Here is a 144,179-nt window from a genome sequence, read left to right as displayed (position 1 = left end):
CCTTTCAAGTGTCATTTCTCGCCAACAAAGTGACCCATTTATGTGTACTGCATTATGTAGGACATTATGGTAATTCTAATGTGTCAGCTTTACTTTGAAGTCACACACATGTCCCCTGCAGCTTGGTTATTTCTGGTTAACCTTTAACCTGTAACCTCCAGCTCCAAACACAAATACCTTTCTGTCACACCTGAGCAGACTGTGTCCAACTTACCTGTTCTTGCTCTAACCTGTACCTACTGTAACCTGTACCTACTCTAACCTGTACCTACTGTAACCTGTACCTGCTCTAACCTGTACCTACTCTAACCTGTACCTACTCTAACCTGTACCTACTGTAACCTGTACCTGCTCTAACCTGTACCTACTCTAACCTGTACCTACTCTAACCTGTACCTGCTCTAACCTGTATCTACTCTAACCTGTACCTGCTCTAACCTGTATCTACTCTAACCTGTACCTACTCTAACCTATACCTGCTCTAACCTGTACCTACTCTTACCTGTACCTGCTCTAACCTGTACCTACTCTAACCTGTACCTACTCTAACCTGTACATACTCTAACCTGTACCTGCTCTAACCTGTACATACTCGAACCTGTACCTACTCTTACCTGTACCTACTCTTACCTGTATCTACTCTTACCTGTACCTGCTCTAACCTGTACCTACTCTAACCTGTACCTACTCTTACCTGTACCTGCTCTAACCTGTACCTACTCTAACCTGTACCTGCTCTAACCTGTACCTACTCTAACCTGTACCTACTCTAACCTGTACCTGCTCTAACCTGTACCTACTCTTACCTGTACCTGCTCTAAACTGTACCTACTCTAACCTGTACCTACTCTTACCTGTACCTACTCTAACCTGTATCTACTCTTACCTGTACCTACTCTAACCTGTACCTGCTCTAACCTGTACCTACTCTAACCTGTACCTGCTCTAACCTGTACCTACTCTAACCTGTATCTACTCTAACCTGTACCTACTCTAACCTGTACCTGCTCTAACCTGTATCTACACTAACCTGTACCTATTCTAACCTGTACCTGCTCTAACCTGTATCTACTCTAACCTGTACCTGCTCTAACCTGTACCTACTCTTACCTGTACCTGCTCTACCCTGTACCTACTCTAACCTGTACCTACTCTAACCTGTACCTACTCTAACCTGTACCTACTCTAACCTGTACCTACTCTAACCTGTACCTGCTCTAACCTGTACCTACTCTTACCTGTACCTGCTCTAACCTGTACCTACTCTAACCTGTAATTACTCTTACCTGTACCTACTCTAACCTGTATCTACTCTTACCTGTACCTACTCTAACCTGTACCTGCTCTAACCTGTACCTACTCTAACCTGTACCTGCTCTAACCTGTACCTACTCTAACCTGTACCTGCTCTAACCTGTATCTACTCTAACCTGTACCTGCTCTAACCTGTACCTACTCTTACCTGTACCTGCTCTACCCTGTACCTACTCTAACCTGTACCTACTCTAACCTGTACCTACTCTAACCTGTACCTACTCTAACCTGTACCTACTCTAACCTGTACCTGCTCTAACCTGTACCTACTCTTACCTGTACCTGCTCTAACCTGTACCTACTCTAACCTGTAATTACTCTTACCTGTACCTACTCTAACCTGTATCTACTCTTACCTGTACCTACTCTAACCTGTACCTGCTCTAACCTGTACCTACTCTAACCTGTACCTGCTCTAACCTGTACCTACTCTAACCTGACCTGCTCTAACCTGTACCTACTCTAACCTGTACCTGCTCTAAACTGTACCTACTCTAACCTGTACCTACTCTTACCTGTACCTACTCTAACCTGTATCTACTCTTACCTGTACCTACTCTAACCTGTACCTGCTCTAACCTGTACCTACTCTAACCTGTACCTGCTCTAACCTGTACCTACTCTAACCTGTATCTACTCTAACCTGTACCTACTCTAACCTGTACCTGCTCTAACCTGTATCTACTCTAACCTGTACCTACTCTAACCTGTACCTGCTCTAACCTGTATCTACACTAACCTGTACCTATTCTAACCTGTACCTGCTCTAACCTGTATCTACTCTAACCTGTACCTGCTCTAACCTGTACCTACTCTTACCTGTACCTGCTCTACCCTGTACCTACTCTAACCTGTACCTACTCTAACCTGTACCTACTCTAACCTGTACCTACTCTAACCTGTACCTACTCTAACCTGTACCTGCTCTAACCTGTACCTACTCTTACCTGTACCTGCTCTAACCTGTACCTACTCTAACCTGTACCTACTCTTACCTGTACCTACTCTAACCTGTATCTACTCTTACCTGTACCTACTCTAACCTGTACCTGCTCTAACCTGTACCTACTCTAACCTGTACCTGCTCTAACCTGTACCTACTCTAACCTGACCTGCTCTAACCTGTACCTACTCTAACCTGTACCTACTCTAACCTGTATCTACTCTAACCTGTACCTACTCTAACCTGTACCTGCTCTAACCTGTACCTACTCTAACCTGTACCTACTCTAACCTGTACCTACTGTAACCTGTACCTACTCTAACCTGTACCTACTATAACCTGTACCTACTCTAACCTGTACCTACTCTAACCTGTACCTGCTCTAACCTGTACCTACTCTAACCTGTACCTACTCTAACCTGTACCTGCTCTAACCTGTACCTACTCTAACCTGTACCTACTCTAACCTGTACCTGCTCTAACCTGTGCTACACTAACCTGTACCTACTCTAACCTGTACCTACTGTAACCTGTACCTGCTCTAACCTGTATCTACTCTAACCTGTACCTACTCTAACCTGTACCTGCTCTAACCTGTATCTACTCTAACCTGTATCTACTCTAACCTGTATCTACTCTAACCTGTACCTACTCTAACCTGTACCTGCTCTAACCTGTATCTACACTAACCTGTACATACCTAACCTGTCTCTAACCTGTACCTACTCTAACCTGTACCTGCTCTAACCTGTACCTACTGTAACCTGTACCTGCTCTAACCTGTACCTGCTCTAACCTGTACCTACTCTAACCTGTCTTTAACCTGTACCTACTCGAACCTGTACCTGCTCTAACCTGTACCTACTCTTACCTGTACCTGCTCTACCCTGTACCTACTCTAACCTGTACCTACTCTAACCTGTACCTACTCTAACCTGTACCTACTCTTACCTGTACCTACTCTTACCTGTACCTGCTCTTACCTGTACCTACTCTAACCTGTACCTACTCTTACCTGTACCTGCTCTAACCTGTACCTACTCTAACCTGTACCTACTCTAACCTGTACCTGCTCTAACCTGTACCTACTCTAACCTGTACCTACTCTAACCTGTACCTACTGTAACCTGTACCTGCTCTAACCTGTACCTACTCTAACCTGTACCTACTCTAACCTGTACCTGCTCTAACCTGTATCTACTCTAACCTGTACCTGCTCTAACCTGTATCTACTCTAACCTGTACCTACTCTAACCTATACCTGCTCTAACCTGTACCTACTCTTACCTGTACCTGCTCTAACCTGTACCTACTCTAACCTGTACCTACTCTAACCTGTACATACTCTAACCTGTACCTGCTCTAACCTGTACATACTCGAACCTGTACCTACTCTTACCTGTACCTACTCTTACCTGTATCTACTCTTACCTGTACCTGCTCTAACCTGTACCTACTCTAACCTGTACCTACTCTTACCTGTACCTGCTCTAACCTGTACCTACTCTAACCTGTACCTGCTCTAACCTGTACCTACTCTAACCTGTACCTACTCTAACCTGTACCTGCTCTAACCTGTACCTACTCTTACCTGTACCTGCTCTAAACTGTACCTACTCTAACCTGTACCTACTCTTACCTGTACCTACTCTAACCTGTATCTACTCTTACCTGTACCTACTCTAACCTGTACCTGCTCTAACCTGTACCTACTCTAACCTGTACCTGCTCTAACCTGTACCTACTCTAACCTGTATCTACTCTAACCTGTACCTACTCTAACCTGTACCTGCTCTAACCTGTATCTACACTAACCTGTACCTATTCTAACCTGTACCTGCTCTAACCTGTATCTACTCTAACCTGTACCTGCTCTAACCTGTACCTACTCTTACCTGTACCTGCTCTACCCTGTACCTACTCTAACCTGTACCTACTCTAACCTGTACCTACTCTAACCTGTACCTACTCTAACCTGTACCTACTCTAACCTGTACCTGCTCTAACCTGTACCTACTCTTACCTGTACCTGCTCTAACCTGTACCTACTCTAACCTGTAATTACTCTTACCTGTACCTACTCTAACCTGTATCTACTCTTACCTGTACCTACTCTAACCTGTACCTGCTCTAACCTGTACCTACTCTAACCTGTACCTGCTCTAACCTGTACCTACTCTAACCTGTACCTGCTCTAACCTGTATCTACTCTAACCTGTACCTGCTCTAACCTGTACCTACTCTTACCTGTACCTGCTCTACCCTGTACCTACTCTAACCTGTACCTACTCTAACCTGTACCTACTCTAACCTGTACCTACTCTAACCTGTACCTACTCTAACCTGTACCTGCTCTAACCTGTACCTACTCTTACCTGTACCTGCTCTAACCTGTACCTACTCTAACCTGTAATTACTCTTACCTGTACCTACTCTAACCTGTATCTACTCTTACCTGTACCTACTCTAACCTGTACCTGCTCTAACCTGTACCTACTCTAACCTGTACCTGCTCTAACCTGTACCTACTCTAACCTGACCTGCTCTAACCTGTACCTACTCTAACCTGTACCTGCTCTAAACTGTACCTACTCTAACCTGTACCTACTCTTACCTGTACCTACTCTAACCTGTATCTACTCTTACCTGTACCTACTCTAACCTGTACCTGCTCTAACCTGTACCTACTCTAACCTGTACCTGCTCTAACCTGTACCTACTCTAACCTGTATCTACTCTAACCTGTACCTACTCTAACCTGTACCTGCTCTAACCTGTATCTACTCTAACCTGTACCTACTCTAACCTGTACCTGCTCTAACCTGTATCTACACTAACCTGTACCTATTCTAACCTGTACCTGCTCTAACCTGTATCTACTCTAACCTGTACCTGCTCTAACCTGTACCTACTCTTACCTGTACCTGCTCTACCCTGTACCTACTCTAACCTGTACCTACTCTAACCTGTACCTACTCTAACCTGTACCTACTCTAACCTGTACCTACTCTAACCTGTACCTGCTCTAACCTGTACCTACTCTTACCTGTACCTGCTCTAACCTGTACCTACTCTAACCTGTACCTACTCTTACCTGTACCTACTCTAACCTGTATCTACTCTTACCTGTACCTACTCTAACCTGTACCTGCTCTAACCTGTACCTACTCTAACCTGTACCTGCTCTAACCTGTACCTACTCTAACCTGACCTGCTCTAACCTGTACCTACTCTAACCTGTACCTACTCTAACCTGTATCTACTCTAACCTGTACCTACTCTAACCTGTACCTGCTCTAACCTGTACCTACTCTAACCTGTACCTACTCTAACCTGTACCTACTGTAACCTGTACCTACTCTAACCTGTACCTACTATAACCTGTACCTACTCTAACCTGTACCTACTCTAACCTGTACCTGCTCTAACCTGTACCTACTCTAACCTGTACCTACTCTAACCTGTACCTGCTCTAACCTGTACCTACTCTAACCTGTACCTACTCTAACCTGTACCTGCTCTAACCTGTGCTACACTAACCTGTACCTACTCTAACCTGTACCTACTGTAACCTGTACCTGCTCTAACCTGTATCTACTCTAACCTGTACCTACTCTAACCTGTACCTGCTCTAACCTGTATCTACTCTAACCTGTATCTACTCTAACCTGTATCTACTCTAACCTGTACCTACTCTAACCTGTACCTGCTCTAACCTGTATCTACACTAACCTGTACATACCTAACCTGTCTCTAACCTGTACCTACTCTAACCTGTACCTGCTCTAACCTGTACCTACTGTAACCTGTACCTGCTCTAACCTGTACCTGCTCTAACCTGTACCTACTCTAACCTGTCTTTAACCTGTACCTACTCGAACCTGTACCTGCTCTAACCTGTACCTACTCTTACCTGTACCTGCTCTACCCTGTACCTACTCTAACCTGTACCTACTCTAACCTGTACCTACTCTAACCTGTACCTACTCTTACCTGTACCTACTCTTACCTGTACCTGCTCTTACCTGTACCTACTCTAACCTGTACCTACTCTTACCTGTACCTGCTCTAACCTGTACCTACTCTAACCTGTACCTACTCTAACCTGTACCTACTCTAACCTGTACCTGCTCTAACCTGTACCTACTCTAACCTGTACCTACTCTAACCTGTACCTGCTCTAACCTGTACCTACTCTTACCTGTACCTGCTCTAACCTGTACCTACTCTAACCTGTACCTACTCTTACCTGTACCTACTCTAACCTGTATCTACTCTTACCTGTACCTACTCTAACCTGTACCTGCTCTAACCTGTACCTACTCTAACCTGACCTGCTCTAACCTGTACCTACTCTAACCTGTACCTACTCTAACCTGTATCTACTCTAACCTGTACCTACTCTAACCTGTACCTGCTCTAACCTGTACCTACTCTAACCTGTACCTACTCTAACCTGTACCTGCTCTAACCTGTATCTACTCTAACCTGTACCTACTCTAACCTGTACCTACTGTAACCTGTACCTACTCTAACCTGTACCTACTGTAACCTGTACCTACTCTAACCTGTACCTACTATAACCTGTACCTACTCTAACCTGTACCTACTCTAACCTGTACCTGCTCTAACCTGTACCTACTCTAACCTGTACCTACTCTAACCTGTACCTGCTCTAACCTGTATCTACTCTAACCTGTACCTACTCTAACCTGTACCTGCTCTAACCTGTATCTACACTAACCTGTACCTACTCTAACCTGTACCTACTGTAACCTGTACCTGCTCTAATCTGTATCTACTCTAACCTGTACCTACTCTAACCTGTACCTGCTCTAACCTGTATCTACTCTAACCTGTATCTACTCTAACCTGTATCTACTCTAACCTGTACCTACTCTAACCTGTACCTGCTCTAACCTGTATCTACACTAACCTGTACATACCTAACCTGTCTCTAACCTGTACCTACTCTAACCTGTACCTGCTCTAACCTGTACCTACTGTAACATGTACCTACTGTAACCTGTACCTACTCTAACCTGTACCTACTCTAACCTGTACCTACTGTAACCTGTACCTACTCTAACCTGTACCTACTGTAACCTGTACCTACTCTAACCTGTACCTACTATAACCTGTACCTACTCTAACCTGTACCTACTCTAACCTGTACCTGCTCTAACCTGTACCTACTCTAACCTGTACCTACTGTAACCTGTACCTGCTCTAACCTGTATCTACTCTAACCTGTACCTACTCTAACCTGTACCTGCTCTAACCTGTATCTACACTAACCTGTACCTACTCTAACCTGTACCTACTGTAACCTGTACCTGCTCTAAACTGTATCTACTCTAACCTGTACCTACTCTAACCTGTACCTACTCTTACCTGTACCTACTCTTACCTGTATCTACTCTTACCTGTACCTGCTCTAACCTGTACCTACTCTAACCTGTACCTACTCTTACCTGTACCTGCTCTAACCTGTACCTACTCTAACCTGTACCTGCTCTAACCTGTACCTACTCTAACCTGTACCTACTCTAACCTGTACCTGCTCTAACCTGTACCTACTCTTACCTGTACCTGCTCTAAACTGTACCTACTCTAACCTGTACCTACTCTTACCTGTACCTACTCTAACCTGTATCTACTCTTACCTGTACCTACTCTAACCTGTACCTGCTCTAACCTGTACCTACTCTAACCTGTACCTGCTCTAACCTGTACCTACTCTAACCTGTATCTACTCTAACCTGTACCTACTCTAACCTGTACCTGCTCTAACCTGTATCTACACTAACCTGTACCTATTCTAACCTGTACCTGCTCTAACCTGTATCTACTCTAACCTGTACCTGCTCTAACCTGTACCTACTCTTACCTGTACCTGCTCTACCCTGTACCTACTCTAACCTGTACCTACTCTAACCTGTACCTACTCTAACCTGTACCTACTCTAACCTGTACCTACTCTAACCTGTACCTGCTCTAACCTGTACCTACTCTTACCTGTACCTGCTCTAACCTGTACCTACTCTAACCTGTACCTACTCTTACCTGTACCTACTCTAACCTGTATCTACTCTTACCTGTACCTACTCTAACCTGTACCTGCTCTAACCTGTACCTACTCTAACCTGTACCTGCTCTAACCTGTACCTACTCTAACCTGACCTGCTCTAACCTGTACCTACTCTAACCTGTACCTGCTCTAAACTGTACCTACTCTAACCTGTACCTACTCTTACCTGTACCTACTCTAACCTGTATCTACTCTTACCTGTACCTACTCTAACCTGTACCTGCTCTAACCTGTACCTACTCTAACCTGTACCTGCTCTAACCTGTACCTACTCTAACCTGTATCTACTCTAACCTGTACCTACTCTAACCTGTACCTGCTCTAACCTGTATCTACACTAACCTGTACCTATTCTAACCTGTACCTGCTCTAACCTGTATCTACTCTAACCTGTACCTGCTCTAACCTGTACCTACTCTTACCTGTACCTGCTCTACCCTGTACCTACTCTAACCTGTACCTACTCTAACCTGTACCTACTCTAACCTGTACCTACTCTAACCTGTACCTACTCTAACCTGTACCTGCTCTAACCTGTACCTACTCTTACCTGTACCTGCTCTAACCTGTACCTACTCTAACCTGTACCTACTCTTACCTGTACCTACTCTAACCTGTATCTACTCTTACCTGTACCTACTCTAACCTGTACCTGCTCTAACCTGTACCTACTCTAACCTGTACCTGCTCTAACCTGTACCTACTCTAACCTGACCTGCTCTAACCTGTACCTACTCTAACCTGTACCTACTCTAACCTGTATCTACTCTAACCTGTACCTACTCTAACCTGTACCTGCTCTAACCTGTACCTACTCTAACCTGTACCTACTCTAACCTGTACCTACTGTAACCTGTACCTACTCTAACCTGTACCTACTATAACCTGTACCTACTCTAACCTGTACCTACTCTAACCTGTACCTGCTCTAACCTGTACCTACTCTAACCTGTACCTACTCTAACCTGTACCTGCTCTAACCTGTACCTACTCTAACCTGTACCTACTCTAACCTGTACCTGCTCTAACCTGTATCTACACTAACCTGTACCTACTCTAACCTGTACCTACTGTAACCTGTACCTGCTCTAACCTGTATCTACTCTAACCTGTACCTACTCTAACCTGTACCTGCTCTAACCTGTATCTACTCTAACCTGTATCTACTCTAACCTGTATCTACTCTAACCTGTACCTACTCTAACCTGTACCTGCTCTAACCTGTACCTACTGTAACCTGTACCTGCTCTAACCTGTACCTGCTCTAACCTGTATCTACACTAACCTGTACATACCTAACCTGTCTCTAACCTGTACCTACTCTAACCTGTACCTGCTCTAACCTGTACCTACTGTAACCTGTACCTGCTCTAACCTGTACCTGCTCTAACCTGTACCTACTCTAACCTGTCTTTAACCTGTACCTACTCTAACCTGTACCTGCTCTAACCTGTACCTACTCTAACCTGTATCTACTCTAACCTGTACCTACTCTAACCTGTACCTGCTCTAACCTGTATCTACACTAACCTGTACCTATTCTAACCTGTACCTGCTCTAACCTGTATCTACTCTAACCTGTACCTGCTCTAACCTGTACCTACTCTTACCTGTACCTGCTCTACCCTGTACCTACTCTAACCTGTACCTACTCTAACCTGTACCTACTCTAACCTGTACCTACTCTAACCTGTACCTACTCTAACCTGTACCTGCTCTAACCTGTACCTACTCTTACCTGTACCTGCTCTAACCTGTACCTACTCTAACCTGTAATTACTCTTACCTGTACCTACTCTAACCTGTATCTACTCTTACCTGTACCTACTCTAACCTGTACCTGCTCTAACCTGTACCTACTCTAACCTGTACCTGCTCTAACCTGTACCTACTCTAACCTGACCTGCTCTAACCTGTACCTACTCTAACCTGTACCTGCTCTAAACTGTACCTACTCTAACCTGTACCTACTCTTACCTGTACCTACTCTAACCTGTATCTACTCTTACCTGTACCTACTCTAACCTGTACCTGCTCTAACCTGTACCTACTCTAACCTGTACCTGCTCTAACCTGTACCTACTCTAACCTGTATCTACTCTAACCTGTACCTACTCTAACCTGTACCTGCTCTAACCTGTATCTACACTAACCTGTACCTATTCTAACCTGTACCTGCTCTAACCTGTATCTACTCTAACCTGTACCTGCTCTAACCTGTACCTACTCTTACCTGTACCTGCTCTACCCTGTACCTACTCTAACCTGTACCTACTCTAACCTGTACCTACTCTAACCTGTACCTACTCTAACCTGTACCTACTCTAACCTGTACCTGCTCTAACCTGTACCTACTCTTACCTGTACCTGCTCTAACCTGTACCTACTCTAACCTGTACCTACTCTTACCTGTACCTACTCTAACCTGTATCTACTCTTACCTGTACCTACTCTAACCTGTACCTGCTCTAACCTGTACCTACTCTAACCTGTACCTGCTCTAACCTGTACCTACTCTAACCTGACCTGCTCTAACCTGTACCTACTCTAACCTGTACCTACTCTAACCTGTATCTACTCTAACCTGTACCTACTCTAACCTGTACCTGCTCTAACCTGTACCTACTCTAACCTGTACCTACTCTAACCTGTACCTACTGTAACCTGTACCTACTCTAACCTGTACCTACTATAACCTGTACCTACTCTAACCTGTACCTACTCTAACCTGTACCTGCTCTAACCTGTACCTACTCTAACCTGTACCTACTCTAACCTGTACCTGCTCTAACCTGTACCTACTCTAACCTGTACCTACTCTAACCTGTACCTGCTCTAACCTGTGCTACACTAACCTGTACCTACTCTAACCTGTACCTACTGTAACCTGTACCTGCTCTAACCTGTATCTACTCTAACCTGTACCTACTCTAACCTGTACCTGCTCTAACCTGTATCTACTCTAACCTGTATCTACTCTAACCTGTATCTACTCTAACCTGTACCTACTCTAACCTGTACCTGCTCTAACCTGTATCTACACTAACCTGTACATACCTAACCTGTCTCTAACCTGTACCTACTCTAACCTGTACCTGCTCTAACCTGTACCTACTGTAACCTGTACCTGCTCTAACCTGTACCTGCTCTAACCTGTACCTACTCTAACCTGTCTTTAACCTGTACCTACTCGAACCTGTACCTGCTCTAACCTGTACCTACTCTTACCTGTACCTGCTCTACCCTGTACCTACTCTAACCTGTACCTACTCTAACCTGTACCTACTCTAACCTGTACCTACTCTTACCTGTACCTACTCTTACCTGTACCTGCTCTTACCTGTACCTACTCTAACCTGTACCTACTCTTACCTGTACCTGCTCTAACCTGTACCTACTCTAACCTGTACCTACTCTAACCTGTACCTACTCTAACCTGTACCTGCTCTAACCTGTACCTACTCTAACCTGTACCTACTCTAACCTGTACCTGCTCTAACCTGTACCTACTCTTACCTGTACCTGCTCTAACCTGTACCTACTCTAACCTGTACCTACTCTTACCTGTACCTACTCTAACCTGTATCTACTCTTACCTGTACCTACTCTAACCTGTACCTGCTCTAACCTGTACCTACTCTAACCTGACCTGCTCTAACCTGTACCTACTCTAACCTGTACCTACTCTAACCTGTATCTACTCTAACCTGTACCTACTCTAACCTGTACCTGCTCTAACCTGTACCTACTCTAACCTGTACCTACTCTAACCTGTACCTGCTCTAACCTGTATCTACTCTAACCTGTACCTACTCTAACCTGTACCTACTGTAACCTGTACCTACTCTAACCTGTACCTACTGTAACCTGTACCTACTCTAACCTGTACCTACTATAACCTGTACCTACTCTAACCTGTACCTACTCTAACCTGTACCTGCTCTAACCTGTACCTACTCTAACCTGTACCTACTCTAACCTGTACCTGCTCTAACCTGTATCTACTCTAACCTGTACCTACTCTAACCTGTACCTGCTCTAACCTGTATCTACACTAACCTGTACCTACTCTAACCTGTACCTACTGTAACCTGTACCTGCTCTAATCTGTATCTACTCTAACCTGTACCTACTCTAACCTGTACCTGCTCTAACCTGTATCTACTCTAACCTGTATCTACTCTAACCTGTATCTACTCTAACCTGTACCTACTCTAACCTGTACCTGCTCTAACCTGTATCTACACTAACCTGTACATACCTAACCTGTCTCTAACCTGTACCTACTCTAACCTGTACCTGCTCTAACCTGTACCTACTGTAACATGTACCTACTGTAACCTGTACCTACTCTAACCTGTACCTACTCTAACCTGTACCTACTGTAACCTGTACCTACTCTAACCTGTACCTACTGTAACCTGTACCTACTCTAACCTGTACCTACTATAACCTGTACCTACTCTAACCTGTACCTACTCTAACCTGTACCTGCTCTAACCTGTACCTACTCTAACCTGTACCTACTGTAACCTGTACCTGCTCTAACCTGTATCTACTCTAACCTGTACCTACTCTAACCTGTACCTGCTCTAACCTGTATCTACACTAACCTGTACCTACTCTAACCTGTACCTACTGTAACCTGTACCTGCTCTAAACTGTATCTACTCTAACCTGTACCTACTCTAACCTGTACCTACTCTTACCTGTACCTACTCTTACCTGTATCTACTCTTACCTGTACCTGCTCTAACCTGTACCTACTCTAACCTGTACCTACTCTTACCTGTACCTGCTCTAACCTGTACCTACTCTAACCTGTACCTGCTCTAACCTGTACCTACTCTAACCTGTACCTACTCTAACCTGTACCTGCTCTAACCTGTACCTACTCTTACCTGTACCTGCTCTAAACTGTACCTACTCTAACCTGTACCTACTCTTACCTGTACCTACTCTAACCTGTATCTACTCTTACCTGTACCTACTCTAACCTGTACCTGCTCTAACCTGTACCTACTCTAACCTGTACCTGCTCTAACCTGTACCTACTCTAACCTGTATCTACTCTAACCTGTACCTACTCTAACCTGTACCTGCTCTAACCTGTATCTACACTAACCTGTACCTATTCTAACCTGTACCTGCTCTAACCTGTATCTACTCTAACCTGTACCTGCTCTAACCTGTACCTACTCTTACCTGTACCTGCTCTACCCTGTACCTACTCTAACCTGTACCTACTCTAACCTGTACCTACTCTAACCTGTACCTACTCTAACCTGTACCTACTCTAACCTGTACCTGCTCTAACCTGTACCTACTCTTACCTGTACCTGCTCTAACCTGTACCTACTCTAACCTGTACCTACTCTTACCTGTACCTACTCTAACCTGTATCTACTCTTACCTGTACCTACTCTAACCTGTACCTGCTCTAACCTGTACCTACTCTAACCTGTACCTGCTCTAACCTGTACCTACTCTAACCTGACCTGCTCTAACCTGTACCTACTCTAACCTGTACCTGCTCTAAACTGTACCTACTCTAACCTGTACCTACTCTTACCTGTACCTACTCTAACCTGTATCTACTCTTACCTGTACCTACTCTAACCTGTACCTGCTCTAACCTGTACCTACTCTAACCTGTACCTGCTCTAACCTGTACCTACTCTAACCTGTATCTACTCTAACCTGTACCTACTCTAACCTGTACCTGCTCTAACCTGTATCTACACTAACCTGTACCTATTCTAACCTGTACCTGCTCTAACCTGTATCTACTCTAACCTGTACCTGCTCTAACCTGTACCTACTCTTACCTGTACCTGCTCTACCCTGTACCTACTCTAACCTGTACCTACTCTAACCTGTACCTACTCTAACCTGTACCTACTCTAACCTGTACCTACTCTAACCTGTACCTGCTCTAACCTGTACCTACTCTTACCTGTACCTGCTCTAACCTGTACCTACTCTAACCTGTACCTACTCTTACCTGTACCTACTCTAACCTGTATCTACTCTTACCTGTACCTACTCTAACCTGTACCTGCTCTAACCTGTACCTACTCTAACCTGTACCTGCTCTAACCTGTACCTACTCTAACCTGACCTGCTCTAACCTGTACCTACTCTAACCTGTACCTACTCTAACCTGTATCTACTCTAACCTGTACCTACTCTAACCTGTACCTGCTCTAACCTGTACCTACTCTAACCTGTACCTACTCTAACCTGTACCTACTGTAACCTGTACCTACTCTAACCTGTACCTACTATAACCTGTACCTACTCTAACCTGTACCTACTCTAACCTGTACCTGCTCTAACCTGTACCTACTCTAACCTGTACCTACTCTAACCTGTACCTGCTCTAACCTGTACCTACTCTAACCTGTACCTACTCTAACCTGTACCTGCTCTAACCTGTATCTACACTAACCTGTACCTACTCTAACCTGTACCTACTGTAACCTGTACCTGCTCTAACCTGTATCTACTCTAACCTGTACCTACTCTAACCTGTACCTGCTCTAACCTGTATCTACTCTAACCTGTATCTACTCTAACCTGTATCTACTCTAACCTGTACCTACTCTAACCTGTACCTGCTCTAACCTGTACCTACTGTAACCTGTACCTGCTCTAACCTGTACCTGCTCTAACCTGTATCTACACTAACCTGTACATACCTAACCTGTCTCTAACCTGTACCTACTCTAACCTGTACCTGCTCTAACCTGTACCTACTGTAACCTGTACCTGCTCTAACCTGTACCTGCTCTAACCTGTACCTACTCTAACCTGTCTTTAACCTGTACCTACTCGAACCTGTACCTGCTCTAACCTGTACCTACTCTTACCTGTACCTGCTCTACCCTGTACCTACTCTAACCTGTACCTACTCTAACCTGTACCTACTCTAACCTGTACCTACTCTTACCTGTACCTACTCTTACCTGTACCTGCTCTTACCTGTACCTACTCTAACCTGTACCTACTCTTACCTGTACCTGCTCTAACCTGTACCTACTCTAACCTGTACCTACTCTAACCTGTACCTACTCTAACCTGTACCTGCTCTAACCTGTACCTACTCTAACCTGTACCTACTCTAACCTGTACCTGCTCTAACCTGTACCTACTCTTACCTGTACCTGCTCTAACCTGTACCTACTCTAACCTGTACCTACTCTTACCTGTACCTACTCTAACCTGTATCTACTCTTACCTGTACCTACTCTAACCTGTACCTGCTCTAACCTGTACCTACTCTAACCTGACCTGCTCTAACCTGTACCTACTCTAACCTGTACCTACTCTAACCTGTATCTACTCTAACCTGTACCTACTCTAACCTGTACCTGCTCTAACCTGTACCTACTCTAACCTGTACCTACTCTAACCTGTACCTGCTCTAACCTGTAGCTACTCTAACCTGTACCTACTCTAACCTGTACCTACTGTAACCTGTACCTACTCTAACCTGTACCTACTGTAACCTGTACCTACTCTAACCTGTACCTACTATAACCTGTACCTACTCTAACCTGTACCTACTCTAACCTGTACCTGCTCTAACCTGTACCTACTCTAACCTGTACCTACTCTAACCTGTACCTGCTCTAACCTATATCTACTCTAACCTGTACCTACTCTAACCTGTACCTGCTCTAACCTGTATCTACACTAACCTGTACCTACTCTAACCTGTACCTACTGTAACCTGTACCTGCTCTAATCTGTATCTACTCTAACCTGTACCTACTCTAACCTGTACCTGCTCTAACCTGTATCTACTCTAACCTGTATCTACTCTAACCTGTATCTACTCTAACCTGTACCTACTCTAACCTGTACCTGCTCTAACCTGTATCTACACTAACCTGTACATACCTAACCTGTCTCTAACCTGTACCTACTCTAACCTGTACCTGCTCTAACCTGTACCTACTGTAACATGTACCTACTGTAACCTGTACCTACTCTAACCTGTACCTACTCTAACCTGTACCTACTGTAACCTGTACCTACTCTAACCTGTACCTACTGTAACCTGTACCTACTCTAACCTGTACCTACTATAACCTGTACCTACTCTAACCTGTACCTACTCTAACCTGTACCTGCTCTAACCTGTACCTACTCTAACCTGTACCTACTGTAACCTGTACCTGCTCTAACCTGTATCTACTCTAACCTGTACCTACTCTAACCTGTACCTGCTCTAACCTGTATCTACACTAACCTGTACCTACTCTAACCTGTACCTACTGTAACCTGTACCTGCTCTAAACTGTATCTACTCTAACCTGTACCTACTCTAACCTGTACCTGCTCTAACCTGTATCTACTCTAACCTGTACCTACTCTAACCTGTACCTGCTCTAACCTGTATCTACACTAACCTGTACCTACTTTAACCTGTACCTCCTGTAACCTGTACCTGCTCTAACCTGTATCTACTCTAACCTGTACCTACTCTAACCTGTACCTGCTCTAACCTGTATCTACTCTAACCTGTACCTACTCTAACCTGTATCTACTCTAACCTGTACCTACTCTAACCTGTACCTGCTCTAACCTGTATCTACACTAACCTGTACATACCTAACCTATCTCTAACCTGTACCTACTCTAACCTGTACCTACTCTAACCAGTACCTACTGTAACCTGTACCTGCTCTAACCTGTACCTGCTCTAACCTGTACCTACTCTAACCTGTCTTTAACCTGTACCTACTCGAACCTGTACCTGCTCTAACCTGTATCTACACTAACCTGTACATACCTAACCTGTCTCTAACCTGTACCTGCTCTAACCTGTACCTACTCTAACCTGTACCTGCTCTAACCTGTATCTACTCTAACCTGTACCTACTCTAACCTGTACCTGCTCTAACCTGTATCTACACTAACCTGTACATACCTAACCTGTCTCTAACCTGTACCTACACTAACCTGTACCTACTCTAACCTGTACCTACTGTAACCTGTACCTGCTCTAACCTGTACCTACTCTAACCTGTACCTACTGTAACCTGTACCTGCTCTAACCTGTACCTACTCTAACCTGTACCTACTCTAACCTGTACCTACTCTAACCTGTACCTACTCTAACCTGTACCTACTGTAACCTGTACCTACTCTAACCTGTCTCTAACCAATATCTACTCTAACCTGTACCTACTCTTACCTGTACCTGCTCTAACCTGTATCTACTCTAACCTGTATCTACTTTAACCTGTGCCTGCTCTAACCTGTCTATAACCTGTACTAACCGATGTCTGTATGTAGCCTCGCTACTTTTATAGCCTCGCTAATGTATATAGCCTGTCTTTTTACTGTTGTTTTATTTCTTTACTTACCTATTGTTCACCTAATACCTTTTTTGCACTATTGGTTAGAACCTGTAAGTAAGCATTTCACTGTAAGGTCTACACCTGTTGTATTCGGCGCACGTGACAAATACACTTTTATATGATTTGATTGATTTGATTATACCTACTCTAACCTGTACCTACTCTAACCTGTCTCTAACCTGTACCTACTCTAACCTGTACCTACTCTAACCTGTCTCTAACCTGTACCTACTCGAACCTGTCTCTAACCTGTACCTACTCTAACCTCTACCTGCTCTAACCTGTCTCTAACCTGTACCTACTGTAACCTGTACCTACTCTAACCTGTACCTACTCTAACCTGTCTTTAACCTGTACCTACTCTAACCTGTACCTACTCTAACCTGTCTCTAACCTGTACCTGCTCTAACCTGTATCTAACCTGTACCGACTCTAACCTGTACCTACTCGAACCTGTCTCTAACCTGTACCTACTCTAACCTGTCTTTAACCTGTACCTACTCTAACCTGAACCTACTCTAACCTGTCTTTAACCTGTACCTACTCTAACCTGTACCTACTCTAACCTGTCTCTAACCTGTACCTACTCGAACCTGTCTCTAACCTGTACCTACTCTAACCTATACCTGCTCTAACCTGTCTCTAACCTGTACCTACTCTAACCTGTACCTACTCAAACCTGTCTCCAACCTGTACCTACTCGAACCTGTCTCTAACCTGTACCTACTCTAATCTGAACCTACTCTAACCTGTACCTACTCTAATCTGTATCTACTCCAACCTGTACCTACTCTAACCTGTCTCTAACCTGTACCTACTCTAACCTGTACCTACTCTAATCTGTACCTACTATAACCTGTACGTACAGGTTAGAGGCAGGTTAGAGTAGATACAGGTTAGTAGAGTAGGTACAGGTTAGAGTAGGTTGTTGTCCCGTCTTCTTATCAATACAGTACTGTAGCTGTCCTGCTTCCTGAAGCTAACATCATGGTGTCCTGTGTCCTTATCAATACAGAACTGTAGTTGTCCTGCTTCCTGATAACCTCATGGTGTCCTGTGTCCTTATCAATACAGAACTGTAGTTGTCCTGCTTCCTGATAACCTCATGGTGTCCTGTGTCCTTATCAATACAGAACTGTAGTTGTCCTGCTTCCTGATAACCTCATGGTGTCCTGTGTCCTTATCAATACAGTACTGTAGTTTTCCTGCTTCCTGATAACCTCATGGTGTCCTGTGTCCTTATCAATACAGTACTGTAGTTTTCCTGCTACTATATCTGATTCCATCTGCTTTATCCTCCTTTTGTCATAAACTCCAGCCCCCCAAGTCATAGACTGTTCTCTCTGCTTCCGCACGGCAAGCGGTACCGATGTAGAAAGTCTGGAACCAACAGGACCCTGAAAAGCTTCTACCACCAAGCCATAAGACAGTTAAGTAGTTAACCAATAGCTACCCGGACTCTTTTGACTTATCACTTATGCTGCTGCTACTGTTTATTATCTATCCTGTTGCCTAGTCAATTTATCCCTACCTATATGTACAGTACCAGTCAAAAGTTTGGACACACCTACTCATTCAAGGGTTTTTCTTTATTTGTACTATTTTATACATTGTAGAACAATGGTGAAGACATCAAAACTATGAAATAACACATATGGAATCATGTAGTAACCAAAAAAGTGTTAAACAAATCATAATATATTTTAGAGTTTAGATTATTCAAAGTAGCCACCCTTTGCCTTTTTTATTTATGTTTTTATTTCACCTTTATTTAACCAGGTAGGCCAGTTGAGAACACGTTCTCATTTACAACTATGACTTGGCCAAGATAAAGCAAAGCAGTGCGACAAAAACAACAACACAGAGTTACACATAAACAAATGTACAGTCAATAACACAAAAGAAAAGAAAAAAGAAAAATCTATGTACAGTGTGTGCAAATGTAGAAGAGTAGGGAGGTAGGAAATAAATAGGCCCTAGAGGTGAAAATAATGACAATTTAGCATTAATACTGGAGTGATAGATGTGCAGATGATGATGTGCAAGTAGAGATACTGGGGTCCAAAAGAGCAAGAGGGTAAGTAATAATATGGGGATGAGGTAGTTGGGTGTGCTATTTACAGATTGGCTGTGTACAGGTACAGTGATCGGTAAGCTGCTCTGACAGCTAATGCTTAAAATTAGAGAGGGAGATATAAGACTCCAGCTTCAGAGATTTTTGCAATTCGTTCCAGTCATTGGCAGCAGAGATCTGGAAGTAAAGGCGACCAAAGGAAGTGTTGGCTTTGGGGATGACCAGTGCATATACCTGCTGGAGCGCATGCTACGGGTGGGTGTTTTGGTGACCAGTGAGTTGAGATAAGGCGGAGCTTTACCTAGCAAAGACTTATAGATGACCTGGAGCCAGTGGGTTTGGCGACGGATATGTAGTGAGGCCCAGCCAACGAGAGCATACAGGTCGCAGTGGTGGGTAGTATATGGCACTTTGGTGACAAAATGGATGGCACTGTGATAGACTACATCCAGTTTCCTGAGTAGAGTGTTGGGGGCTATTTTGTAAATGACATGATGACAGCTTTGCACGCTCTTGGCATTCTCTCAACCAGCATCACCTGGAATGCTTTTCCAACAGTCTTGAATGAGTTCTCACATATGCTGAGCACTTGTTGGCTGCTTTTTCTTCACTCTGCTGTCCAACTCATCCCAAACCATCTCATTTGGGTTGAGATCGGGTGATTGTGGAGGCCAGGTCATCTGAAGCAGCACTCCATCACTCTCCTTCTTGGTCAAATAGCGCTTACACAGCCTGGAGGTGTGTTGGGTCATTGTCCTGTTGAAAAACAAATGATAATCCAACTAAGTGCAAACCAGATGGGATGGCGTATCGCTGCAGAATGCTGTGGTAGCCATGCTGGTTAAGTGTGCCTTGAATTTAAATAAATCACAGACAGTGTCACCAGAAAAGCCCCCCCACTCCATCACACCTCCTCGTCCATGCTTCATGGTGGGAACCACACATGCAGAGATCCTCTGTTCACCTACTCTGCGTCTCACAAAGACACAGCGGTTGGAACCAAAAATCTCAAATTTGGACTCATCAGACCAAAGGACAGATTTCCACTGGTCTAATGTCCCTTGCTCATGTTTTTTGGCCCAAGCAAGTCTCTTCTTCTTATTGGTGTCCTTTAGTAGTGGTTTCTTTGCAGCAATTTGACCATGAATGCCTGATTCGCGTAGTCTCCTCTGAACAGTTGATGTTGAGACATGTCTGTTACTTGAACTCTGTGAAGCATTTATTTGGGCTGCAATCTGAGGCTGGTAACTCTAATGAATTTATCCTCTGCAGCAGAGGTAACTGTGGGTCTTCCTTTCCTGTGGCGGTCCTCATGAGAGCCAGTTTCATCATAGTGCTTGATGGTTTTTGCGACTGAACTTGAAGAAACTTTAAAAGTTCTTCAAATGTTCCGCATTGACTGACCTTCATGTCTTAAAATAATGTTGGACTGTTGTTTGTCTTTGTTTATTTGAGCTGTTCTTGACATAATATGGACTTGGTCTTTTACCAAATAGGGCTATCATCTGTATACCACCCCTACCTTGTCACAACACAATTGATTTGCTCGAAAGCATTAAGAAGGAAATTAACTTTTAACAAGGCACACAAGTTAATTGAAATGCATTCCAGGTGACTACCTTATGAAGCTGGTTGAGAGAATGCCAAGAGTGTGCAAATCTGTCATCAAGGCAAAGGGTGGCTACTTTGAAGGATCTAAAATATAAAATATATTTATATTCATTTAACACTTTTTTGGTTACTACATGATTCCATATGTGTTATTTAATAGTTTTGATGTCTTCACTATTATTCTACCATGTAGAAAATAGTAAAAAAAATAAAAAATAAGTAGGTGTGTCCAAACTTTTGACTGGTACTGTACATAGCTAAGTGAATTACCTCGTACCCCAGCACACAATGGTGTAAAGTACTTAAGTTGTTTTTTGGGGTGTCTGTACTTTACTATTTATATTTTTGACAACTTTTACTTTTTTCTTCACTACATTCCTAAAGAACATAATGTACATTTTACTCCATTCATTTTCCCTGACACCCAAAAGTTGTCGTTACATTCTGAACGCTTACCAGTACAGGAAAATGGTCCAATTCACACACTTATCAAGAGAACGTCCCTGGTCCTCCTTACTGCCTCTGATCTGACAGACTCACTAAACACAAATGCTTTGTTTGTAAATGATGTCAGAGTGTTGGAATGTGCCCCTAGCTGTCAAATAATAATAATAATAATAAGGAAATTGTGCCGTCTGGTTTGCTTACTATAAAGGAATTAGATGCATAGCATTTACTTTTACTCAAGTATGACGATTGAGTACTTTTTCCACCACTGTACTTAAGTACATTTTAAAACCAGATACTTTTAGACTTATACTCAAGTAGTATTTTAATGGGTTACTTTCACTTTTACCTGAGTCGTTTTATATTAAGGTATCTTTACTTTTACTCAAGTATGACCATTGAATACTTTTTCAACCTCTGGCTGCCAGCACGTCAACTCTGTAATGGTGCCCTGTGTATATAGCCAAATAATTGTTACTCATTGTGGATTTAATCCTCGTGTTACTATATTTGTTATAATAGTTCTTTTTTTTCTCTGCTTTGTTGGGAAGGCCCGTCAGGAAGCATTTCACTGTCAGCCTACACCTGTTGTTTACGAAGCATGTGACAAATACTATTTCATTTGATTTGATTGATTTGATTTACTCTCGCCCAGGCATCTGTCCTGTCCCATGCGTATCCCATTCAGTGCCATTCAGATAGAACACACTAGGAGGGGTGGACCCTAGAGGCCTGTTTCCCGGACACAGATGAAGCCTATCGTCCCAGACTAAAAAGCATGCTCAATGGATAATCTTCATTGAAATTGGCTTTATGGCCAGAGATAGGCTTAATCAGTGTCCAGGAAACTGACCCTGAAGGTCGTTAGTTAGTGAGAGTGATGTTACCCGGGATGAGTGAGGAGTCACCTTCAGAGGTCAGTGGAGACAGTTGGTCAGTCAGTCAGTCAGTTGGTGACCTCACCGGATGGGGACAGTGTTATCTGTATAGGAGCTGTCCTGTGATCTGATACCCTTGACTGCGTCCACCCTGGGGGATAAGGGTGGGACTGGGGCATTTTAAAAGTCACTGTGATGCTGCTGCCTTTACTGAACATGGTGTGAAACAGATGTTTGGTCTCTCTCCAGACTGGGGGTATAACTGAACATCAGATTAGTCTCTCTCTATCACTCCCCTTGGTCTCTCTCTCTCTATCTCTCTCTCTCCCCACTTTCTCTCTCCCTCCCCCTCTCTCTCTCCCCACTTTCTCTTGCTCTCTCTCTCTCCCCACTTTCACTCTCCCTCCCCCTCTCTCTCTCCCCACTTTCTCTTTCTCTCTCTCTCTCTCTCTCCCACTTTCACTCTCCCTCCCTCTCTCTCTCCCACTTTCTCTTTCTCTCTCTTTCTCTCCCCACTTTCACTCTCCCTCCCCCCTCTCTCTCCCCACTTTCTCTTTCTCTCTACCTCCCTCCCTCTCTCTCTCTCCCCCCCCTCTCTCTCCCTCCCTCTCCTCACTTCCTCTCGCTCTCTCTTTCTCTCTCCCCACGTTCACTCTCCCTCCCAATCTCTCTCTCTCCCCACTTTCTCTTTCTCTCTCCCTCCCTGTCTCTCCCCACTTCCTCTCTCTCTCTCTCTCTCTCTCACTCTCTCTCTCTCTCTCTCTCTCTCTCTCCCCAATTTCACTTTCTCCCTCCCTCCCTCCCTCCCTCCCTCCCTCCCTCCCTCCCTCCCTCCTCCCTCCCTCCCTCCCTCCCTCCCTCCCTCCTGCAGTGCGAGGGCAGTTGGAGTGGAAGCTAATTTGATCCAATCAATACCCTCCGTCTGTGTCTCTTCCTGTGTCAATCAGGGTGCCCTTGTCTACCAGCTCTAAGAGGATCTGTTTAGTTACAATCACTGGCCGACTGGAAATCTATTTCACTTCACAAAATGCCACTTCTCTTCTATCACTTTTCACTTTGAAAAGGCTATCTGATTGAATTAGAATTAGATTGATCCGTGTTCGAAATCCAGATGTCAATGTATTGTGTTTTGTAACAGTTCAATTGGGTAAAATACATTGAATGTCCAATAAAGGAGGTTGAGGTTTTTCATGGCTTTGTTTAGATGTACTATTCTGTATATGTAAGTAAACGCACACACATACACACAAATGCAGACACATACACACCCAGAGACCCCCCCCCCCCCCCCCCCCCCCACACACACATACACATACACACTCTCACACACACATTAAGCACAGTACCAGCTCAGTATTGTATCAGAGCTTTGAGAACATCCCCCTCCCTCTTACTCCTCCCCTAACAGAACAGCCAATGAGCTTGATTATTATTCATAAACCACAGTAGGTGTAGTGATGTGCAGCAAGCCTGACAGAGAGAGGGGTGTGTCTCTACAAGCCCAGCGTGTGTATGAATGTGTGCTCATAGTGACAGAGAGAGAGGGAGACGAGGGGGAATGAGAGAGAGTGTGTGAAAGAAAGAGATAGAGAGGAGAGAGAGAGAAGCTGATTGCTTCTTCTACTGACAAACACAACACACAACACACACACTCTGAGAGGACTCCCAACACAACACACTTTGCTGGATCCTGGAGCGTGGAGCTTAGCATTGGTGTATCGGAGTGTGTGTGTACTGTGGTACCGCTGTGTGTGTGAGGGTGAGAGAAGAGTGTCTTTCTAAGGATACCCTGATGAAAAACGGAGCCGGGTTTTCAGGCAGAGCCCCCTGTGTGATCCTCCGCATATCTACCCTGGGGGACCCACCGCGCACTGCAGCCGCCTGTCATCTCCACGACAACTAGAATGGGCTGCAATTTGTGCACTTTACAGAAACGGGAGGAACACTACAAGCTGCTGTATGAGATTGCACAGGTAAGACAGACTTGACACTGTTGAAGATGTGAAATGTTTTTCACACTGGAAGATAGGAATGAGATTTGGTGGGAACATGTGAGGGTGTTTTCAGAAAAGAAGGAGAGAGTGTGAGAGAGAGAAAGAGAAAGAAAGAGAGGATACTTTTAGATTAGAAGGCAAGCAAAGGAGAGAGAAAATGAGACCATTTCTTCTAAGCAGGGAGACAGTTAGTCAGGCAGGCAGAATATGCAGTATTCTCTTCAAAGAGAAAAGGGAGAGAGAGAATAGAGAAGGGAGGGAGAGAAGGGAGAGAGAAGAGAGAAGGGAGAGAGAGAAGGGAGAGAGAAGAGAGAAGGGAGAGAGAGAAGAGAGAGAGAGAAGGGAGAGAGAAGAGAGAAGTGAGAGAGAGAAGAGAGAAGGGAGAGAGAATAGAGAAGGGAGAGAGAAGAGAGAGAATAGAGATGGGAGAGAGAAGAGAGAGAACAGAGAAGGGAGAGAGAAGAAAGAGAACAGAGAAGGGAGAGAGAATAGAGAAGGGAGAGAGAGAAGAGAGAAGGATGAGAGAGAAGGGAGAGAGAAGAGAGAAGGGAGAGAGAGAAGAGAGAAGGGAGAGAGAATAGAGAAGGGAGAGAGAGAAGGGAGAGAGAGAAGAGAGAAGGGAGAGAGAAGAGAGAAGGGAGAGAGAATAGAGAAGGGAGAGAGAGAAGGGAGAGAGAAGAGAGAAGGGAGAGAGAGAAGGGAGAGAGAGAAGGGAGAGAGAGAAGGGAGAGAGATGAGAGAAGGGAGAGAGAAGAGAGAAGGGAGAGAGAGAAGGGAGAGAGAGAAGGGAGAGAGAAGAGAGAAGGGAGAGAGAAGAGAGTAGTGAGAGAGAGAAGAGAGAAGGGAGAGAGAATAGAGAAGGGAGAGAGAAGAGAGAGAATAGAGATGGGAGAGAGAAGAGAGAGAACAGAGAAGGGAGAGAGAAGAAAGAGAACAGAGAAGGGAGAGAGAATAGAGAAGGGAGAGAGAAGAGAGAGAATAGAGATGGGAGAGAGAAGAGAGAGAACAGAGAAGGGAGAGAGAAGAAAGAGAACAGAGAAGGGAGAGAGAATAGAGAAGGGAGAGAGAGAAGAGAGAAGGATGAGAGAGAAGGGAGAGAGAAGAGAGAAGGGAGAGAGAGAAGAGAGAAGGGAGAGAGAATAGAGAAGGGAGAGAGAGAAGGGAGAGAGAAGAGAGAAGGGAGAGAGAGAAGGGAGAGAGAGAAGGGAGAGAGAGAAGGGAGAGAGATGAGAGAAGGGAGAGAGAACAGAGAAGGGAGAGAGAATAGAGAAGGGAGAGAGAGAAGAGAAGGGAGAGAGAGAAGGGAGAGAGAGAAGGGAGAGAGAATAGAGAAGGGAGAGAGAAGAGAGAAGGGAGAGAGAGAAGGGAGAGAGATGAGAGAAGGGAGAGAGAGAAGGGAGAGAGATGAGAGAAGTGTGAGAGAGAAGAGAGAAGGGAGAGAGAATAGAGAAGTGAGAGAGAGAAGAGAGAAGGGAGAGAGAATAGAGAAGGGAGAGAGAGAAGGGAGAGAGAAGAGAGAAGGGAGAGAGAAGAGAGAAGGGAGAGAGAATAGAGAGAATAGAGAAGGGAGAGAGAATAGAGAAGGGAGAGAGAATAGAGAAGGGAGAGAGAATAGAGAAGGGAGATAGAGAAGAGAGAGAGAGAGAAGAGAGAAGGGAGAGAGAGAAGGGAGAGAGAGAGGGAGAGAGAGAAGGGAGAGAGAGAGAGAGAGAGAGAAAAGACACAGAAGGGACAGTTAGTTATTTCTCCACAGCAGCAGAAGATGTAAAGAACAAGTTCTATAATTGTCCTCTGCTGGCTTCAGAGGGGTTCATGATGCTCTCACTGCAACTCATCTTTCCCTGCATGCTGTTTCCATGGGAGGATGGGATACTGAGTACATCAAAGCACAACATATGAAATATCGCTGCCTGTTTGTGGCAGTGTGATATTTGTGTTGTTTGTGGCAGTGTGGTTTCTCTTTCCTTTATAAAACCTTTATAATCAAACAGAGTCTCTGTTAGAGACCACTAATGAGTGTCGGGGCATTAAGAGTTGGACCCTTTTCCTTTTGTCTAATCACAACAACAAAAATGTCTAATGGCTTGTATTGTTTTTACATCTGGTTCATTGTTTTAATGGGAAATTAGCAATTTAGTGAATGCATGATTCATTTCTTTGATTGTGCTTGAATGGAATGTCAAGGGTTTGGAACTACTGCTACAGTTCTATCGTCATTTTTTACAGAATGGAGTTATTGACCCAGCCTTGTTCTGTTCAATGTTCTCTACCTATACAGTACTCTAAATACCCCAATGCATACTGTTAAGTTCAAAAGAATTCAAGATAAAAAATAACTGACTCCATTCAAACCAATGAAAGTTGGGAACTGCAAAGTCAATTCTGCCAGAATCGTTCTAACCTTATAGAACTGTATAGTTCCAAGCTCTCGATGGGTTGATAAAATAGGAACAGAAGGAACCACCTGGGTGTGAATGTTATTGTGGTGTGGTGCTGAATATCAGTTGAGTAGCAGGTATCCAGTGTTTTTGTCCTCTAAGTTAGATACAGTCTGCCACAACTATATGCCTGAGGAAGCATTTGGCTCCACCCTCCTCGTTCAGTTTTCATGTCTGCTTGTGTCAGCAGAGACCCAGAACAGCACATGAGACAAAACCACTAATGGATAGAAAGAGTAACCTTGGGTTACCAGCTGTCCAAACCAACTCATTCCCAGGGCCGGACTACCCCAGTTTTATTCTACACATTTTGTCATGATGCTAAGAGAAAATGTTGCCGTTTTAAAGCTACTTTTCTGCAAATCTACACTTTTTTCCCCATGAGGCGGAGATGTAAAAAAATATATAATTATAGCTCATCTCATGCTTTTGTTCACATTCTGCCATGAGGCTGAGAGAACATTTTGTAGTTTTAAAGCTAATTTCCTGCTATTCTACACACTTTGGGAAGAGGCTGAGAGAAAATGTAGTTTAAAAGCAAATTTCCTGCTATTCCTCACACTTTGAGATGAGGCTGAGAGAAAATGTATTTTAAAAGCAAATTTCCTGCTATTCTACACACTTTGTGATGAGGCTGAGAGAAAATGTAGTTTAAAAGCAAATTTCCTGCTATTCCTCACACTTTGAGATGAGGCTGAGAGAAAATGTATTTTAAAAGCAAATTTCCTGCTATTCTACACACTTTGTGATGAGGCTGAGAGAAAATGTTGTAGTTTTAAAATGCAGGTAGCAGATAATGGACCTTAACATATATTTATGTAGTTGTTGCTGTACTGTATATTAACTAATATACATGGGTTCTAACTTGAACAATTATTTGTAAGTTTACATTTGTACAATTTATGCTTCCTGCATATAAAAAACACAGAGACTGGCAAAAAACCCCGAACACAAGATGGTCATTTCTATGACTCGTACTGCTGTAGGCTACTGTACATGGTGGAGGAACATGGCTGTAGGCTACTGTACATGGTGGAGGAACATGGCTGTAGGCTACTGTACATGGTGGAGGAACATGGTTGTGGGTTACTGTACATGGTGGAGGAACATGGCTGTGGGTTACTGTACATGGTGGAGGAACATGACTGTAGGCTACTGTACATGGTGGAGGAACATGGCTGTAGGCTACTGTACATGGTGGAGGAACATGGCTGTAGGCTACTGTACATGGTGGAGGACCATGACTGTAGGCTACTGTACATGGTGGAGGAACATGGCTGTAGGCTACTGTACATGGTGGAGGAACATGGCTGTAGGTTACTGTACATGGTGGAGGAACATATTGGCTGTAGGCTACTGTACATGGTGGAGGAACATGGCTGTAGGTTACTGTACATGGTGGAGGAACATGGCTGTGGGTTACTGTACATGGTGGAGGAACATGGCTGTAGGCTACTGTACATGGTGGAGGAACATGGCTGTAGGCTACTGTACATGGTGGAGGAACATGGCTGTGGGTTACTGTACATGGTGGAGGAACATATTGGCTGTAGGCTACTGTACATGGTGGAGGAACATGGCTGTAGGTTACTGTACATGGTGGAGGAACATGGCTGTAGGCTACTGTACATGGTGGAGGAACATATTGGTTGTAGGCTACTGTACATGGTGGAGGAACATGGCTGTAGGTTACTGTACATGGTGGAGGAACATGACTGTAGGCTACTGTACATGGTGGAGGAACATATTGGTTGTAGGCTACTGTACATGGTGGAGGAATATGGCTGTAGGCTACTGTACATGGTGGAGGAACATATTGGTTGTAGGCTACTGTACATGGTGGAGGAACATGGTTGTAGGCTACTGTACATGGTGGAGGAATATGGCTGTAGGCTACTGTACATGGTGGAGGAACATATTGGTTGTAGGCTACTGTACATGGTGGAGGAACATGGCTGTAGGTTACTGTACATGGTGGAGGAACATGGCTGTAGGCTACTGTACATGGTGGAGGAACATGGCTGTAGGCTACTGTACATGGTGGAGGAATATGGCTGTTTGTTACTGTACATGGTGGAGGAATATGGCTGTTTGTTACTGTACATGGTGGAGGAATATGGCTGTAGGTTACTGTACATGGTGGAGGAACATGGCTGTAGGCTACTGTACATGGTGGAGGAACATGGTTGTCAAGGTGTGACACTCAATTCAATTACATTTCAATTTCAATTACATTTCAATTCAATTGAAGTGCTTTATTGGCATGGGAAACATACTGTATGTTAACATTGCCAATGCAAGTGAAGTAAATAATAAACAAAAGTGAAATAAACAATACAAATAACAGTAAACATTACACTCACAAAATAATAAAGACATTTCAAATGTCATATTATGTGCAAATAGTTAAAGTACAAAAGGGAAAATAAATAAAACATAAATATGGGTTGTATTTAATGTGGTGTTTGTTCTTCACTGGTTGACCTTTGTTTTGGAATTCTTTGTGGATCTGTGTAATCTGAGGGAAATATGTGTCTCTAAAATGGTCATACATTTGGCAGGAGGTTAGTCTCTCTCTCTCTCTCTCTCTCTCTCTCTCTCTCTCTCTCTCTCTCTCTCTCTCTCTCTCTCTCTCTCTCTCTCAATTCAATTCAATTCAATTCAATGGGCTTTATTGGCATTGTAAACATATCTTTACATTGCCAAGGCAAGTGAAATGGAATTGAACAGGTAACATTACACTCACAAAATAATAGTTCCAAAATAATAAAGACATTTCAGATGTTATATTATGTCTATATACAGTGTTATAATGATGTGCAAATAGTTAAAGTACGAAAGGGAAAATAAATAAACATAAATATGGGTTGTATTTACAATGGTGTTTGTTCTTCACTGGTTGACCTTTTCTTGTGGTAACAGGTCACAAATCTTGCTGCTGTGATGTCACACTGTGGTATTTCACCCAGTAGATATGGGAGTTTATCAAAATTGGGTTTGTTTTAGAATTCTTTGTGAGTCTGTGTAATCTGAGGCAAATATGTGTCTCTAATATGGTCATGCATTTGGCAGCAGGTTAGGAAGAGACTGGGAGGCCGTCATTGTAAATAAGAATTTGTTCTTAACTGACTTGCCTAGTTAAATAAAGGTTAAATCAAATAAAAAATAAAAGGAAGTGCAGCTCAGTTTCTACCTCGTTTTGTGAGCGGTGTGCACATAGCCTTTCTTCTCTTGAGAACCGGGTCATGCATACGGCGACCTTTATCAACAACAAGCCTATGCTCACTGATTCTGTACATACAGTGGCTTGCGAAAGTATTCACCCCCCTTGGCATTTTTACTATTTTGCAATGCAAAATATTTGTTATTGTGAAACAAACAAGAAATAAGACAAAAAAACAGAAAACTTGAGCGTGCATAACTATTCACTCCCCCAAAGTCAATACTTTGTAGACCCACCTTTTGCAGCAATTACAGCACATATAGCCACTGGGATATTTGCCTAATTCTTCAAGGTGTTTGGCCTGTTTTGTGAATTCTTGGTTGGTGAGCGGACCCCAGACCTCACAACCATAAAGGGCAATGGGTTCTATAACTGATTCAGATATTTTTAGCAAGATCCTAATTGGTATGTCAAATTTTCTGTTCCTTTTGATGGCATAGAAGGCCCTTCTTGCCTTGTCTCTCAGATCATTTACAGCTTTGTGGAAGTTACCTGTGGCGCTGATGTTTAGGCCGAGGTATGTATAGTTTTTTGTGTGTCCTAGGGTAACGGTGTCTAGATGGAATTTGTATTTGTTGTTCTGGCGACTGGACCTTTTTTGTAACACCATTATTTTTGTCTTACTGAGATATACTGCCAGGGCCCAGGTCTGACAGAATCTGTGCAGAAGATCTAGGTGCTGCTGTAGGCCATCCTTGGTTGGTGACAGAAGCACCAGATCATCAGCAAACAGTAGACATTTGACTTCAGATTCTAGTAGGGTGAGGCTGGGTGCTGCAGACTTTTCTAGTGCCCGCGCCAATTCATTGATATATATGTTGAAGAGGGTGGGGCTTAAGCTGCATCCCTGTCTCAACCCACGGCCCTGTGGAAAGAAATGTGCCAATTTTAAACGCACACTTGTTGTTTGTGCACATGGATTTTATAATGTCCTATGTTTTTCCCCAAACGCCACTTTCCATCAATTTGTATAGCAGACCCTCATGCCAAATTCAGTCAAAAGCTTTTTTGAAGTCAACAAAACATGAGAAGACTTTGCCTTTGTTTTGGTTTGTTTGTTTGTCAATTAGGGTGTGCAGGGTGAATACGTGGTCTGTCTTACGGTACTTTGGTAAAAAGCTAATTTGACATTTGCTCAGTACATTGTTTTCACTGAGGAAATGTACAGGTCTGCTGTTAATGCAGAGGATTTTCCCAAGGTTGCTGTTGACGCATATCCCATGGTAGTTATTGGAGTCAAATTTGTCTCCACTTTTGTGGATTGGGGTTATCAGTCCTTTGTTCCAAATATTGGGGAAGATGCCTCTCTGTCTCTCTTGCTCACTCTCTTTCTCTCTCTCTCTCTCTCCCTCTCTCTCTCTGTTTCTCTGTTTCTCTCTCTCACTCTCTCTCTCTCTCACTCTCTCTTTCTCTCCCTCCCTCTGTCTCTCTCTAGATCTCTCTCCTTCTCTCGCTCGCTCTCTCTGTCTGTCTCCCCCTCTCTCTCTCTCTCTCTCAAAGATAATTACACCAGGAGAGCAGCTAGCGCCCTGCGCGTGTGTGAGTGAGTGAGTGAGTGTGTGCGGCAGACACTAGGCTAGCCTCGCTACCTAAAAGCTGTTGCTAATGACTATTTTCACGCTGCGCTGATCGGCAAGCTCATTAAGCTATTTTACTAAACACTCCTGTGCTTTAATTGGGACGAGAATGTCTCTTTTGTCTGCCTCGTCGGGTAACAGGAAGATTAGCCTTGTCAAACTCAGGCAGGCCAGGGCCCACGGTGGGTCCTTTGGGGCATCTCTAGGCTATAGTACGACCCAGGAAACAGGCAGCATCTGTCTGAAAAATGACAGTGAAGTCCCTCTCCACTGTTCTCAGATGAAGAGTAGAGATGTAGGACTGGAGGAATTCTGGTGCTGATAGCTAGAGTGACAAGATTGACATTTATTAGAGAATGCTGTGTGTGTGTGTGTGTGTGTGTGTGTGTGTGTGTGTGTGTGTGTGTGTGTGTGTGTGTGTGTGTGTGTGTGTGTGTGTGTGTGTGTGTGTGTGTGTGTGTGTGTGTGTGTGTGTGTGTGTGTGTGTGTGTGTGTGTGTGTGTGTGTGTGTGTGTGTGTGTGTGTGATTTCTGTATTTACAGTTCATCCAGTACCAGGGAATACCCCAGCACCTATAATCCAGACCCAACATCACCTGGAGTTTTCTGAGCATCAGACATCTTACTGAGAGAGTGATAGAGAAAAGTGCTACTAACCACACAGTTTAGAGGAGTGGATGGGTTCAGATATTATACAGAGGAACCTCAGGGAGATAAGGAACGAGGGAGACGGGGGATGGAGGGAGAGGAGGGAAAGAGAACAGGGAGGAGAGCGCTCCTAGCACACTAGGCTGAAAGTGTGTCAGTGTTACTGTGTGTTAGGTAGAGCACAGCAGTGAAAGAGAGGGCTTCTGTTAATCTCTCTCTTTATAGGCCTCCCTCTCTCTCCATCCTTCTGTCTCACTCACATGTTCTCTCACACTCCTTCAGTCTTTATCTCCCTGTCACACTCCTTCAGTCTCTATCTCCCTGTCACACTCTTCAGTCTCTATCTCCCTGTCACACTCCTTCAGTCTCTATCTCCCTGTCACACTCTTCAGTCTCTATCTCCCTGTCACACTCCTTCAGTCTCTATCTCCCTGTCACACTCCTTCAGTCTCTATCTCCCTGTCACACTCCTTCAGTCTCTATCTCCCTGTCACACTCCTTCAGTCTCTATCTCCCTGTCACACTCCTTCAGTCTCTATCTCCCTGTCACACTCCTTCAGTCTCTATCTCCCTGTCACACTCCTTCAGTCTCTATCTCCCTGTCACACTGCTTCAGTCTCTATCTCCCTGTCACACTCTTCAGTCTCTATCTCCCTGTCACACTCCTTCAGTCTCTATCTCCCTGTCACACTCCTTCAGTCTCTATCTCCCTGTCACACTCCTTCAGTCTCTATCTCCCTGTCACACTCCTTCAGTCTCTATCTCCCTGTCACACTCCTTCAGTCTCTATCTCCCTGTCACACTCCTTCAGTCTCTATCTCCCTGTCACACTCCTTCAGTCTCTATCTCCCTGTCACACTCCTTCAGTCTCCATCTCCCTGTCACACTCCTTCAGTCTCTATCTCCCTGTCACACTCCTTCAGTCTCTATCTCCCTGTCACACTCCTTCAGTCTCTATCTCCCTGTCACACTCCTCCCTCTCTCCCCCTCTCACTCTCTTTTATCATTCTCTCTCTCTCTCTCTCTCTCTCTCTCTCTCTCTTTCACACCTCTCTCTGTCTCTGTCTTTGTCTCTATCTCTCTCGCTCTGTCTCTCTCTCTTTCCACTCCATCCTTTGTTTCCGATAATACACTGGTGTGAATCTCATACCACCAGACTTCTGCCACTATTCTACATCTTTCATGTTACATGAATAATAGTCATTTACCCGACTAATTCAACAGTCCATCCTCCACCCACCCCCTCTGTTATTTTCACACATTCTAACATTTTGAATCCAATTCCTGTCTGGCTGACCCTGCTAGCCTCACCAGCCCTAGACTATTCATGACTGAGGTGTGAGTGTTTGTTGTTGGTTCTCCCTAGTGGGATCGGCATTGGAAATGTATTCCTTGTCTTTTGTCCCACCAGCTTGGCATGTCTCCTCTCTAGAGAAAACCATCCCAGTCTTCTTCTCCAGGAGGACCTGGCAGAGTCACTGGGATAGTTGTAGGTGTTTTCAGCTGTTTATCTAGGCTCTCTTTGACCCCTGTTTTCCCAGAGAAATGGGAAAGTGTTTTCTGAAGAAAAGAAAGTGGCCACCAAACCGCCACTGACCGACGAACTGATAGTAACTGACCGACGAACTGATAGTAACTGACTGACTGACTGATAGTAACTGACCTACGAACTGATAGTAACTGACTGACTGACTGATAGTAACTGACCTACGAACTGATAGTAACTGACTGACTGACTGATAGTAACTGACCTACGAACTGATAGTAACTGACTGACTGATAGTAACTGACTGACAGGCTGACTGACTGACTGACTGACTGACTGATAGTAACTGACTGACGAACTGACAGTAACTGACTGATGAACTGACAGTAACTGACTGACTGATGAACTGACAGTAACTGACTGACTAACGAACTGACAGTAACTGACTGTCGAACTGACAGTAACTGACTGACAAACTGACAGTAACTGACTGATGAACTGACAGTAACTGACTGTCGAACTGACAGTAACTGACTGACAAACTGACAGTAACTGACTCATGAACTGATAGTAACTGACTGACTGATAGTAACTGACTGATGAACTGACAGTAACTGACTGACTGACGAACTGACAGTAACTGACTGACGAACTGATAGTAACTGACTGATGAACTGATAGTAACTGACTGATGAACTGATAGTAACTGACTGATGAACTGACAGTAACTGACTGACTGATGAACTGACAGTAACTGACTGACTGATAGTAACTGACTGACGAACTGACAGTAACTGACTGATGAACTGACAGTAACTGACTGATGAACTGACAGTAACTGACTGTCAAACTGACAGTAACTGACTGATGAACTGACAGTAACTGACTGATGAACTGATAGTAACTGACTGTCGAACTGACAGTAACTGACTGACTGACAGTAACTGACTGATGAACTGACAGTAACTGACTGATGAACTGACAGTAACTGACTGTCGAACTGACAGTAACTGACTGATGAACTGACAGTAACTGACTGACGAACTGACAGTAACGAGCTGTTGAACTGACAGTAACTGACTGTTGAACTGACAGTAACTGACTGATGAACTGACAGTAACTGACTGTTGAACTGACAGTAACTGACCGAATAGCGCGAGGGACTAACTAGCTCCCAACGAGTTCAGGCCAGTCCCTCGATATCGTCACCTTATAGGGACAGATGCTCTGCCACATGCCCAGTCTGGTCAACAGCATGGAGGGGCCACTCTACCTCTGCACCTCCTACGGTGCTCACAGAGGATCAAACAGAGCAGGGGAAGCTGTGGTCAGACAGTCACATATGGTCACACAACCTGGCTGGAGCATTACCTCATCACAATCAACAGTGGGTTTCTGAGAGAGAGAAAGAGAGACAGAGACAGAGAGACAGAGACAGAGAGAGAGATAGAGAGAGAATATGTGCAAGCACATTTCCATAGGGCGGTGCACAGTTGGCCCAGCGTCGTCCAGGTTAGGGAAGGGTTTGGCCTGGGTAGGCTGTCATTGTAAAATAAGAATTTGTTCTTAATTAACTGACTTGCCTTGCTAAATAGGCACTGCCTCCCTGCCTAACTGCCTCCTCACTGCCTCCCAGTCTCCCTCCTTTCCTCACTTCCTCCCTGTCTCCCTCCTTTCCTCACTGCCTCCCTGCCTAACTGCCTCCTCACTGCCTCCCTGTCTCCCTCCTTTCCTCACTGCCTCCCTGCCTAACTGCCTCCTCACTGCCTCCCTGTCTCCCTCCTTTCCTCACTGCCTCCCTGTCTCCCTCCTTTCCTCACTGCCTCCCTGTCTCCCTCCTTTCCTCACTGCCTCCCTGTCTCCCTCCTTTCCTCACTGCCTCCCTGTCTCACTGCCTCTTCACTGCCTCCCTGTCTCCCTCCTTTCTTCACTGCCTCCCTGTCTCACTGCCTCTTCACTGCCTCCCTGTCTCCCTCCTTTCCTCACTGCCTCTCTGTCTCACTGCCTCTTCCCTGCCTCCCTATCTCCCTCCCTATCTCACTGCCTCCCTGTCTCCCTCCCTACCTCACTGCCTCCCTTTCTCCCTCACTGGCTCCCTGTCTCCCTCCCTGCCTCACTGCCTCCCTGTCTCCTTCCCTTTCTGCCTCCCCCCCTTTCTGCCTCCCTCCCTCCCTGTCTGCATGTGTGTGTGTGTGTGTGTACTAATCTACACCTAAACCTACTCTTCTTCTACCTGGGAACCCTGCTGCGTTCTCCATCTCCCAAACTGTCAGCCACAAATGTAATCATCCATCTTCCCCTGCCAGAGCAGTTCTGTGAATGATGTCCCTGGCTCAATAAATGTGACGCCCAAGAACAAAGGTGAGGAATGGAAAACATGCCGTTTGATTGATCTGGTGTCCACCAGCAGCTAGATCAGCCTGACAAATACAGCAGGCTTCTCTCTGGTGATTTCTGAAACGGAGAGACAAGCACATTTACTGGGACGGGTACATGACAGGCAACACTTGTCAGTCTGCTGGCTTGAGTGTAACCACTGGCTTTGAACACACACACACATGCAGCGACACGCACACACGCACAGACACACACGCACGGACACACATACACATACACAAGTGTATAAATGTTGCAGTATAATAAGAGTCTGGTAGCAGCAGCAGTGCAGGTGGTCAGTCCAGTTCAAGTGTTCATCAGTCTGATGGCTTATAGATAGAAACTGTCTCTGAGCCTGTTGGTATCAGACCTCATGCTCCGATACCGTCTGCCCGATGGCAATGTAAAGAACAGCTTGTGGCTGGGGTGTGTGGGGTCCTTCATGATGCTGCGGGCGATCCTCAGGCACTGTTTCAAGTACGTGTCCTGATGGGTGGGAACACAGCCCCAGTGATGTACTGGGCCGTCTCTACCACCCGCTAGAGGGCCTTGGGTCGTGGGCGGAGCAATTCCCGTTCCAGGCCGTGATGCAGGTCAAGACGCTCTTGATGGTGCAGCGTTAGCATTTGGAGAGGACCCGGGGCGGCATGCCACATTTCTTCAGCCACTTTAGAAAGTAGAGACGCTGTTGCCGTTTGGGAGGCACCCCATGTCTCCCGTGTGGACGGTTCTAATGTTCTGCTGTGCTGGAATACAACTGGCCTGTAGCTGCTGACTTTATCTGTTTACCTCTCAGCCAAACCAGGGAATGAGAGAGAACAGCTGACCTCTGTAGAGCCCTTGTCATATATCCTTCCCATGTTGATCTGTTATACAAGACTGCAGACTGCAGTGTGTATGAAGGACCCGTGGAGCATATTGGATGTTTCCATGGCAACACTATTTGAAAAGGCCCAATTAGATGTTTTTCTGCTAACTTGAGATAGACAATACTATATGTTGATTATAATGGGAGATTTGCATTGAAGTGGCAAGTTATGCTAAGACCCTAAGTTAGCAGTGGTCTGGTACTGAGAAGACCCTAAGTTAGCAGTGGTCTGGTACTGAGAAGACCCTAAGTTAGTAGTGGTCTGGTACTGAGAAGACCCTAAGTTAGTAGTGGTCTGGTACTGAGAAGACCCTAAGTTAGTAGTGGTCTGGTACTGAGAAGACCCTAAGTTAGTAGTGGTCTGGTACTGAGAAGACCCTAAGTTAGCAGTGGTCTGGTACTGAGAAGACCCTAAGTTAGTAGTGGTCTGGTACTGAGAAGACCCTAAGTTAGTAGTGGTCTGGTACTGAGAAGACCCTAAGTTAGTAGTGGTCTGGTACTGAGAAGACCCTAAGTTAGTAGTGGTCTGGTACTGAGAAGACCCTAAGTTAGTAGTGGTCTGGTACTGAGAAGACCCTAAGTTAGTAGTGGTCTGGTACTGAGAAGACCCTAAGTTAGTAGTGGTCTGGTACTGAGAAGACCCTAAGTTAGTAGTGGTCTGGTACTGAGAAGACCCTAAGTTAGTAGTGGTCTGGTACTTAGAAGACCCTAAGTTAGTAGTGGTCTGGTACTGAGAAGACCCTAAGTTAGTAGTGGTCTGGTACTGAGAAGACCCTAAGTTAGTAGTGGTCTGGTACTGAGAAGATCCTAAGTTAGTAGTGGTCTGGTACTGAGAAGACCCTAAGTTAGTAGTGGTCTGGTACTTAGAAGACCCTAAGTTAGTAGTGGTCTGGTACTGAGAAGACCCTAAGTTAGTAGTGGTCTGGTACTGAGAAGACCCTAAGTTAGTAGTGGTCTGGTACTGAGAAGACCCTAAGTTAGTAGTGGTCTGGTACTGAGAAGACCCTAAGTTAGTAGTGGTCTAGTACTGAGAATACCCTAAGTTAGTAGTGGTCTGGTACTGAGAAGACCCTAAGTTAGTAGTGGTCTGGTACTGAGAAGACCCTAAGTTAGCAGTGGTCTGGTACTGAGAAGACCCTAAGTTAGTAGTGGTCTGGTACTGAGAAGACCCTAAGTTAGTAGTGGTCTGGTACTGAGAAGACCCTAAGTTAGTAGTGGTCTTGTACTGAGAAGACCCTAAGTTAGTAGTGGTCTGGTACTGAGAAGACCCTAAGTTAGTAGTGGTCTGGTACTGAGAAGACCCTAAGTTAGTAGTGGTCTGGTACTGAGAAGACCCTAAGTTAGTAGTGGTCTTGTACTGAGAAGACCCTAAGTTAGTAGTGGTCTGGTACTGAGAAGACCCTAAGTTAGTAGTGGTCTGGTACTGAGAATACCCTAAGTTAGTAGTGGTCTGGTACTGAGAAGACCCTAAGTTAGTAGTGGTCTGGTACTGAGAAGATAACATAGGTTCACTCTTTTTGATGTGTTGTGTTTATGTTACGAGTCTCAGTCTCAAGTGGTACAGGACAACAAGAGAGACAGAGGATGAGTTGTATTGACTTCTCATCCCCCCATCTCTCCTCTTCATCCTCCATCTCTCCTCTTCATCCTCCATCTCTCCTCTTCATCCTCCATCTCTCCTCTTCATCCTCTATCTCTCCTCTCCATCCTCTATCTCTCCTCTTCATCCTCCATCTCTCCTCTTCATCCTCCATCTCTCCTCTTCATCCTCCATCTCTCCTCTCCATCCTCTATCTCTCCTCTCCATCCTCTATCTCTCCTCTCCATCCTCTATCTCTCCTCTTCATCCTCCATCTCTCCTCCTCATCTCTCCTCTTCATCCTCCATCTCTCCTCTTCATCCTCCATCTCTCCATCTCTCCTCTTCATCCTCCATCTCTCCTCTTTATCTCTCCATCTCTCCTCTCCATCCCCCCATCTCTCCTCTTCATCACCCATCTCTCCTCTTCATCCTCCTCTGTCTGAGAGAGTTGATGATGAAATTATGTTTTTCCCCCTCTGTTTTTATCCCCATACACGCTGGAGGACTGTGTGTGTGTGTGTGTGTGTGTGTGTGTGTGTGTGTGTGTGTGTGTGTGTGTGTGTGTGTGTGTGTGTGTGTGTGTGTGTGTGTGTGTGTGTGTGTGTGTGTGTGTGTGTGTGTGTGTGTGGGGACCTTTTAATCTGTGTCAAACCTCCCTCTCAGACTTGACCCATGGTGAGGTACTCTTCAAAATATGTTTTTATCAGCCACCTTTATCTCTGTCATCTCACTGCAAATACTAGCTGTATTTTTGAAGACGTCTTAGTGGGAAAAGGAATGAGAAAGAGAGGCGGTGAAGGGAGAAACTGTTATTAACACATCCTCTCTGGCCGTTCTAGCCCATATCTTTACACTAATAACAACTAAGGTGTGCGTTGTGACTAGTCTGCCATTGTGTTGTGACTGTGTCTGGTGTGTGTATGTGTGTGTGCATGTGTGTGCATGTGTGTGCATGTGTGTGTGTGCCCATGTGTGTGTGCACGTGCATGCATGCATGAATACGTGTGTGTGTCTCTGTGTGTGTGTCTCAGTGTGTGTGTGTGTGTGAGTGTTGGGGGGTAGTTAGTTAGTAAATGCATGGCATGGTATGCACACAAATGACTCCTTGACTTGCAACAGCTTGGCTTGGGGACTTTGAACATTGAGCAGAAACACAGGGACAAGGAAGCATATGTAGCTGTCTGTCTATCCATCTGGGACCAGGCCGTACTAACCCTAACCCTATCCCTATCCCTATCCCTGTACTAACCCTATCCCTATCCCCGTACTAACCCTAACCCTATCCCTGTACTAACCCTATCCCTATCCCTGTACTAACCCTATCCCTATCCCTGTACTAACCCTAACCCTATCCCTATCCCTGTACTAACCCTAACCCTATCCCTGTACTAACCCTATCCCTATCCCTGTACTAACCCTAACCCTATCCCTGTACTAACCCTATCCCTATCCCTGTACTAACCCTATCCCTATCGCTGTACTAACCCTAACCCTATCCCTGTACTAACTCTAACCCTATCCCTGCACTAACCCTGTACTAACACTAACCCTATCCCTGTACTAACCCTAACCCTATCCCTATCCCTGTACTAACCCTAACCCTATCCCTGTACTAACCCTATCCCTGTACTAACCCTAACCATATCCCTGTACTAACCCTATCCCTATCCCTGTACTAACCCTAACCCTATCCCTGTACTAACCCTATCCCTATCCCTGTACTAACCCTAACCCTATCCCTGTACTAACCCTGTACTAACACTAACCCTATCCCTGTACTAACCCTAACCCTATCCCTATCCCTGTACTAACCCTAACCCTATCCCTGTACTAACCCTAACCCTAACCCTATCCCTGTACTAACCCTAACCCTATCCCTGTACTAACCCTATCCCTATCCCTGTACTAACCCTAACCCTATCCCTGTACTAACCCTAACCCTATCCCTGTACTAACCCTATCCCTATCCCTGTACTAACCCTAACCCTATCCCTGTACTAACCCTAACCCTATCCCTGTACTAACCCTGTACTAACACTAACCCTATCCCTGTACTAACCCTAACCCTATCCTTATCCCTGTACTAACCCTAACCCTATCCCTGTACTAACCCTATCCCTGTACTAACCCTAACCCTAACCCTATCCCTGTACTAACCCTAACCCTATCCCTCTAACCTTAACCCTGTACTAACCCTAACCCTATCCCTGTACTAACCCTATCCCTATCCCTGTACTAACCCTATCCCTATCCCTGTACTAACCCTAACCCTATCCCTATCCCTGTACTAACCCTAACCCTATCCCTGTACTAACCCTATCCCTATCCCTGTACTAACCCTAACCCTATCCCTGTACTAACCCTATCCCTATCCCTGTACTAACCCTAACCCTATCACTGTACTAACCCTAACCCTATCCCTGTACTAACCCTAACCCTATCCCTATCCCTGTACTAACCCTAACCCTATCCCTGTACTAACTCTAACCCTATCCCTGCACTAACCCTGTACTAACACTAACCCTATCCCTGTACTAACCCTAACCCTATCCCTATCCCTGTACTAACCCTAACCCTATCCCTGTACTAACCCTATCCCTGTACTAACCCTAACCCTATCCCTGTACTAACCCTATCCCTATCCCTGTACTAACCCTATCCCTGTACTAACCCTAACCCTATCCCTGTACTAACCCTAACCCTATCCCTGTACTAACCCTGTACTAACACTAACCCGATCCCTGTACTAACCCTAACCCTATCCCTTAACACTAACCCGATCCCTGTACTAACCCTAACCCTATCCCTATCCCTGTACTAACCCTAACCCTATCCTTATCCCTGTACTAACCCTAACTCTATCCCTGTACTAACCCTATCCCTGTACTAACCCTAACCCTAACCCTATCCCTGTACTAACCCTAACCCTATCCCTATCCCTGTACTAACCCTATCCCTGTACTAACCCTAACCCTCTACTAACCCTAACCCTAACCCTCTACTAACCCTAAACCTAACCCTCTACTAACCCTAACCCTAACCCTCTACTAACCCTAACCCTATCCCTGTACAAACCCTAACCCTATCCCTGTACAAACCCTAACACTATCCCTGTACTAACCCTAACCCTATCCCTGTACTAACCCTAACCCTCTACTAACTCTAACCATAACCCTGTACTAACCCTAACCCTGTACTAACCCTAACCCTCTACTAACCCTAACCATAACCCAGTACTAACCCTATCCTTGTACTAACCCTAACCCTGTACTAACCCTAACCCTGTACTAACCCTAACCCTCTACTAACCCTAACCCTCTACTAACCCTAACCCTAACCCTATTCCTGTACTAACCCTAACCCTATCCCTGTACTAACCCTAACCCTGTACTAACCCTATCCCTGTAATAACCCTATCCCTGTACTAACCCTAACCCTAACCCTGTACTAACCCTATCCCTATACTAACACTAACCCTATCCCTGTACTAACCCTAACCCTGTACTAACCCTAACCCTGTACTAACCCTATCCCTGTACTAACCCTAACCCTATCCCTGTACTAACCCTAACCCTGTACTAACCCTATCCCTGTACTAACCCTGTCCCTGTACTAACCCTAACCCTAACCCTGTACTAACCCTATCCCTGTACTAACCCTAACCCTATCCCTGTACTAACCCTAACCCTAACCCTGTACTAACCCTATCCCTGTACTAACCCTAACCCTATCCCTGTACTAGCCCCACATCCACAGACAAACAGAAGGAGCTACTCATTAACACATCATTATGGTCCTAACCAGACAACAGCAGTGCAGGTTTAAATCGACTACCGTATGCAGCAGAGGAAGGTGAGGTGACTCCTTTTCTCTCCTCTGGTCTCCTCTGGAGACGAGGTGGGAAAACAATGGGGAAAACAGTCCATGTGTCAAATCATGTGGTTGTAATATGGTTTTAATATTGTTTTAATATGGTTTTAATATGGTTGTAATGTGGTTTTAATATGGTTTCAATATGGTTTTAATATGGTTTTAATATGGTTGTAATGTGGTTTTAATATGGTTTCAATATGGTTTTAATATGGTTGTAATGTGGTTTTAATATGGTTGTAATATGGTTTATATATATTTGTTATATGGTTTTAATATGGTTGTAATATGGTTCTAATATGGTTCTAATATGATTTCATATGGTTGTAATATGGTTGTAATATGGTTGTAATATGATTGTAATATGGTTGTAATATTGTTGTAATATGGTTGTAATATGATTTCAATATGGTTGTAATATGATTGTAATATGATTTCAATATGGTTGTAATTCTGTTTTAGGACAAGACTGACCATTATTATGTGAACTGGTGGTATTTAGCTATGCTCTTTTGTTAAAGATATAATTAGTGTGTAATGTGTTTAATGCCACTGCATTTGAATTGGTGCGTGGATTAGTATTGTGGTTGTCTAATATGTCAATTCAATCAATTCAATCTGTCACCCCAGTGATTGAGATGATTTTAACTGGTGGGTTATAAATACTACTATAATGCTTTGCTGCTAGGATAATTCTCTCCCAGAACATGGTTTTCTATGCCTGGTTTTATCAGCATACATTGTGTGTCTGTTCCACTGTGTTTCATCAGAGTTAGATGGATCAGCGGAGCGCGGCAGGGTGATTATCATAGGATTTAGAGGTGCATATGGCCCAATCGACAAGAGGTAACACCTTCTCTGGGCTGGAGCCAAATGGGGAAACTAGAACGTTTATTCAGTGTTAACACAAGGTTAATGTACTACACAGGGGTTAAACACCAAGTGGTGTAGTGTGTGTAAGCTGAATTCAGTTATTTATATATTGTAGGTGGTGTGTATAGTGAAAGTGAAAAGGGCAAAATGTGAACATTCAATACTGGGACAAAAATGAATCTATGGCAAAGATAATGTCTGCACAACTCTAACATGCTCCCACGGTGATCTATTCAGACACACATAACACACAATGTTGGTATATTGTGTATCAGGTGAATTGTTGTTGCATTGTGAAATATTGTACAAGCTAGATTCTACGGATGGCTGTTGGAAATGAGAACAAGCTAGACACACTGTAGAGCAACTCTTCAGCTTGTTAGTTCAGCGTGTCAGTGTGTTTGTCTACCTCTGACATGAATCTTCCAGTTACAACATAAAGGCCTATGTGATTTCTTTTTCGTTGTGACCGTGGGGAATAGACTGGGGAGTCTGGAACATACAGGTACCAGTATGAATAATATAAAGCAGGGTTGAATGTTGTTGATCCCCAGATGACATCTGAGACATGAATCCACACACACACCTCACCCCCCACGCTAACACTGTCACTGAGGTGTGACCTGCTGGAGTGTGTGAGGACTGAGCTAGAGGAGGGGGAGGTTTGAGTGAGAATAGGGGAGAGATCACACACAAAGAGGTTGTAAGGAATAAGTGTGTGTGTGTGTGTGTGTGTGTGTGTGGTGTGTGTGTGTGTGTGTGTGTGTGTGTGTGTGTGTGTGTGTGTGTGTGTGTGTGTGTGTGTGTGTGTGTGTGTGCGTGCGTGTGCGTGTGAGAGAGGTGTGTGTTTGGGGTGTGTCTGTGTGTGTGTGTGTGTTGTGTGAGAGGTGTGTGTTTGGGGGTGTGTGTGTGTGTGTGTGTGATGTGTGTGTGTGTGTGTGTGTGTGGGCGGGCGCGCGCGTGTGTGTGTGTGTGTGTGTGTGTGTGTGTGTGTGTGTGTGTGTGTGTGTGTGTGTGTGTGTGTGGGGTGTGTCGTGTGTGTGTGTGTGTGTGTGTGGGGTGTGTCTGTGTGTGTGTGTGTGTGTGTGTGTGTGTGTGTGGTGTGTGTGTGTGTGTGTGTGTGTGTGTGTGTGTGTGTGTGTGTGTGTGTGTGTGTGTGTGTGTGTGTGTGTGTGTGTGTGTGGGGTGTGTCTGTGTGTGTGTGTGTGTGTGTGTGTGTGTGTGTGTGTGTGTGTGTGTGTGTCTGTGTGTGTGTGTGTGTGTGTGTGTGTGTGTGTGTGTGTGTGTGTGTGTGTGGTGTGTGTGTGTGTGTGTGTGTGTGTGTGTGTGTGAGAGAGAGGGGGTCGTGAAGTCAGGGCAGGATAGGGCACAAGTCGTTTCGCTCCACAGGTCACAGAGACCCCCTGCTCCTGTCCTGATAAGACCAAGCTGAAAGGCCACGATGGGGACAGTCCTTCCCCTCCCTCCATCCCTCCATCTAGACAGACTAGGAGTGGAGGAGGAGACGATAAGGATTCTGAATGTAGAAACAACAAAGCCAGCCTCTGGAAATTGGAAAGGCATTAGCATGACACAGTACGTCTTTTAACAGCAGTGTAAAACTGTCACTCCTACATAAAGGTCCTATCAGGCCTTATCAGAGCCTCTGTGGTTACCATAGTCACTCAACCTATCAGGCCTTATCAGAGCCTCTGTGGTTACCATCAGTCACTCAACCTATCAGGCCTTATCAGAGCCTCTGTGGTTACCATAGTCACTCAACCTATCAGGCCTTATCAGAGCCTCTGTGGTTACCATAGTCACTCAACCTATCAGGCCTTATCAGAGCCTCTGTGGTTACCACAGTCACTCAACCTATCAGGCCTTATCAGAGCCTCTGTGGTTACCATAGTCACTCAACCTATCAGGCCTTATCAGAGCCTCTGTGGTTACCATAGTCACTCAACCTATCAGGCCTTATCAGAGCCTCTGTGGTTACCATAGTCACTCAACCTATCAGGCCTTATCAGAGCCTCTGTGGTTACCATAGTCACTCAACCTATCAGGCCTTATCAGAGCCTCTGTGGTTACCATAGTCACTCAACCTATCAGGCCTTATCAGAGCCTCTGTGGTTACCATAGTCACTCAGGGCCAAGCCAGCTACCATGATATGTTACTAACTGACTGACTGACTGACTGACTGACTGACTGACTGACTGACTGACTGACTGACTGACTGACTGACTGACTGACTGACTGACTGACTGACTGACTGACTGACTGACTGACTGACTGACTGACTAACTAACTAACTGCTGGACTGTTATGAATGACTGGTTAGAATGACTGCAGGGACAGTATTTGTAAAGTATCTCAGAGGAGTGCTGATCTAGGATCAAGTCTTTCCCTGTCCATTCATAATGTAAAAAGCCAACATTATCCTACCCTAAATCACCACTCCTATTCTGAGACGCTTTATGAATCCCGTCCCAGGACTGATATTTCTGACTCTGTTCCGTATGGAATCTGTGTTTCTGTTCACAGTGACTGGATGTGATGGGAATTAGACAGGTGTTGCTACTGGTCCTGAAAAAGGCCTTTGTGCTGTAACGTTGTCTGAACTATATCCCCTCTTTATTTTATGTAGTATGTAATCCTAAAGCTTTGCTGTGTTATTCTGGATGTGATGTGACCAACAGTAGGCCATTACTACCATCACACCCTTCAGCCCTGCCACCCCCACATCCCGAAGTGTGGCCCCTCACTTATCAGTAACCAGACTCCACGTCTCTTGTCCGTTCCCCTCTGGTGCCCCCGTCTGTCCGTCTGTCCGTCTGCCTATCAGTGCCAAAATAATGCAGATTTACACAAGCCGCCCTTGGAGATGGCACCTGTGTGTTTGTGTGTGTGTGTGTGTGTGTGTGTGTGTGTGTGTGTGTGTGTGTGTGTGTGTGTGTGTGTGTGTGTGTGTGTGTGTGTGTGTGTGTGTGTGTGTGTGTGTTTGTGTGTGTGTGTGTGTGTGTGTGTGTGTGTGTGTGTGTGTGTGTGTGTGTGTGTGTGTGTGTGTGTGTGTGTGTTGTGTGTGTATTTCTGTATTTACAGTTCATCCAGTACCGGGGAATACCCCAGCACCTATAATCCAGACCCAACATCACCTGGAGTTTTCTGAGTATCAGACATCTTACTGAGAGAAGAGAGAGTGATAGAGAAAAGTGCTACTAACCACACAGTTTAGAGGAGTGGATGGGTTCAGATATTATACAGAGGAACCTCAGGGAGATAAGGAACGAGGGAGACGGGGGATGGAGGGAGAGGAGGGAAAGAGATCAGGGAGGAGAGCGCTCCTAGCACACTAGGCTGAAAGTGTGTCAGTGTTACTGTGTGTTAGGTAGAGCACAGCAGTGAAAGAGAGGGCTTCTGTTAATCTCTCTCTTTATAGGCCTCCCTCTCTCTCCATCCTTCTGTCTCACTCACATGTTCTCTCACACTCCTTCAGTCTTTATCTCCCTGTCACACTCCTTCAGTCTCTATCTCCCTGTCACACTCCTTCAGTCTCTATCTCCCTGTCACACTCTTCAGTCTCTATCTCCCTGTCACACTCCTTCAGTCTCTATCTCCCTGTCACACTCCTTCAGTCTCTATCTCCCTGTCACACTCCTTCAGTCTCTATCTCCCTGTCACACTCCTTCAGTCTCTATCTCCCTGTCACACTCCTTCAGTCTCTATCTCCCTGTCACACTCCTCCCTCTCTCCCCCTCTCAGTCTCTTTTCTCATTCTCTCTCTCTCTCTCTCTCTCTCTCTCTCTCTCTCTCTCTCTCTCTTTCTCTCTCTCTCTCTCGCTCTCTCTCTCTCTTTCTCTTCCACGCTCTCTCTGTCTCTGTCAATTCAATTCAAGGGGCTTTATTGGCATGGGAAACATATGTTAACATTGCCAAAGCAAGTGAGGTAGATAATATACAAAAGTGAAATAAACAATAAAGATTTACAGTTAACATTTCACATACAGAAGTTTCAAAAGAACAAAGACATTACAAATGTCATATTATGTATATATACAGTGTTGTAACGATGTACAAATAGTTAATGTACAAAAGTGAAAATAAATAAGCATAAATATGGGTTGTATTTACAATGGTGTTTGTTCTTCACTGGTTGACCTTTTCTTGTGGCAACAGGTCACAAATCTTGCTGCTGTGATGTCACACTGTGGTATTTCACCCAGTAGATATGGGAGTTTATCAAAATCGGGATTGTTTTAGAATTCTTTGTGGATGTGTGTAATCTGAGGGAAATATGTGTCTTTAATATGGTCATACATTGGGGGGGTGTGCAATAGTTTTTCCCTTCCCCGCCTGATAGATATTAGTCCCTCTCAGGACAGGGCTAATTTCCCCTTCCCCTGTCTGATAGATATTAGTCCCTCTCAGGACAGGGCTAATTTCCCCTTCCCCTGTCTGATAGATATTAGTCCCTCTCAGGACAGGGCTAATTTCCCCTTCCCCTGTCTGATAGATATTAGTCCCTCTCAGGACAGGGCTAATTTCCCCTTCCCCTGTCTGATAGATATTAGTCCCTCTCAGGACAGGGCTAATTTCCCCTTCCCCTGTCTGATAGATATTAGTCCCTCTCAGGACAGGGCTAATTTCACCTTCCCCTGTCTGATAAATATTAGTCCCTCGCAGGACAGGGCTAATTTCCCCTTCCCCTGTCTGATAGATATTAGTCCCTTTCAGGACAGGGCTAATTTCCCCTTCCCCTGTCTGATAGATATTAGTCCCTCTCAGGACAGGGCTAATTACCACTTCCCCTGTCTGATAGATATTAGTCCCTCTCAGGACAGGGCTAATTTCCCCTTCCCCTGTCTGATAGATATTAGTCCCTCTCAGGACAGGGCTAATTTCCCCTTCCCCTGTCTGATAGATATTAGTCCCTCTCAGGACAGGGCTAATTTCCCCTTCCCCTGTCTGATAGATATTAGTCCCTCTCAGGACAGGGCTAATTTCCCCTTCCCCTGTCTGATAGATATTAGTCCCTCTCAGGACAGGGCTAATTTCCCCTTCCCCTGTCTGATAGATATTAGTCCCTTTCAGGACAGGGCTAATTTCACCTTCCCCTGTCTGTGGCGTCTGTCTCTGATTCAGTTTGAAGCTAACCTTGTGCTACTATAACCTCATAATATACTGTAGCTCATGGATACACTTCTGGCCTTCTGGGCTCCTTCTGTTGAAATGGACAGATGTTCCATTAAGAGGTAGCAGGGTCCTCATATGTCACTTTTCCATCACGTGTGTGTGTGCTGTGTGTGTGCCTCTACCGCCCGAACCACGTCCCACTTCATGCCCATGCGTGCCTGTCCACACGCTCACGTGAAGTTGAGGCTTAACCAAGTGTACTAATAAGGTATTACATTACAGTAAAATCTGGTGTTGGGTTCCCACTTAACCAACTGTGCTTTAGTGTGTGTGTGTGTGTGTGTGTGTGTGTGTGTGTGTGTGTGTGTGTGTGTGTGTGTGTGTGTGTGTGTGTGTGTGTGTGTGTGTGTGTGTGTGTGTGTGTGTGTGTGTGTGTGTAAGGTGTGTGTGTGTGTGAGAGTGTGTGTGTTTTGATGTGTGCGCATGTGTTTGTGTAAGCGTGTATTTCTGTGTGCATGCATGCGTACGTGCATGTGTGTGTGCCCACATGAAAAAATACTATTATATACTATGGTAAAATACTATGCTATACTATGGTAAAATACTATAGTATACTATGGTAAACTACTATAGTATTCACTGTATTGTTTTTGCAGACTTTACTGTAGTATTCACTAAAGTCTGCAAAAACACTACAGTGAATACTATAGTATTTAGATTGCAAGCCCTGCCACATCTGTCGAGTGTCGGAACTGGTGTAGTACGATTCGATCTTAGTCCTGTATCGATGCTTTGCCTGTTTGATGGTTCGTCGGAGGGCATAGAGGGATTTCTTACAAGCTTCCGGGTTAGAGTCCCGCTCCTTGAAAGCAGCACCTATACTCTTTAGCTCAGTGCGGATGTTGTCTGTAATCCATGGCTTCTGTTTGGGGTATGTACGTACGGTCAGTGTGGGGACAACGTCATCAATGCACTTATTGATGAAGCCAGTGACATGTGGTGTAGTCAGAAAATTCCAGAATATATTCCAGTCTGTGCTATCAAAACAGTCCTGTAGTTTAGCATCTGCTTCATCTGAACACTTTTTTATTGACTGAGTCACTGGTGCTTCCTGCTTACATTTTTGCTTGTAAGCAGGAATCAGGAAGATAGAATTATGGTCAGATTTGCCAAATGGAGGGCGAGGGAGAGCTTTGTATGCGTCTCTGTGTGTGGAGTAAAGGTGGTCTAGAGTTTTTTTTCCCTCTGGTTGCACATTTGACATGCTGACAGAAATGAGGTAAAACGGATTTAAGTTTCCCTGCATTAAAGTCGCCGGCCACTAGGAGCGCCGCCTCTGTATGAGCATTTTCCTGTTTGCTTATGGCGGTATACAGCTCATTGAGTGCGGTCTTAGTGCCAGCATCTGTCTGTGGTGGTATGTAGAAAGCTATGAAAAATACAGATGAAAACTCTCTAGGTAGATAGTGTGGTCTACAGCTACTCTACCTCAGGCGAGCAAAACCTTGAGGCTTCCTTAGATATTGTGCCCCAGCTGTTGTTTACAAATATACATTGTCTTACCAGAGGCTGTTGTTCTATCCTGCTGATACAGTGTATAACCCACCAGCTGTATGTTATTCATGTCGTCGTTCAGCCACAACTCAGTGAAACATAAGATATTACAGTTTTTAATGTCCCGGTGGTAGGATATACGTGCTTTTAGTTCATCCAGCGATTGTACGTTGGCCAGTAGTACGGATGGCAAAGGCAGATTAGCCACTCATCGGCGGATCTTCACAAGGCACCCCAATCTCTTTCCGCGATACCTCTTGCGTTTTTTTTCTCCTGCGAATGACGGGGATGAGGGCCTGTTCGAGTGTCTGGAGTAAATCCCTCTCGTCCGACTCATTAAAGAGAGTTAACTATATTATAAATACTCTGTTAAAAGAAAGGTGTAGAATATACTATAGTAGTGTAGTGTGTTTGTAGACTGTAGTATACTGTAGTATTTACTGCAGTTTTTTTGTTTTATTATCTTCCACAAAGAAGTGGAGGCTTTCACCTTGAGGAAACCTACTGGAGAAATACTAAAAGAGCTAATTTTCCATAACCTGTAGGTAGATAGGACTGGGGTGTGAACACATACTGTAGGTCAGCGCTTCTGCTCTGTTCTACTTATAGGGAACACAATATATGGTCTATACTTGGCATGTCGGTTTCTCACTTATAGGTGGCACAAATTGGGATATGGGGGAGGGGAATGGTTAGGCTATATGCAAGATAAATACATTAGTATTTGCTATAGTTAAAAGTGTAGTGTTTTTGCGGACTGTAGTATTTTGGGGAATAATACTACAACATTCTATAGTTAGGATACTCGAGGGATACTACAGTGTGTAGTATAGTATTCTACAGTATACTACAGTCTACTACAGAATTATATAGTAAGTACTGTAGTATTCTATGGTAAACTGTAGGGTTTTTTTCATGTTGGTGAGTGTGTGTGTGTTTGTGTGTAGGAGATTTTAGTCCCTCTCAGGACAGGGCTCTGTGTCGCCTTACAGATAGAATATCAGCCCACCATCTGTTCTATCCACTAACAGAGGTTTCACTGTGCTGGAACCAGAGACCAGCTACACTTATTATTATGGGTTATTATAGGAAGTCAGGACACACGTTACTGTAGATGTGTGTGTTGTTCTTTGTTTAAGCTATCCTAAGCATCGTTTATCATAATTTATCATCACATGATAATCATTTTTATTATCTCACTCCATTCACACATTCATCCATAGTAAAGAAAGAACTATGAATGTAATGTTAAGTGGTGATTGAGGTGGTTGAATGGAGCGGAATTAGTGTTTCAATACGTCTTCTACAGTTTTTTTCTTTGCTGTTGAATAACTGCTCTTTTCTGGAGCGGTGGTATTTTCTCTCCGGGCATATCCCCGCTTCCGTTCAGGCTCGCCGAAGTGTGAAGTCATTTCTTTTCCCAGGAAACTAGCGGGTGGGTTAAAGGAAGGGAGGAAGCAGTAGTTATGAATATGCTAATGAGAGAGGTGCTTCCAGTAGAAATATGCATTACATTAAAATAAAAAGAGGTGGGGAGAAATGTGATAGTTGAGGCAGCTAGGCTTATTAGGTGAATTCCCCCTTCATAATTTTATGTGCATACATTTTTTTCTTTCTCAGCAGCAAAATGTTTCACTTTCTAAGCTTTTGGCATGTTCTCTAATTATGCCCCCACCCCTTGTACACAAGGCTATTTTGCTCCCAACCAAATTTGGGATCTTGTGTTACCGTAACACCCCCCATCCCCCACCCCCTTCCTTACCAAATAACACAAGATGTCTGACAAAAAAAGCTAAACTAAAAAACACCCTCTCCCCTGGCTTTCCAGTGGTGTCTGCCACCTGGAGTCTCTCTATTAACCCTGGGTAGAGAGCTTGGCTCAGCCTCAGTCACAGAGCTGCTGTCAACTAGCAACAAATGAACCTGTTTCTCTCTCAAACAAGAGACTGGAGAACAATAGAGATGCAGAGCAAGAGGGCTGACACCATGAGACATAGTGGTGTCTACAGGGCTAGTGGTGTCTACAGGGCTGACACCATGAGACATAGTGGTGTCTACAGGGCTGACACCATGAGACATAGTGGTGTCTACAGGGCTGACACCATGAGACATAGTGGTGTCGACAGGGCTGACAGCGTGAGACATAGTGGTGTCTACAGGGTGCGTTGTAGACTGAGTGATGGAGGGCAATGAGAGAGGCACATGCACACACACACACACACACACACACACACACACACACACACACACACACACACACACACACACACACACACACACACACACACACACACACACACACACACACACACACACACACACACACACACACACACACACACACACACACACACAGTACAAGCCAGCTACAGGCCCTAGAAGTACCCTGTAATGGCCTGCCAGCTTGAGCCAGTGTGTGTCCGTTCGGTACGATGGTTCGCTAATAAAACAGCAGGGTGCCCCCATCCACCCTGCACCGCACCCTGCACCGTCCAGTCAGACCTGAGTTCAACCAGTATTACTATCCCTGCACCGTCCAGCCAGACCTGAGTTCAAACAGTATTACTACCCCTGCACCGTCCAGCCAGACCTGAGTTCAACCAGTATTACTATCCCTGCACCGTCCAGCCAGACCTGAGTTCAACCAGTATTACTATCCCTGCACCGTCCAGCCAGACCTGAGTTCAACCAGTATTACTATCCCTGCACCGTCCAGTCAGACCTGAGTTCAACCAGTATTACTATCCCTGCACCGTCCAGTCAGACCTGAGTTCAACCAGTATTACTATCCCTGCACCGTCCAGTCAGACCTGAGTTCAACCAGTATTACTATCCCTGCACCGTCCAGTCAGACCTGAGTTCAACCAGCATTACTATCCCTGCACCGTCCAGTCAGACCTGAGTTCAACCAGTATTACTATCCCTGCACCGTCCAGTCAGACCTGAGTTCAACCAGTATTACTATCCCTGCACCGTCCAGTCAGACCTGAGTTCAACCAGTATTACTGTCCCTGCACCGTCCAGCCAGACCTGAGTTCAACCAGTATTACTATCCCTGCACCGTCCAGTCAGACCTGAGTTCAACCAGTATTACTATCCCTGCACCGGCCAGTCAGACCTGAGTTCAACCAGCATTACTATCCCTGCACCGTCCAGTCAGACCTGAGTTCAACCAGTATTACTATCCCTGCACCGTCCAGTCAGACCTGAGTTCAACCAGTATTACTATCCCTGCACCGTCCAGCCAGACCTGAGTTCAACCAGTATTACTATCCCTGCACCGTCCAGTCAGACCTGAGTTCAACCAGTATTACTATCCCTGCACCGTCCAGTCAGACCTGAGTTCAACCAGTATTACTATCCCTGCACCGTCCAGTCAGACCTGAGTTCAACCAGTATTACTATCCCTGCACCGTCCAGTCAGACCTGAGTTCAACCAGTATTACTATCCCTGCACCGTCCAGCCAGACCTGAGTTCAACCAGTATTACTATCCCTGCACCGTCCAGCCAGACCTGAGTTCAACCAGTATTACTATCCCTGCACCGTCCAGCCAGACCTGAGTTCAACCAGTATTACTATCCCTGCACCGTCCAGTCAGACCTGAGTTCAACCAGTATTACTATCCCTGCACCGTCCAGCCAGACCTGAGTTCAACCAGTATTACTATCCCTGCACCGTCCAGTCAGACCTGAGTTCAACCAGTATTACTATCCCTGCACCGTCCAGTCAGACCTGAGTTCAACCAGTATTACTATCCCTGCACCGTCCAGTCAGACCTGAGTTCAACCAGTATTACTATCCCTGCACCGTCCAGCCAGACCTGAGTTCAACCAGTATTACTATCCCTGCACCGTCCAGCCAGACCTGAGTTCAACCAGTATTACTATCCCGGCACCGTCCAGTCAGACCTGAGTTCAACCAGTATTACTATCCTTGCACCGTCCAGTCAGACCTGAGTTCAACCAGTATTACTATCCCTGCACCGTCCAATCAGACCTGAGTTCAACCAGTATTACTATCCCTAAACCGTCCAGTCAGACCTGAGTTCAACCAGTATTACTATCCCTGCACCGTCCAGTCAGACCTGAGTTCAACCAGTATTACTAATCCTGCACCGTCCAGTCAGACCTGAGTTCAACCAGTATTACTATCCCTGCACCGTCCAGTCAGACCTGAGTTCAACCAGTATTACTATCCCTGCACCGTCCAGTCAGACCTGAGTTCAACCAGTATTACTATCCCTGCACCGTCCAGCCAGACCTGAGTTCAACCAGTATTACTATCCCTGCACCGTCCAGCCAGACCTGAGTTCAACCAGTATTACTATCCCTGCACCGTCCAGCCAGACCTGAGTTCAACCAGTATTACTATCCCTGCACCGTCCAGTCAGACCTGAGTTCAACCAGTATTACTATCCCTGCACCGTCCAGCCAGACCTGAGTTCAACCAGTATTACTATCCCTGCACCGTCCAGTCAGACCTGAGTTCAACCAGTATTACTATCCCTGCACCGTCCAGTCAGACCTGAGTTCAACCAGTATTACTATCCCTGCACCGTCCAGTCAGACCTGAGTTCAACCAGTATTACTATCCCTGCACCGTCCAGCCAGACCTGAGTTCAACCAGTATTACTATCCCTGCACCGTCCAGCCAGACCTGAGTTCAACCAGTATTACTATCCCGGCACCGTCCAGTCAGACCTGAGTTCAACCAGTATTACTATCCTTGCACCGTCCAGTCAGACCTGAGTTCAACCAGTATTACTATCCCTGCACCGTCCAATCAGACCTGAGTTCAACCAGTATTACTATCCCTAAACCGTCCAGTCAGACCTGAGTTCAACCAGTATTACTATCCCTGCACCGTCCAGTCAGACCTGAGTTCAACCAGTATTACTAATCCTGCACCGTCCAGTCAGACCTGAGTTCAACCAGTATTACTATCCCTGCACCGTCCAGCCAGACCTGAGTTCAACCAGTATTACTATCCCTGCACCGTCCAGTCAGACCTGAGTTCAACCAGTATTACTATCCCTGCACCGTCCAGTCAGACCTGAGTTCAACCAGTATTACTATCCCTGCACCATCCAGTCAGACCTGAGTTCAACCAGTATTACTATCCCTGCACCGTCCAGTCAGACCTGAGTTCAACCAGTATTACTATCCCTGCACCGTCCAGTCAGACCTGAGTTCAACCAGTATTACTATCACTGCACCGTCCAGTCAGACCTGAGTTCAACCAGTATTACTATCCCTGCACCGTCCAGCCAGACCTGAGTTCAACCAGTATTACTGTCCCTGCACCGTCCAGCCAGACCTGAGTTCAACCAGTATTACTATCCCTGCACCGTCCAGTCAGACCTGAGTTCAACCAGTATTACTGTCCCTGCACCGTCCAGCCAGACCTGAGTTCAACCAGTATTACTATCCCTGCACCGTCCAGCCAGACCTGAGTTCAACCAGTATTACTATCCCTGCACCGTCCAGCCAGACCTGAGTTCAACCAGTATTACTATCCCTGCACCGTCCAGCCAGACCTGAGTTCAACCAGTATTACTATCCCTGCACCGTCCAGTCAGACCTGAGTTCAACCAGTATTACTATCCCTGCACCGTCCAGCCAGACCTGAGATCAACCAGTATTACTATCCCTGCACCGTCCAGCCAGACCTGAGTTCAACCAGTATTACTATCCCTGCACCGTCCAGTCAGACCTGAGTTCAACCAGTATTACTATCCCTGCACCGTCCAGCCAGACCTGAGTTCAACCAGTATTACTATCCCTGCACCGTCCAGCCAGACCTGAGTTCAACCAGTATTACTATCCCTGCACCGTCCAGCCAGACCTGAGTTCAACCAGTATTACTATCCCTGCACCGTCCAGTCAGACCTGAGTTCAACCAGTATTACTGTCCCTGCACCGTCCAGCCAGACCTGAGTTCAACGAGTATTACTATCCCTGCACCGTCCACTCAGACCTGAGTTCAACCAGTATTACTATCCCTGCACCGTCCAGTCAGACCTGAGTACAACCAGTATTACTATCCCTGCACCGTCCAGCCAGACCTGAGTTCAACCAGTATTACTATCCCTGCACCGTCCAGTCAGACCTGAGTTCAACCAGTATTACTATCCCTGCACCGTCCAGCCAGACCTGAGTTCAACCAGTATTACTATCCCTGCACCGTCCAGCCAGACCTGAGTTCAACCAGTATTACTATCCCTGCACCGTCCAGCCAGACCTGAGTTCAACCAGTATTACTATCCCTGCACCGTCCAGTCAGACCTGAGTTCAACCAGTATTACTATCCCGGCACCGTCCAGTCAGACCTGAGTTCAACCAGTATTACTATCCTTGCACCGTCCAGTCAGACCTGAGTTCAACCAGTATTACTATCCCTGCACCGTCCAATCAGACCTGAGTTCAACCAGTATTACTATCCCTAAACCGTCAAGTCAGACCTGAGTTCAACCAGTATTACTATCCCTGCACCGTCCAGTCAGACCTGAGTTCAACCAGTATTACTAATCCTGCACCGTCCAGTCAGACCTGAGTTCAACCAGTATTACTATCCCTGCACCGTCCAGCCAGACCTGAGTTCAACCAGTATTACTATCCCTGCACCGTCCAGCCAGACCTGAGTTCAACCAGTATTACTATCCCTGCACCGTCCAGCCAGACCTGAGTTCAACCAGTATTACTATCCCTGCACCGTCCAGTCAGACCTGAGTTAAACCAGTATTACTATCCCTGCACCGTCCAGTCAGACCTGAGTTCAACCAGTATTACTATCCCTGCACCGTCCAGTCAGACCTGAGTTCAACCAGTATTACTATCCCTGCACCGTCCAGTCAGACCTGAGTTCAACCAGTATTACTATGCCTGCACCGTCCAGTCAGACCTGATTTCAACCAGTATTACTATCACTGCACCGTCCAGTCAGACCTGAGTTCAACCAGTATTACTATCCCTGCACCGTCCAGCCAGACCTGAGTTCAACCAGTATTACTGTCCCTGCACCGTCCAGCCAGACCTGAGTTCAACCAGTATTACTATCCCTGCACCGTCCAGTCAGACCTGAGTTCAACCAGTATTACTGTCCCTGCACCGTCCAGCCAGACCTGAGTTCAACCAGTATTACTATCCCTGCACCGTCCAGCCAGACCTGAGTTCAACCAGTATTACTATCCCTGCACCGTCCAGCCAGACCTGAGTTCAACCAGTATTACTATCCCTGCACCGTCCAGCCAGACCTGAGTTCAACCAGTATTACTATCCCTGCACCGTCCAGTCAGACCTGAGTTCAACCAGTATTACTATCCCTGCACCGTCCAGCCAGACCTGAGATCAACCAGTATTACTATCCCTGCACCGTCCAGCCAGACCTGAGTTCAACCAGTATTACTATCCCTGCACCGTCCAGTCAGACCTGAGTTCAACCAGTATTACTATCCCTGCACCGTCCAGCCAGACCTGAGTTCAACCAGTATTACTATCCCTGCACCGTCCAGCCAGACCTGAGTTCAACCAGTATTACTATCCCTGCACCGTCCAGCCAGACCTGAGTTCAACCAGTATTACTATCCCTGCACCGTCCAGTCAGACCTGAGTTCAACCAGTATTACTGTCCCTGCACCGTCCAGCCAGACCTGAGTTCAACGAGTATTACTATCCCTGCACCGTCCACTCAGACCTGAGTTCAACCAGTATTACTATCCCTGCACCGTCCAGTCAGACCTGAGTACAACCAGTATTACTATCCCTGCACCGTCCAGCCAGACCTGAGTTCAACCAGTATTACTATCCCTGCACCGTCCAGTCAGACCTGAGTTCAACCAGTATTACTATCCCTGCACCGTCCAGCCAGACCTGAGTTCAACCAGTATTACTATCCCTGCACCGTCCAGCCAGACCTGAGTTCAACCAGTATTACTATCCCTGCACCGTCCAGCCAGACCTGAGTTCAACCAGTATTACTATCCCTGCACCGTCCAGTCAGACCTGAGTTCAACCAGTATTACTATCCCTGCACCGTCCAGCCAGACCTGAGTTCAACCAGTATTACTATCCCTGCACCGTCCAGTCAGACCTGAGTTCAACCAGTATTACTATCCCTAAACCGTCCAGTCAGACCTGAGTTCAACCAGTATTACTATCCCTGCACCGTCCAGCCAGACCTGAGTTCAACCAGTATTACTATCCCTGCACCGTCCAGCCAGACCTGAGTTCAACCAGTATTACTATCCCTGCACCGTCCAGCCAGACCTGAGTTCAACCAGTATTACTATCCCTGCACCGTCCAGCCAGACCTGAGTTCAACCAGTATTACTATCCCTGCACCGTCCAATCAGACCTGAGTTCAACCAGTATTACTATCCCTAAACCGTCCAGTCAGACCTGAGTTCAACCAGTATTACTATCCCTGCACCGTCCAGTCAGACCTGAGTTCAACCAGTATTACTAATCCTGCACCGTCCAGTCAGACCTGAGTTCAACCAGTATTACTATCCCTGCACCGTCCAGCCAGACCTGAGTTCAACCAGTATTACTATCCCTGCACCGTCCAGTCAGACCTGAGTTCAACCAGTATTACTATCCCTGCACCGTCCAGTCAGACCTGAGTTCAACCAGTATTACTATCCCTGCACCATCCAGTCAGACCTGAGTTCAACCAGTATTACTATCCCTGCACCGTCCAGTCAGACCTGAGTTCAACCAGTATTACTATCCCTGCACCGTCCAGTCAGACCTGAGTTCAACCAGTATTACTATCACTGCACCGTCCAGTCAGACCTGAGTTCAACCAGTATTACTATCCCTGCACCGTCCAGCCAGACCTGAGTTCAACCAGTATTACTGTCCCTGCACCGTCCAGCCAGACCTGAGTTCAACCAGTATTACTATCCCTGCACCGTCCAGTCAGACCTGAGTTCAACCAGTATTACTGTCCCTGCACCGTCCAGCCAGACCTGAGTTCAACCAGTATTACTATCCCTGCACCGTCCAGCCAGACCTGAGTTCAACCAGTATTACTATCCCTGCACCGTCCAGCCAGACCTGAGTTCAACCAGTATTACTATCCCTGCACCGTCCAGCCAGACCTGAGTTCAACCAGTATTACTATCCCTGCACCGTCCAGTCAGACCTGAGTTCAACCAGTATTACTATCCCTGCACCGTCCAGCCAGACCTGAGATCAACCAGTATTACTATCCCTGCACCGTCCAGCCAGACCTGAGTTCAACCAGTATTACTATCCCTGCACCGTCCAGTCAGACCTGAGTTCAACCAGTATTACTATCCCTGCACCGTCCAGCCAGACCTGAGTTCAACCAGTATTACTATCCCTGCACCGTCCAGCCAGACCTGAGTTCAACCAGTATTACTATCCCTGCACCGTCCAGCCAGACCTGAGTTCAACCAGTATTACTATCCCTGCACCGTCCAGTCAGACCTGAGTTCAACCAGTATTACTGTCCCTGCACCGTCCAGCCAGACCTGAGTTCAACGAGTATTACTATCCCTGCACCGTCCACTCAGACCTGAGTTCAACCAGTATTACTATCCCTGCACCGTCCAGTCAGACCTGAGTACAACCAGTATTACTATCCCTGCACCGTCCAGCCAGACCTGAGTTCAACCAGTATTACTATCCCTGCACCGTCCAGTCAGACCTGAGTTCAACCAGTATTACTATCCCTGCACCGTCCAGCCAGACCTGAGTTCAACCAGTATTACTATCCCTGCACCGTCCAGCCAGACCTGAGTTCAACCAGTATTACTATCCCTGCACCGTCCAGCCAGACCTGAGTTCAACCAGTATTACTATCCCTGCACCGTCCAGTCAGACCTGAGTTCAACCAGTATTACTATCCCGGCACCGTCCAGTCAGACCTGAGTTCAACCAGTATTACTATCCTTGCACCGTCCAGTCAGACCTGAGTTCAACCAGTATTACTATCCCTGCACCGTCCAATCAGACCTGAGTTCAACCAGTATTACTATCCCTAAACCGTCAAGTCAGACCTGAGTTCAACCAGTATTACTATCCCTGCACCGTCCAGTCAGACCTGAGTTCAACCAGTATTACTAATCCTGCACCGTCCAGTCAGACCTGAGTTCAACCAGTATTACTATCCCTGCACCGTCCAGCCAGACCTGAGTTCAACCAGTATTACTATCCCTGCACCGTCCAGCCAGACCTGAGTTCAACCAGTATTACTATCCCTGCACCGTCCAGCCAGACCTGAGTTCAACCAGTATTACTATCCCTGCACCGTCCAGTCAGACCTGAGTTAAACCAGTATTACTATCCCTGCACCGTCCAGTCAGACCTGAGTTCAACCAGTATTACTATCCCTGCACCGTCCAGTCAGACCTGAGTTCAACCAGTATTACTATCCCTGCACCGTCCAGTCAGACCTGAGTTCAACCAGTATTACTATGCCTGCACCGTCCAGTCAGACCTGATTTCAACCAGTATTACTATCACTGCACCGTCCAGTCAGACCTGAGTTCAACCAGTATTACTATCCCTGCACCGTCCAGCCAGACCTGAGTTCAACCAGTATTACTGTCCCTGCACCGTCCAGCCAGACCTGAGTTCAACCAGTATTACTATCCCTGCACCGTCCAGTCAGACCTGAGTTCAACCAGTATTACTGTCCCTGCACCGTCCAGCCAGACCTGAGTTCAACCAGTATTACTATCCCTGCACCGTCCAGCCAGACCTGAGTTCAACCAGTATTACTATCCCTGCACCGTCCAGCCAGACCTGAGTTCAACCAGTATTACTATCCCTGCACCGTCCAGCCAGACCTGAGTTCAACCAGTATTACTATCCCTGCACCGTCCAGTCAGACCTGAGTTCAACCAGTATTACTATCCCTGCACCGTCCAGCCAGACCTGAGATCAACCAGTATTACTATCCCTGCACCGTCCAGCCAGACCTGAGTTCAACCAGTATTACTATCCCTGCACCGTCCAGTCAGACCTGAGTTCAACCAGTATTACTATCCCTGCACCGTCCAGCCAGACCTGAGTTCAACCAGTATTACTATCCCTGCACCGTCCAGCCAGACCTGAGTTCAACCAGTATTACTATCCCTGCACCGTCCAGCCAGACCTGAGTTCAACCAGTATTACTATCCCTGCACCGTCCAGTCAGACCTGAGTTCAACCAGTATTACTGTCCCTGCACCGTCCAGCCAGACCTGAGTTCAACGAGTATTACTATCCCTGCACCGTCCACTCAGACCTGAGTTCAACCAGTATTACTATCCCTGCACCGTCCAGTCAGACCTGAGTACAACCAGTATTACTATCCCTGCACCGTCCAGCCAGACCTGAGTTCAACCAGTATTACTATCCCTGCACCGTCCAGTCAGACCTGAGTTCAACCAGTATTACTATCCCTGCACCGTCCAGCCAGACCTGAGTTCAACCAGTATTACTATCCCTGCACCGTCCAGCCAGACCTGAGTTCAACCAGTATTACTATCCCTGCACCGTCCAGCCAGACCTGAGTTCAACCAGTATTACTATCCCTGCACCGTCCAGTCAGACCTGAGTTCAACCAGTATTACTATCCCTGCACCGTCCAGCCAGACCTGAGTTCAACCAGTATTACTATCCCTGCACCGTCCAGTCAGACCTGAGTTCAACCAGTATTACTATCCCTAAACCGTCCAGTCAGACCTGAGTTCAACCAGTATTACTATCCCTGCACCGTCCAGCCAGACCTGAGTTCAACCAGTATTACTATCCCTGCACCGTCCAGCCAGACCTGAGTTCAACCAGTATTACTATCCCTGCACCGTCCAGCCAGACCTGAGTTCAACCAGTATTACTATCCCTGCACCGTCCAGCCAGACCTGAGTTCAACCAGTATTACTATCCCTGCACCGTCCAGTCAGACCTGAGTTCAACCAGTATTACTATCCCTGCACCGTCCAGCCAGACCTGAGTTCAACCAGTATTACTATCCCTGCACCGTCCAGTCAGACCTGAGTTCAACCAGTATTACTATCCCTGCACCGTCCAGTCAGACCTGAGTTCAACCAGTATTACTATCCCTGCACCGTCCAGCCAGACCTGAGTTCAACCAGTATTACTATCCCTGCACCGTCCAGCCAGACCTGAGTTCAACCAGTATTACTATCCCTGCACCGTCCAGCCAGACCTGAGTTCAACCAGTATTACTATCCCTGCACCGTCCAGCCAGACCTGAGTTCAACCAGTATTACTATCCCTGCACCGTCCAGCCAGACCTGAGTTCAACCAGTATTACTATCCCTGCACCGTCCAGCCAGACCTGAGTTCAACCAGTATTACTATCCCTGCACCGTCCAGTCAGACCTGAGTTAAACCAGTATTACTATCCCTGCACCGTCCAGTCAGACCTGAGTTCAACCAGTATTACTATCCCTGCACCGTCCAGTCAGACCTGAGTTCAACCAGTATTACTATCCCTGCACCGTCCAGCCAGACCTGAGTTCAACCAGTATTACTATCCCTGCACCGTCCAGCCAGACCTGAGTTCAACCAGTATTACTATCCCTGCACCGTCCAGCCAGACCTGAGTTCAACCAGTATTACTATCCCTGCACCGTCCAGTCAGACCTGAGTTAAACCAGTATTACTATCCCTGCACCGTCCAGTCAGACCTGAGTTCAACCAGTATTACTATCCCTGCACCGTCCAGTCAGACCTGAGTTCAACCAGTATTACTATCCCTGCACCGTCCAGTCAGACCTGAGTTCAACCAGTATTACTATGCCTGCACCGTCCAGTCAGACCTGAGTTCAACCAGTATTACTATCACTGCACCGTCCAGTCAGACCTGAGTTCAACCAGTATTACTATCCCTGCACCGTCCAGCCAGACCTGAGTTCAACCAGTATTACTGTCCCTGCACCGTCCAGCCAGACCTGAGTTCAACCAGTATTACTATCCCTGCACCGTCCAGTCAGACCTGAGTTCAACCAGTATTACTGTCCCTGCACCGTCCAGCTAGACCTGAGTTCAACCAGTATTACTATCCCTGCACCGTCCAGCCAGACCTGAGTTCAACCAGTATTACTATCCCTGCACCGTCCAGCCAGACCTGAGTTCAACCAGTATTACTATCCCTGCACCGTCCAGCCAGACCTGAGTTCAACCAGTATTACTATCCCTGCACCGTCCAGTCAGACCTGAGTTCAACCAGTATTACTATCCCTGCACCGTCCAGCCAGACCTGAGATCAACCAGTATTACTATCCCTGCACCGTCCAGCCAGACCTGAGTTCAACCAGTATTACTATCCCTGCACCGTCCAGTCAGACCTGAGTTCAACCAGTATTACTATCCCTGCACCGTCCAGCCAGACCTGAGTTCAACCAGTATTACTATCCCTGCACCGTCCAGCCAGACCTGAGTTCAACCAGTATTACTATCCCTGCACCGTCCAGCCAGACCTGAGTTCAACCAGTATTACTATCCCTGCACCGTCCAGTCAGACCTGAGTTCAACCAGTATTACTGTCCCTGCACCGTCCAGCCAGACCTGAGTTCAACGAGTATTACTATCCCTGCACCGTCCACTCAGACCTGAGTTCAACCAGTATTACTATCCCTGCACCGTCCAGTCAGACCTGAGTACAACCAGTATTACTATCCCTGCACCGTCCAGCCAGACCTGAGTTCAACCAGTATTACTATCCCTGCACCGTCCAGTCAGACCTGAGTTCAACCAGTATTACTATCCCTGCACCGTCCAGCCAGACCTGAGTTCAACCAGTATTACTATCCCTGCACCGTCCAGCCAGACCTGAGTTCAACCAGTATTACTATCCCTGCACCGTCCAGCCAGACCTGAGTTCAACCAGTATTACTATCCCTGCACCGTCCAGTCAGACCTGAGTTCAACCAGTATTACTATCCCTGCACCGTCCAGCCAGACCTGAGTTCAACCAGTATTACTATCCCTGCACCGTCCAGTCAGACCTGAGTTCAACCAGTATTACTATCCCTAAACCGTCCAGTCAGACCTGAGTTCAACCAGTATTACTATCCCTGCACCGTCCAGCCAGACCTGAGTTCAACCAGTATTACTATCCCTGCACCGTCCAGCCAGACCTGAGTTCAACCAGTATTACTATCCCTGCACCGTCCAGCCAGACCTGAGTTCAACCAGTATTACTATCCCTGCACCGTCCAGCCAGACCTGAGTTCAACCAGTATTACTATCCCTGCACCGTCCAGTCAGACCTGAGTTCAACCAGTATTACTATCCCTGCACCGTCCAGCCAGACCTGAGTTCAACCAGTATTACTATCCCTGCACCGTCCAGTCAGACCTGAGTTCAACCAGTATTACTATCCCTGCACCGTCCAGTCAGACCTGAGTTCAACCAGTATTACTATCCCTGCACCGTCCAGCCAGACCTGAGTTCAACCAGTATTACTATCCCTGCACCGTCCAGCCAGACCTGAGTTCAACCAGTATTACTATCCCTGCACCGTCCAGCCAGACCTGAGTTCAACCAGTATTACTATCCCTGCACCGTCCAGCCAGACCTGAGTTCAACCAGTATTACTATCCCTGCACCGTCCAGTCAGACCTGAGTTCAACCAGTATTACTATCCCTGCACCGTCCAGCCAGACCTGAGTTCAACCAGTATTACTATCCCTGCACCGTCCAGTCAGACCTGAGTTCAACCAGTATTACTATCCCTGCACCGTCCAGTCAGACCTGAGTTCAACCAGTATTACTATCCCTGCACCGTCCAGCCAGACCTGAGTTCAACCAGTATTACTATCCCTGCACCGTCCAGCCAGACCTGAGTTCAACCAGTATTACTATCCCTGCACCGTCCAGCCAGACCTGAGTTTAACCAGTATTACTATCCCTGCACCGTCCAGTCAGACCTGAGTTCAACCAGTATTACTATCCCTGCACCGTCCAGCCAGACCTGAGTTCAACCAGTATTACTATCCCTGCACCGTCCAGCCAGACCTGAGTTCAACCAGTATTACTATCCCTGCACCGTCCAGTCAGACCTGAGTTCAACCAGTATTACTATCCCTGCACCGTCCAGTCAGACCTGAGTTCAACTAGTATTACTATCCCTAAACCGTCCAGTCAGACCTGAGTTCAACCAGTATTACTATCCCTGCACCGTCCAGTCAGACCTGAGTTCAACCAGTATTACTATCCCTGCACCGTCCAGCCAGACCTGAGTTCAACCAGTATTACTATCCCTGCACCGTCCAGCCAGACCTGAGATCAACCAGTATTACTATCCTTAAACCGTCCTGCCAGACCTGAGTTCAACCAGTATTACTATCCCTGCACCGTCCAGCCAGACCTGAGTTCAACCAGTATTACTATCCCTGCACCGTCCAGCCAGACCTGAGTTCAACCAGTATTACTATCCCTGCACCGTCCAGCCAGACCTGAGTTCAACCAGTATTACTATCCCTGCACCGTCCAGTCAGACCTGAGTTCAACCAGTATTACTATCCCTAAACCGTCCAGCCAGACCTGAGTTCAACCAGTATTACTATCCCTGCACCGTCCAGTCAGACCTGAGTTCAACCAGTATTACTATCCCTGCACCGTCCAGCCAGACCTGAGTTCAACCAGTATTACTATCCCTGCACCGTCCAGTCAGACCTGAGTTCAACCAGTATTACTATCCCTAAACCGTCCAGTCAGACCTGAGTTCAACCAGTATTACTATCCCTGCACCGTCCAGCCAGACCTGAGTTCAACCAGTATTACTATCCCTGCACCGTCCAGCCAGACCTGAGTTCAACCAGTATTACTATCCCTGCACCGTCCAGCCAGACCTGAGTTCAACCAGTATTACTATCCCTGCACCGTCCAGCCAGACCTGAGTTCAACCAGTATTACTATCCCTGCACCGTCCAGTCAGACCTGAGTTCAACCAGTATTACTATCCCTGCACCGTCCAGCCAGACCTGAGTTCAACCAGTATTACTATCCCTGCACCGTCCAGTCAGACCTGAGTTCAACCAGTATTACTATCCCTGCACCGTCCAGTCAGACCTGAGTTCAACCAGTATTACTATCCCTGCACCGTCCAGCCAGACCTGAGTTCAACCAGTATTACTATCCCTGCACCGTCCAGCCAGACCTGAGTTCAACCAGTATTTCTATCCCTGCACCGTCCAGCCAGACCTGAGTTTAACCAGTATTACTATCCCTGCACCGTCCAGTCAGACCTGAGTTCAACCAGTATTACTATCCCTGCACCGTCCAGCCAGACCTGAGTTCAACCAGTTTTACTATCCCTGCACCGTCCAGCCAGACCTGAGTTCAACCAGTATTACTATCCCTGCACCGTCCAGTCAGACCTGAGTTTAACCAGTATTACTATCCCTGCACCGTCCAGTCAGACCTGAGTTCAACTAGTATTATTATCCCTAAACCGTCCAATCAGACCTGAGTTCAACCAGTATTACTATCCCTGCACCGTCCAGTCAGACCTGAGTTCAACCAGTATTACTATCCCTGCACCGTCCAGCCAGACCTGAGTTCAACCAGTATTACTATCCCTGCACCGTCCAGCCAGACCTGAGATCAACCAGTATTACTATCAATAAACCGTCCTGCCAAACCTGAGTTCAACCAGTATTACTATCCCTGCACCGTCCAGCCAGACCTGAGTTCAACCAGTATTACTATCCCTGCACCGTCCAGCCAGACTGAGTTCAACCAGTATTACTATCCCTGCACCGTCCAGCCAGACCTGAGTTCAACCAGTATTACTATCACTGCACCGTCCAGTCAGTCCTGAGTTCAACCAGTATTACTATCCCTAAACCGTCCAGCCAGACCTGAGTTCAACCAGTATTACTATCCCTGCACCGTCCAGCCAGACCTGAGTTCAACCAGTATTACTATCCCTGCACCGTCCAGTCAGACCTGAGTTCAACCAGTATTACTATCCCTGCACCGTCCAGTCAGACCTGAGTTCAACCAGTATTTCTATCCCTGCACCTTCCGGCCAGACCTGAGTTCAACCAGTATTACTATCCCTGCACCGTCCAGCCAGACCTGAGTTCAACCAGTATTACTATCCCTGCACCGTCCAGCCAGACCTGAGTTCAACCAGTATTACTATCCCTGCACCGTCCAGTCAGACCTGAGTTCAACCAGTATTACTATCCCTGCACCGTCCAGCCAGACCTGAGTTCAACCAGTATTACTATCCCTGCACCGTCCAGTCAGACCTGAGTTCAACCAGTATTACTATCCCTGCACCGTCCAGCCAGACCTGAGTTCAACCAGTATTACTATCCCTGCACCGTCCAGCCAGACCTGAGTTCAACCAGTATTACTATCCCTGCACCGTCCAGTCAGACCTGAGTTCAACCAGTATTACTATCCCTGCACCGTCCAGTCAGACCTGAGTTCAACTAGTATTACTATCCCTAAACCGTCCAGTCAGACCTGAGTTCAACCAGTATTACTATCCCTGCACCGTCCAGTCAGACCTGAGTTCAACCAGTATTACTATCCCTGCACCGTCCAGTCAGACCTGAGTTCAACCAGTATTACTATCCCTGCACCGTCCAGTCAGACCTGAGTTCAACCAGTATTACTATCCCTGCACCGTCCAGTCAGACCTGAGTTCAACCAGTATTACTATGCCTGCACCGTCCAGTCAGACCTGAGTTCAACCAGTATTACTATCACTGCACCGTCCAGTCAGACCTGAGTTCAACCAGTATTACTATCCCTGCACCGTCCAGCCAGACCTGAGTTCAACCAGTATTACTGTCCCTGCACCGTCCAGCCAGACCTGAGTTCAACCAGTATTACTATCCCTGCACCGTCCAGTCAGACCTGAGTTCAACCAGTATTACTGTCCCTGCACCGTCCAGCCAGACCTGAGTTCAACCAGTATTACTATCCCTGCACCGTCCAGCCAGACCTGAGTTCAACCAGTATTACTATCCCTGCACCGTCCAGCCAGACCTGAGTTCAACCAGTATTACTATCCCTGCACCGTCCAGCCAGACCTGAGTTCAACCAGTATTACTATCCCTGCACCGTCCAGCCAGACCTGAGATCAACCAGTATTACTATCCCTAAACCGTCCTGCCAGACCTGAGTTCAACCAGTATTACTATCCCTGCACCGTCCAGCCAGACCTGAGTTCAACCAGTATTACTATCCCTGCACCGTCCAGCCAGACTGAGTTCAACCAGTATTACTATCCCTGCACCGTCCAGCCAGACCTGAGTTCAACCAGTATTACTATCCCTGCACCGTCCAGTCAGTCCTGAGTTCAACCAGTATTACTATCCCTAAACCGTCCAGCCAGACCTGAGTTCAACCAGTATTACTATCCCTGCACCGTCCAGCCAGACCTGAGTTCAACCAGTATTACTATCCCTGCACCGTCCAGTCAGACCTGAGTTCAACCAGTATTACTATCCCTGCACCTTCCGGCCAGACCTGAGTTCAACCAGTATTACTATCCCTGCACCGTCCAGCCAGACCTGAGTTCAACCAGTATTACTATCCCTGCACCGTCCAGCCAGACCTGAGTTCAACCAGTATTACTATCCCTGCACCGTCCAGTCAGACCTGAGTTCAACCAGTATTACTATCCCTGCACCGTCCAGCCAGACCTGAGTTCAACCAGTATTACTATCCCTGCACCGTCCAGTCAGACCTGAGTTCAACCAGTATTACTATCCCTGCACCGTCCAGCCAGACCTGAGTTCAACCAGTATTACTATCCCTGCACCGTCCAGCCAGACCTGAGTTCAACCAGTATTACTATCCCTGCACCGTCCAGTCAGACCTGAGTTCAACCAGTATTACTATCCCTGCACCGTCCAGTCAGACCTGAGTTCAACTAGTATTACTATCCCTAAACCGTCCAGTCAGACCTGAGTTCAACCAGTATTACTATCCCTGCACCGTCCAGTCAGACCTGAGTTCAACCAGTATTACTATCCCTGCACCGTCCAGTCAGACCTGAGTTCAACCAGTATTACTATCCCTGCACCGTCCAGTCAGACCTGAGTTCAACCAGTATTACTATCCCTGCACCGTCCAGTCAGACCTGAGTTCAACCAGTATTACTATGCCTGCACCGTCCAGTCAGACCTGAGTTCAACCAGTATTACTGTCACTGCACCGTCCAGTCAGACCTGAGTTCAACCAGTATTACTATCCCTGCACCGTCCAGCCAGACCTGAGTTCAACCAGTATTACTGTCCCTGCACCGTCCAGCCAGACCTGAGTTCAACCAGTATTACTATCCCTGCACCGTCCAGCCAGACCTGAGTTCAACCAGTATTACTATCCCTGCACCGTCCAGTCAGACCTGAGTTCAACCAGTATTACTGTCCCTGCACCGTCCAGCCAGACCTGAGTTCAACCAGTATTACTATCCCTGCACCGTCCAGCCAGACCTGAGTTCAACCAGTATTACTATCCCTGCACCGTCCAGCCAGACCTGAGTTCAACCAGTATTACTATCCCTGCACCGTCCAGCCAGACCTGAGTTCAACCAGTATTACTATCCCTGCACCGTCCAGTCAGACCTGAGTTCAACCAGTATTACTATCCCTGCACCGTCCAGCCAGACCTGAGATCAACCAGTATTACTATCCCTGCACCGTCCAGCCAGACCTGAGTTCAACCAGTATTACTATCCCTGCACCGTCCAGTCAGACCTGAGTTCAACCAGTATTACTATCCCTGCACCGTCCAGCCAGACCTGAGTTCAACCAGTATTACTATCCCTGCACCGTCCAGCCAGACCTGAGTTCAACCAGTATTACTGTCCCTGCACCGTCCAGCCAGACCTGAGTTCAACCAGTATTACTATCCCTGCACCGTCCAGTCAGACCTGAGTTCAACCAGTATTACTGTCCCTGCACCGTCCAGCCAGACCTGAGTTCAACGAGTATTACTATCCCTGCACCGTCCACTCAGACCTGAGTTCAACCAGTATTACTATCCCTGCACCGTCCAGTCAGACCTGAGTACAACCAGTATTACTATCCCTGCACCGTCCAGCCAGACCTGAGTTCAACCAGTATTACTATCCCTGCACCGTCCAGTCAGACCTGAGTTCAACCAGTATTACTATCCCTGCACCGTCCAGCCAGACCTGAGTTCAACCAGTATTACTATCCCTGCACCGTCCAGCCAGACCTGAGTTCAACCAGTATTACTATCCCTGCACCGTCCAGCCAGACCTGAGTTCAACCAGTATTACTATCCCTGCACCGTCCAGTCAGACCTGAGTTCAACCAGTATTACTATCCCTGCACCGTCCAGCCAGACCTGAGTTCAACCAGTATTACTATCCCTGCACCGTCCAGTCAGACCTGAGTTCAACCAGTATTACTATCCCTAAACCGTCCAGTCAGACCTGAGTTCAACCAGTATTACTATCCCTGCACCGTCCAGCCAGACCTGAGTTCAACCAGTATTACTATCCCTGCACCGTCCAGCCAGACCTGAGTTCAACCAGTATTACTATCCCTGCACCGTCCAGCCAGACCTGAGTTCAACCAGTATTACTATCCCTGCACCGTCCAGCCAGACCTGAGTTCAACCAGTATTACTATCCCTGCACCGTCCAGTCAGACCTGAGTTCAACCAGTATTACTATCCCTGCACCGTCCAGCCAGACCTGAGTTCAACCAGTATTACTATCCCTGCACCGTCCAGTCAGACCTGAGTTCAACCAGTATTACTATCCCTGCACCGTCCAGTCAGACCTGAGATCAACCAGTATTACTATCCCTGCACCGTCCAGCCAGACCTGAGTTCAACCAGTATTACTATCCCTGCACCGTCCAGTCAGACCTGAGTTCAACCAGTATTACTATCCCTGCACCGTCCAGTCAGACCTGAGTTCAACCAGTATTACTATCCCTGCACCGTCCAGCCAGACCTGAGTTCAACCAGTATTACTATCCCTGCACCGTCCAGCCAGACCTGAGTTCAACCAGTATTACTATCCCTGCACCGTCCAGCCAGACCTGAGTTTAACCAGTATTACTATCCCTGCACCGTCCAGTCAGACCTGAGTTCAACCAGTATTACTATCCCTGCACCGTCCAGCCAGACCTGAGTTCAACCAGTATTACTATCCCTGCACCGTCCAGCCAGACCTGAGTTCAACCAGTATTACTATCCCTGCACCGTCCAGTCAGACCTGAGTTCAACCAGTATTACTATCCCTGCACCGTCCAGTCAGACCTGAGTTCAACTAGTATTACTATCCCTAAACCGTCCAGTCAGACCTGAGTTCAACCAGTATTACTATCCCTGCACCGTCCAGTCAGACCTGAGTTCAACCAGTATTACTATCCCTGCACCGTCCAGCCAGACCTGAGTTCAACCAGTATTACTATCCCTGCACCGTCCAGCCAGACCTGAGATCAACCAGTATTACTATCCCTAAACCGTCCTGCCAGACCTGAGTTCAACCAGTATTACTATCCCTGCACCGTCCAGCCAGACCTGAGTTCAACCAGTATTACTATCCTTGCACCGTCCAGCCAGACCTGAGTTCAACCAGTATTACTATCCCTGCACCGTCCAGCCAGACCTGAGTTCAACCAGTATTACTATCCCTGCACCGTCCAGTCAGACCTGAGTTCAACCAGTATTACTATCCCTAAACCGTCCAGCCAGACCTGAGTTCAACCAGTATTACTATCCCTGCACCGTCCAGTCAGACCTGAGTTCAACCAGTATTACTATCCCTGCACCGTCCAGCCAGACCTGAGTTCAACCAGTATTACTATCCCTGCACCGTCCAGTCAGACCTGAGTTCAACCAGTATTACTATCCCTAAACCGTCCAGTCAGACCTGAGTTCAACCAGTATTACTATCCCTGCACCGTCCAGCCAGACCTGAGTTCAACCAGTATTACTATCCCTGCACCGTCCAGCCAGACCTGAGTTCAACCAGTATTACTATCCCTGCACCGTCCAGCCAGACCTGAGTTCAACCAGTATTACTATCCCTGCACCGTCCAGCCAGACCTGAGTTCAACCAGTATTACTATCCCTGCACCGTCCAGTCAGACCTGAGTTCAACCAGTATTACTATCCCTGCACCGTCCAGCCAGACCTGAGTTCAACCAGTATTACTATCCCTGCACCGTCCAGTCAGACCTGAGTTCAACCAGTATTACTATCCCTGCACCGTCCAGTCAGACCTGAGTTCAACCAGTATTACTATCCCTGCACCGTCCAGCCAGACCTGAGTTCAACCAGTATTACTATCCCTGCACCGTCCAGCCAGACCTGAGTTCAACCAGTATTACTATCCCTGCACCGTCCAGCCAGACCTGAGTTTAACCAGTATTACTATCCCTGCACCGTCCAGTCAGACCTGAGTTCAACCAGTATTACTATCCCTGCACCGTCCAGCCAGACCTGAGTTCAACCAGTTTTACTATCCCTGCACCGTCCAGCCAGACCTGAGTTCAACCAGTATTACTATCCCTGCACCGTCCAGTCAGACCTGAGTTTAACCAGTATTACTATCCCTGCACCGTCCAGTCAGACCTGAGTTCAACTAGTATTACTATCCCTAAACCGTCCAGTCAGACCTGAGTTCAACCAGTATTACTATCCCTGCACCGTCCAGTCAGACCTGAGTTCAACCAGTATTACTATCCCTGCACCGTCCAGCCAGACCTGAGTTCAACCAGTATTACTATCCCTGCACCGTCCAGCCAGACCTGAGATCAACCAGTATTACTATCCCTAAACCGTCCTGCCAGACCTGAGTTCAACCAGTATTACTATCCCTGCACCGTCCAGCCAGACCTGAGTTCAACCAGTATTACTATCCCTGCACCGTCCAGCCAGACTGAGTTCAACCAGTATTACTATCCCTGCACCGTACAGCCAGACCTAAGTTCAACCAGTATTACTATCCCTGCACCGTCCAGTCAGTCCTGAGTTCAACCAGTATTACTATCCCTAAACAGTCCAGCCAGACCTGAGTTCAACCAGTATTACTATCCCTGCACCGTCCAGCCAGACCTGAGTTCAACCAGTATTACTATCCCTGCACCGTCCAGTCAGACCTGAGTTCAACCAGTATTACTATCCCTGCACCGTCCAGTCAGACCTGAGTTCAACCAGTATTACTATCCCTGCACCTTCCGGCCAGACCTGAGTTCAACCAGTATTACTATCCCTGCACCGTCCAGCCAGACCTGAGTTCAACCAGTATTACTATCCCTGCACCGTCCAGCCAGACCTGAGTTCAACCAGTATTACTATCCCTGCACCGTCCAGTCAGACCTGAGTTCAACCAGTATTACTATCCCTGCACCGTCCAGCCAGACCTGAGTTCAACCAGTATTACTATCCCTGCACCGTCCAGTCAGACCTGAGTTCAACTAGTATTACTATCCCTAAACCGTCCAGTCAGACCTGAGTTCAACCAGTATTACTATCCCTGCACCGTCCAGTCAGACCTGAGTTCAACCAGTATTACTATCCCTGCACCGTCCAGCCAGACCTGAGTTCAACCAGTATTACTATCCCTGCACCGTCCAGCCAGACCTGAGATCAACCAGTATTACTATCCCTAAACCGTCCTGCCAGACCTGAGTTCAACCAGTATTACTATCCCTGCACCGTCCAGCCAGACCTGAGTTCAACCAGTATTACTATCCCTGCACCGTCCAGCCAGACTGAGTTCAACCAGTATTACTATCCCTGCACCGTCCAGCCAGACCTGAGTTCAACCAGTATTACTATCCCTGCACCGTCCAGTCAGTCCTGAGTTCAACCAGTATTACTATCCCTAAACCGTCCAGCCAGACCTGAGTTCAACCAGTATTACTATCCCTGCACCGTCCAGCCAGACCTGAGTTCAACCAGTATTACTATCCCTGCACCGTCCAGTCAGACCTGAGTTCAACCAGTATTACTATCCCTGCACCGTCCAGTCAGACCTGAGTTCAACCAGTATTACTATCCCTGCACCTTCCGGCCAGACCTGAGTTCAACCAGTATTACTATCCCTGCACCGTCCAGCCAGACCTGAGTTCAACCAGTATTACTATCCCTGCACCGTCCAGCCAGACCTGAGTTCAACCAGTATTACTATCCCTGCACCGTCCAGTCAGACCTGAGTTCAACCAGTATTACTATCCCTGCACCGTCCAGCCAGACCTGAGTTCAACCAGTATTACTATCCCTGCACCGTCCAGTCAGACCTGAGTTCAACCAGTATTACTATCCCTGCACCGTCCAGCCAGACCTGAGTTCAACCAGTATTACTATCCCTGCACCGTCCAGCCAGACCTGAGTTCAACCAGTATTACTATCCCTGCACCGTCCAGTCAGACCTGAGTTCAACCAGTATTACTATCCCTGCACCGTCCAGTCAGACCTGAGTTCAACTAGTATTACTATCCCTAAACCGTCCAGTCAGACCTGAGTTCAACCAGTATTACTATCCCTGCACCGTCCAGTCAGACCTGAGTTCAACCAGTATTACTATCCCTGCACCGTCCAGTCAGACCTGAGTTCAACCAGTATTACTATCCCTGCACCGTCCAGTCAGACCTGAGTTCAACCAGTATTACTATCCCTGCACCGTCCAGTCAGACCTGAGTTCAACCAGTATTACTATGCCTGCACCGTCCAGTCAGACCTGAGTTCAACCAGTATTACTATCACTGCACCGTCCTGTCAGACCTGAGTTCAACCAGTATTACTATCCCTGCACCGTCCAGCCAGACCTGAGTTCAACCAGTATTACTGTCCCTGCACCGTCCAGCCAGACCTGAGTTCAACCAGTATTACTATCCCTGCACCGTCCAGTCAGACCTGAGTTCAACCAGTATTACTGTCCCTGCACCGTCCAGCCAGACCTGAGTTCAACCAGTATTACTATCCCTGCACCGTCCAGCCAGACCTGAGTTCAACCAGTATTACTATCCCTGCACCGTCCAGCCAGACCTGAGTTCAACCAGTATTACTATCCCTGCACCGTCCAGCCAGACCTGAGTTCAACCAGTATTACTATCCCTGCACCGTCCAGTCAGACCTGAGTTCAACCAGTATTACTATCCCTGCACCGTCCAGCCAGACCTGAGATCAACCAGTATTACTATCCCTGCACCGTCCAGCCAGACCTGAGTTCAACCAGTATTACTATCCCTGCACCGTCCAGTCAGACCTGAGTTCAACCAGTATTACTATCCCTGCACCGTCCAGCCAGACCTGAGTTCAACCAGTATTACTATCCCTGCACCGTCCAGCCAGACCTGAGTTCAACCAGTATTACTATCCCTGCACCGTCCAGCCAGACCTGAGTTCAACCAGTATTACTATCCCTGCACCGTCCAGTCAGACCTGAGTTCAACCAGTATTACTGTCCCTGCACCGTCCAGCCAGACCTGAGTTCAACGAGTATTACTATCCCTGCACCGTCCACTCAGACCTGAGTTCAACCAGTATTACTATCCCTGCACCGTCCAGTCAGACCTGAGTACAACCAGTATTACTATCCCTGCACCGTCCAGCCAGACCTGAGTTCAACCAGTATTACTATCCCTGCACCGTCCAGTCAGACCTGAGTTCAACCAGTATTACTATCCCTGCACCGTCCAGCCAGACCTGAGTTCAACCAGTATTACTATCCCTGCACCGTCCAGCCAGACCTGAGTTCAACCAGTATTACTATCCCTGCACCGTCCAGCCAGACCTGAGTTCAACCAGTATTACTATCCCTGCACCGTCCAGTCAGACCTGAGTTCAACCAGTATTACTATCCCTGCACCGTCCAGCCAGACCTGAGTTCAACCAGTATTACTATCCCTGCACCGTCCAGTCAGATCTGAGTTCAACCAGTATTACTATCCCTAAACCGTCCAGTCAGACCTGAGTTCAACCAGTATTACTATCCCTGCACCGTCCAGCCAGACCTGAGTTCAACCAGTATTACTATCCCTGCACCGTCCAGCCAGACCTGAGTTCAACCAGTATTACTATCCCTGCACCGTCCAGCCAGACCTGAGTTCAACCAGTATTACTATCCCTGCACCGTCCAGCCAGACCTGAGTTCAACCAGTATTACTATCCCTGCACCGTCCAGTCAGACCTGAGTTCAACCAGTATTACTATCCCTGCACCGTCCAGCCAGACCTGAGTTCAACCAGTATTACTATCCCTGCACCGTCCAGTCAGACCTGAGTTCAACCAGTATTACTATCCCTGCACCGTCCAGTCAGACCTGAGTTCAACCAGTATTACTATCCCTGCACCGTCCAGCCAGACCTGAGTTCAACCAGTATTACTATCCCTGCACCGTCCAGCCAGACCTGAGTTCAACCAGTATTACTATCCCTGCACCGTCCAGCCAGACCTGAGTTCAACCAGTATTACTATCCCTGCACCGTCCAGCCAGACCTGAGTTCAACCAGTATTACTATCCCTGCACCGTCCAGTCAGACCTGAGTTCAACCAGTATTACTATCCCTGCACCGTCCAGCCAGACCTGAGTTCAACCAGTATTACTATCCCTGCACCGTCCAGTCAGACCTGAGTTCAACCAGTATTACTATCCCTGCACCGTCCAGTCAGACCTGAGTTCAACCAGTATTACTATCCCTGCACCGTCCAGCCAGACCTGAGTTCAACCAGTATTACTATCCCTGCACCGTCCAGCCAGACCTGAGTTCAACCAGTATTACTATCCCTGCACCGTCCAGCCAGACCTGAGTTTAACCAGTATTACTATCCCTGCACCGTCCAGTCAGACCTGAGTTCAACCAGTATTACTATCCCTGCACCGTCCAGCCAGACCTGAGTTCAACCAGTATTACTATCCCTGCACCGTCCAGCCAGACCTGAGATCAACCAGTATTACTATCCCTGCACCGTCCAGTCAGACCTGAGTTCAACCAGTATTACTATCCCTGCACCGTCCAGTCAGACCTGAGTTCAACTAGTATTACTATCCCTAAACCGTCCAGTCAGACCTGAGTTCAACCAGTATTACTATCCCTGCACCTTCCAGTCAGACCTGAGTTCAACCAGTATTACTATCCCTGCACCGTCCAGCCAGACCTGAGTTCAACCAGTATTACTATCCCTGCACCGTCCAGCCAGACCTGAGATCAACCAGTATTACTATCCCTAAACCGTCCTTCCAGACCTGAGTTCAACCAGTATTACTATCCCTGCACCGTCCAGCCAGACCTGAGTTCAACCAGTATTACTATCCCTGCACCGTCCAGCCAGACCTGAGTTCAACCAGTATTACTATCCCTGCACCGTCCAGCCAGACCTGAGTTCAACCAGTATTACTATCCCTGCACCGTCCAGTCAGACCTGAGTTCAACCAGTATTACTATCCCTAAACCGTCCAGCCAGACCTGAGTTCAACCAGTATTACTATCCCTGCACCGTCCAGTCAGACCTGAGTTCAACCAGTATTACTATCCCTGCACCGTCCAGCCAGACCTGAGTTCAACCAGTATTACTATCCCTGCACCGTCCAGTCAGACCTGAGTTCAACCAGTATTACTATCCCTAAACCGTCCAGTCAGACCTGAGTTCAACCAGTATTACTATCCCTGCACCGTCCAGCCAGACCTGAGTTCAACCAGTATTACTATCCCTGCACCGTCCAGCCAGACCTGAGTTCAACCAGTATTACTATCCCTGCACCGTCCAGCCAGACCTGAGTTCAACCAGTATTACTATCCCTGCACCGTCCAGCCAGACCTGAGTTCAACCAGTATTACTATCCCTGCACCGTCCAGTCAGACCTGAGTTCAACCAGTATTACTATCCCTGCACCGTCCAGCCAGACCTGAGTTCAACCAGTATTACTATCCCTGCACCGTCCAGTCAGACCTGAGTTCAACCAGTATTACTATCCCTGCACCGTCCAGTCAGACCTGAGTTCAACCAGTATTACTATCCCTGCACCGTCCAGCCAGACCTGAGTTCAACCAGTATTACTATCCCTGCACCGTCCAGCCAGACCTGAGTTCAACCAGTATTACTATCCCTGCACCGTCCAGCCAGACCTGAGTTTAACCAGTATTACTATCCCTGCACCGTCCAGCCAGACCTGAGTTCAACCAGTATTACTATCCCTGCACCGTCCAGCCAGACCTGAGTTCAACCAGTATTACTATCCCTGCACCGTCCAGCCAGACCTGAGTTCAACCAGTATTACTATCCCTGCACCGTCCAGCCAGACCTGAGTTCAACCAGTATTACTATCCCTGCACCGTCCAGTCAGACCTGAGTTCAACCAGTATTACTATCCCTGCACCGTCCAGCCAGACCTGAGTTCAACCAGTATTACTATCCCTGCACCGTCCAGTCAGACCTGAGTTCAACCAGTATTACTATCCCTGCACCGTCCAGTCAGACCTGAGTTCAACCAGTATTACTATCCCTGCACCGTCCAGCCAGACCTGAGTTCAACCAGTATTACTATCCCTGCACCGTCCAGCCAGACCTGAGTTCAACCAGTATTACTATCCCTGCACCGTCCAGCCAGACCTGAGTTCAACCAGTATTACTATCCCTGCACCGTCCAGCCAGACCTGAGTTCAACCAGTATTACTATCCCTGCACCGTCCAGTCAGACCTGAGTTCAACCAGTATTACTATCCCTGCACCGTCCAGCCAGACCTGAGTTCAACCAGTATTACTATCCCTGCACCGTCCAGTCAGACCTGAGTTCAACCAGTATTACTATCCCTGCACCGTCCAGTCAGACCTGAGTTCAACCAGTATTACTATCCCTGCACCGTCCAGCCAGACCTGAGTTCAACCAGTATTACTATCCCTGCACCGTCCAGCCAGACCTGAGTTCAACCAGTATTACTATCCCTGCACCGTCCAGCCAGACCTGAGTTTAACCAGTATTACTATCCCTGCACCGTCCAGTCAGACCTGAGTTCAACCAGTATTACTATCCCTGCACCGTCCAGCCAGACCTGAGTTCAACCAGTATTACTATCCCTGCACCGTCCAGCCAGACCTGAGATCAACCAGTATTACTATCCCTGCACCGTCCAGTCAGACCTGAGTTCAACCAGTATTACTATCCCTGCACCGTCCAGTCAGACCTGAGTTCAACTAGTATTACTATCCCTAAACCGTCCAGTCAGACCTGAGTTCAACCAGTATTACTATCCCTGCACCTTCCAGTCAGACCTGAGTTCAACCAGTATTACTATCCCTGCACCGTCCAGCCAGACCTGAGTTCAACCAGTATTACTATCCCTGCACCGTCCAGCCAGACCTGAGATCAACCAGTATTACTATCCCTGCACCGTCCAGTCAGACCTGAGTTCAACCAGTATTACTATCCCTGCACCGTCCAGCCAGACCTGAGTTCAACCAGTATTACTATCCCTGCACCGTCCAGTCAGACCTGAGTTCAACCAGTATTACTATCCCTGCACCGTCCAGTCAGACCTGAGTTCAACCAGTATTACTATCCCTGCACCGTCCAGCCAGACCTGAGTTCAACCAGTATTACTATCCCTGCACCGTCCAGCCAGACCTGAGTTCAACCAGTATTACTATCCCTGCACCGTCCAGCCAGACCTGAGTTTAACCAGTATTACTATCCCTGCACCGTCCAGTCAGACCTGAGTTCAACCAGTATTACTATCCCTGCACCGTCCAGCCAGACCTGAGTTCAACCAGTATTACTATCCCTGCACCGTCCAGCCAGACCTGAGTTCAACCAGTATTACTATCCCTGCACCGTCCAGTCAGACCTGAGTTTAACCAGTATTACTATCCCTGCACCGTCCAGTCAGACCTGAGTTCAACTAGTATTACTATCCCTAAACCGTCCAGTCAGACCTGAGTTCAACCAGTATTACTATCCCTGCACCGTCCAGTCAGACCTGAGTTCAACCAGTATTACTATCCCTGCACCGTCCAGCCAGACCTGAGTTCAACCAGTATTACTATCCCTGCACCGTCCAGCCAGACCTGAGATCAACCAGTATTACTATCCCTAAACCGTCCTGCCAGACCTGAGTTCAACCAGTATTACTATCCCTGCACCGTCCAGCCAGACCTGAGTTCAACCAGTATTACTATCCCTGCACCGTCCAGCCAGACCTGAGTTCAACCAGTATTACTATCCCTGCACCGTCCAGCCAGACCTAAGTTCAACCAGTATTACTATCCCTGCACCGTCCAGTCAGACCTGAGTTCAACCAGTATTACTATCCCTAAACCGTCCAGCCAGACCTGAGTTCAACCAGTATTACTATCCCTGCACCGTCCAGCCAGACCTGAGTTCAACCAGTATTACTATCCCTGCACCGTCCAGTCAGACCTGAGTTCAACCAGTATTACTATCCCTGCACCGTCCAGTCAGACCTGAGTTCAACCAGTATTACTATCCCTGCACCTTCCGGCCAGACCTGAGTTCAACCAGTATTACTATCCCTGCACCGTCCGGCCAGACCTGAGTTCAACCAGTATTACTATCCCTGCACCGTCCAGCCAGACCTGAGTTCAACCAGTATTACTATCCCTGCACCGTCCAGTCAGACCTGAGTTCAACCAGTATTACTATCCCTGCACCGTCCAGCCAGACCTGAGTTCAACCAGTATTACTATCCCTGCACCGTCCAGTCAGACCTGAGTTCAACCAGTATTACTATCCCTGCACCGTCCAGCCAGACCTGAGTTCAACCAGTATTACTATCCCTGCACCGTCCAGCCAGACCTGAGTTCAACCAGTATTACTATGCCTGCACCGTCCAGTCAGACCTGAGTTCAACCAGTATTACTATCCCTGCACCGTCCAGTCAGACCTGAGTTCAACTAGTATTACTATCCCTAAACCGTCCAGTCAGACCTGAGTTCAACCAGTATTACTATCCCTGCACCGTCCAGTCAGACCTGAGTTCAACCAGTATTACTATCCCTGCACCTTCCGGCCAGACCTGAGTTCAACCAGTATTACTATCCCTGCACCGTCCAGCCAGACCTGAGTTCAACCAGTATTACTATCCCTGCACCGTCCAGCCAGACCTGAGTTCAACCAGTATTACTATCCCTGCACCGTCCAGTCAGACCTGAGTTCAACCAGTATTACTATCCCTGCACCGTCCAGCCAGACCTGAGTTCAACCAGTATTACTATCCCTGCACCGTCCAGTCAGACCTGAGTTCAACCAGTATTACTATCCCTGCACCGTCCAGCCAGACCTGAGTTCAACCAGTATTACTATCCCTGCACCGTCCAGCCAGACCTGAGTTCAACCAGTATTACTATCCCTGCACCGTCCAGTCAGACCTGAGTTCAACCAGTATTACTATCCCTGCACCGTCCAGCCAGACCTGAGTTCAACCAGTATTACTATCCCTGCACCGTCCAGCCAGACCTGAGTTCAACCAGTATTACTATCCCTAAACCGTCCTGCCAGACCTGAGTTCAACCAGTATTACTATCCCTGCACCGTCCAGCCAGACCTGAGTTCAACCAGTATTACTATCCCTGCACCGTCCAGCCAGACCTGAGTTCAACCAGTATTACTATCCCTGCACCGTCCAGCCAGACCTGAGTTCAACCAGTATTACTATCCCTGCACCATCCAGCCAGACCTGAGTTCAACCAGTATTACTATCCCTGCACCGTCCAGCCAGACCTGAGTTCAACCAGTATTACTATCCCTGCACCGTCCAGCCAGACCTGAGTTCAACCAGTATTACTATCCCTGCACCGTCCAGCCAGACCTGAGTTCAACCAGTATTACTATCCCTGCACCGTCCAGCCAGACCTGAGTTCAACCAGTATTACTATCCCTGCACCATCCAGCCAGACCTGAGTTCAACCAGTATTACTATCCCTGCACCGTCCAGCCAGACCTGAGTTCAACCAGTATTACTATCCCTGCACCGTCCAGCCAGACCTGAGTTCAACCAGTATTACTATCCCTGCACCATCCAGCCAGACCTGAGTTCAACCAGTATAACTATCCCTGCACCTTCCAGCCAGACCTGAGTTCAACCAGTATTACTATCCCTGCACCGTCCAGCCAGACCTGAGTTCAACCAGTATTACTATCCCTGCACCGTCCAGCCAGACCTGAGTTCAACCAGTATTACTATCCCTGCACCGTCCAGCCAGACCTGAGTTCAACCAGTATTACTATCCCTGCACCGTCCAGCCAGACCTGAGTTCAACCAGTATTACTATCCCTGCACCGTCCAGCCAGACCTGAGTTCAACCAGTATTACTATCCCTGCACCATCCAGCCAGACCTGAGTTCAACCAGTATTACTATCCCTGCACCGTCCAGTCAGACCTGAGTTCAACCAGTATTACTATCCCTGCACCGTCCAGTCAGACCTGAGTTCAACCAGTATTACTATCCCTGCACCGTCCAGCCAGACCTGAGTTCAACCAGTATTACTATCCCTGCACCGTCCAGTCAGAACTGAGTTCAACCAGTATTACTATCCCTGCACCGTCCAGCCAGACCTGAGTTCAACCAGTATTACTATCCCTAAACCGTCCAGTCAGACCTGAGTTCAACCAGTATTACTATCCCTAAACCGTCCAGCCAGACCTGAGTTCAACCAGTATTACTATCCCTGCACCGTCCAGTCAGACCTGAGTTCAACCAGTATTACTATCCCTGCACCGTCCAGTCAGACCTGAGTTCAACCAGTATTACTATCCCTGCACCGTCCAGTCAGACCTGAGTTCAACTAGCATTACAATTCATTTTCCTTTGTCTGCTCTTCATTTAGCTTACCTGGCGCAAAGGAACGAATGGACTAGTTCCAAAAGTGCAAACCCCGACCCAAGACAGGCAGGCTGAATAAAACACTTTCATTTAGAAAGAAAATGAATCAATGTGAACCCATGTTCTGTCCAGTCAACCAGACCCCCCTCCATCACTCTGTGGGTTCCCATAGTATCCCTCTATTCTCCTCTCCTCCTCCACCAATCCCTCCATCACAGAGGAGTATGGTAGAGGGGTAGCTACCCTCTGTCTGAACCCCAGGCTGGGTGACTAATGTGGGCCTAATCGCTGACCCTGTGAGGTCTAATTCAAACACATTGCCTGTGTTATGTGGTGGCTGGGGCTGGTGCTGGCAGGGAGGGATATTGTGTGGCTGTTGTTGTAATGGCAGCAGGGAGATGAATGGAGGAGTAATGATGGTGGGGGGGATCAGGACACAACGGAGATCCTGGCACTGACCAGACCACATTCATTACTCTATCAGGATATCAATCTAAAGAGGGGATAAAACCCAGCCGGAGGGAGGGAGGGAGGGAGCGAGGAGTGTATAAAAAACAGAAGTGAGCATACACACACACACACACACACACACACACACACACACACACACACACACACACACACACACACACACACACACACACACACACACACACACACACACACACACACACACACACAACATACACATACATACATACATACATACATACATACATACATACATACATACATACATACATACACTTCCTGGACGTAAGTCCCAACATGGGGTCTTTCATGAGGTAAACAGAGCTAGATGTGTTAACACAAGACAAAGTCCTGTTCAATGTGGTTGTAAGCAGTAGACAATGGCTGACTGAGAAATAATACAACAGACATACTGGAAATGGATGCAGAGGCTTTTCATGGACACTGTTTGTTTGTTTCACCACGACTGACACCAGCCAGAGGGATTTAGTGTAAAGCAAGGAATGTGTCCGCTTTTCTGCTAGCCAATATTTAGAGAGAGAGAAAGAGAGAGAGAGAGAGAGAGACATAAACCCTGATGAGTTCACTTGCCAACAGAGTAGTGTGGTGGAGAGATACTATCCAGTTGCCAGTATCCACACGACCACATACCACGTCCAAAAAAACAACACGTTTTACACCCCACTGAGACAAAAACCTAGTAATTTATGCATCGCCAGGGCGGTTTGATGTGTGAATGGTTGTTTGGGTGGATAACTGGTGTGTGTGTGTGTTTGTTTGCGTGTGTGTGTACATGCGCGCGTGTGTGCGTCTAGTGTAATTGTATTGTGGTTGCTAGGGCGGCTGGTTAATGGTTTGTTGATGCAGTTTGTCATAACCCACACCATCCGTGGCTGCTTCGGGTGATCCTCTAGCTCTGATAGGCCCATTAGTTATACAGCAGACACAGACACATTGCCCTGCCATGATTTACGATGCTACACAACCCAAACACATTTTTCACACCATGATAGAAACATGAAGAAAACTGTGAAGTTTGCATTCGTTTGTAGGAACATGCAAATGTGAATGCTGAATTACTGTCACTTCTACTACTGTAGTGTGTGTGTGTGTGTGTGTGTGTGTGTGTGTGTGTGTGTGTGTGTGTGTGTGTGTGTGTGTGTGTGTGTGTGTGTGGTGTGTGTGTGTGTGTGTGTGTGTGTGTGTGTGTGTGTGTGGGGGGGGGGGGGGGCCTGTGTGTGTGTGCCTGTGTGTGTGTGCCTGTGTGTGTGTGCCTGGGGGGGCTTGCGTGCCTGTGTGTGTGCTCCTTGATGACGGTATTGGTGCTAAGCGTGTAGCGGGCAACATGGAGATTCTCAGGCATAAACACAGCCTCCAGTCATGGCACCTTGAAAAACACAATAGAAGAGAAATCCCAGATGATTCTCGTTGCCTATTCTACCTTAAATCAGGAGCGTGGAGGATTTCTGAAGTGTATAATGAATGAAAGAAGGACCCTTTTCTTCTATAGTGAAGGAAATAACCTCCCCTGGCTATTATTCACAGAGGCATAATGGGAGAGAAAATTTGATGATGAGACCCATACAGATGTAGGATCGTAATTTGACCAGTTTCTCACAGCAAGAAAATTATCCTTCAGCAACAGGAAATGTGAATTCTTGTGTGGATTATAAATAATGGATTTTTTTTTAAGGGATGATACATTTTAAAGTGGAAATTACAAACTTTAGAAGCCTTTTAAAATGGACACTTCCTGCAACAACAGGGCATTCAAATTAAGAGCCGACATCTGTAGTGTGTTCTGCAACAACAGATGCTAACCTTTGATTTCCTGTTGTTACATCAGAAGGCCTGGTCGGTGGAGGTGATGGTGACTAGGCTGATCAGACTGTCTGGTTTCATGTCAGTCATGGTTCACTCTCACTCACTCACCCTCCCTCTCTTCTGTCCGGGTGTCTCCACTGCTGCTCCTGGAACTGGGTGGAGGAGTATGGGTTGTTAAGAGAGAGAGAGTGCGAGTGTCTGTGTGTGTGTGTGTGAGAGAGAGAGAGAGAAATTAGCTAACAGTGAGCAAACAAGAGAAGAGGGACAGACCAATCTAGAGAGACCAGTGAGAGAGGGAGTGAGTGATGCAGTGAGTTAGTGAGAGAGTGTTATCAGTGTGTTTCCCAGAACACTGCCTCTCTAATCCATCCATATTGTAGTGTGTGATGTTGGCTGGATTGACCAGAGGGTTTTTACATCAGTCCCGGCCTTACATAGATTGTCTTTTTCATGTTTTCATGTGTTTTTTTAAAATGCAGAACTAATTGATTATTTTCAGCTGTGGTGTAGTAGAGGTCTGTATCTGTGTTACCGTGAAGGACACTCATAACATGGTACACTCATCATCAAGGACACACACCAACACACACACACACACACACACACACACACACACACACACACACACACACACACACACACACACACACACACACACACACACACACACACACACACACACACACACACACACACACACACACCACCACCATTACCATGAACAGTGATGGCTGTGTTTTAGGGTGTTCCAAAGAGAGCAGACATTTTTTATTTATTTATATATTTTACCGTTATTTTACCAGATAAGTTGACTGAGAACACATTCTCATTTACAGCAACAACTTGGGAAATAGTTACAGGGGAGAGGAGGGGGATGAATGAGCCAATTGTAAGACATACTCTATGGAGTGTAAACCCTCCACTTGGATGAGTGTCTAAAATCGCACCCTATTCCCTATATAGTGCAGTACTTTTGACTAGGGCCCCCACTATTTATGGAATAGGTTGTCATTTTGGACACACCTCTAGGGTTCTCCAGTCTCAGTTTACCCCCCTCTGTCTGATTAGCATACCTTGTCACTGTGATTAATTGGTGCAAAACAGCTTATAATGGAAATAATTAACCGTCAAATCAAATCAAATTTTATTTGTCACATGTGCCGAATACAACTGGTGTAGACTTTACAATAAAATGCTTGCTTACGAGCCCTTCCCAACAACGCAGAGTTTAAAAATAAAAAAAGCAACACAAGAGGAATAAAATAAAATACACAGGAATGGAGCTACAGTACATACAGGGAGTACCAGTACCAGTAGCAGTACCAGTACCAGTAGCAGATCAATCTGGAGCTATATACAGGGAGTACCAGTACCAGTAGCAGTACCAGTACCAGTACCAGATCAATGTGGAGCTATATACAGGGAGTACCAGTAGCAGTACCAGTACCAGTAGCAGATCAATGTGGAGCTATATACAGGGAGTACCAGTACCAGTAGCAGTACCAGTAGCATATCAATGTGGAGCTATATACAGGGAGTACCAGTACCAGTAGCAGTACCAGTACCAGTACCAGTAGCAGATCAATGTGGAGCTATATACAGGGAGTACCAGTACCAGTACAAGTACCAGTAGCAGTCCCAGTACCAGTAGCAGATCAATGTGGAGCTATATACAGGGAGTACCCTTACCAGTAGCAGTACCAGTAGCATATCAATGTGGAGCTATATACAGGGAGTACCAGTACCAGTAGCAGTACCAGTAGCAGTACCAGTACCAGTAGCAGATCAATGTGGAGCTATATACAGGGAGTACCAGTACCAGTAGCAGTACCAGTACCAGATCAATGTGGAGCTATATACAGGGAGTACCAGTAGCAGTACCAGTACCAGTAGCATATCAATGTGGAGCTATATACAGGGAGTACCAGTACCAGTAGCAGTACCAGTACCAGTACCAGTAGCAGATCAATGTGGAGCTATATACAGGGAGTACCAGTACCAGTACCAGTACCAGTAGCATATCAATGTGGAGCTATATACAGGGAGTACCAGTACCAGTAGCAGTACCAGTACCAGTACCAGTACCAGTAGCAGATCAATGTGGAGCTATATAAAGGGAGTACCAGTACCAGTACCAGTACCAGTAGCATATCAATGTGGAGCTATATACAGGGAGTACCAGTACCAGTACCAGTAGCAGTACCAGTACCAGTAGCAGATCAATGTGGAGCTATATACAGGGAGTACCAGTACCAGTACCAGTACCAGTAGCATATCAATGTGGAGCTATATACAGGGAGTACCAGTACCAGTAGCAGTACCAGTACCAGTACCAGTAGCAGATCAATGTGGAGCTATATACAGGGAGTACCAGTACCAGTACAAGTACCAGTAGCAGTACCAGTACCAGTAGCAGATCAATGTGGAGCTATATACAGGGAGTACCCTTACCAGTAGCAGTACCAGTAGCATATCAATGTGGAGCTATATACAGGGAGTACCAGTACCAGTAGCAGTACCAGTAGCAGTACCAGTACCAGTAGCAGATCAATGTGGAGCTATATACAGGGAGTACCAGTACCAGTAGCAGTAGCAGTACCAGTACGCAGATCAATGTGGAGCTATATACAGGGAGTACCAGTAGCAGTACCAGTACCAGTAGCAGATCAATGTGGAGCTATATACAGGGAGTACCAGTACCAGTAGCAGTACCAGTAGCATATCAATGTGGAGCTATATACAGGGAGTACCAGTACCAGTAGCAGTACCAGTACCAGTACCAGTAGCAGATCAATGTGGAGCTATATACAGGGAGTACCAGTACCAGTACCAGTACCAGTAGCATATCAATGTGGAGCTATATACAGGGAGTACCAGTACCAGTAGCAGTACCAGTACCAGTACCAGTACCAGTAGCAGATCAATGTGGAGCTATATACAGGGAGTACCAGTACCAGTACCAGTACCAGTAGCATATCAATGTGGAGCTATATACAGGGAGTACCAGTACCAGTACCAGTAGCAGTACCAGTACCAGTAGCAGATCAATGTGGAGCTATATACAGGGAGTACCAGTACCAGTAGCCAGTACCAGTAGCATATCAATGTGGAGCTATATACAGGGAGTACCAGTACCAGTAGCAGTACCAGTACCAGTACCAGTAGCAGATCAATGTGGAGCTATATACAGGGAGTACCAGTACCAGTACCAGTAGCATATCAATGTGGAGCTATATACAGGGAGTACCAGTACCAGTAGCAGTACCAGTACCAGTACCAGTAGCAGATCAATGTGGAGCTATATACAGGGAGTACCAGTACCAGTACCAGTAGCAGTACCAGTACCAGTAGCAGATCAATGTGGAGCTAAATACAGGGAGTACCAGTAGCAGTACCAGTAGCAGATCAATGTGGAGCTATATACAGGGAGTATGAGTACAAGTACCAGTAGCAGTACCAGTACCAGATCAATGTGGAGTTATATACAGGGAGTACCAGTACAAGTACCAGTAGCAGTACCAGTACCAGATCAATGTGGAGTTATATACAGGGAGTACCAGTACCAGTATCAGTACCAGTACCAGTAGCAGATCAATGTGGAGCTATATACAGGGAGTACCAGTAGCAGTACCAGTACCAGTACCAGTAGCAGATCAATGTGGAGCTATATACAGGGAGTACCAGTACCATTACCAGTACCAGTAGCAGATCAATGCGGAGCTATATACAGGGAGTACCAGTAGCGGTACCAGTACCAGTAGCAGATCAATGTACAGAGGTACCAGGTATTTGAGGTAGATATGTACATGAAGGCAGGGTAAAGTGACTAGGCATCAGGATAGATAATAATAAGGTATTTGAGGTATTGAGGTGTAAGGTTTTTGAGGTGTGTGAATGTGTGAGAGTTTTGAGTGGAAGTGTCGATGTAGTCTGTGAGTGAATGTGAGAGTATTAATGTAATATGTGAGGGAGTGTGTATGTAGTTTGTATAATGTATATAATCTAGCGAGTGTAGGATAGCATAGGGTCAGTGTGCATAGGGTCAGTGCAAGATAGAGTCAGTGTAGATAGTTTGGGTACCATTAATTGACTATTTAGCAGTCTGGCTTGGGGGTAGAGCCGATGCTCAAATTCCGTTTGCCGGAAGGTACTATTCAACGCTGGTCTGACCAATCGGAATCCATGCTTGAAGATTGTTTTGATCACACGGACTGGGATATGTTACGGGTTGCCTCTGAGAATTACATTGACACATACACAGACACAGTGACTGAGTTCATCAGGAAGTGTATAGGGAATGTTGCTCCCACTGTGACTATTAAAACCTACCCAAACCAGAAACCGTGGATAGATGGCAGCATTCGAGGCAAAACTGAAGGCGCGAACCACCACATTTAACCATGGCAAGGTGACTGAGAATATGGCAGAATACAAACAGTCTAATTATTCCCTACGTAAGTCAATTAAACAGGCAAAATGTCAGTACAGAGACAAAGAGGAGTCGCAATTCACCGGCTCAGACATGAGACGTATGTGGCAGGGTCTACAGACAATCAAGGGGAGGGAAAACCAGCCACGTTGCAGACACCGATGTCTTGCTCCCAGACAAGCTAAACACATTCTTCGCCCGCTTTGAGGATAACACAGTGACACCAATGCGGTCCTCTCCCAAGGACTGTGGGCTCTCAATCTCCGTGGCCAACGAAAGTAAGATATTTAAGGCTGTTAACACTAGCAAGGCTGCCGGTCAGACGGCATCCCTAGCCGTGTCCTTAAAGCATGCGCAGACCAGCTGGCTGGAGTGTTTACGGACATATTCAATCTCTCTCTATCCCAGTCTGCTGTCCACACTTGCTTCAAGATGTCCACCATTGTTGCTGTACCCAAGAAAGCAAAGGTAACTGAACTAAATGTATCTCGCCCCGTAGCACTCACGTCTGTCATGAAGTGCTTTGAGAGGCTAGTTAAGGATCATATCACCTCCATCTTACCTGATATCCTAGACCCACTTCAATTTGCATAACGCCCCAATGATACAATCGCCATCACACTGCACACTGCCCTATCCCATCTGGACAAGAGGAATACCTATGTAAAAATGCTGTTCATTGACTATAACTCAACCTTCAACAACATAGCACCCTCCAAGCTCATCATTAAGCTTGGGGCCCTGGGTCAGAACCCCGCCCTGTGCAACTGGATCCTGGACATCCTTACGGGCCGCCCCCAGGTCATGAAGGTAGGAAACAACACCTCCACTTCGCTGATCGTCAACACAGTGGCCCCTACAACAGTAGTAGGCCTGATTACCAACAGTGACGAGACAGTCTACAGGGAGGAAATGAGGGCCCTGAAGGAGTGGTGACAGGAAAATAACCTCTCCCTCAACGTCAACAAAACGAAGGAGCTGATAGTGGACAGAAGAGGGAGTTTGTTTGTCCACCCGCCTCTTGAGGATTGACCACAAGTTCTCAATGGGATTATGGTCTGGGGAGTGGACCCAAAATATCGATGTTTTGTTCCCTGGATGGTTGGGAGAAGATGCTCTCTGAGGATGTGTTGGTACCATTCTTTATTCATGGCTGTGTTCTTAGGCAAAATTATGAGTGAGCCCACTCCCTTGGCTGAGAAGCAACCCCACACATGAATGGTCTCAGGATGCTTTACTGTTGGCATGACACAGGACTGATGGTAGCGCTCACCTTGTCTTCTCCGGACAAGCTTTTAACCGGATGCCCCAAACAATCGGAAAGGGGATTCATCAGAGAAAATGACTTTACCCCAGTCCTCAGCAGTCCAATCCCTGTACCTTTTGCAGAATGTCAGTCTGTCCCTGATGTTTTTCCTGGAGATAAATGGCTTCTTTGCTGCCCTTCTTGACACCAGGCCATCCTCCAAAAGTCTTTGCCTCACTGTGCGTGCAGATGCACTCACACCTGCCTGCTGCCATTCCTGAGCAAGCTCTGTATTGGTGGTGCCCCGATCCCGCAGCTGAATCAATTTTAGGAGATGGTCCTGGCGCTTGCTGGACTTTCTTGGGTGCCCTGAAGTCTTCTTCACAACAATTGAACTGCTCTCCTTGAAGTTCTTGATGATCCGATAAATGGTTGATTTAGGTGCAATCTTACTGGCAGCAATATCCTTGCCTGTGAAGCCCTTTTTGTGCAAAACAATGATGACGGCACGTGTTTCCGTGCAGGTAACCATGGTTGACAGAGGAAGAACAATGATTCCAAGCACCACCCTCCTTTTGAACCTTCCAGTCTGTTATTCGAACTCAATCAGCATGACAGAGTGATCTCCAGTCTTGTCCTCGTCAACACTCACACCTGTGTTAACGAGATAATCACTGACATGATGTCAGCTGGTCCATTTGTGGCAAGGCTGAAATGCAGTGGAAATGTTTTTGGGGGATTCAGTTCATTTGCATGGCAAAGAGGGACTTTGCAATTAATTGCAATTCATCTGATAACTCTTCATAACATTCTGGAATATATGTAAATTGCCATCATACAATCTGAGGCAGCAGACCTTGTGAAAATTTCTATTTGTGTCATTCTCAAAACTTTTGGCCACGACTGCATACTGTATTCTATTCTACTCTATTTTAACCATTGCCACTCCGACATTGCTCATCCCAATATTTATATATTTCTTAATTCCATTCTTTTACTTTTAGATTTCTGTGTATTGTTGTGAATTGTTAGATACTACTGCACTGTTGGAGCTAGGAACACAAGAATTTCGATACACATATTTAGCAGATGTTATTGCAAGTGTAAGTGACCAATAAAATTTGATTTGAACAGTCTATGGCTTGGGGTAGCTGGTGTCTTTGGCAATTGTTCGGCATTCCTCTGACACCGCCTGATATAGAGGTCCTGGATGGCAGGTGGCTTGTCCCCAGTGATGTACTGGGCTGTCCGCACCACCCTCTGTAGCACTTTGCGGTCAAGGGCAGTGCATTTGCCATATCAAGCAGTGATGAAGCCAGTCAAAATGCTCTCGATGGTGCAGCTGTAGAACTTTTTGAGGATCCGAGGGTCCATGTCAATTCTTTTCAGCCTCCAATGGGGAGGAGTTGCTGCTGTGCCCTCTTCACAACTGTGTGGGTCTGTGTGGAGTGGACCATGTTAAGTCCTTAGTGATGTGGATGCCAAGGAACTTGAAATTCTCAACCTGCTCCACAACAGCCCAGTTGATGTGGATGGAGGCGTGTTCTCCTTTCATTCTCCTATAGTCCACGATCAGCTCTTTTGTCTTACTGACGTTTAGGGAGAAGTTGTCACACACCCCTGAGTGGCCCCCGTGTTGAGAGTCAGCGTGGCGGAGGTGTTGTTGCCTACCCTCACCACCTGGGGTCGGCCCGTCCGGAAATCCAGGATCCAGTTTCAGAAGGAGGGGTTCAGTCCCAGGTCCCTAGCTTGGTGATGAGTTTGGATGGGACTACTGTATGGTGATGAACGCTGAGCTGTAGTCTATGAACAGCATACTCAAATAGTTATTTCCTCTCTTGTCCAGGTGGGAGATGGCAGTGTGAAGTGCAATTGAGATTGCATCATCTGTAGATCTGTTGGGGTGCTGTGTGAATTGGAGTGGGTCTAGGATGATGGTGTTTATGTGTGTCATGACCAGCCTTTCAAAGCACTTCATAATTATAGATGTAAGTGCTACAGGGCAATATTAATTTAGGCAGGTTACCTTGGAGCTCTTGGGAACAGAGACAATGGTGGTCAGTTTGAAACCTGTTGGGATTACAGACAAGGATAGATTGAAAATGACTGTGAAGACACTTGCCAGCTGGTCTGCACATACTTTCAGAATACGCCCTGGTATTCCGTCTGTGATTGTTCCGGAATTGTGAATGTTAACCTGTTTAATTGGTTTTGCTCACATCGGCCATGGAGAGAGAGATCACACAGTCGTCAGGAAGAACTGGGGCTTCCTCCTAGCAAGCAAAAGGCATTTAGCTCGTTCGGGAGTTCTGCATTGCTGAGCAACTCATGGCTGGGTTTCCCTTTGTAAACCGTTATCGTCTGTAAGCCCTGCCACATACGAGTGTTGGAGACAGGGTATTAGGATTCCACCTTCCTCCTATATTTAGTCATTTAGCAGTCTCCCACTAATAATGTTTTGAAGTGTAACAGGAAATGCAATCGATGCATGAGTTATTAAACACTACACTGTATCCTCCCTCGAAACACAACTTTCCTAGTAAGCCACAGGCAGTGTTGGGTCCCTAGTTCGAATCCTCGAGCTGACAAGGTGAAACATCTGTCGATGTGCCCTGAGCAAGGCACTTAACCCTAATTGCTCCAGGGTTGCTGTTGATAACGGCTGACCCTCCGTGACCCCACTCTCCGAGGGTATCATGACACAAGGTGAGACCCAGATGCAGTTACAGGAGGCAGATGGTTGGAGTCTTACAATGTTTATTAACCCAAAAAGGGGTAGGCAAGAGAATGGTCGTGTACAGGCAAAAGGTCAAAACCAAGTCAGAGTCCAATAGGTACCAAAGGGCAGGCAGATTCAAGGTCAGGGCAGGCAGGATGATCAGGCAGGCGGGAAAGTAGTCCAGAGTCTGGCAGGGGTCAAAACCGGGAAGACTAGCAAAGAGAATAGAAAAGGAGTACGGGGGAAAACAAGCTGGTTGACTTGACTAAACATACAAGACGAACAGCCACAGAGAGACAGGAAACACAGGGATAAATACACTGGGGAAAAGAAACGACACCTGGAGGGGGTGGAGACAATCACAGGGACAGGTGAAACAGATCAGGGCGTAACAGAGGGGAAGGTAAATAAAGGCTGTAGGACAGGGTTCCCACGCATAATAGAGAGACATGTGATTGTATAAAAATGTAAGCAATGTTTGAAATGATGTTTCAATCAAATATTATATCTGTTTTGGCTTCTTGTGATCAACGGTCTACAAAAATCATTCCGTAACTGATTCTAGTTGATGATCCCTGATGTAGCAGAAGAGACTGGGGCTAAATATAGTGATTTCAGAAAGGTCGACAGAGTAATTATATGAATCACCTCTGATCTCTCTGCTCTCTGCTCTTCGCTTCATCCATTTCGCTCTAATGACACTAACGAGAAGCTTCATTAGCTTTTAAGAAAGTATTACTGCCCAGATACCAGCCCTTTTAAAGCAGTTTCACCCAGACAGTACATAGAGCTGCAGTTGTTGGGTGCTAACGTTGGAGTTTTCCAACAAACAAAACAAATTCTGATAGGAATATGAACATTTCACTTTAGCCCATTTTCACTTTTGACAAAATTCTTGTCTATGTATAAGCAGTGTCAGATCTGCATAGTGGCTACCTTCCCCATGCAGTACTAGGATCAGTCTGGTTGAGGATGCAGTACTAGGATCAGTCTGGTTGAGGATGCAGTACTAGGATCAGTCTGGTTGAGGATGCAGTACTAGGATCAGTCTGGTTGAGGATGCAGTACTAGGATCAGTCTGGTTGAGGATGCAGTACTAGGATCAGTCTGGTTGAGGATGCAGTACTAGGATCAGTCTGGTTGAGGATGCAGTACTAGGATCAGTCTGGTTGAGGATGCAGTACTAGGATCAGTCTGGTTGAGGATGCAGTACTAGGATCAGTCTGGTTGAGGATGCAGTACTAGGATCAGTCTGGTTGAGGATGCAGTACTAGGATCAGTTTATTTTAGGTAGTGGCTACTTTCCCCATGCTGTGCTAGGATAATTTTGGGTTTTGCCCTAGCACTACAAAGCTGATTAAAAAACAACTGATCATCAAGCTTTGATGACTTGAATCAGCTGTGTAGTGCTAGGGCAAAAAAACGAAACGAGTTTGGGAAACCCTGCCCTATACTCTGCCTGCCATTCTGATTTATGAAACCCTCATCTCTCTCATATTGGAACCGGTTGCCATATTGTGTCAAGACACTGTTATTATTGAAATGAGACAGATTCCAGACTTCCCCAGTCAGATGAGATAGGACTCATTCTCAATACGCTGTTGACTAAATTAGGTTTGGAGATTGTTTGGCACTGGCCAGCTGAGCATCTCTCCGTTCATCATCATGGAAATAAAATCCATCATCCTGTGTCTGTCGCCATCCCGTGTCTGTCGGGATCCCTTGTCTTTCGACATCCTGTGTCTGTATCGATCCCGTGTCTGTCGCAATCCCATGTCTGTCGCGATCCCGTGTCTGTCGCGATCCTGTGTCTGTCACCATCCCGTGTCTGTCGCGATCCCGTGTCTGTCGACATCCCGTGTCTGTTGCCATCCCGTGTCTGTCGTCATCCGGTGTCTGTCGTCATCGCAATATTGGATATCCATTATTAGAAAAAAATATCCGAACTTCAATTAAATCAGAGGGTACAAAGATCAAGTTAATTGTACTCTTACCGATGCTGTTGAGCATCCCAAACAGCAACCTATTCACTTTACAGTGCACTACATTTCACCAGAGCCTGGTCAAAAGTAGCGCGCTATATAGGGACTAGGGGGGCCATTTGGAACACAGTATTTTTAGGAGAGGAGAAGCATATGGTCCCTGCTGAATAGACTGTCTGGTTCTCTAGAGGAAACCGCCTGCTGTTCTCATTGTGTTGCAGTCTATTGTAATCTCTTTCAATATGCAGAGGAACTGTCTATCTAAACAACCAGCAGCCGCGGTTTGATGCTGTTAGGGTTGACGTAATGCAGGTTTAAGCTGTGTGTGTGTGTGTGTGTGTGTGTGTGTGTGTGTGTGTGTGTGTGTGTGTGTGTGTGTGTGTGTGTGTGTGTGTGTGTGTGTGTGTGTGTGTGTGTGTGTGTGTGTGCGTGCGTGCGTGCGTGCGGTGTGTGTGTGTGCGTGCGTGATTGTTTCCATTAGCTCACAAAGGCATGCTATCTGTCAGCCGTAGCTGCGAGGTTGAGAGGTTTCCATCAAGCTCTTATCTTAATGTGCCCCCCGACACACACACACACACACACACACACACACACACACACACACACACACACACACACACACACACACACACACACACACACACACACACACACACACACACACACACTTATCTACTTATCTCACCTGTTCATATCGACAACAGGCAACAACATTTAGCCATCTTAGTGGATAAGATCGTGTGCTGCAAGTGTGATGTCATTAAAGAGGGTATTCTATTTTTACTCAATCCTCTGGTCCACTTGGCGCTCAAGGGTAGTCTATGTAACACATGAAGAGTTTACTGTCTGTAGGGCCACATCACTGGATACCAGTCTATGTAACACATGAAGAGTTTACTGTCTGTAGGGCCACATCACTGGATACCAGTCTATGTAACACAGGAAGAGTTTACTGTCTGTAGGGCCACATCACTAGATACCAGTCTATGTAACACATGAAGAGTTTACTGTCTGTAGGGCCACATCACTGGATACCAGTCTATGTAACACAGGAAGAGTTTACTGTCTGTAGGGCCACATCACTGGATACCAGTCTATGTAACACAGGAAGAGTTTACTGTCTGTAGGGCCACATTACTGTCTGTAGGCCACATCAATGGATACCAGTCTATGTAACACATGAAGAGTTTAATGTCTGTAGGGCCACATCACTGGATACCAGTCTATGTAACACATGAAGAGTTTAATGTCTGTAAACAGGATAACGTCCCATAGACTGTAGTGGAGCATCACTGGCTAACGTATTCTGCTCTTATCTTGAGATAGCAGACCTCAACAGGAAAGGCTGCAGACGAGGCTGGCTCTCAACCAGAGCTACATAGGACAGGTCTATTGATGAAATCATTTGACATTTTACTTGAGTAGCCTGATATTATTAAGGTCTATAATCAATATAAGACTACTACCCTGATGGCCCTGTCTCCTGTCAGGGTCTCTTCCTGACCCTCACACCCTGTGGTAGACCACAATAACTACTGACCTTCACAGACTGGTGTTGGGGAAGACAAGAGCTCTCACTTCAAACACACACAGGTCCATGGGGGCTATGTTGTATTGACATCAGTAACCTTTACCTCGAGGGAACCAGGAAGTACCTCATGTGGTGTTCTCTGTATGTTTCCTTACCGTATGAGACGAGATACAGTATGTCTGTGTGTACGTTTCAGGTTACACACAATAGGAAGCTGTGTTGACGTTACGAGAAAGCAAGCTTCAATCAAAAAGGCATTACTCTCAGACATCAAACCAGTCTTCAAACCGATGACAATACCATAGATACAATATCAATGGAAAGCCCACATAGACTTCAGAAAACGCTCCTCATCCATCATGCTTTTGGGCTGACTGATTTCCTCTTCTCAGCTCTTCTGACAGTTGTATCCTCACCTCAGAGAGAGAGAGGAGCGAGAGCGGGAGAGCGAGGGCGAGCGAGAGCGAGCGAGAGCGAGCGAGAGCGAGAGCGAGAGCGAGCGAGAGAGAGAGAGAGAGAGAGATCAGTCAGCCTAAAAGCATGATGGAGGATGTTTATTATCTATTTCACTTGCTTTGGCAATATAAGCATATTTCCCATGCCAATAAAGCCCCTTAAATGTCATTGAGAGAGAGCACAGAGATCAAAACATCACAGTTCACAGATGGTCTTTGCTGTATTGCTGTGTGCTGAACCAGGCAGTAACTCTGTGAGTGTCTAGCTCAGGTCAAATAAGATACCTTTTATTTCTCTATTAGTGGTTAGCCACAGGGTTTTGTTTTCTTCTGTCTTTGCTGTATGCTGATCTTGGCAAGAACTCTGATAGTCAGTCAGGAGATCTAACAGTCAGTCAGGAGATCTAACAGTCTGTCAGGTGAGAGTAACTCAGGAGATCTAACAGTCAGTCAGGAGATCTAACAGTCTGTCAGGTGAGAGTAGCTCAGGAGATCTAACAGTCTGTCAGGAGATCTAACAGTCAGTCAGGAGATCTAACAGTCAGTCAGGAGATCTAACAGTCAGTCAGGTGAGAGTAGCTCAGGAGATCTAACAGTCAGTCAGGTGAGAGTAGCTCAGGAGATCCAACAGCCAGTCAGGAGATCTAACAGTCAGTCAGGAGATCTAACAGTCAGTCAGGTGAGAGTAGTTCAGCAGATCTAACAGTCAGTCAGGAGATCTAACAGTCAGTCAGGTGAGAGTAGCTCAGGAGATCTAACAGTCAGTCAGGAGATCTAACAGTCAGTCAGGAGATCTAACAGTTTGTCAGGTAAGGGTAGCTCAGGAGATCTAACAGTCAGTCAGGAGATCTAACAGTCTGTCAGGTGAGAGTAGCTCAGGAGATCTAACAGTCAGTCAGGAGATCTAACAGTCTGTCAGGTGAGAGTAGCTCAGGAGATCTAACAGTCTGTCAGGAGATCCAACAGTCTGTCAGGAGATCTAACAGTCTGTCAGGTAAGGGTAGCTCAGGAGATCTAACAGTCAGTCAGGAGATCTAACAGTCAGTCAGGAGATCTAACAGTCTGTCAGGTAAGGGTAGCTCAGGAGATCTAACAGTCAGTCAGGAGATCTAACAGTCTGTCAGGTAAGGGTAGCTCAGGAGATCTAACAGTCAGTCAGGAGATCTAACAGTCAGTCAGGAGATCTAACAGTCAGTCAGGAGATCTAACAGTCAGTCAGGAGATCTAACAGTCAGTCAGGTGAGAGTAGCTCAGGAGATCTAACAGTCAGTCAGGAGATCTAACAGTCAGTCAGGAGATCTAACAGTCAGTCAGGAGATCTAACAGTCAGTCAGGAGATCTAACAGTCAGTCAGGTGAGAGTAGCTCAGGAGATCTAACAGTCTGTCAGGAGATCTAACAGTCAGTCAGGAGATCTAACAGTCAGGTGAGAGTAGCTCAGGAGATCTAACAGTCTGTCAGGTAAGGGTAGCTCAGGAGATCTAACAGTCAGTCAGGAGATCTAACAGTCAGTCAGGAGATCTAACAGTCAGTCAGGAGATCTAACAGTCAGTCAGGTGAGAGCTAGCAGTCAGGCAGAGCTGAGAGTCTGCTCAGGAGATCTAACAGTCTGTCAGGAGATCTAACAGTCAGTCAGGAGATCTAACAGTCAGTCAGGAGATCTAACAGTCAGTCAGGTGAGAGTAGCTCAGGAGATCTAACAGTCTGTCAGGAGATCTAACAGTCAGTCAGGAGATCTAACAGTCAGGTGAGAGTAGCTCAGGAGATCTAACAGTCTGTCAGGAGATCTAACAGTCAGTCAGGAGATCTAACAGTCAGGTGAGAGTAGCTCAGGAGATCTAACAGTCTGTCAGGAGATCTAATAGTCAGTCAGGTGAGAGCTAGCGTCAGGCAGATCTAACAGTCAGCTCAGGAGATCTAACAGTCAGTCAGGAGATCTAACAGTTTGTCAGGTAGAGGGTAGCGTCAGGAGATCTAACAGTCAGCTCAGGAGATCTAACAGTCTGTCAGGTGAGAGTAGCTCAGGAGATCTAACAGTCAGTCAGGAGATCTAACAGTCTGTCAGGTGAGAGTAGCTCAGGAGATCTAACAGTCTGTCAGGAGATCCAACAGTCTGTCAGGTGAGAGTAGCTCAGGAGATCTAACAGTCAGTCAGGAGATCTAACAGTCAGTCAGGTGAGAGTAGCTCAGGAGATCTAACAGTCAGTCAGGTGAGAGTAACTCAGGAGATCTAACAGTCACTCAGGAGATCTAACAGTCAGTCAGGAGATCTAACAGTCTGTCAGGTGAGAGTAGCTCAGGAGATCTAACAGTCTGTCAGGAGATCTAACAGTCAGTCAGGAGATCTAACAGTCTGTCAGGAGATCTAACAGTCTGTCAGGAGATCTAACAGTCAGTCAGGAGATCTAACAGTCAGTCAGGAGATCTAACAGTTTGTCAGGTAAGAGTAGCTCAGGAGATCTAACAGTCAGTCAGGAGATCTAACAGTCTGTCAGGTGAGAGTAACTCAGGAGATCTAACAGTCTGTCAGGTAAGGGTAGCTCAGGTCTACCAAGGCCTCTGGGTTTAGATTCAGTAAATTAACAGCTAGTTGTTTTCTTCTGTCAGTTAAGTTATCTACATTGTGTGGTGTCTGCTGCATGCTGGGTGCTGATCCAGGAAGTAACTCTGGTAGTGAGGGTAGTTCAGGTCAGCCAAGGTTTCATGGTTTTACCGTATTTAATCAGTAAGTGGCTAGCTAGTTTTGTCGTCTCTGTGCTGTGTGCTGGGTCAGCTGTGGACACCCAGGGGATATCCTGACCTGCTCCCTCTCCCTCTGGGTCAGCTGTGGACACCCAGGGGATATCCTGACCTGCATATCCTGACCTGCTCCCTCTCCCTCTGGGTCAGCTGTGGACACCCAGGGGATATCCTGACCTGCTCCCACTCCCTCTGGGCGGACTCTGTCATGCATCACCTCACTCACTCTCACACTCACACTCACACTCACACACACACACACACACACACACACACACACACACACACACACACACACACACACACACACACACACACACACACACACACACACACACACACACACACACACACACACACACACCTTACATGTACCATGTCCTGTATCTGTCTATCATCCTTATGTCTTCGCTTGCCTACATGGAGCTGGTTTCTATTTTATTAGAGAGATAAATGGAGCTGGTTTCTATTTTATTACAGAGATAAATGGAGCTGGTTTCTATTTTATTACAGAGATAAATGGAGCTGCTTTCTATCTCATTACAGAGATAAATGGAGCTGGTTTCCATCTCATTACAGAGATAAATGGAGCTGGTTTCCATCTCGTTACAGAGATACATGGAGCTGGTTTCCATCTCATTACAGAGATACATGGAGCTGGTTTCCATCTCATTACAGAGATACATGGAGCTGGTTTCTATCTCATTACAGAGATACATGGAGCTGGTTTCCATCTCATTACAGAGATAAATGGAGCTGGTTTCTATCTCATTACAGTGATAAATGGAGCTGGTTTCCATCTCATTACAGAGATAAATGGAGCTGGTTTCTATCTCATTACAGAGATAAATGGAGCTGGTTTCTATCTCATTACAGAGATAAATGGAGCTGGTTTCTAACTCATTACAGAGATAAATGGAGCTGGTTTCTATCATTACAGAGATAAATGAAGCTGGTTTCTATCTCATTACAGAGATAAATGGAGCTGGTTTCTATCTCATTACAGAGATAAATGGAGCTGGTTTCTATCATTACAGAGATAAATGGAGCTGGTTTCTATCATTACAGAGATAAATGGAGCTGGTTTCTAACTCATTACAGATATAAATGGAGCCGGTATCTATCATTACAGAGATAAATGGAGCTGGTATCTATCATTACAGAGATAAATGAAGCTGGTTTCTAACTCATTACAGAGATAAATGGAGCTGGTATCTATCATTACAGAGATAAATGAAGCTGGTTTCTAACTCATTACAGAGATACATGGAGCTGGTATCTATCTCATTACAGAGCTGAATAGAGCAACCATCCATTTCTTTATTTCTGCCTCTGATGAATGAATACATCTAATCTCATTTTAATAATAAACAGATTCTATCAGTTCTGATTTAGGGTCAGGTAAGTAAGTGTGTGTGTCTGTGTGTGTGCGTGTGTGTGTGTGTTTCAGTGGGTGCGTACATGTGTATCCATGTGCGTATGTTTGTGTATCTTTGCGTGTGTGTGTGTGTGTGTGTGTGTGTGTGTGTGTGTGTGTGTGTGTGTGGTGGTGCGTGGTGCGTGCGTGCGTGCGTGCGTGCGTGCGTGCGTGCGTGGTGTGTGTGTGTGCGTGTCCCAGTTTGACATCCTGACACATTTCAATAATCAGTGTTGAAAATAAATCTGAGGATGTAATTGATTGAACATGAATTTGACATCTGTACTGTAATGAGGCTCTGTAATTGGATAAACCGTGTATCTGAGGTCACAGATGACTGCAGACCAAGGATGTGTGTGTGCTGTCAGACAGATGAGGGACATCTAACCCTAACCCAACCCTAGTCTCAGCTCTCTGCCTTCATCGATCCCTCAGGCAAAAACCGGCCCAATGTTCTACCCTCTTCAGACCAGACTGACTTGCAATATGCAGACAGAACAGGAAGTTGCAATAGGCCCTGTGCAACCCAAGGTTTGATACCAGCACAAACAGAAACCCTCTCAACTCTAACCCTAACCTGTTATCTACCCCTTCCTGCTGTCGGAAAGACTAGGGACATCTAACTCTAACCCTTAACCTAACCCTCAACTCTAACTCTAACCCTTAACCTAACCCTAACCTGTTATCTGCCCCTTCCTGCTATCGGAAAGACTAGGGACATCTAACCCTTAACCCTAACCCTAACCCTCAACTCTAACCCTAACCCTTAACCTAACCCTAACCCTAACCCTCAACTCTAACCCTAACCCTTAACCTAACCCTAACCCTAACCCTTAACCTAACCCTAACCTGTTATCTACCCCTTCCTCCTGTTGGAAAGACTAGGGACATCTAACTCTAACCCTTAACCCTAACCCTAACCCTCAACTCTAACCCTAACCCTTAACCTAACCCTAACCCTAACCCTAACCCTCAACTCTAACCCTAACCCTTAACCTAACCCTAACCTGTTATCTACCCCTTCCTCCTGTTGGAAAGACTAGGGACATCTAACCCTAACCCTTAACCTAACCCTCAACTCTAACTCTAACCCTTAACCTAACCCTAACCCTATCCCTCAACTCTAACTCTAACCCTTAACCTAACCCTAACCCTAACCCTCAACTCTAACCCTAACCCTTAACCTAACCCTAACCTGTTATCTACCCCTTCCTCCTGTTGGAAAGACTAGGGACATCTAACCCTAACCCTAACCCTATCCCTCAACTCTAACTCTAACCCTTAACCTAACCCTAACCCTAACCCTCAACTCTAACTCTAACCCTTAACCTAACCCTCAGCCCTAACCCTAACCCTAACCCTTAACCTAACCCTAACCTGTTATCGGCCCCTTCCTCCTGTTGGAAAGATTAGGGACATCTAACTCTAACCCTTAACCTAACCCTAGCCTCCATCCTAACCCTTCCTGCTGTCAGGTGAGCTATGTCTCGTTGCCGTGGCGATAACCTCACTAGGGGTTAATATACAGGGAGCCAGGAATTGAGAACCATTGTTGTAGACTTCTGTCTGAGTAATACATGTTATGTATGTGACTCATGGGTTTGGCCTGAATTTTCTGCCGGAACTTTCTAATAGATAAACCCTTTATTCAGAAAGAACGTGTGTTACCCTTGAATATGAATGAATAACATGTGGCTAATGTAATAATATGTGGCATTAGCAGACACTTTTATCCAAAGAGACTTACTGTGGTGAATGTATACATTTGTATGGGGGGGGGGGGGGGGGGGGGGGGGGCAGGTGTTACTTGGCAGGTGTCAGTATGATGAGTGCACCTCCCACTGAAACCCAGACATTTAGTTTGAACCCCACAGTTACCGTAATGATCAGACCCAGAGACAGAGACCCAGAGCTCAGACCAGTCCAACCCAGGGGAAGAGGCCTCCACCCTGGCCTTCTCCCTCTCCACCTCCCCTCCCCTGGAGAGACAGCAGGTGCCCTTTAAAACTGACAGGCTTTTCTTCTCCAGGCTCACCCAGGCTCTCAGGGATCATTACTGAACTGTTAGTCCCAGGGGTCCACTGTTCTGTTATGTGGTGGGTAGGAGGTCTCAGTATGTCAGTTCAGTACTGGATATGAATAAGAATGGAGAAGAAAGGAGGATCAGTGTGTGAAATTGTAGCATTGTAATGCTTCTCTGAAATACAAGTATAAAATAGTGTTTTCAAATGGCTTATGTTGTTGCCTTGGCAAGACAATGACAAAGGTGTTGGCTGATGCAGAAACAGAAGGGTACTCAGCAGGTTGTAATTGGATCACTAGGTGCACTCTACAGTATCACATATGCTGCTTCTCTGTGGGCTCAGGACATAGGACTAACAGGACACCTCCATCTCCTCCATCTGGTGAATGGTAGGGACTTGGGAATGATAGGGACTTGGGAATGCTAGGGACTTGGGAATGCTAGGGACTTGGGAATGGTAGGGACTTGGGAATGCTAGGGACTTGGGAATGGTAGGAACTTGGGAATGTTAGGGACTTGGGAATGGTAGAGACTTGAGAATGTTAGGGATTTGGGAATGGTAGGGACTTGAGAATGTTAAGGACTTGGGAATGGTAGGGACTTGAAATGTTAGGTTCTTGGGAATGGTAGGAATTTGGGAATGGTAGGAATTTGGGAATGGTGGGGACTTGGCTGTGGGAAGAGTCTAGCTTTTGTGATACTGACTCACCCCATAGACACCTAGTTATTCCTGTACAGTATATATAGGTTTAAGACTCTTCTGTCTCCCACCACATAGACACCTAGTTATTCCTGTACAGTATATATAGGTTTAAGACTCTTCTGTCTCCCACCACATAGACACCTAGTTATTCCTGTACAGTATATATAGGTTTAAGATTCTTCTGTCTCCCACCACATAGACACCTAGTTATTCCTGTACAGTATATATAGGTTTAAGACTCTTCTGTCTCCCACCACATAGACACCTAGTTATTCCTGTACAGTATATATAGGTTTAAGACTCTTCTGTCTCCCACCACATAGACACCTAGTTATTCCTGTACAGTATATATAGGTTTAAGACTCTTCTGTCTCCCACCACATAGACACCTAGTTATTCCTGTACAGTATATATAGGTTTAAGACTCTTCTGTCTCCCACCACATAGACACCTAGTTATTCCTGTACAGTATATATAGGTTTAAGACTCTTCTGTCTCCCACCACATAGACACCTAGTTATTCCTGTACAGTATATATAGGTTTAAGACTCTTCTGTCTCCCACCCCATAGACACCTAGTTATTCCTGTACAGTATATATAGGTTTAAGACTCTTCTGTCTCCCACCACATAGACACCTAGTTATTCCTGTACAGTATATATAGGTTTAAGACTCTTCTGTCTCCCACCACATAGACACCTAGTTATTCCTGTACAGTATATATAGGTTTAAGACTCTTCTGTCTCCCACCCCATAGACACCTAGTTATTCCTGTACAGTATATATAGGTTTAAGACTCTTCTGTCTCCCACCACATAGACACCTAGTTATTCCTGTACAGTATATATAGGTTTAAGACTCTTCTGTCTCCCACCACATAGACACCTAGTTATTCCTGTACAGTATATATAGGTTTAAGACTCTTCTGTCTCCCACCACATAGACACCTAGTTATTCCTGTACAGTATATATAGGTTTAAGACTCTTCTGTCTCCCACCACATAGACACCTAGTTATTCCTGTACAGTATATATAGGTTTAAGACTCTTCTGTCTCCCACCACATAGACACCTAGTTATTCCTGTACAGTATATATAGGTTTAAGACTCTTCTGTCTCCCACCACATAGACACCTAGTTATTCCTGTACAGTATATATAGGTTTAAGACTCTTCTGTCTCCCACCACATAGACACCTAGTTATTCCTGTACAGTGTACATAGGTTTAAGACTCTTCTGTCTCCCACCACATAGACACCTAGTTATTCCTGTACAGTATATATAGGTTTAAGACTCTTCTGTCTCCCACCACATAGACACCTAGTTATTCCTGTACAGTGTACATAGGTTTAAGACTCTTCTGTCTCCCACCACATAGACACCTAGTTATTCCTGTACAGTATATATAGGTTTAAGACTCTTCTGTCTCCCACCACATAGACACCTAGTTATTCCTGTACAGTATATATAGGTTTAAGACTCTTCTATCTCTTCCCTGTTCAGGTGAATGGCAGGGACTACTCCAAGGCCAGCCATGACGAGGTGGTGGAGGTCATCAGGAGAGACCCCATCGTGGTGCAGGTCGTCCGTCACCATGGCAACCCCGCCCACTCACACCAAACACTACAGGAAGTTCACGTGGTGGACGTGTGCACGCAGACGGACATCACTTTCGAACACATCATGGCCCTGGCTAAGCTGAGGCCTGCTACTCCACCTGTACCTGACATCTGCCCCTTTCTGCTGTCAGACAGGTGAGGGGCATCTAATCCTAACCCTAACCTTAACATTAACCTTATCCCTTACCCTAACCCTAGCCTTAAACCTTACCGTAATCCTAGCCTCAATCCTAACCCTAACCCTCAACCCTAACCCTAACCCTCAGCCCTAACCCTAACCCTCAGCCCACCCTCAACCCTCCCAATCCTAAACCTCAACCCTAACCCTCAACCCTAACCCTAACCTGTTATCTACCCCTTTCTGCTGTCAGACAGGTGAGGGGCATCTAACCCTAACCTTAACATTAACCTTATCCCTTACCCTAACCCTAGCCTTAAACCTTACCGTAATCCTAGCCTCAACCCTAACCCTAACCCTAACCCTCAACCCTAACCCTAACCCTCAGCCCTAACCCTCAACCCTAACCCTAACCCTAACCCTCAACCCTAACCCTAACCCTAACCCTCAGCCCTAACCCTCAACCCTAACCCTCAACCCTAACCCTAACCTGTTATCTACCCCTTCCTCCTGTTGGAAAGACTAGGGACATCTAACTCTAACCCTTAACCTAACCCTAACCCTAACCCTAACCCTTAACCCTAACCCTTAACCTACCCTAACCTGTTATCGGCCCTTCCTCCTGTTGGAAAGATTAGGGACATCTAACTCTAACTCTAACCCTAACCCTAACCCTAGTCTCCATCCTAACCCTTCCTGCTGTCAGGTGAGCTATGCCTCGTTGCCGTGGCGATAACCTCACTAGGGGTTAATATACAGGGAGCCAGGAATTGAGAACCATTGTTGTAGACTTCTGTCTGAGTAATACATGTTATGTATGTGACTCATGGGTTTGGCCTGAATTTTCTGCCGGAACTTTCTAATAGATAAACCCTTTATTCAGAAAGAACGTGTGTTACCCTTGAATATGAATGAATAACATGTGGCTAATGTAATAATATGTGGCATTAGCAGACACTTTTATCCAAAGTGACTTACTGTGGTGAATGTATACATTTGTATGAGTGGCCCTTGGATGGTTCTCCTCAACATGGAGATGCTTTATTATGGGTTACATCAACCTGATGTGGTTGATCAGAGCCTCTACTGTATCATGGAGGACAACAGCATTACTGCCCCCCCAGTACAGCTGATCACATCCCTTTAATGTCATTAGGATGCTCTCCAACTGGCATGTAATAATTGTGTCTGCAGTGCAGCCAGACTGCTGCATCCATTTCCTTTAAGAGTTTACAAGGTGATTAAAAACAAATGGAGTGACTGTTATACAGCGCTACGTTCATTCTCAGTCTATTTATAGGTCTTTACTGGGCCAGAAATGAAATACATTTGTCCTATAAACTACAAATCATCCGTTCCCTCGTCTGTGCTACGGCTGATAAGGGGGAGGCAGTATGGATGCTGTTGTGATTCTAAATAACAGTGATGTTACTGTGGGCTGGTTATACCCAGGGCTGACATGTGTCTGTATACATGCCAAGTAACCATCTGTAAATCAATATATTACTGAGGAGACAGAGATGTCTTTTTACAGGTTATTTTTAACAGGTTATTTTTACAGGTTCTTTTTACAGGTTCTTTTTACAGGTTCTTTTTATAGGGTCTTTTTACAGGTTCTTTTTACAGGGTCTTTTTACAGGGTCTTTTTAACAGGTTCTTTTTACAGGGTCTTTTTAACAGGTTCTTTTTACAGGGTCTTTTTACAGGTTCTTTTTACAGGGTCTTTTTACAGGGTCTTTTTAACAGGTTCTTTTTACAGGGTCTTTTTACAGGTTCTTTTTACAGGGTCTTTTTACAGGTTCTTTTTAACAGGTTCTTTTTACAGGGTCTTTTTAACAGGTTCTTTTTACAGGGTCTTTTTACAGGTTCTTTTTACAGGTTCTTTTTACAGGTTCTTTTTATAGGGTCTTTTTACAGGTTCTTTTTACAGGGTCTTTTTACAGGGTCTTTTTAACAGGTTCTTTTTACAGGTTATTTTTAGCAGGTTCTTTTTACAGGGTCTTTTTAACAGGTTCTTTTTACAGGGTCTTTTTACAGGTTCTTTTTAACAGGTTCTTTTTACAGGGTCTTTTTAACAGGTTCTTTTTACAGGGTCTTTTTACAGGTTCTTTTTACAGGGTCTTTTTACAGGGTCTTTTTAACAGGTTATTTTTACAGGTTCTTTTTAACAGGTTCTTTTTACAGGGTCTTTTTACAGGTTCTTTTTACAGGTTATTTTTACAGGTTCTTTTTGCAGGTTCTTTTTGCAGGTTTTGTCACTTACATGGGTTTTTTGTCTTGTTAAAACATGTCCATGTTTAAAATGGCACAACGTGTGTTTAGAGCCCTGCCATTAGTTGCTTTACTGGGGGTTGTAAAAGGGATTTTATGTTAGCGACCAATATGCACAGCACAGGGAGAAAGGTGTTGAAATCAGCTTGCTACTCACACATCTGTCTTTCTCCTCTTCCCCTCTCTCTTCCTCTCATTCTGTCTCCCCTCAGCTGTCACTCCATCCACACAATGGAGCATGAATTCTACGAGTGTCCAGAGTACCTCTCCAACACCCCAGCTGAAGTGGACAGGCCAGAGGAGTTTGAGTATGAGGTAAATCAATATGGAGCCACACAAGTTCCTGCGATGACAATTCTCCCACAGCAGTTATATTGACAAGTCATGTGTCTATTGGTCAAATATAGTGTTTCCTGCTTATTCACTAAAACGCTAATTACAACCACATCTCCCCCGCAGCTCGTTATGCTATCGGAATGATAAAGATTATAATACCGCTATGAATCTTACTACCTCAATTTGGTATGTTTTCCCTACAAACAATGACACATTTCAGATACACTTGGAGTGTTGAAAAATAGCCTGTCTGGGAGGCTGGGTGGAGATTGTAATTTGTGTCAGAGAGGCAGTGACCGTGGGAGACGTGAGGTGAGGTGAGGTGATGGGTGACGTGGTAGTGTGTGTGTTTGTGCAGTGGTGCTGCTCGTATAATGGGTGGCGGTGGTTCGCTGCACAGGATTCTGGGTCATTAGTGTTCCTCTGCTGTCAGCTGTGGTTTAACGGCCACTTCTGACTAAATGGACGGATGTCTCTCTGTGTGAGAGAGGGATGAGAGACGGCGTGAAGTTTGAGCACACACTCACAGGCACACACACACACACACACACACACACACACACACACACACACACACACACACACACACACACACACACACACACACACACACACACACACACACACACACACACACACACACACACACACACACACACACACACACACACACACACACACACACACCCCCCCCCCCCCCTCGCAGGCAGGCGGACACACACACACACACACACAGTCTGGTCAACCCAACTGAGGCAGGGTCAGTGTCAGGTCGTGACCTGATTACTGTTGTTATGGCTACTCCTTCCCCTCACACAGCTGGCCCTCAGTTACTCTTTGTTCAGTCAAGTGTATCTAACTGTACCCTGAATGCCCTTGCTCCTCAGTAGCCCTGGCAGCTCAGGGACATTAGCAGTGAAGGATGTGTTTAGCCTGGCTTCACACTACTGCCGTGTAACTTAAGGACAGCTACAGGGCAGCGGTGGGACGTTTTTCTTCCCAGTGACCCGCTATAAAAACAACACACAGATACAGATGATCTTCTAATCAAGACTAGCGTGGTCTCTCTAGGCGGTGTCTCTCTGACCTCAGTACATCCACAGATTATTACTAGATCTCGTGCTGACGAGTATGAGGTTGTGTCCTGTAGCCCTACACGAGTTAATGTACTGTCTGCACGAAACACTGGGATTTCTCACTCTAATCTAACCTCAAACATCTCCAGATTACAAGGTTGTGTCCTGTACTACTCAGTGTGATTGTTCTCTCTAGTAATGCCCTCTGACAGTAGGGAGCTAGTGTTCTCTGATCTCTCAGTACATGGTAGTTAATCAACAGTCATGGTGCGTTCGTGTCAACCACTTTTCTCGACCGTTCTGAACCGTTCTAAACTGTGTGGAAGTGTGGAGTCTACTCGCCAGTAACAGCTGTCCTAGTCAAAAGTGCCCTGCCTCCTCTGTTTGTCCTCTGTTTGTTGTGGCTAGATGTCGAAGAAATTCATTTATTTTTTGAATCAGTCATCTAATCTTTCCCAACTGCCACCCGGAATCCTTTGGAAATTAGGCTATCCCTTTAATTAGGCTATCCCTTTAATTGGCCTATCCCTTTAATTAGGCTATCCCTTTAATTGGCCTATCCCTTTAATTAGGCTATCCCTTTAATTGGCCTATCTCTTTAATTGGGCTATCCCTTTAATTGGCCTATCCCTTTAATTAGGCTATCCCTTTAATTGGCCTATCCCTTTAATTAGCCTCTCCCTTTAATGAGGGTATCCCTTTAATTAGCCTATCCCTTTTAATTAGGGTATCCCTGTTATAGTGCCTTCTTTTGACCCCCTGCCTTCCAACTGTAACTTCACACGTAAAATACCTTTAGCAGAGCAAAATATCAAACTGTAAAATGATATCTTTCTGTTTCTTCCCAACACAGCAGTGACCAAACAGACCAGGGTTAATACACCTGCAACATTAAGGGAACACGCTGTGTAGTAAATGCCATCGGTGCGACCATCGAAGACGTCCCCAGTGGGACACCCGTCTGTGTTTTATTTGATATGAGGTTTTAGTGCTATTGATGTACAGACCACCCTCTGGGCAGTGGACATGTGTTACCATGGTGAGGAGAGATTAGGAACCACACAACAAGAATAAGCAAAGACCACAGGAGGTGGAATGTCATTTATCAGACAATAATTCAACATCAATTGCAGTCTTAACTGGTCTGGAATGATGCATCTTTAGTACCAATGCCACAGCATGTCATGGTGATATTGGGTTAGTTGTTGAATTTGTTTGAGTGATACAGTTGGTTTACATTTTAACACACACACACACACACACACACACACACACACACACACACACACACACACACACACACACACACACACACACACACACACACACACACACACACACACACACACACACACACACACACACACACACACACACACACACACACACACACACACACACACACACACACACATATTATTTCACCCTTTGCAGAGACTTACTGGAGAACTGTGTGTTACTCCCTATGAGCTATGTTGATCAACATGTTGGTCTTGGTAAAGTTGAGGCACCAAAGTATGTGTCAGTTAAAGGGGAATCTGGGCTTGTTTTCATCATGTTTGAGGTGTTTCTAGGACAGTGAGATGTGTTTCACACATAACTGCCCAGGAGGAAGGCAGGTCAGGGCATCACACTCTGAATTATACACCCTATGACAGCTTCCGGTGTATTGATGGTGGGTGGGGGCGAGATCTGAAAATGAATGTAATCCTACTTTGTGGATTTTCATGAAGGCTCTATGTTAAACTGATCACACTATATGGTTTTTGTGGGTGTAGATATGGTTGTCCTTGTTCGACAGAGCCATTGGACGTCTTTCAGCGATGTTCCTATCATCGGATTCATTGCTAAATATACAAGCAGATACATCGTTCTCAGTCTCGTAAAGACTACAATTTGTGTTGGGTGGTGCTTCATGGTCTGGCCCCTGTCCCTCCTCCAAGAAGGTTTTTTTTTATTAAAGATACTATATCAGCAATTCTATTTTTACCTCTAATTAAGAATCTTCCGTTTCGCTGTGAAGGAAAAAAATCGATGGTATCTCATCACGTCTCAGCTGGCGTCGAAATGGATTCCCTAGCAGTCCAGTCTGGTAATCCCTCTGGTAATCCCTCTGGGAATCTTTGGTCACCGCATCATTCTTGATAGCCGCAAGCCACTAGGAGGATCAGGGTGAATCTCTGGTAGGTAGAGCAGTGAAGGTAGCACATTTGTGCGCTTGTTGTAATTAGCACAGCAAGGCACAGAACCCCACATGGCATGATGACAAACAATAGTGAAAACAAAAGTTTACAAAGAAATCTTCTGAGATTACTCTGTGTTGGTCATTCGAGGTAAACAATGGCATCATTCAAGTTTGTGGGCACGCCCCATCTACCTAGCAGGCGGTATCAGCATTCGCTATGAATGCTGGACTTTGTAGTTCACTATGAGCACATTAAGTCAAAACTTCCCGATACTAACAGTGAAATGAAAATGCCCGAGTTCTAGCTTATAGTTTGGATAATTGTGATGTTTATGATGAAAACATCACGTTGTTAATATTGTAATGGCTATATGCCATGGCAAGGCCAGGGTGACATGGAGTCTGAACCCCACTAGAGTGAATGGTGAATATTTCATCACCGTGGTAACCACAGCCTACTCAGCAATGGGGATCTACACTGGCTCCTAGCTGAATATCCTCAGTAGAAATGACCAGAGGGCCTTAATGCTGGAAGCGTCTGATTTTGAGAGCTTCTGTATAATTATCTCATACTTATCTCACTTTAGAAAAGGATAATTCACCCTTCTGTGTCACTAACCTACTTCCTACACAATGAATGAAGTCAGTATCGTATGTTCTTGGCAACAAGCTTAGTGACAATTCTCAGAGAGTAAGCTCAGAGTACTCATAAAGCGTTTCAGAGTGCTGATCTAGGATCAGATCCCCCCTGTCCATTCATTATAAACTGAAAGGCTAAACCGATCCTACATCAGCACTCCTACGCTGAGACGTTTTTGGAATATGGGCCCAGCTCTTGAACTTGAAAAGAACAAGGTCATTATGAAGTCTGTGCAGGTAACACATCTCTGTTGGACTCTCTTCCTTCTCTCCTCTCCTCCTCCTCTCCTCCTTTCCATTGGGAATTCTCTCTGTTCTGTTCTGTCTCTACAGCAGGTAGAGCTCTGTCGGCTCAACAGTCAGGAGAAGTTGGGTCTGACGCTGTGCTATCGGACTGACGATGAAGAGGATACAGCTATCTACGTCAGCCACGTAAGCACCCCCACCACCATCAGCATCCTTAGGAGACATGGGCCCAATTCAGACTTAGGAAATGTACGTCTTTCCTACGCACTTCTCAGTAGTTGATATTCAGACTTACTTTATGCAGGTCCTTTAACGGGCTTTGCAGGCGTGGCTTCCTAGCATGCTGAATACATTTAATTCAACTGCTGAAAAAACTCCCACTTACTGGCAACAGATTTTCCTGTGGAGTTTTCATTTAATAGGGGTTTCAGTACATTTATGTAAAGCCATCCCTTTAAATTTGGTGTACCTTATATTATAATTTTCTCAACAGGCTCACTAGAATAGATGGAGAGAACGGTTCAGAATATTAGGAATCAATGAAAGAAAACCATACATTGTAAATACATGCATATCGTGTCCTGTTCACCACCAATTGTTTGATTGTAAAATACTCTGATCTTGTATATTATTTAGGGTTAGGAAAGTATTTATGAATAATTTCATAAAAGTTTGGAGAGCCTTTACGCACAAAATATATTGGTGACTCAAAAATGCAGTGGTTTGATTCATCCTTAAAGTTTCCATATTCAATTGTTCAATCCATGACATATTGAAAGGTGAGAAAAGTGTACAATAGGGGTGGAACAGTAGTCCTATAAATCTACTGTAATAATCCTCACTGACCATAGGACCGTGATGACAACGGTCCAGTCGTGGTGAACCGTGCACCAGGGTCCCAGTTTAACCTGCTACGTGTAGTCTGAGTTCCAGAATTGATTCAAATAGGCTACGTCCTAAATTATTTCACAACTTGTAATATGTTAGCCTAATATGGTCTACTATTGCTAGCAATCCTCAGGAACAAACACATGAACGTGACAGAGGAAGGTAAACTAATGACGTAGTGGAATGATGCAAAATGTAAGGAAAGGAACACTAAAGGGACAGTTCTAAATGAATGTGAGTATACCTGAAGGTGACTACCGATAGTGATTCATATTTAACATGATACAAGTTGTAAAAAATACAGTGAACAGTCCAGGCATATAGTTAAAACATTCTAGAAATCATAAATCAACTCGGTAGCTATGTTTCAGTTTGCTGCCATATGACTGGTTTCACATTTGTCTCCAGTGATCATAAGGTGAAATGGAACTAAAACAATGTATATTTAAAATCCCCTTTTCCAAATGGCTTATTCATTCACTACATATCCGTCGCCAAACCCACTGGCTCCAGGTCATCTATAAGTCTTTGCTAGGTAAAGCCCCACCTTATCTCAGTTCACTGGTCACCATAGCAACACCCACCCATAGCACACGCTCCAGCAGGTATATTGCACTGGTCACCTCCAAAGCCAACACTTCCTTTGGCTGCCTTTCCTTCCAGATCTCTGCTGCCAATGACTGGAACCAATTGCAAAAATCTCTGAAGCTGGAGTCTTATATCTCCCTCTCTAACTTTAAGCATCAGCTGTCAGAGCAGCTTACCGATCACTGTACCTGTACACAGCCAATCTGTAAATAGCACATCCAACTACCTCATCCCCATATTATTACTTACCCTCTTGCTCTTTTGCACCCCAGTATCTCTACTTGCACATCCTCATCTGTACATCTATCACTCCAGTATTAATGCTAAATTGTCATTATTTTAGCCTCTAGGGCCTATTTATTTCCTACCTCCCTACTCTTCTACATTTGCACACACTGTGCATAGATGTTTCAATTTTTCTTTTCTTTTGTGTTATTGACTGTACATTTGTTTATGTGTGACTCTGTGTTGTTGTTTTTGTCGCAGTGCTTTGCTTTACCTTGGCCAGGTCACAGTTGTAAATGAGAACTTGTTCTCAACTGGCCTACCTGGTTAAATAAAGGTGAAATAATATAAATAAACATTAAAAAAAATGACCTAGCTCTTATCAAATTCTCATCAATCAAATGTATTTATAAAGCCATTTTTACATCAGCCAATGTCACAAAGTGCTACACAGAAACCCAGCCTAAGACCCCACACGGCAATTGGTCTTATCAATAGGTCTTATCAATAGGTCTTATCAATAGGTCTTATCAATTGGTCTTATCAATAGATCTTAACAATAAGTGTTATCAAAAGGTCTTCTCAGTTAGTACATGAGAGTACATGGGGAATGGTGTTATTTCTATCTGAACAAAGAAAGTAGATGTTTCTACACTTGGAACTGACAAGTTGCTCGACCACATTTATTGTTTCATGGTGCATAAGGGTGGTGGAATTGTGAGGGAATTATGTCAAGGTCAGAATACGGTGTATCTGTAGACACCTTCATTTCTTTGATCTTACACACAAACAAATAGCGAATGAATAGCGTGCTATTCTCATGCTTAAATTCAAGGTCAGAATACGCATGGAGAGAAAAGTGCATAAAAAAAAGGGAATTATGTTCCATGTATGCGCGCTCAACTCTGGTCGGAATTCCCCGTTATGAGACTCGATCTTCCCCAGAGAAATGTCCTGTTTGGTGGGACACAGATCTATCCATGCTCCCCTCCTGAGTCTGGTTCTCTGGTACACGGTCATATGACAAACTGTACTCCCAAGGAAGGGCTTGGTTAACTGGAAAGGCTAGGTTAACAGGAAGGGCGTGGCTAACAGGAAGAGCTTGGTTAACAGGAAGGGCTTGGTTAACAGGAAAGGCTTGGTTAACAGGAAGGGCTTGGTTAACAGGAAGGTCTTGGTTAACTGGACGGGCGTGGTTAACTGGAGGGGGTTGGTTAACAGGAAGGGCTTGGTTAACTGGACGGGCTTGGTTAACTGGACGGGCTTGGTTAACTGGACGGGCTTGGTTAACAGGAAGGGCTTGGTTAACAGGAACGGCTTGGTTAACTGGACGGGCTTGGTTAACTGGACGGGCTTGGTTAACTGGACGGGCTTGGTTAACAGGGAGGGCTTGGTTAACAGGGAGGGCTTGGTTAACAGGAAGGGCTTGGTTAACAGGAAGGGCTTGGTTAACAGGAAGGGCTTGGTTAACAGGAAGGGCTTGGTTAACAGGAAGGGCTTGGTTAACAGGGAGGGCTTGGTTAACAGGAAGGGCTTGGTTAACAGGAAGGGCTTGGTTAACAGGAAGGGCTTGGTTAACAGGAAGGGCTTGGTTAACAGGAAGGGCTTGGTTAACAGGGAGGGCTTGGTTAACAGGAAGGGCTTGGTTAACAGGAAGGGCTTGGTTAACAGGAAGGGCTTGGTTAACAGGAAGGGCTTGGTTAACAGGAAGGGCTTGGTTAACAGGAAAGGCTTGGAATGAAAGGGAAGAGACACGGCGTGTTAGAATAAATCGAACAAGGAATCCCACCACATATCAATTACCTTTTACAGTCAGAAACAATTAAAAGATAACTGTGAATTCCCATTTGATATCATATAATGTTGTGGAATATTGACTGACTTCAACTGAATTAGAAGGTGTTAAGGAATGAGGAGGTGTTTGAATGTTTGCCAAGAAAATAATATCTCTTTCGCTCCAAATGAACCATGCATGGAGAGAGAGGAGAGGAAAGCAAGTGAAGTTTGAAATACTCCCCTCGTTCTGTTCAACATTCTAATTGAGGATTTTAATTAGTCCACAGTGAGTGACACCCTTCCTTCTCGTCTCCTGCAGAGTGTAAAATGACACATTTTCCCACCACCGCCTCTGCATACCAAAGACTGAAACAAAGAGCAAAGAGACAGTTGAGTGGAAATAATGTCTCTCAGACTAAAGTAAAGCTAAAGCTCTCATTCTGGTGGTGTCTGGGGGGGGGGGGGGGGGGGGGTGTGTGTGTGTGTGTGTGTGTGTGTGTGTGTGTGTGTGTGTGTGTGTGTGTGTGTGTGTGTGTGTGTGTGTGTGTGTGTGTGTGTGTGCGTGTGTGGTATTGCCTTGCTCTTACACCAGCTTCCTCTTTAATAAGCTGAAGCGTTACCTCAAGTAAAGTAGGAACAGCACCTGCAGTTGCCTCATACCCCTCTACCATCATGTAATAAACCTCAACACTATATCTGTATATCCTTATCTATCTCTCATACCCCTCTACCATCATGTAATAAACCTCAACACTATATCTGTATATCTTTATCTATCTCTCATACCCCTCTAACATCATGTAATAAACCTCAACACTATATCTGTATATCTTTATCTATCTCTCATACCGCTCTACCATCATGTAATAAACCTCAACACTATATCTGTATATCTTTATCTATCTCTCATACCCCTCTACCATCATGTAATAAACCTCAACACTATATCTGTATATCTTTATCTATCTCTCATACCCCTCTACCATCATGTAATAAACCTCAACACTATATCTGTATATCTTTATCTATCTCTCATACCCCTCTAACATCATGTAATAAACCTCAACACTATATCTGTATATCTTTATCTATCTCTCATACCCCTCTAACATCATGTAATAAACCTCAACACTATATCTTTATCTATCTCTCATACCCCTCTACCATCATGTAATAAACCTCAACACTATATCTGTATATCTTTATCTATCTCTCATACCCCTCTACCATCATGTAATAAACCTCAACACTATATCTGTATATCTTTATCTCTCATACCCCTCTACCATCATGTAATAAACCTCAACACTATATCTGTATATCTTTATCTATCTCTCATACCCCTCTAACATCATGTAATAAACCTCAACACTATATCTGTATATCTTTTGATTCCAGAACATGCTAACAAGCCTCATTGAAATGTATTTCTGTGTATAATGTTGGTGTCACGTTCCTTGTGGAAGCATAGCTATGTTTTTCCGGTTGGTTTTGAACACCTATGTATAGCTCTTGATCTTGACTCAGAGAACTACAAAGAGTGTGAAATAATTGCAGAGAAATGGAAGCGGTATTGAAATCATACCAAGTAGATTAGATTCCCTCAGAAACGTATCCACTGGGATTGCCTGTGAAAAATATGAAATGTTATTATTTAAATTAGAAATGTCTACACTTTTTCAGCCTAATCATTTCTGACTTTTTAATACACTTCCAATGTTGATTTTCTCTTGCTGAGCTTCTTATTTTGATGTTCAGTTCTTTGATGAAAGAAATGCTTGTTTTATTTTAATGAAATTCATAGGTAGGAAGAAAAAAACTGAACACATATCGTCAAGGGAACGATTCGAAATTCGATACAAGCACTCCTCAAAAAATGAAAACAAAATAAGGAAAAAAATCAATAAATGTTGAAATGAGTTTTCTCAGGAAGATTCATTCCCCTTTCTTAAGCCAGGCAGGAAGAAGGTTGTTGGACAGCTACCACGCTAATAAACCTCAGATACTACAATCCATACTGTCACATTTCAAACTATATATGGTTCCAAATGGCACCCTATACTCTATATAGTACACTACTTTTGACCAGGGTCCATAGGGCTCTGGTCAAAAGTAGTGCACTATTTAGGGAATAGGGTGCCATTTGGGAAACACTCACCCTATTACTATGTGATGATGACCGCAATGGAAGTTTTGAGGATTGGTTGGATGCTCGGCGTTCTTTGTTGAAGCAACATCTTCAGATGGTGATGTTGGCAAGAAGAGAAAGCAATGAAGGTGTTTGATAATGATCCACCAGACAGTGACATGGCAACAGTATTAACTTGTGTATCCAGCTGCCTGTTCTAGCAGACAGTGACATGGCAACAGTAGTAACTTGTGTATCCAGCTGTCTGTTCTAGCAGACAGTGACATGGCAACAGAAGTAACTTGTGTATCCAGCTGTCTGTTCTAGCAGACAGTGACATGGCAACAGTAGTAACTTGTGTATCCAGCTGTCTGTTCTAGCAGACAGTGACATGGCAACAGTAGTAACTTGTGTATCCAGCTGTCTGTTCTAGCAGACAGTGACATGGCAACAGTAGTAACTTGTGTATCCAGCAGCCTGTTCTAGCAGACAGTGACATGGCAACAGTAGTAACTTGTGTATCCAGCTGCCTGTTCTAGCAGACAGTGACATGGCAACAGTAGTAACTTGTGTATCCAGCTGTCTGTTCTAGCAGACAGTGACATGGCAACAGTAGTAACTTGTGTATCCAGCAGCCTGTTCTAGCAGACAGTGACATGGCAACAGTAGTAACTTGTGTATCCAGCTGTCTGTTCTAGCAGACAGTGACATGGCAACAGTAGTAACTTGTGTATCCAGCTGCCTGTTCTAGCAGACAGTGACATGGCAACAGTAGTAACTTGTGTATCCAGCTGCCTGTTCTAGCAGACAGTGACATGGCAACAGTAGTAACTTGTGTATCCAGCTGTCTGTTCTAGCAGACAGTGACATGGCAACAGTAGTAACTTGTGTATCCAGCTGCCTGTTCTAGCAGACAGTGACATGGCAACAGTAGTAACTTGTGTATCCAGCTGCCTGTTCTAGCAGACAGTGACATGGCAACAGTAGTAACTTGTGTATCCAGCTGTCTGTTCTAGCAGACAGTGACATGGCAACAGTAGTAACTTGTGTATCCAGCTGCCTGTTCTAGCAGACAGTGACATGGCAACAGTAGTAACTTGTGTATCCAGCTGCCTGTTCTAGCAGACAGTGACATGGCAACAGTAGTAACTTGTGTATCCAGCTGTCTGTTCTAGCAGACAGTGACATGGCAACAGTAGTAACTTGTGTATCCAGCTGCCTGTTCTAGCAGACAGTGACATGGCAACAGTAGTAACTTGTGTATCCAGCTGCCTGTTCTAGCAGACAGTGACATGGCAACAGTAGTAACTTGTGTATCCAGCTGCCTGTTCTAGCAGACAGTGACATGGCAACAGTAGTAACTTGTGTATCCAGCTGCCTGTTCTAGCAGACAGTGACATGGCAACAGTAGTAACTTGTGTATCCAGCTGCCTGTTCTAGCAGACAGTGACATGGCAACAGTAGTAACTTGTGTATCCAGCTGTCTGTTCTAGCAGACAGTGACATGGCAACAGTAGTAACTTGTGTATCCAGCTGCCTGTTCTAGCAGACAGTGACATGGCAACAGTAGTAACTTGTGTATCCAGCTGCCTGTTCTAGCAGACAGTGACATGGCAACAGTAGTAACTTGTGTATCCAGCTGCCTGTTCTAGCAGACAGTGACATGGCAACAGTAGTAACTTGTGTATCCAGCTGCCTGTTCTAGCAGACAGTGACATGGCAACAGTAGTAACTTGTGTATCCAGCTGCCTGTTCTAGCAGACAGTGACATGGCAACAGTAGTAACTTGTGTATCCAGCTGCCTGTTCTAGCAGACAGTGACATGGCAACAGTAGTAACTTGTGTATCCAGCTGCCTGTTCTAGCAGACAGTGACATGGCAACAGTAGTAACTTGTGTATCCAGCTGCCTGTTCTAGCAGACAGTGACATGGCAACAGTAGTAACTTGTGTATCCAGCTGCCTGTTCTAGCAGACAGTGACATGGCAACAGTAGTAACTTGTGTATCCAGCTGCCTGTTCTAGCAGACAGTGACATGGCAACAGTAGTAACTTGTGTATCCAGCTGTCTGTTCTAGCAGACAGTGACATGGCAACAGTAGTAACTTGTGTATCCAGCTGCCTGTTCTAGCAGACAGTGACATGGCAACAGTAGTAACTTGTGTATCCAGCTGTCTGTTCTAGCAGACAGTGACATGGCAACAGTAGTAACTTGTGTATCCAGCTGCCTGTTCTAGCAGACAGTGACATGGCAACAGTAGTAACTTGTGTATCCAGCTGTCTGTTCTAGCAGACAGTGACATGGCAACAGTAGTAACTTGTGTATCCAGCTGCCTGTTCTAGCAGACAGTGACATGGCAACAGTAGTAACTTGTGTATCCAGCTGCCTGTTCTAGCAGACAGTGACATGGCAACAGTAGTAACTTGTGTATCCAGCTGTCTGTTCTAGCAGACAGTGACATGGCAACAGTAGTAACTTGTGTATCCAGCTGCCTGTTCTAGCAGACAGTGACATGGCAACAGTAGTAACTTGTGTATCCAGCTGCCTGTTCTAGCAGACAGTGACATGGCAACAGTAGTAACTTGTGTATCCAGCTGCCTGTTCTAGCAGACAGTGACATGGCAACAGTAGTAACTTGTGTATCCAGCTGCCTGTTCTAGCAGACAGTGACATGGCAACAGTAGTAACTTGTGTATCCAGCTGCCTGTTCTAGCAGACAGTGACATGGCAACAGTAGTAACTTGTGTATCCAGCTGCCTGTTCTAGCAGACAGTGACATGGCAACAGTAGTAACTTGTGTATCCAGCTGTCTGTTCTAGCAGACAGTGACATGGCAACAGTAGTAACTTGTGTATCCAGCTGCCTGTTCTAGCAGACAGTGACATGGCAACAGTAGTAACTTGTGTATCCAGCTGTCTGTTCTAGCAGACAGTGACATGGCAACAGTAGTAACTTGTGTATCCAGCTGCCTGTTCTAGCAGACAGTGACATGGCAACAGTAGTAACTTGTGTATCCAGCTGCCTGTTCTAGCAGACAGTGACATGGCAACAGTAGTAACTTGTGTATCCAGCTGCCTGTTCTAGCAGACAGTGACATGGCAACAGTAGTAACTTGTGTATCCAGCTGCCTGTTCTAGCAGACAGTGACATGGCAACAGTAGTAACTTGTGTATCCAGCTGCCTGTTCTAGCAGACAGTGACATGGCAACAGTAGTAACTTGTGTATCCAGCTGTCTGTTCTAGCAGACAGTGACATGGCAACAGTAGTAACTTGTGTATCCAGCTGCCTGTTCTAGCAGACAGTGACATGGCAACAGTAGTAACTTGTGTATCCAGCTGTCTGTTCTAGCAGACAGTGACATGGCAACAGTAGTAACTTGTGTATCCAGCTGCCTGTTCTAGCAGACAGTGACATGGCAACAGTAGTAACTTGTGTATCCAGCTGCCTGTTCTAGCAGACAGTGACATGGCAACAGTAGTAACTTGTGTATCCAGCTGCCTGTTCTAGCAGACAGTGACATGGCAACAGTAGTAACTTGTGTATCCAGCTGCCTGTTCTAGCAGACAGTGACATGGCAACAGTAGTAACTTGTGTATCCAGCTGCCTGTTCTAGCAGACAGTGACATGGCAACAGTAGTAACTTGTGTATCCAGCTGCCTGTTCTAGCAGACAGTGACATGGCAACAGTAGTAACTTGTGTATCCAGCTGCCTGTTCTAGCAGACAGTGACATGGCAACAGTAGTAACTTGTGTATCCAGCTGCCTGTTCTAGCAGACAGTGACATGGCAACAGTAGTAACTTGTGTATCCAGCTGTCTGTTCTAGCAGACAGTGACATGGCAACAGTAGTAACTTGTGTATCCAGCTGCCTGTTCTAGCAGACAGTGACATGGCAACAGTAGTAACTTGTGTATCCAGCTGCCTGTTCTAGCAGACAGTGACATGGCAACAGTAGTAACTTGTGTATCCAGCTGCCTGTTCTAGCAGACAGTGACATGGCAACAGTAGTAACTTGTGTATCCAGCTGCCTGTTCTAGCAGACAGTGACATGGCAACAGTAGTAACTTGTGTATCCAGCTGTCTGTTCTAGCAGACAGTGACATGGCAACAGTAGTAACTTGTGTATCCAGCTGCCTGTTCTAGCAGACAGTGACATGGCAACAGTAGTAACTTGTGTATCCAGCTGTCTGTTCTAGCAGACAGTGACATGGCAACAGTAGTAACTTGTGTATCCAGCTGCCTGTTCTAGCAGACAGTGACATGGCAACAGTAGTAACTTGTGTATCCAGCTGCCTGTTCTAGCAGACAGTGACATGGCAACAGTAGTAACTTGTGTATCCAGCTGTCTGTTCTAGCAGACAGTGACATGGCAACAGTAGTAACTTGTGTATCCAGCTGTCTGTTCTAGCAGACAGTGACATGGCAACAGTAGTAACTTGTGTATCCAGCTGCCTGTTCTAGCAGACAGTGACATGGCAACAGTAGTAACTTGTGTATCCAGCTGCCTGTTCTAGCAGACAGTGACATGGCAACAGTAGTAACTTGTGTATCCAGCTGCCTGTTCTAGCAGACAGTGACATGGCAACAGTAGTAACTTGTGTATCCAGCTGTCTGTTCTAGCAGACAGTGACATGGCAACAGTAGTAACTTGTGTATCCAGCTGCCTGTTCTAGCAGACAGTGACATGGCAACAGTAGTAACTTGTGTATCCAGCTGCCTGTTCTAGCAGACAGTGACATGGCAACAGTAGTAACTTGTGTATCCAGCTGTCTGTTCTAGCAGACAGTGACATGGCAACAGTAGTAACTTGTGTATCCAGCTGCCTGTTCTAGCAGACAGTGACATGGCAACAGTAGTAACTTGTGTATCCAGCTGCCTGTTCTAGCAGACAGTGACATGGCAACAGTAGTAACTTGTGTATCCAGCTGCCTGTTCTAGCAGACAGTGACATGGCAACAGTAGTAACTTGTGTATCCAGCTGTCTGTTCTAGCAGACAGTGACATGGCAACAGTAGTAACTTGTGTATCCAGCTGCCTGTTCTAGCAGACAGTGACATGGCAACAGTAGTAACTTGTGTATCCAGCTGTCTGTTCTAGCAGACAGTGACATGGCAACAGTAGTAACTTGTGTATCCAGCTGCCTGTTCTAGCAGACAGTGACATGGCAACAGTAGTAACTTGTGTATCCAGCTGTCTGTTCTAGCAGACAGTGACATGGCAACAGTAGTAACTTGTGTATCCAGCTGTCTGTTCTAGCAGACAGTGACATGGCAACAGTAGTAACTTGTGTATCCAGCTGCCTGTTCTAGCAGACAGTGACATGGCAACAGTAGTAACTTGTGTATCCAGCTGCCTGTTCTAGCAGACAGTGACATGGCAACAGTAGTAACTTGTGTATCCAGCTGTCTGTTCTAGCAGACAGTGACATGGCAACAGTAGTAACTTGTGTATCCAGCTGCCTGTTCTAGCAGACAGTGACATGGCAACAGTAGTAACTTGTGTATCCAGCTGCCTGTTCTAGCAGACAGTGACATGGCAACAGTAGTAACTTGTGTATCCAGCTGCCTGTTCTAGCAGACAGTGACATGGCAACAGTAGTAACTTGTGTATCCAGCTGCCTGTTCTAGCAGACAGTGACATGGCAACAGTAGTAACTTGTGTATCCAGCTGCCTGTTCTAGCAGACAGTGACATGGCAACAGTAGTAACTTGTGTATCCAGCTGTCTGTTCTAGCAGACAGTGACATGGCAACAGTAGTAACTTGTGTATCCAGCTGTCTGTTCTAGCAGACAGTGACATGGCAACAGTAGTAACTTGTGTATCCAGCTGCCTGTTCTAGCAGACAGTGACATGGCAACAGTAGTAACTTGTGTATCCAGCTGTCTGTTCTAGCAGACAGTGACATGGCAACAGTAGTAACTTGTGTATCCAGCTGCCTGTTCTAGCAGACAGTGACATGGCAACAGTAGTAACTTGTGTATCCAGCTGTCTGTTCTAGCAGACAGTGACATGGCAACAGTAGTAACTTGTGTATCCAGCTGCCTGTTCTAGCAGACAGTGACATGGCAACAGTAGTAACTTGTGTATCCAGCTGCCTGTTCTAGCAGACAGTGACATGGCAACAGTAGTAACTTGTGTATCCAGCTGTCTGTTCTAGCAGACAGTGACATGGCAACAGTAGTAACTTGTGTATCCAGCTGCCTGTTCTAGCAGACAGTGACATGGCAACAGTAGTAACTTGTGTATCCAGCTGCCTGTTCTAGCAGACAGTGACATGGCAACAGTAGTAACTTGTGTATCCAGCAGCCTGTTCTAGCAGACAGTGACATGGCAACAGTAGTAACTTGTGTATCCAGCTGTCTGTTCTAGCAGACAGTGACATGGCAACAGTAGTAACTTGTGTATCCAGCTGCCTGTTCTAGCAGACAGTGACATGGCAACAGTAGTAACTTGTGTATCCAGCTGTCTGTTCTAGCAGACAGTGACATGGCAACAGTAGTAACTTGTGTATCCAGCTGCCTGTTCTAGCAGACAGTGACATGGCAACAGTAGTAACTTGTGTATCCAGCTGTCTGTTCTAGCAGACAGTGACATGGCAACAGTAGTAACTTGTGTATCCAGCTGCCTGTTCTAGCAGACAGTGACATGGCAACAGTAGTAACTTGTGTATCCAGCAGCCTGTTCTAGCAGACAGTGACATGGCAACAGTAGTAACTTGTGTATCCAGCTGGACAGTGACATGGCAACAGTAGTAACTTGTGTATCCAGCTGTCTGTTCTAGCAGACAGTGACATGGCAACAGTAGTAACTTGTGTATCCAGCTGCCTGTTCTAGCAGACAGTGACATGGCAACAGTAGTAACTTGTGTATCCAGCTGCCTGTTCTAGCAGACAGTGACATGGCAACAGTAGTAACTTGTGTATCCAGCTGCCTGTTCTAGCAGACAGTGACATGGCAACAGTAGTAACTTGTGTATCCAGCTGTCTGTTCTAGCAGACAGTGACATGGCAACAGTAGTAACTTGTGTATCCAGCTGTCTGTTCTAGCAGACAGTGACATGGCAACAGTAGTAACTTGTGTATCCAGCTGTCTGTTCTAGCAGACAGTGACATGGCAACAGTAGTAACTTGTGTATCCAGCTGTCTGTTCTAGCAGACAGTGACATGGCAACAGTAGTAACTTGTGTATCCAGCTGCCTGTTCTAGCAGACAGTGACATGGCAACAGTAGTAACTTGTGTATCCAGCTGCCTGTTCTAGCAGACAGTGACATGGCAACAGTAGTAACTTGTGTATCCAGCTGCCTGTTCTAGCAGACAGTGACATGGCAACAGTAGTAACTTGTGTATCCAGCTGCCTGTTCTAGCAGACAGTGACATGGCAACAGTAGTAACTTGTGTATCCAGCTGTCTGTTCTAGCAGACAGTGACATGGCAACAGTAGTAACTTGTGTATCCAGCTGTCTGTTCTAGCAGACAGTGACATGGCAACAGTAGTAACTTGTGTATCCAGCTGTCTGTTCTAGCAGACAGTGACATGGCAACAGTAGTAACTTGTGTATCCAGCTGTCTGTTCTAGCAGACAGTGACATGGCAACAGTAGTAACTTGTGTATCCAGCTGCCTGTTCTAGCAGACAGTGACATGGCAACAGTAGTAACTTGTGTATCCAGCTGCCTGTTCTAGCAGACAGTGACATGGCAACAGTAGTAACTTGTGTATCCAGCTGTCTGTTCTAGCAGACAGTGACATGGCAACAGTAGTAACTTGTGTATCCAGCTGTCTGTTCTAGCAGACAGTGACATGGCAACAGTAGTAACTTGTGTATCCAGCAGCCTGTTCTAGCAGACAGTGACATGGCAACAGTAGTAACTTGTGTATCCAGCTGTCTGTTCTAGCAGACAGTGACATGGCAACAGTAGTAACTTGTGTATCCAGCAGCCTGTTCTAGCAGACAGTGACATGGCAACAGTAGTAACTTGTGTATCCAGCTGTCTGTTCTAGCAGACAGTGACATGGCAACAGTAGTAACTTGTGTATCCAGCTGTCTGTTCTAGCAGACAGTGACATGGCAACAGTAGTAACTTGTGTATCCAGCTGTCTGTTCTAGCAGACAGTGACATGGCAACAGTAGTAACTTGTGTATCCAGCTGCCTGTTCTAGCAGACAGTGACATGGCAACAGTAGTAACTTGTGTATCCAGCTGTCTGTTCTAGCAGACAGTGACATGGCAACAGTAGTAACTTGTGTATCCAGCTGTCTGTTCTAGCAGACAGTGACATGGCAACAGTAGTAACTTGTGTATCCAGCAGCCTGTTCTAGCAGACAGTGACATGGCAACAGTAGTAACTTGTGTATCCAGCTGTCTGTTCTAGCAGACAGTGACATGGCAACAGTAGTAACTTGTGTATCCAGCTGTCTGTTCTAGCAGACAGTGACATGGCAACAGTAGTAACTTGTGTATCCAGCTGCCTGTTCTAGCAGACAGTGACATGGCAACAGTAGTAACTTGTGTATCCAGCTGTCTGTTCTAGCAGACAGTGACATGGCAACAGTAGTAACTTGTGTATCCAGCTGCCTGTTCTAGCAGACAGTGACATGGCAACAGTAGTAACTTGTGTATCCAGCTGCCTGTTCTAGCAGACAGTGACATGGCAACAGTAGTAACTTGTGTATCCAGCTGTCTGTTCTAGCAGACAGTGACATGGCAACAGTAGTAACTTGTGTATCCAGCGCTGTTCTAGCAGACAGTGACATGGCAACAGTAGTAACTTGTGTATCCAGCGCTGTTCTAGCAGACAGTGACATGGCAACAGTAGTAACTTGTGTATCCAGCTGTCTGTTCTAGCAGACAGTGACATGGCAACAGTAGTAACTTGTGTATCCAGCTGTCTGTTCTAGCAGACAGTGACATGGCAACAGTAGTAACTTGTGTATCCAGCTGTCTGTTCTAGCAGACAGTGACATGGCAACAGTAGTAACTTGTGTATCCAGCTGTCTGTTCTAGCAGACAGTGACATGGCAACAGTAGTAACTTGTGTATCCAGCTGCCTGTTCTAGCAGACAGTGACATGGCAACAGTAGTAACTTGTGTATCCAGCTGTCTGTTCTAGCAGACAGTGACATGGCAACAGTAGTAACTTGTGTATCCAGCTGTCTGTTCTAGCAGACAGTGACATGGCAACAGTAGTAACTTGTGTATCCAGCTGTCTGTTCTAGCAGACAGTGACATGGCAACAGTAGTAACTTGTGTATCCAGCAGCCTGTTCTAGCAGACAGTGACATGGCAACAGTAGTAACTTGTGTATCCAGCTGTCTGTTCTAGCAGACAGTGACATGGCAACAGTAGTAACTTGTGTATCCAGCAGCCTGTTCTAGCAGACAGTGACATGGCAACAGTAGTAACTTGTGTATCCAGCAGCCTGTTCTAGCAGACAGTGACATGGCAACAGTAGTAACTTGTGTATCCAGCTGCCTGTTCTAGCAGACAGTGACATGGCAACAGTAGTAACTTGTGTATCCAGCTGTCTGTTCTAGCAGACAGTGACATGGCAACAGTAGTAACTTGTGTATCCAGCTGTCTGTTCTAGCAGACAGTGACATGGCAACAGTAGTAACTTGTGTATCCAGCTGTCTGTTCTAGCAGACAGTGACATGGCAACAGTAGTAACTTGTGTATCCAGCAGTCTGTTCTAGCAGACAGTGACATGGCAACAGTAGTAACTTGTGTATCCAGCAGCCTGTTCTAGCAGACAGTGACATGGCAACAGTAGTAACTTGTGTATCCAGCTGTCTGTTCTAGCAGACAGTGACATGGCAACAGTAGTAACTTGTGTATCCAGCTGTCTGTTCTAGCAGACAGTGACATGGCAACAGTAGTAACTTGTGTATCCAGCTGTCTGTTCTAGCAGACAGTGACATGGCAACAGTAGTAACTTGTGTATCCAGCAGCCTGTTCTAGCAGACAGTGACATGGCAACAGTAGTAACTTGTGTATCCAGCTGTCTGTTCTAGCAGACAGTGACATGGCAACAGTAGTAACTTGTGTATCCAGCTGTCTGTTCTAGCAGACAGTGACATGGCAACAGTAGTAACTTGTGTATCCAGCTGCCTGTTCTAGCAGACAGTGACATGGCAACAGTAGTAACTTGTGTGTCCAGCTGTCTGTTCTAGCAGACAGTGACATGGCAACAGTAGTAACTTGTGTATCCAGCTGCCTGTTCTAGCAGACAGTGACATGGCAACAGTAGTAACTTGTGTATCCAGCTGCCTGTTCTAGCAGACAGTGACATGGCAACAGTAGTAACTTGTGTATCCAGCTGTCTGTTCTAGCAGACAGTGACATGGCAACAGTAGTAACTTGTGTATCCAGCTGCCTGTTCTAGCAGACAGTGACATGGCAACAGTAGTAACTTGTGTGTCTGTATGGCGTCTGGATTGATTTGTTGTTTTGTTTGTTCAGGTTGGACCCAACAGCATCGCTGCCAGGGACGGCCGCATAAGGGAAGGAGATCGAATATTACAGGTACATATTTTCATCTCAAGACCAATTACATGACCGCAACCACACATGCGCACACACACACACACACACACACACACACACGCACGCACGCACGCACGCACGCACGCACGCACAAACACACACGCACGCACGCACGCACACACACTCAAAGGCACCTGTAAAGCTCTCTTCTAGGAGCAGAGCTGTTGTTGTCTCGGGGCTACAGATCATATGCATATTTAATGGATACACTTAAGCTGGGAAATGAAAGTCCTTAGTGTTGTTTTCACACAGCAGCACCACATCCTCCCTGGCGGGTCTCTCTCTCTCTCTGAGAGCTGTAGAGCCACCTGGCGGGTCAGACACAGTGATACCTGTGTGTGTGTGTGTGTGTGTGTGTGTGTGTGTGTGTGTGTGTGTGTGTGTGTGTGTGTGTGTGTGTGTGTGTGTGTGTGTGTGTGTGTGTGTGTGTGTGTGTGTGTGTGTGTGTGTGTGTGTGTGTGTGTGTGTGTGTGTGTGTGCTAGCTGTGTTAGGTGTGTTAGCTGTGTTAGGTGTGAACAGATATTAGAAGTAGTAGTCAGTGATTTCTACACTCCCCAGTAGTAGCAGTAATGATGTAAAGTGACTGGTGGACCCAGACACTGCACAGTCTCTTCTGATTGGAGGGCTAAGCCCCTGTTGTATTCTGATTGGAGGGCTGAGCCCTGGTGTTCTCTGGGTCCCATTATCTCTCTGTGACAAGCCCATTACTCTGCAGGGGAAAGATGAACGCCACCTGTCACAGTACAGTTAATTGTATGTCTGGATGGGCGCAGGGCTCCGCTGGTCTTTCATGAACACCGTGCAGCTCTCTCTCTCTCTCTCTCTCTCTCTCTCTCTCTCTCTCTCTCTCTCTCTCTCTCTCTCTCTCCTCTCTCCCTCTCCCCCTCTCCCCCTCTCTCCCTCTCTCCCTCTCTCCCTCTCCCCCTCTCTCCCCCTCCCCCTCTCTCCCTCTCCCCCTCTCCCCCTCTCTCCCTCCCCCATGGCCGTGGCTGGCCTCCACTGCCCTCCCTCTTTAATCAATGCAGAGTAGAGACAGGACACAGAGCAGACCAGACATCCTCTGCCTGCCTGTGAAAGTGTGAATTCATAATTGACTGGAGGTGCTTTTCTCAGAGAGACGGAGAGGTGGAGGGGGAGATTAAAAGGGGCATGGTTTCCTCAAACACTCCATCTTCTGTGATGGAGGAGTTAAGTGAATGACTGTGATGTGCACTGTATAGAGGCGGAAGGGAGTCATTTAAAGGGGGATGGTTTCGTCAGTCAGTCAGGAGTTTAATTGCTGTATGTACAATATGTGAGTGAGTGTGTACTGGATACAGTACTTTCTCATCTCTTTGTGTACTAGATACAGTACTTTCTTATCTCTCTGTGTACTATATACAGAACTTTCTAATATCTTTGTGTATTAGATACAGTACTTTCTTATCTCTCTGTGTACTATATACAGAACTTTCTAATATCTTTGTGTACTAGATACAGTACTTTCTAACCTGTTTATGTATGTGTTTTACATAATTTCTTCATGAATTCTTGTTCTGTGATGGAGTTTAGTTGTCAGTTAGTGTAACAGACAGTAAGAGGATCTCTTTCTTAATCACTATGTGTGGACTATGTATTGTCTCATCTCTTTACGTGCGTGTTACCAGATCAATGGCTGTAACGTACAGGACCGGCAGGAAGCTTTCACTCTCCTGTCCAATGAGGAGTCCAGGAGTATCGTTCTCCTGGTGACCAGACCAGAGGAGGCATGGCTGGATGAGGAGCACAATGAACTCCTGGAGGAGCTGAAGATGGAGATCCTAGAGGAGAGGAGGAATGAGGAGGCGCAGAAGACAGGAGGAGGAGAGGAGCCGGTGAGAACAGCCTATTCTAAACAGTATAGATGTCCAGATATTGCTATTCTAGACAAAACACATGTCCAGATATTGTTATTCTGACAGTATAGATGTCCAGGTATTGCTATTCTAACAGTATAGATGTCCAGGTATTGTTATTCTACCAGTATAGATGTCCAGATATTGCTATTCTAGACAATACACATGTCCAGATATTGCTATTCTGACAGTATAGATGTCCAGATATTGCTATTCTAACAGTATAGATGTTCAGATATTGTTATTCTGACAGTATAGATGTCCAGATATTGCTATTCTAACAGTATAGATGTCCAGATATTGCTATTCTAACAGTATAGATGTCCAGATATTGCTATTCTCACAGTATAGATGTTCAGATATTGTTATTCTGACAGTATAGATGTCCAGATATTGCTATTCTAACAGTATAGATGTCCAGATATTGTTATTCTAACAGTATAGATGTCCAGATATTGTTATTCTAACAGTATAGATGTCCAGATATTGTTATTCTACCAGTATAGATGTCCAGATATTGTTATTCTAACAGTATAGATGTCCAGATATTGCTATTCTAACAGTATAGATGTCCAGATATTGTTATTCTACCAGTATAGATGTCCAGATATTGTTATTCTACCAGTATAGATGTCCAGATATTGTTATTCTAGACAATACACATGTCCAGATATTGTATTTAGACAGTATAGATGTCCAGGTATTGTTATTCTACCAGTATAGATGTCCAGATATTCTATTCTACCAGTATAGATGTCCAGATATTACTATTCTAGACAATACACATGTCCAGATATTGCTATTCTAGACAATACACATGTCCAGATATTGCTATTCTACCAGTATAGATGTCCAGATATTGCTATTCTAGACAATACACATGTCCAGATATTGTTATTTTAGACATACACATGTCCAGATATTGCTATTCTAGACAATACACATGTCCAGATATTGCTATTCTAGACAATACACATGTCCAGATATTGCTATTCTAACAGTACAGACGTCCAGATATTGCTATTCTAACAGTATAGATGTCCAGATATTGCTATTCTAACAGTATAGATGTCCAGATATTGTTATTCTAACAGTATAGATGTCCAGATATTGCTATTCTAGACAATACACGTGTCCAGATATTGCTATTCTAGACAATACACATGTCCAGATATTGCTATTCTAGACAATACACATGTCCAGGTATTGCTATTCTAGACAATACACATGTCCAGGTATTGCTATTCTAGACAATACACATGTCCAGATATTGCTATTCTAGACAATACACATGTCCAGATATTGCTATTCTGACAGTATAGATGTCCAGATATTGCTATTCTAACAGTATAGATGTCCAGATATTGCTATTCTAACAGTATAGATGTCCAGATATTGTTATTCTGACAGTATAGATGTCCAGATATTGTTATTCTAACAGTATAGATGTCCAGATATTGCTATTCTAACAGTATAGATGTCCAGATATTGTTATTCTAACAGTATAGATGTCCAGATATTGCTATTCTACCAGTATAGATGTCCAGATATTGTTATTCTACCAGTATAGATGTCCAGATATTGCTATTCTAACAGTATAGATGTCCAGATATTGCTATTCTAACAGTATAGATGTCCAGATATTGCTATTCTAACAGTATAGATGTCCAGATATTGTTATTCTACCAGTATAGATGTCCAGATATTGCTATTCTAACAGTATAGATGTCCAGATATTGTTATTCTAACAGTATAGATGTCCAGGTATTGTTATTCTACCAGTATAGATGTCCAGATATTGCTATTCTAGACAATACACATGTCCAGATATTGCTATTCTAGACAATACACATGTCCAGATATTGCTATTCTGACAGTACACATGTCCAGATATTGTTATTTTAGACATACACATGTCCAGATATTGCTATTCTAGACAATACACATGTCCAGATATTGTTATTTTAGACATACACATGTCCAGATATTACTATTCTAGACAATACACATGTCCAGATATTGCTATTCTGACAGTATAGATGTCCAGATATTGCTATTCTAACAGTATAGATGTCCAGGTATTGTTATTCTACCAGTATAGATGTTCAGATATTGTTATTCTAACTGTATAGATGTCCAGATATTGCTATTCTAACTGTATAGATGTCCAGGTATTGCTATTCTAGACAATACACATGTCCAGGTATTGCTATTCTAGACAATACACATGTCCAGGTATTGCTATTCTAGACAATACACATGTCCAGATATTGCTATTCTAACTGTATAGATGTCCAGATATTGCTATTCTAGACAATACACATGTCCAGATATTGCTTATTCTAGACAGTATAGATGTCCAGGTATTGCTATTCTAGACAATACACATGTCCAGATATTGTTATTCTAACAGTATAGATGTCCAGATATTGTTATTCTAACAGTATAGATGTCCAGATATTGCTATTCTAGACAATACACATGTCCAGGTATTGCTATTCTAGACAATACACATGTCCAGATATTGCTATTCTAGACAGTACACATGTCCAGATATTGCTATTCTAGACAATACACATGTCCAGATATTGCTATTCTAGACAATACACATGTCCAGGTATTGCTATTCTAGACAATACACATGTCCAGGTATTGCTATTCTAGACAATACACATGTCCAGATATTGCTATTCTAGACAGTACAGATGTCCAGGTATTGCTATTCTAGACAATACACATGTCCAGGTATTGCTATCCTAAATGCTTAAGAGCTGGTGCTATGATTTGGGCTGATGCATGTTGATAGGCTCTAGTATTATAGAATATGTTCCATCTTCTCTACCACAACTCTTTGTTATCTTTCCAGGCCAAGCAGCTGGAGGAGGATGATGTCATGACAGACACGGCCACGTGTTCCTCCAATACTCAGGACAAAGACAGCGGCATGGGGCGCAACGAGGAGAGCTCCGAACAGGAAGTCCTCCTAGCCCGTGTCCACCGGAGGCCTGCCCAGGGCTTGAGAGACCGATGGAGGGCCAAGCATGGCCAGGGGCTGGGCAGGAGGGTGGTGGTGCCCTCGGACACCCAGGGACCCAGGGGTCTGATCCAAGCCCAAGAGGGTGAGGGCGGAGTGGGGTTAGGACTGGAGTGTGACAGCCACTTCCAGCAGCTCCTGGAGCTCAAGTGCCAGATCCGTAACAGCGGGGAGTGTGGTGTGTACTATAGCAGGAGAAGCACCATCGAGTGCAGCCTGACGGAGCAGAGCGGGGTGGGGGTCAGTGGTAGTGGAGGGATGGAACAGGAGCTGAGGATGTTGAACGAGGAGCTGAGGAGTATTGAGCTGGAGTGTCAGAACATCATGCAGGCCCACCAGCTCCGCAAGAACCAGAGGGATCCCCCCTGCACCCCTATGTGCTCCCCAGGACGAAGCCCCAAACATGGGCGTGAGCAGCATGCCAAGCTGGCCGATATCAACGAGCATCCAGGGGAGAGGCAGTGGGACAGCGACAAGCTAAGGGGGGACAAGGACAGCTCCAGTGCCTATAACACGGCTGAGAGTGCCAGGTCCACTCCTCTAGGCATGGAGAGATCCCCGGACCACTCTCTACAGAGACGCATCAGCCTCACCAACCAGAAGAACCTCCGGAGCACCATGGCAGCCTCCAGCCAGTCCATCTCCAAACCCATCCCAGACAGGTATGTAGACAATCAATCAAATGTGTTTTATTAAGCCCTTTTTAGCCTTGAGATTAGAAAGGTGGGCCAGCAGCTGGGGGGTTGCCGGTTCCAATCCTGGGTCTGACGTTTCTATTATAGAAAATGGATAATAATGTATTCTTCTAATCTTCTTTTCAGAGAGCTCCTGAGTGAGACCTCGACCGGGACCCCCTCGCACAGCCGACAGGATCCCAACCCCAGCCCTGGAACCACGGTCATCTCCAGCAGCCCCGACCAGTCCAACCCTTCCCCCTCTGAGTCAGACCCGGCCCTGCCTGCAGACGACGAGCGCTGCGACCGCACCAGGAGCCACCGGGGGCCACGCAGGGTCCCTCCCTACCCGTCCCCTTACCACACAGCCCCCCAGCAGGGGCAGGGTGCCTCTCCAGCCCACGCCAGACACCTTCAGAGCTACATGCAGCAGCTCCTCCAGCAGTCCTCCAGTCTGGAGACTTACTCCCAGTCCCAGCTCAGCCTCCTCAGCGTCTGCCGGGACCGCTCCGCCCGCCCGGGGGAACCACGCCTCGAGTGGAAGGTCAAAGTTCGAGCCGACGGGACGAAGTATGTAGCCCGGCGACCAGCGAGGGACCGGATTCTACGAGAACGGGCGCTGAGGATCAGGGAGGAGCGTAGTGGAGGGATGACCACGGACGACGACGCTATGTCAGAGATGAAGATGGGGCGGTACTGGAGTAAAGAGGAGAGGAAGCAGCAGCTGGCCAGAGCCAGGGAGCAGAGGAGGAGGAGGGAGTACATGCAGAGGAGCCGGCTAGAGTGTCTTAGAGAGGGCCCTGGGAGCGGGGCCGAGGGCCGTAAAGAGGTCAACATCCTGGAACTCAGCCACAAGAAGATGATGAAGAAACGCAACAAGAAGATCCTGGATAACTGGATGACCATCCAGGAACTAATGAGTCACGGGGCCAGAGCACCTGAGGACCAGGGGACTAAACCAGTACACAATGCCTTCCTGTCTGTTACTACAGTATAGGACCACAGCTCCGGGTAGAAGTTACCCTGTACACACAGATCTAGGATCATTTAAAACTACCCGGGTCGGGCGTTAACCATTTGGACGATAATGCACAACTGACCTCAGAGCAGTGTCTAGGGACAACCTTGCCCCATCTCTCTCTCTCTCATCGCGTCCATGCGGTATGACCTTACTTGCCTCGTTCAATGTGGCATTTTTTATAATGGGGAAAATCCTATATTTTTCACAGTTTGTAAACTCAATAACGTTTTGTAAAATGTTTTTTTTTACACTGGTTGTCGATGTACTGTGATATGTTTTCTGCAGTTGCTCATTTATGCTGTCATCAAACATGTTTCTATCATAATCAGAATTCTCTGTAAACCACATCATCATGGAAGTCAAAGACATCGTTGCACGTTATCATGTTTGCATTGTTTATCCAGCATGGCAGTGATTAACTGTAGTGGTCAGAAATGTACCGTACACCTGAGAACAGAAACTTGACTCTTGTGCAGAATCTTCCTTGTCTTTTACTGAGGATCGACCATATAATTGCACAAGCCTCTCAGACCCATTCAATATGCCAAGCTGGACACCACTACATCTCTGAAGGACCTTTCATCATTTCTGAAAATGTCAACTCAGAGTTCTCTTGGAAAATTCAAAAGTCCTGAGAATGTCAATAATTCAGTGGTGTCTCAGAGGCTTTCAGTTTCTCAGTTTAAAGCAATCTTGAAGGAAAGGTTCACTAGTCAACAGTTTTGCCCCAACATCTCACTGCAAAAGTGATCTCAATGTTTCTCATCAATGGTAAATTAGTATCACTAATGAAAAAAGTTAATTGCTTACTGATTAAATAATTAATTGAAGTGATTTGATTGCTCCATGAATACATTAAATGTAATTTATAAATACAAAACATATTTATTATTTTTTATTGCTTATTTTCAATTATTGTACATTTATTAGTCTATTCTGCATATTTTCGGACCTGTCTGAAGATCTCTTTGTATTGTCAAAAATAACACATGTTATTGTCTCTAAGGTATTATACTTCACCTAACAGTCATTTCTAGCATTTGATGGTGCTTCAAACGGGTGCTTTTCATTGTACACTGTTCTTCTATCTTTGCTCAGTGTTTATCGTCTTATTTCAAGTAATCGGTAGTTGGTAACTTCATAGGCAGGTCAATGTGTGCTACTTGTGATATTTGCAAAGGAAATGTTAATAAATTATTGTTTATCTTTATGAAACAAATGATTGTATTGTGGTTGGTTGGATGTATTTCCTGGTTACACGTCATAATATTCCAATCAGCATAGTCCCATATCTCATTCAGCATCTACTTGATCCATAACGTTGCTATGAGAGGTCTCAGCCATTTTGGGGAAAACTCCACCAGCTATAGTTATCAAGCCCTGATGCGCATACCACACCAGCTGCAAACGCCTCTGGCTATCAAAAGCACTGGCATGTATCCCGTTCTCGTCACGTTTCAAACATGTCAGAGTAATATCATGACCCTAGAATCTCTGCTCAGTGTCACTGTTACACCAAGAAGCTGTTTCATTATGCAGTTGAAACACAGCAGCTGCGTCTCACATCACCTGAAAGATAAGCACACATACATCATATGGAAGAATAGAAGGCATTGAGAATCAGTGCTGGTGGTGTGTGTTTGGTTTTCAGTAACTCACGAGGAAAATATTATGGCTTTCACGATCAGGATGCCAGGAAGTAACCTCTTTTGTATGCTTCTTGTATTCATGTAGGTAAAAAATTCAAGTCAATCATTTGTTATAAGTGAGTTACACTGTATATGAAACATACTGCACATGGATATAAATACACATTTAGAGAGTAAACACCAAGACTTTCTGACACAATCTACAGCATTATAGATGAATGACTACTCATAAGTCACAGTCAAGTCGTGACAGAAAGAGCATCAAGTGAAAGGCTTCAAAGATGTTCATTGAATCTTTTGTTGACAGAACACTGACGGTTGAATTGGAGCAACGTTCTTTCTCTGTAGTGCTACAGCCACTCACCGCACAGCTCTGAACGGCATGCTTATTCACTTCAGTGCTCAGAGTCTGAACTCTGTCTTGTGATGCATTGCACTGTGAGTACACAGGCTGTCCAACACCAGGTCATTGGTTTTCTGATGTGGTTGCTCTCCTTCAAAGAGATTCTACAGGTCACAGCATCCTTCAGCTGATTCTGACAGAGATATTGGAGCCAGAAGGGGAGAGCGTCAGAAACAGAGGAGTCGTTCAGTCAGTCACCATGGAGTGGATGTTGGTTAGATTAGATAGAAACTGTCTTTCTATGAGAGGTAGAGGATTGGGAGAAAGAGCGACTGAGCCCGACGCTCTCAACCTCTTGTTCTCAGATTGCTTCCATTTAGAAATGTCACAAAGTATTCTCACCACATTATCGTTGACATTTTAAGCGCTTAATGTTTTTGTTGTTGTTGCATTTGGATGAATTTGTATTTATTTCATATTTTTCTCAATTTCAAATGTAGATTTAAAGGAGATTGGATTTGTAAATTCTCCACCTGATTCGCTTGGCCCTATCTACTTACAGCAGAAGGATTTGAATGAAGCAGTCATATTATTAGTCTGTGTAAATGGTTGGCTAGGTGTTGCTACTGGACTGTGACAGATCCTGATCCACAGACCAAATGTATTCAATTATCTTTGGTGTGCACATTGGGGATGAATCATTAATAATACTGTGTGCCATAATTCCACATTTCCTCTGCCACTGACTGTCACCTAATCAGACTGACTTACTAATGGCTGTGCTACGGAGAGTAACAGCATGCAATCACAGCAGCAAGATGTGTGACCTGCTGCCACAAGAAAAGGGCAACCAGTGAAGAACAAACACTGTAAATACAACCCATATTTATATAACTAGGCAAGTCAGTTAAGAACAAATTATTACTTACAATGACAGCCTACCCCGGCCAAACCCTAACCCGGACAACGCTGGGCCAATTGCGTGCCACCCTATGGGACTCCCAATCACGGCCAGTTGTGATACAGTCTGGAATCGAACCATGGTCTGTAGTGAAGCCTCTAGCACTGAGATGCAGTGCCTTAGACCACTGCGCCACTCGGGAGCCTTTATGTTTATTTATTTTCAATTTTGAACTTCAACAATTCTGTATATAGACATAATATGACATTTGAAATGTCTTTATTATTTTGGAACTTGTAATGTTTACTGTTAATTTTGTATTGTTAATTTAACTTTTGTTTATTATATATTTCACTTGCTTTGGCAATGTAAACATGTTTCCCATGTCAATAAAGCCCTTAAATTGAATTGAGAGAGAGAGACAGAGACAGAGACGAGAGAGAGAGAGAGAGAGAGAGAGAGAGAGAGAGAGAGAGAGAGAGAGGAGAGAGAGAGAGAGAGAGAGAGAGACAGTGTGTGTGTGTGTGAGAGAGAGAGAGAGAGAGAGAGAGAGAGAGAGAGAGAGAGAGAGAGAGAGAGAGAGAGAGAGAGAGAGATAGAGGGAGAGGCAGGAGAGGAAGACACAGTACTTACCTGAGGTAATGTAAAATGGACCAGCATTGGGGTGTGCCTGATATCTCTCATTAATTCCACTGTTCACTGAACTGAAGACAGAGGAGATTGACATGGACGGGGGATCTCTCTCTCTCTCTCTCTCTCTCTCTCTCTCTCTCTCTCTCTCTCTCCTAATGCTTTGATATTGGATGGGATGCCTTTGATCTTCTCTATCACTAAACGGACAGGCATGCCCACGCTCCCGACCCCCATCCCAATCCCACTTTACCTAGTCTGTCTGTCAGGATTTATTGGAAGTGTGTGAACAAATGATTAGGGAAAACTACAGTCAACAAGGTAAATGACTAGCTACGGGAAATCAGCCTCCACACGCCAAAACACACAGTAATACTTATCACACCTCATGTAGGGAGAAGGTTTGTTAATGATTACCTGATGGTTATATTATATATTATATTCTGTTTTAGAAACTGGGTGACTCGAGCTCTGAATGCTGATTAGCTGACGGCCGTGGTATATCAGACCATGTACCATGGCTATGACAAAACATGTATTTTTACTGCTCTAATTACGTTGGTAACCAGTTTATAACAGAAATAAGTCACCTCGGGGGTTTGTGGTATATGGCCAATATACCACGGCTAAGGGCTGTGCGTCGTGCTTAAGAAGAGCCCTGAGCCGTGGTATAATGGCCATATACCACACCCCTCGTGCCTTATTGCTTAAATATATCAGGTACAGTATTTAACTACAGTTACACAAATGTGAAACGGAATAGATGAAAAGCTTTTACCAACTCACTCCTCAGAGACTGGCTGTACAGGTCATTATTAACCATTACTCCAAGCTTCTGATTGGCTCTTACAGTGAGCTCCCACCCTCAGAGACCGGCTGTACAGGTCATTATTAACCATTACTCCCAGCTTCTGATTGGCTCTTACAGTGAGGCCCCACCCTCAGAGACCGGCTGTACAGGTCATTATTAACCATTACTCCCAGCTTCTGATTGGCTCTTACAGTGAGGCCCCACCCTCAGAGACCGGCTGTACAGGTCATTATTAACCATTACTCCCAGCTTCTGATTGGCTCTTACAGTGAGGCCCCACCCTCAGAGACCGGCTGTACAGGTCATTATTAACCATTACTCCCAGCTTCTGATTGGCTCTTACAGTGAGGCCCCACTCCAAGTTGGATATTTGGGTTGAAAATGTGAATTTGACTCTTCACACCCTTTCTCTGTCTCCCTTCTTACCCAGATCTGTCACAGTCAAACTCAAATTCCAACAGTTGAATAGAACTACCTAGCTAGCTACCGTAGATCCATCAGACACTGATGAAACCCCTGGTACTGCGGTTCTCTTTAATCTGCTTCTCTTTGAACCTCTGATGGAACAGTAGAGCAAAGTGAAGTGTTCACATGCAGCTGAAAAGGTGCTTAAATGGACGCTGTGACAGGAGGCTCTGTTGTAAGGCTCTGTGAACTGAACTAATTTAACGCTATTGTGCCGACCCAAACCCACTGTGCTGCTCTGATATCTTCTCTTCAAAATGTCCTTTCAGCACAGTTACAGAAACTACTAAAGAAGAACATAGGCAAATTACAGTTGGCCCATAACAGAGCACGTCTGGCCCTTCAAAGTAGAGGAGAGATAACATTAGCAACATGCATGTCAGTCTCTCCTGACTCAAAGTAGAGGAGAGATAACATTAGCAACATGCATGTCAGTCTCTCCTGACTCAAAGTAGAGGAGAGATAACATTAGCAACATGCATGTCAGTCTCTCCTGACTCAAAGTAGAGGAGAGATAACATTAGCAACATACATGTCAGTCTCTCCTGACTCAAAGTAGAGGAGAGATAACATTAGCAACATGCATGTCAGTCTCTCCTGACTCAAAGTAGAGGAGAGATAACATTAGCAACATGCATGTCAGTCTCTCCTGACTCAAAGTAGAGGAGAGATAACATTAGCAACATGCATGTCAGTCTCTCCTGACTCAAAGTAGAGGAGAGATAACGTTAGCAACATGCATGTCAGTCTCTCCTGACTCAAAGTAGAGGAGAGATAACATTAGCAACATGCATGTCAGTCTCTCCTGGCTCAAAGTAGAGGAGAGATAACATTAGCAACATGCATGTCAGTCTCTCCTGTCTCAAAGTAGAGGAGAGATAACATTAGCAACATGCACATGCATGTCAGTCTCTCCTGGCTCAAAGTAGAGGAGAGATAACATTAGCAACATGCATGTCAGTCTCTCCTGACTCAAAGTAGAGGAGAGATAACATTAGCAACATGCATGTCAGTCTCTCCTGGCTCAAAGTAGAGAAGAGATAACATTAGCAACATGCATGTCAGTCTCTCCTGGCTCAAAGTAGAGGAGAGATAACATTAGCAACATGCATGTCAGGCTCTCCTGGCTCAAAGTAGAGGAGAGATAACATTAGCAACATGCATGTCAGTCTCTCCTGACTCAAAGTAGCGGAGAGATAACATTAGCAACATGCATGTCAGTCTCTCCTGGCTCAAAGTAGAGGAGAGATAACATTAGCAACATGCATGTCAGTCTCTCCTGGCTCAAAGTAGAGGAGAGATAACATTAGCAACATGCATGTCAGTCTCTCCTGACTCAAAGTAGAGGAGAGATAGCATTAGCAACATGCGTGTCAGTCTCTCCTGGCTCAAAGTAGAGGAGAGATAACATTAGCAACATGCATGTCAGTCTCTCCTGGCTCAAAGTAGAGGAGAGATAACATTAGCAACATGCATGTCAGTCTCTCCTGACTCAAAGTAGAGGAGAGATAACATTAGCAACATGCATGTCAGTCTCTCCTGGCTCAAAGTAGAGGAGAGATAACATTAGCAACATGCATGTCAGTCTCTCCTGGCTCAAAGTAGAGGAGAGATAACATTAGCAACATGCATGTCAGTCTCTCCTGACTCAAAGTAGAGGAGAGATAACATTAGCAACATGCATGTCAGTCTCTCCTGGCTCAAAGTAGAGGAGAGATAACATTAGCAACATGCATGTCAGTCTCTCCTGGCTCAAAGTAGAGGAGAGATAACATTAGCAACATGCATGTCAGTCTCTCCTGACTCAAAGTAGAGGAGAGATAACATTAGCAACATGCATGTCAGTCTCTCCTGGCTCAAAGTAAAGGAGAGATAACATTAGCAACATGCATGTCAGTCTCTCCTGGCTCAAAGTAGAGGAGAGATAACATTAGCAACATGCATGTCAGTCTCTCCTGGCTCAAAGTAGAGGAGAGATAACATTAGCAACATGCATGTCAGTCTCTCCTGGCTCAAAGTAGAGGAGAGATAACATTAGCAACATGCACATGCATGTCAGTCTCTCCTGACTCAAAGTAGAGGAGAGATAACATTAGCAACATGCATGTCAGTCTCTCCTGGCTCAAAGTAGAGGAGAGATAACATTAGCAACATGTATGTCAGTCTCTCCTGACTCAAAGTAGAGGAGAGATAACATTAGCAACATGCGTGTCAGTCTCTCCTGGCTCAAAGTAGAGGAGAGATAACATTAGCAACATGCATGTCAGTCTCTCCTGACTCAAAGTAGAGGAGAGATAGCATTAGCAACATGCGTGTCAGTCTCTCCTGGCTCAAAGTAGAGGAGAGATAACATTAGCAACATGCGTGTCAGTCTCTCCTGACTCAAAGTAGAGGAGAGATAACATTAGCAACATGCGTGTCAGTCTCTCCTGACTCAAAGTAGAGGAGAGATAACATTAGCAACATGCGTGTCAGTCTCTCCTGACTCAAAGTAGAGGAGAGATAACATTAGCAACATGCACATGCATGTCAGTCTCTCCTGGCTCAAAGTAGAAGAGAGATAACATTAGCAACATGCATGTCAGTCTCTCCTGGCTCAAAGTAGAGGAGAGATAACATTAGCAACATGCATGTCAGTCTCTCCTGGCTCAAAGTAGAGGAGAGATTGACTGAATCACTACGGGTCTTTGTGAGAGGTATTGACATATTGAAAGTAGTGAACTGTCTGTTCAATCGGTTAACACAGAGCTCAGATACCCATAAATACCCCACAAGACCAGCGGTCTCTTCATGGTCACTAAGTCCAGAACAGAGCCTGGGAGATGCACAGTACTATATAGAGCCATGACTACATGGAACTCTCTGCCACCTCAGGTAACAAACTAGCAATGAAAACAGATTTAAAAAACAGATAAAAGAACACCTCGCGGCACAACACAGACTGTGAAGATACACAAACACACACACACACACACACATTATTCTTAGTAATATAATGTAAAATTGTAATGTAATAATGGAGCAATGTAAATGTGTATAATGTAATGTTTTATTTCAGTTTGGACCCCAGGAAGAGTAGCTGCTGCCTTGGCAACAGCTAATGGGGATCCTAATATAATATGAACTATGGTGGCTTCGTGACCTGGACAGCACAGAGTTCAGCTCGGCTTGACTCAGTAGTGTGAAAAGGGCATGAAAGAACTGATGAGGACACAGACGAAGCCCACGCCAAGGAGATTATTACTATTCTCTCTCTGTCATTGCTAGATGGCTCAACAGTTCTTTTTCAGTCTTCTATCCGGTAACCCTCAGACTGTCGTATAGAGAGTGACAGCCCGGTTGTCTTCCTGTGTCCAGGGGTTAGGATCCATGGGTTCCATAATGAGAGCACTCTGAAGACTTGAATGTGGCTGAGCCAATTTGGATAGACTTGTTCTGTGAGCTGAACTCTGACCTAACTGGAGAGCATCCGAAATGAACACAGATAAGGCCAAAGAGT

General features: G+C 45.8%; 1 protein-coding gene and 1 non-coding gene across 2 annotated transcripts; one reads left to right on the top strand and one right to left on the bottom strand.

Moving 5' to 3' along the window:
• The first annotated feature begins 24,209 nt into the window (after positions 1-24,209).
• On the top strand, positions 24,210-138,104 carry LOC106594226 (PDZ domain-containing RING finger protein 4). Its single transcript, XM_082977861.1, has 8 exons — positions 24,210-24,702; positions 106,144-106,394; positions 108,861-108,963; positions 113,218-113,316; positions 129,194-129,256; positions 130,925-131,131; positions 134,019-134,848; positions 135,008-138,104. The coding sequence occupies exons 1-8, from the start codon at positions 24,634-24,636 to the stop codon at positions 135,855-135,857; spliced, it is 2,472 nt and encodes an 823-aa protein (XP_082833987.1). The 5' UTR covers positions 24,210-24,633; the 3' UTR covers positions 135,858-138,104.
• Positions 50,808-50,862, bottom strand: LOC123728334 (U7 small nuclear RNA). The gene has a single exon (XR_006760220.1). It is a non-coding gene; the product is annotated as a U7 small nuclear RNA (small nuclear RNA).
• Positions 138,105-144,179: the final 6,075 nt, after the last annotated feature.

The sequence above is a fragment of the Salmo salar genome, chromosome 07 (assembly GCF_965601325.2).
Source record: "Salmo salar chromosome 07, fSalSal1, whole genome shotgun sequence".
Lineage (NCBI taxonomy): Eukaryota > Metazoa > Chordata > Actinopteri > Salmoniformes > Salmonidae > Salmo > Salmo salar.
This window is presented reverse-complemented; position numbering and strand designations above follow the sequence as displayed.

Bases quoted from the DNA above. Each gene is read 5' to 3' on its own strand.
- LOC106594226 (XM_082977861.1), top strand. From the start codon at position 24,634: ATGGGCTGCAATTTGTGCACTTTACAGAAACGGGAGGAACACTACAAG. The intron at 131,132-134,018 runs GTGAGAACAGCC...TTATCTTTCCAG, and splicing joins CAGGAGGAGGAGAGGAGCCG to GCCAAGCAGCTGGAGGAGGA. The intron at 134,849-135,007 runs GTATGTAGACAA...TCTTCTTTTCAG, and splicing joins TCCAAACCCATCCCAGACAG to AGAGCTCCTGAGTGAGACCT.